Source organism: Ictalurus furcatus, chromosome 24, assembly GCF_023375685.1.
Source record: "Ictalurus furcatus strain D&B chromosome 24, Billie_1.0, whole genome shotgun sequence".
Lineage (NCBI taxonomy): Eukaryota > Metazoa > Chordata > Actinopteri > Siluriformes > Ictaluridae > Ictalurus > Ictalurus furcatus.
This window is the reverse complement of record NC_071278.1, coordinates 4,852,044-4,979,667: the sequence shown is the minus strand read 5'-3', so window position 1 is coordinate 4,979,667 and position 127,624 is coordinate 4,852,044. Positions and strand designations below refer to the sequence as shown.

General features: G+C 40.1%; 4 protein-coding genes across 6 annotated transcripts; 2 read left to right on the top strand and 2 right to left on the bottom strand.

Annotated features, from left to right (window-relative positions):
* Positions 1-6,256: 6,256 nt before the first annotated feature.
* Positions 6,257-7,289, bottom strand: LOC128600180 (ATP-dependent DNA helicase Q4-like). The gene is made up of 3 exons (XM_053612450.1): positions 6,910-7,289; positions 6,700-6,808; positions 6,257-6,449 (listed from the first exon to the last, which is right to left on the bottom strand). The coding sequence occupies exons 1-3, from the start codon at positions 7,045-7,047 to the stop codon at positions 6,328-6,330; spliced, it is 369 nt and encodes a 122-aa protein (XP_053468425.1). The 5' UTR covers positions 7,048-7,289; the 3' UTR covers positions 6,257-6,327.
* A 4,501-nt stretch (positions 7,290-11,790) lies between these two features.
* Positions 11,791-14,067, top strand: LOC128600804 (olfactory receptor class A-like protein 4). Its single transcript, XM_053613503.1, has 4 exons — positions 11,791-12,054; positions 12,964-13,227; positions 13,479-13,733; positions 13,858-14,067. Exons 1-4 carry the CDS (start codon positions 11,791-11,793, stop codon positions 14,065-14,067), a joined length of 993 nt encoding a protein of 330 aa, XP_053469478.1.
* A 1,195-nt stretch (positions 14,068-15,262) lies between these two features.
* Positions 15,263-34,026, top strand: recql4 (RecQ helicase-like 4). Its single transcript, XM_053613285.1, has 24 exons — positions 15,263-15,564; positions 16,494-16,527; positions 17,394-17,497; positions 17,631-17,774; positions 17,936-18,915; positions 20,511-20,610; positions 20,712-20,862; positions 21,649-21,780; positions 22,842-22,994; positions 23,101-23,193; positions 23,713-23,849; positions 24,328-24,411; positions 24,515-24,703; positions 25,311-25,493; positions 25,644-25,842; positions 26,613-26,890; positions 27,159-27,293; positions 29,390-29,804; positions 29,915-30,044; positions 30,980-31,137; positions 31,737-31,926; positions 33,069-33,234; positions 33,334-33,442; positions 33,690-34,026. The coding sequence occupies exons 1-24, from the start codon at positions 15,481-15,483 to the stop codon at positions 33,809-33,811; spliced, it is 4,470 nt and encodes a 1,489-aa protein (XP_053469260.1). The 5' UTR covers positions 15,263-15,480; the 3' UTR covers positions 33,812-34,026.
* A 5,620-nt stretch (positions 34,027-39,646) lies between these two features.
* On the bottom strand, positions 39,647-61,048 carry slc39a4 (solute carrier family 39 member 4). Of its 3 annotated transcripts, XM_053613190.1 has the most exons (13): positions 60,835-61,048; positions 60,270-60,699; positions 57,427-57,690; positions 55,497-55,719; positions 54,499-54,671; positions 53,106-53,277; positions 51,482-51,654; positions 49,508-49,672; positions 47,623-47,718; positions 46,309-46,363; positions 46,001-46,153; positions 43,043-43,230; positions 39,647-41,872 (listed from the first exon to the last, which is right to left on the bottom strand). In XM_053613190.1, exons 2-13 carry the CDS (start codon positions 60,462-60,464, stop codon positions 41,744-41,746), a joined length of 1,986 nt encoding a protein of 661 aa, XP_053469165.1. In that variant the 5' UTR covers positions 60,465-60,699; positions 60,835-61,048; the 3' UTR covers positions 39,647-41,743. The 3 variants fall into 3 exon arrangements, with proteins under 3 accessions (XP_053469165.1, XP_053469163.1, XP_053469166.1); XM_053613188.1 differs by having other exon boundaries at positions 60,270-61,048; XM_053613191.1 differs by lacking the exons at positions 51,482-51,654; positions 53,106-53,277; positions 54,499-54,671; ... (1 more) ...; positions 57,427-57,690; positions 60,270-60,699 and having other exon boundaries at positions 39,648-41,872; positions 60,765-61,048.
* Positions 61,049-127,624: the final 66,576 nt, after the last annotated feature.

The following is a 127,624-nucleotide window of genomic DNA, read 5'->3' as shown; positions in this document are numbered from 1 at the left end:
CTGGACAGCACTGAGGTTCTGAGGAACAATGAAGAGTACAGTGAGGGAAAAAAGTATTTGATCCCCTGCTGATTTTGTACGTTTGCCCACTGACAAAGAAATGATCAGTCTATAATTTTAATGGTAGATTTATTTGAACAGTAAGAGACAGAATAACAACAAGAAAATCCAGAAAAACGCATGTCAAAAATGTTATAAATTGATTTGCATTTTAATGAGGGAAATAAGTATTTGACCCCTCTGCAAAACATGACTTAGTACTTGGTGGCAAAACCCTTGTTGGCAATCACAGAGGTCAGACATTTCTTGTAGTTGGCCACCAGGTTTGCACACATCTCAGGAGGGATTTTGTCCCACTCCTCTTTGCAGATCTTCTCCAAGTCATTAAGGTTTCGAGGCTGACGTTTGGCAACTCGAACCTTCAGTTCCCTCCACAGATTTTCTATGGGATTAAGGTCTGGAGACTGGCTAGGCCACTCCAGGACCTTAATGTGCTTGTTCTTGAGCCACTCCTTTGTTGCCTTGGCCGTGTGTTTTGGGTCATTGTCATGCTGGAATACCCATCCACGAGCCATTTTCAATGCCCTGGCTGAGGGAAGGAGGTTCTCACCCAAGATTTGACGGCACATGGCCCCGTCCATCGTCCCTTTGATGCGGTGAAGTTGTCCTGTCCCCTTAGCAGAAAAACACCCCCAAAGAATAATGTTTCCACCTCCATGTTTGATGGTGGGGATGGTGTTCTTGGGGTCATAGGCAGCATTCCTCCTCCTCCAAACACGGCGAGTTGAGTTGATGCCAAAGAGCTCCATTTTGGTCTCATCTGACCACAACACTTTCACCCAGTTATCCTCTGAATCATTCAGATGTTCATTGGCAAACTTCAGACAGGCATGTATATGTGCTTTCTTGAGCAGGGGGACCTTGCGGGCGCTGCAGGATTTCAGTCCTTCACGGCGTAGTGTGTTACCAATTGTTTTCTTGGTGACTATGGTCCCAGCTGCCTTGAGATCATTGACAAGATCCTCCCGTGTAGTTCTGGGCTGATTCCTCACTGTTCTCATGATCATTGCAACTCCACGAGGTGAGATCTTGCATGTAGCCCCAGGCCGAGGGAGATTGACAGTTCTTTTGTGTTTCTTCCGTTTGCGAATAATCGCACCAACTGTTGTCACCTTCTCACCAAGCTGCTTGGCAATGGTCTTGTAGCCCATTCCAGACTTGTGTAGGTCTAGAATCTTGTCCCTGACATCCTTGGAGAGCTCTTTGGTCTTGGCCATGGTGGAGAGTTTGGAATCTGATTGATTGATTGCTTCTGTGGACAGGTGTCTTTTATATAGGTAACAAGCTGAGATTAGGAGCACTCCCTTTAAGAGTGTGCTCCTAATCTCAGCTCGTTACCTGTATAAAAGACACCTGGGAGCCAGAAATCTTTCTGATTGAGAGGGGGTCAAATACTTATTTCCCTCATTAAAATGCAAATCAATTTATAACATTTTTGACATGCGTTTTTCTGGATTTTCTTGTTGTTATTCTGTCTCTTACTGTTCAAATAAATCTACCATTAAAATTATAGACTGATCATTTCTTTGTCAGTGGGCAAACGTACAAAATCAGCAGGGGATCAAATACTTTTTCCCTCACTGTATATATATATTTTTAAACCTACAATAGTACCTTTTCAATATAGTCCAAGTCCTTATACAAACCACTTGTCTAATGTCCCTCATGTCCCTTTAAACACTTTGGAATGATCATTGCCTTTAAAATCTTTGTAAGGTGTAAGATGTTGAACGTCATTGTAAACTTATTAATCTTTTTTGTTGCCAAAATGTTCAGCCTTTTTTGTTCCTCAGACCTTTTTTTGGTTGGAAGGTGTTTTGGTGGCCAAATTTCCCTGCATCCCTACTAAATAGGTAAATTTACTATATGGCCAAAAGTTTGTGGACACCTGAACATCACAGCCATACGTGCTTGTTGAACATCCCATTCCAGATTTAATTCTCCTTTACTGGTATAATAACCCCTAGTCTTCTGGGAAGGCATTCCACTAGATTTTGGAGCGTAGCTGTGGGGATTTGTGCTCATTCAGAGAGAAGAGGCACTGATGTCGGGTGAGGAGGGCTGGGGTGCATTCAGTGTTTCAGTTCATTACAAAATTGTTCAGTGGGGTTGAGGTCAGGGCTCCGTGCACTCGAACACTCGAATTCTTCCACTCCAACTTTGGTATGCCATGTGTTCATGGAGTTCTCTTTGTGCACGGGACGTTGTGATGCTGGAACAGGTTTGGGCCTTCAGTTCCAGTGAAGGAAAATGCTACAGCATACAAAGACATTCTAAACAATTGTGTGCGCACAACTTTGTGGTGACAGTTTAAGGGAGGAACCACATGTGGGTGTGATGGTCTGGTGTCCATATTTTTGAGTGTTAAAATGCAGAACCTCTGCATAAAATCCATAAATAGGGATGCTCCAATTGATGGGCCACCAATCAGTATCGGCCGATAATCACATTCTATAACTCGATCGGTAATCTCTAAACTTCTTTAATCAGTTTAATAGATCAATCCCTCTTTAAGACACCATGGAAGTAATATTCAGTCTCAAATCAGGGAAATGGGAGCCTGCATTCAATTGTAGAGGGCTCTTCACCTCCCACACCACCATTGGAGGAAAGGACAATTCAATCTGTGAATGTATTAATCTAAATCGATTATTCTATGCAACCCCTTATATGGAGGATTTTGGAGCTGTGCTCTACACCACCTTCATCAAAACACCAACTGAGTGAAAATCTTTTGGCGAAAATGGTGTTCATCGCTCCAGTGTCAGAGACAGCACTGAAGCTGTTTGGGAGGCTTGTAGTGACCCAAACACCTAACTAAAATGCCGTCCTTTAATCTTCCTCTCGTCTGCGTATGCAGTACAGTATATTATTCTCAGAAGGATTTACAGTCATAGTCTAGTCTGCGCTACATCACGCGAAGTCACCCTGACCACACACGGCCTTCGGCTTAGCAGCGGTACGTCAAAGTGACAATGACGCAAAGTGCTCGGGTCTAGATGTTCTCATAGGGCTGTAAATTCATTAAGCAGTACACCAATATGGATGTTGACCTGATTTAGCAAGCCACAGAATTTTGAGAAGTATTACTATGCAACTCGAGTGATTCAACTGTTTAAAAATAATCTTGAAACTGGTGGGTATAGAACTGAATGTTGGGCATGAGACAACTGGTACCAGACAATGAATGCAGGAATTTTTCTGAATTCATCTGTGAACTGTGAAATCTGTCATTAAAAAAATAACACAATCATAATCCTTACTGAAACCTAGATTTAGGAATTAAACAATCCTTGATGTCACGATTCCTAACACTGAATATATAGCCCGTCATTTTGTCATATTTATTTTTCACCTCAAAAAATAAAAGTCGTCCTTTATGTAACAATCTATTGTATTTACCTAACGTTATCTTTTCCCTCATTGGAAAACATTAAGTAATAAAGCTATGCTATTATCACCAAGCAGTGAGGACCTGTTGGATCACAAAGTTCACCTTTGACAGTCTTATCAGCAGTTATAAAGCTCCTGTGTTCTCAATCAATCTTGCCTGCTCCTCACTGACGGCAGATAAGAACAAAATATCTCCAAAATCAGTAGGATTCATTTCCTGACTTTATTTGACCTGGACTAATATATATATATATATATATATATATATATATATATATATATATATATATATATATATATATATATATATTTATTTATTTATTTATTTACTTTCTCACAAAAGATATCTAGGGTTCCTGCTCACCTGTGTGAACATGCCATAGACCTGCTGCAGGGAGGCATGAGGACTGCAGATGTGTCCAGAGCAATAAACTGCAATGCCTGTAATGTAAGATGCCTAAGACAGTGCTACAGGGAGACAGGAAGGACAGCTGATCTTTCTTGCGAACTCGCTCGTTCGAACATGTTTTCATTTCTATAGTAACGGTTAATTCACAGGGACTTTTACGTGGACACTCCACATAAACAATTTTTTTTTAATGAAAAACCTTTGTAATTGTTAACATACTGAAGTTTTTGTTGATGTTTAATTACTATTTTTGGAAGGAGTCTCCAGTGTCAGTCAAACTTTAAGCTTTAGGCTTTGTGGGTTTTCAGTAACACAACATGCTGCTTTCTTTTTTTTGTCTCAACATCAAGAAAGAGAAAAAAAGAAAGAAGCTGATGACCATTTATAGCTGCTATAGCACAGGTGATAACAGGACCAACTTTACAGGAACACAGCGTTAAATGTTACTACAAATGGATAAAAAGTGCAACATACTACAAATAGACAAATCTGCAAAAACTGATAAGCATAAAACTGTGAAATGCTGTGAAGGACGCACAAGAGATCATGAACATTACTGAAGTTTCAACAAGCGAGCATTCCAACAAGGAAATAAGTGAGTATGTAACGAAACTCACAATCCTGAGAGAAGATAAACGCTAAAAGCCGATGAGTTCAAGGGCTGAAGTTTGGCTGGTGTGGGAGCTATATTGTTCGATTGAGTAATTAATTACCCCACACAAGTAATTAATTACCCCGAATGAGACGGAGGGAATATCACGGTGTAAATGTGCACAAAATTAAACAGGAATAAAAACACATGGGGTGTGTGGTTATTGGAAAACAACCAGAGACGAAGAGGTGTCATCGTTGTTTTAGTTCATGTTATTACTTGCATCATAACAACTATAAAACAGTTATTTAAAAAAATGCTGCGTGTCACGAGAAAGCACTAAGTTCTCCATCCTGAAGACTTTCCCCCCACGTCTGACTGTGCTGGCACTGGAGACTCCTTCCATAACTGATAAACAAACGTCTCCTTACAGGGAACTTCAGCATGTGAAGTACAGGTTTTTCTTTGTTAAACAACAGGATGTTTATTATTAGGCTTAGATTATAGGGACTTTCTGCCATACAAGTCCCTGTGTATGAGCTGTTACTATGGAAACAGTAACGTATTAGAACGAGTGCATTAATACAAAAATGTGATTTGCCTTACAAGACAGCATTACTGTCAGAGCTGCTGTTATTAAAAAATGATGCGGTTTTAAAGTCAAAAAGCAGGGTTATAATAAAATTCATTTGATTTAGTTTACCGTTTATGCTCTTTTATTTCATCCTTGCTTTAAAGGTTTTCTTTCAGAAGCCTGAGACTTCATAGAACAGCCATCGGCTTAATTATGACTACTAATTAGGTGATATGGCGAAAATGAGCATCATTAAGAAGAAGGTTGTGAGTTCAGACCCCAGCACCGCCAAGCGGCCACTGTAGGGCCCTTGAGCTAGGCCCTTAACCCTCAACTGCTCAGATGTATAAATGAGAGAAATCTAAGTCGCTCTGGATAAGGGCGTCTGCCGAATGCCATAAATGTACATGTAAACACTGCCCTCTAGTGTACGTGCCATGTTAATGCGCTGGGTTGGAAAGCAAGAGGGAAAATCAAGAGACATCAAAAACTGAAACAATGGCCATCAGGCATGCTAAAATGAACTGATTACTGACAAAGCAAACAATCAGGGGCTTCAGCGACTGAATTTGCTTCATTATGCAACCAGAAAACATCCCAAAATAGGTGTCATAACATAAAAGGATAAGCAGTGATTGTCTTCATTGGCATATTGTGCTTTAAAACACTTTAATTTTGCCGATGTCAAATTTTCATACTTTAAAACTTTAAAAGGGTATGCCAAATTATTATTAGTAGTAGTAAAAGTAGAAGGAGGAGGAGGAGTACTTTGTACTGTTGCAAAATTTGTAAGAATTTATTCAGGTTTTAAAGCTGAAATTTTTTTTAAACACTAAAGTATTTTAAACAAACATTACTTTAAAAACTAGTCTTTGGTTTTCATTATGATAAATAAAAACCTTTCTACTTTGAAATCTTTTTTTCTATACTTTTTACATAATTTTATCCAACACACTTTCTTTCTATATTATGAAACGAGAGTTAAAAATATATATTTAATATTTAACAGTATTCGGCGTTTTATTCTCTTACTGACAGTGGAATCCTTTCCATCTTTGACCTATATTTAAAAGTCTGTAAATAGTCCTGGCTTTGCAGTTCTGCTCTGTGCTTCAGTTTGTTGTTTAGTAGTAAAGAAACAATGATACTCAATATGTAGAAAAATAAGTTTTATTCAGTATCCAGTAAAACCAATAAATGAGGTCATTTATAAAAGCACAGAGATATAAAATACAGATAAACTGAGAAATCTCACACATAACTGAATCAGCAGTGAATAACGGAGGAGTCTCTGTTCAGTTACCTTGTTCTAATAATCTCCTGAGTGGCTAAGCGGATGATCTCATTGAAGTCAAACTGGAGATATTTTCGCCAGTAACGCCGGTCTCGGCCGTACGTCTGCGCCGGATAACACGGGCTTCCTGAGAATCCAGTGTTTATAAATAAAAATTACTACAAAGGAACAAGTTACAACGGAATCGTTTTTTATTATTATTATTATTAATTGTAATAATGAATTATTAATAATAATGATTAGCTTTGTTAGCATTATTCAGTGTATGATGTAATGTCAAATGTCTTGATTAAATATGGGGATGGAACATGTAATTACAGACAAATTATGACTTGCAGCAGAAGTCCTTATAGAGAGACAAAAATGAGGACACGCACCAATCCCATGGAAAATCCTCGCCACGGCACGGCCTGAGAACTTTTCATCACTCCGACTGGCCAGGAAAGCTCTCACATCAGCGCGGATCTGATCCTCCCAGTCCTTCAGCTGACACACAGTCAACAGCACAATGATCAGATTGTTCCGGATTACTCCTTGTTCAAGCTCCTGCTGATGAAACATGGCTATAACCTCACACACATACACACCTTAAACTTGCTGAAGGTCTCGTCCTCATCGTCCTGCTCCTCCTCATACTTGCTCAGGTCCAGGTCTCGCCTCTTCTCAAAATAATCAGCCAGAAGCTCCTTCAGCCTCAGGCTCCTGGCTTCGTCCAGCTCATCCATGCAGAAGCTACAGTTCCGATACGCAACACTGCACGCACATCAACACACTTTCACTTAAGGAGAAAAGAAATCCAACAGGCTAAACACCAACATAAAGTCAAAAATAATAAGTAGGCACAAATAAATAAATAAACAAACAAGGGAACCATTTTAACAGAAACAGCAGATCAAGACCTTGGAATTCGAAGGCAAAAAATTATTATATATAATAACAGAGATCGCTCCTCCCGCGACTGCCGCTGTGGGGCTGAAGGGACAGCTCCGCTTCAGCACCACCAATGTTCTGGACAGCCGGAGAGCGCGTGGCGGCGGGGCGGGGCCGCCGACACACACACGCCTGCTGAATGGCGGGCGGCACGGGAAAATTCCACCATCCAGAAGGCGATGAGAGAGTATAAAAGTGGCGATACTCCGCTCGCACGAGAGCGAAGGCTTTCCGGGCACGTGCATTAATCCGTGTTGTGGTTTTTTCAGACGAGACCGATGCGATCGGAGACTCCGCCCCCTGACCGCACCCGCGGCGCTGCCTGACGGGAAAAAAGAGGATCCCAGCCACTCGGGAAAACCCCAGCACAACGCCAGCAGCCCCGCGACGACTGAGCATTTAATCTCACGGTCACCCTTGTGCACACACACGCATACACACACACACACACACTCTCACGGACTTTTGTAAATAAAATTCCCCACGTGTTCACCCGAAGCAGCCTCCTGCGTGTCTGTGTACTGCCCACCGCTGACTAAATTCCCTTCAATATAATATATATATATATATATATATATATATATATATATATATATATATATATATATATATACACTCTTTATATAAAAAAAGAGAGGCTGGTGGACAATTAACTGTTTATAGCTGTGATAACAGGAAATAATATGTTTCACAGACATTTCACACATTTAATGTAACAATAAATGGATAAAGTAAAGCGTGTCTTGTTTAATAAATAAAAAATAGAAACATTGATTAAATTATTGGAACAGAAGAGGAATGAAATATTTTGTTACACGTGGTTGTAAAGAAAATAATCAACTTTGGTGTTGTACGTCTGGCTGCATGACATCATTATTGCTCACTGATCATTTTCCTATAACAGCACACCCCAAGTGTTATAGTGATACTTTTATTTTATCTGCATTCCACTGAAAAAGTTCCAGTTTTTTTTCATTGCTCCACAGAACAGAATCCCAAAACTTCTGTGGCTTATTTATATGATTTTGAGCTACTTTTCTTGTGCTTTGGGGTCAGTAGTGGTGTACGTCTTGGAGTTCTGGCATGAAAACCTTCTGCGTTTAGTACGTGCCTTACTCTGCTCACTGAAACCTCAGTGGCTGTTGCCACCAAGTCTTGCTGCAGGTCTTTTGCTGTCACTTGAGGGTTTTTCACAACCTGCCTTCTCAGAAATCTGCTTGCAGCTGTTAATAGCTTCCTTTTTCTGCCCCGTCCAGGTATTTCATCCATTTTCTACCCCTAGCCAGTTCAGGTATTTCATGTGTTCCAGCTCATGCACACCTGCTGCAATTAATGAAGCCCTTGATTATTTGCATCTGGTGTGCTTGAGACAACACCTGTTTTGCATATGTGTGCTGTTGTGAGGGATTCTATTCGAGGGGGTTGAATAATTTTGAGACTGGAGAAATCATAAGTTGCCTTTTGAGTTGAATTTGGGGAAACCACTTGAAGCATTCGTTGTGTTGAACCATTTCAATTGCTTTTGTCTGATTTGTTCATTGCAAACAGCTGAAATTCTGTACACTTTGACATTAAACCTGATTTGCAATAAAAGATGCTGCAATTGGATGAGAAGATTTCACGCAACAAGTAGCAATCATGGTGAAGATGAAGGCGGTTTCTAAAGTTCTCAGGGACAACATTATTAAATAAAAGAATGGAAAAAGCTACAGAGCTACAGAGAGTTATTCAACTGGTTCAATAACATGCAGGTGGAAATTTCAAGCAACTACAACTAATCGTACCCAGAGAGTTGCATAATGCAAGATTTCTAAACTAGCACTCACAGGCTAATGATAAGGAAGGTAAGAGAGAAGCCATGAGTCACTGGAAAGAGTTGTAGGATGAACTAGTTATATTTCCAGTCTAGTTAAATTTAAGTCTTTCCTGGTTTTACTACCTAATCTTCATAAAGAAAATCATACAATGCCAAACATGGGCAATGTGATAAGAAAAGGTACAAATGTTAACCCTGACCCTGCCAATTGATCTTAGCCTACATCATTTTCTTTATGACTTGAAAAATTATTTTTGCAAACTCTGTTAGTAGTATGGACAGATTTGGTATTGCTTATACAAGTCCAGCAGTCTGGAATTTGGTTATTTTATTTTCATCTCTCGGTACTAATGTCCAAAAATAATTTTGTGCAATAGAAGTATAAACCAGACATCTATATTACTGTGCCTATTATGTACATTAAAAGACTCCACTAAAATAAACAGTGAATGTTGAATAAATGGCGGTATAAAAGTATAAGAACTAATCTATTATAGTTAAAAAAAAAAAAAAAAAAAAAGTTAATTGTTCAACCAAATAAAAGCCCATTTAGGTTTCTGTTAAGTAGTTAGCTAGCAAGCAACAAAATTTGCCTAACAGTTAGTTTTTTCTTTATTTAAAATTTAAACTACAAGATAGTTGGAGCAAGTTGGAGTTAATAATTAATAGCAAGTTAATAGTTGGCGCAAGAAACGAAACCAAAATAATAAATCCAACTGTTTAGTGTTTTTGTTTCCTTTTACTGATGTGCATGTCCTATTCTTATTCTCCTTACTCTTTGATTAGTACATATTGATTTAACTTTAAACCCATAAACAATTCCTTTTGTGACATATAGCAAGAAATGGCAGTGACAGAAGTGATTATAAAGTCTTACCTTCTGTCTTTCACCTGTTTTTTACTTCAATTAAAGTTAAAGGATACGATCTGGGTTCTTGCTTGTCTTTAACATCCCAGTATAAAAGCACCGTCAGTCTTTTCACCCACTTTAATAATATTTGTAGCCGAGGTGGTTAACTAATTAGTCTGCTAACAAGGTTTGAATCAATTAGGCAAAGGTCAATTAATTCCCAGTTTCTCTATTAATGCATGCTCAGCACATTGTTAAAAAAAAGGATGACGTCTATGGGAAATCCCAACACATCCACATCATCCTCATTCCCAGCAAGAATGGCGTTTCTGTTTATTTCATAGGCAGCAAGATAAGCTAATTAGATGTATATGTAATGTAAGTGTATATGGTGGAACCGGACGGACGCACACATCCAAAGGAAGATGCATGAACAGAGACAAATCAGTCGTCCAGTGCATCACAAAAATGGAATTATATGCAACAGCAGCTACAGACTCAGATACTAAGACACTAAGAAGCAATTATGTTTGTGTTTAATTATTTCATGATTGCTCAATTGCTCAAATTGTGAAATGGATCTTGTTAGGGGGTGCACAGTGGCTTAGTGGTTAGCACGTTTGCCTCACACCTCCAGGGTCCGGGGTTCGATTGCTGCCGGGGCCATGTGTGTGCGGAGTTTGCATGTTCTCCCCGTGCTGCGGGGGTTTCTTCCGGGTACTCCGGTTTCCTCCCCCAAGTCCAAAGACATGCATGGTAGGCTGATTGGCGTGTCTAAAGTGCCCGTAGTGTATGTGATTGTGCCCTGCGATGGATTGGCACCCTGTCCAGGGTGTACCCTGCCTTGTGCCCAATGCTCCCTGGGATAGGCTCCAGGTTCCCCGTGACCCTGAAGAAGGAGTAAGTGGTAGAAGATGGATGGATGGATGGAAATTGTTAGTTTACAAAAAGATGCAATTTGCTGCATGGAAATGCATATTTTATGTCCGTAATTTATTTAATGTTCTATTTAATACACACATCTTTTACGTTCTGTTGCATGAATACTGACATTTTTTCCCCCATACATCTGCATTCTGTCCATGGAGACCTGTAAATTTCTTTCTTTGGCTCATTGGCAGTTTGTAATTTTCAGTTAAGGATTTTGTAATGTTACTCACTGTAAAATTATTATTTTACTGGAGGTAGGTGCGGTTTCATGGAGAATAAATTACATTTAGTTAACTAATGTACTGACCATAGGTGGCATTGTGGCATAGTCAGTAGCTGGCAGAAAGCTATTATATCCATGTAACTTAATCACAAGCCAGCAACCAATTAAACCAATTAAAGTTTATTCCAATAGTGACGTAAATCCTACTAAAATCCTTGAACAACAGGTGGCCATCAGAAAATAAACACTCCCTCACTGACGATAGCAGAGCTTGTTGATTAATTAGTTGTTAACAACATGTGTTCCAATTAGCCGAATTAATTAATCCTCCATTATGGAGGATGCAGGCTCAGCTAAACAAAAGGTTTCACTATATTTGGTGAAATCTCTTTCATCGGCAGTATCTTAATTGAACTAGCCTAATGGAGAACCTAGGGGAGCTGATCCTGAACTTGTTGAGTTCAGTATCCTCCGTCTGATCCACAGAGCTAAAGACACAACTCTACATTTAGGATTGGACCTATTGGCCCTGAAGAGGTGGGATCAAATGCAGGCAATGAGAAACAGGAAGCATCTGAGATAAGGACCATTTGGTAGAACATCGATTACAATCATACTGGTAGTAGTACAGAGAGGGTTAGCTTTACGAGTATAGGCATTTTCTCTATGTCTTACAGGTCATAGGACAGATTAATTATTTATTATGAGATTTATCCACGATGATAGCCAATAAAACTGTCACGTTGATTAAAAAGGCACCAACAGGTCAGCTGACAGGTGTCCCGATGGCTTTATACCTAGTCCTGGTGCTGCTTGGAATTCTGGGAAATGCTATGGTGATCTTGGTGGTAGGGAACAGTATTATTCGGGAGCCTGGAGGGGGACGCAACTCTGACATGATCCTGGTCAACATGGCCTTATCTAACCTGCTGGTGTCGGTGATGAGGAACACCCTGCTCGTCACCTCAGACTTTGGACTCGAGGTACACGGAGTGTGTGAGTGTCTGTGTGTGTGTGTTGGGGGTTATACAAGAGGAGGAAGAGGATGTATTCAATTCAATTCAATTTTATTTTATTTGTATAGCGCTTTTTACAATAGACATTGTCTCAAAGCAGCTTTACAGAAATATCAACACGGTATATAGATATTAAAGGTGTGAATTTATCCCAACTGAGCAAGCCACTGAGTGGCGATGGTGGCAAGGAAAAACTCCCTAAGATGTTAAGAGGAAGAATCCTTGAGAGGAACCCGACTCAGAAGGGAACCCATCCTCATCTGGGTAACAACAGATAGTGTGAAAAAGTTCATTATGGATTTATATGAAGTCTGTTTGGCCTTAGAAGCAGCCGTAGTCCCAGCAATCTGGAATTGGAGTAGAGAATTGGGTGTAGGGTGAGGTTTCCCAAAAGCATCAAAAGGTTAAGATAATGTTAACAGGAGGAGAAAGTAGTTATTATGATATTCGCTCTACATTATAATGGTGTTGCAGTGCTCTGGGGAATCTCAGATTTGAACTGAAAAACAGGCTGGAAAGCTGACTAGATTTTTACTACACATTGTTTAAAGGATAAAATTGATTGATCAGTTATAACAGTGCACATACAGTATGTGGGACTCCTACAAATATTTAACTCCTACAAACTACTGAACAAGTTACAATTACAACTGATCTCTGGTGATTACTGTGGGTGAAAAAAAAGACATAAACGTTTTATTTTGATTCCATCCTGGCCAGCTAGGATCAATGCCAAGTGTTTGATTTGTACACATAAATTTTCACTTCACAAGGACTGAAAAGAGAATATCTGTGATGGTATTGTAGCTCATCTATTTGCCTCAATCTCTTGCCAGTGACATATTAATAATGTTTCTGTTTCATCTCTTGCTGAAGGTGTTACCCGGTAAGGACTGGTGTCGGTTCCTGATGGGCGTGTGGGTCTGGCTTCGTGCAGCGAATGTTTGGTCAACGCTTTTTCTGAGTGCTTTCCACTTTTACACTTTGAAAAGGATAGGCCCTCCTACCGCTAGTCTAAACCCATCACGTGGTCCTCCCAAAGCCCTACTAATGTGCTTCGGTCTCATCTGGACCCTCAATCTCCTCTACTCGGTCCCTGCTTTTGTGTACTCTACAAATGGAGGCAAGAACGCCAGTGAGGTGAGGGAAGGAAAGAAACAGCATACAGTATATCTATGTTCCACAATGTCTACATTTACATTCACTTTATCAAATGTGGGCCGTCACTGTCCACATGACATAAAAACAAAATACTACTCACTATCATAGTTTCAATGTGTGACTAATCAATAAAAAGACAAATCCATTCAGTTATTCAGCCGATAGGGTTGAAAAGAGGAAGAAACAAATCACAGATCACTCACTAGTCCATTGTCTTTGTTCCTCTACAGACATTGATGTTAGTGAGCAGTACAACACGTCCACTACTGCGCTGCTTGTGGGATTTTCCCTCCATTTACAGTGGGCTTGTATTTGCCACCACGTCCATGGTGATCCATGAGGTCATCCCCATCGTCCTCATGAGCGCCACCAACCTGGGCTCGCTCCTTATACTGTACGCACACGGAAACGCACACAAGACCACCAGTAAGGATCAGGATGCTCCGGTTCTACGCAGAGTGCCGGCGGAGAGACGTGCAGCCAAGGTCAAACATTTATTACATTTTATATAATGTTCATTTCAGAAAGATTATAGAAAAACCAGACCTTATTTCAATTTCTATTCATGTCCCTGTGTTTATGCTTTTATAATATTCTCCTCCTGTCTAGGTCATTCTAGCCTTGATCATTTTGTTCATCATTTCCTGGGGTGCCAGTGTCATCTCAGTGAACTACTTTAACTACAACCGTGGTGCCTCATCTGCATACCTGCTGGTTCTTGCACGTTTCTTCAACAGTGGTTTTATTGCTTTGTCCCCCATCATACTGGCTGTGGGACACCGCAAACTCCGAGAGGTCATAAAGTCTATTGTCAAGTAAAGACAGTAAGCTTATTATGCATGAAAGCATATCTAAAACCTGTCTATACTTTAGTTTATGATCTAATAGTGTCAAAATGAATTAAACATTTTACTGGATTCAATAAACATAGACATATGTACATTTTTCTGGAAACTCTGTGTAATTGTATATTACATAATGCAACATGTCATGTATTTTAATGCAACATTTTATTTATTTTGTTTATTTATTGAATTATTTAACCCGTTAAACAAAGGTGTTCAACAGAGATCCATTTCTGGTCCTGTCAAATATTCTGTTTTTAATATATTTCATTGTTAAATCGTAAGGAATGTTTATATTCATAGTAATATTCATTTATTCATTGTAATAGTCATACTACGTACAGGCATGTTTTTGCAAACAAAAAAAGATTCTTTATAATGATATGTACATATGCGTTTTTAGATTAAAGGCACACTTATGTTTCATAATGTCCATATACTAGGCTATATGGCTAAAAGTACAGTATGTGGACACTTTAACATAACGCTCATATGTGTTGATATTGTTGAACATCCCATTCTAGGTTTAGTCCCCTCTTTGCTGTTATAATAACCTCCAATCTTCCGGGAAGGCGTTTCACTAGATTTTGGAGCGTAGTGAGATCAGGCACTGATGTCGGGTGAGGAGGTCTGAGGTGCAGTCTGTGTTCTAGTTCATCCCAAAGGTGTTCAATGGGGTTGAGGTCAGGGCTCTGTGCAGGTCACTCGAGTTCTTCCACTCCATCCTTGGCAAACCGTATCTTCATGGAGCTGGCTTTGTGTACTGGATCATTGTCATGCTGGAACACGTTTGGATGTCTTAGTTCAAGTGAAGGTAAATTATAACGCTACAGCATACAGAGACCTTCTATACAATTCTGTGCTTCCAGCTTTGTGGAAGAACCCCATATGGTTGTGATTGTCAGGTGTGGACAAACCTTTTGGCCATGTTGTGTATTGTGGCGTTTGAATTGATAATTAGATTTCTAAAATGTCCATGTGTTCTGTTTTTCTGAGCTCTAAAACCAAATAGGTTGTTAAAATAAAGTCTCGTTACCTAAAAAAACACGAAAAATATTCTCATCTTTTATTTTGTAACTGAGTAAATCCGTCACGATTAATGCTCTAAGCTTGGTATGGGAACTCTTATTTTGATAGGGAATACGGAAACGCCTCTTTCCGTGTTTATGTGGGGCGCGTGTCATTTTCGCGCGCTGTGTTTAAAGTTTGGCATCGCAGTTGAACTGTAACTGTGTGCTTATAGTTTGCTAAATTAATTAAAAATTAATTAATTAAAGATAAAGCACTTTGGGAAAAGTATGACATTGAGGAAAAAACAACAACACCTAATTGCTAATGCCGCAATAACGTATTTCAGCGCGAGCTAAACGGAAGCCTTGTTGCTATCATGGACCGATACAACGACTTAAAAATTCAGTTAAAACAGTGGGAACACTCGTTTGTTCAAACACACAACAGAAAACCAAACAAGGTAAGTTCGACACGATGCACTTTTAAATTGTTTCGACACTTTCTTTTTGTTCCTGCTAATTTAAAAAGCGTACTATTTTTACGGTTCGGAAAATATGTTAGTGAGGTGTCATTCTCGACGGAGTCGGTTTTTTGAGCAGAATCTTTTATTTGAGCCGACTCGCGAAAATGAGCCCTTTTTTTCGGTCTATGCCGGCAACAACTCCGTTCAAAATCGAAATGCTGCCACGGAAAACTCAATTTTACACCTGAGCCTGAACTGTATGTATTAAGCAGCATGTCCATGAAGGTTGTAAAGGAAAAATGGTAATGATCCGCCTGTGTCGAAAGAGTCGGTTCTTATTGGTGATTCACACAAAAAAGCCAGAATTCCCATCCCACATAGACATTGTATGGTTGAACTAAACAAACACTGATCAAATTGCTATTGTAGACACTGCTGTCAAGCTGGTAGCTGCTTTGTATCTTCATTTTGAAGATGTAGCCTCGGTAATGCCATAACATCTGAACATCAGCTCTTCTCGTTGAGCTCACTGGAGTTACTGATACCAACCTGAAGCTCATTATTTTCCCATAACAGCATGCCATGGAGTACTTTATTCCTTGTATACCACACGATATGTCATACTTTTTATCCGTTTATTTTTACACCTTACGTTGTGGAACTTCCAAGTTAGTTCCAGTTATCACTTACGTTATAACAGCTAGAAACAGTTCTTCCTTCACCAGTCTCTCTTTTCTTCTCTCTGTCTCGCGCTCCTACAAAGTGTATCTATATGGTGGGTCAACAAATAACGGACTGAGAATGTCGGTATAGTCTTTGTCGTACAAGAAGGATAGTTATTAAGGGCTTTGTTTATTTAAAAACCAGTGGTTAGATTAGAGGAAATGGATGTATCAAAGCTTAACCAGGAACTTTTTCTTTTTCAGGATGATATTGCTGCAGCTCCAGAAGACACGAAAAGTAAGTACGCTATGGTATCTGCGATAATCTACATTTTTTCCACCTTACAGTTTTTTTTGTTACATCATATTACTGTTACCACCCTGAAGTTGGTTATTTTCCAGGAGCACATCTTGAAGTGTTTTTTTTCCTGTTATACCACAGCAATTTTCCAGTTTTTGTTTTATTAAATAAGGACGCGTCATGTATATGTTATCTGTTTATAGTTGAAACAAGTTAGTTCCTGTTAACACTTAATCTATAGTTGACTTCGTTCCCTGTCTCTCCCCCCCCCCCCCCCCGAAGTTAACAAGTCAGTCCGTTCAGGATTTTGCGGATTTCTTTTTGTGGTTGTCAGAGCCAAAAATGCTTGAATTTGCTGCGGATTTTCCCCCCAAATTTGTGCTACAACTTGCAGAATTTTGTGTTTTTTTTCTTTTCTTTAGAAAACTAATTGAATTGGTGAAATTACAATTGCCCGAAATTCTTCGTAGAGATGTTTGTTTTTAAACGAGTCCTTTTAGCTGTACTTATGTTCGACTCGCGTGAATCAAAGAGGGCTTTGGCCGAGTGCACGTTGCGTTTTTATGACGTCACAAGACGCGTCTCGGCCCAGACTTGTGGTAAACTTAAAAAACTGAGAGCTCCTCAGAAGATTGGGGCGTTTTGCTTGATTTTGCATTAGTTTCTGCGATCATGAAATCCTGGAGGAACTGACAAGACGACAAAAAAAATGCATCTTGTCATGTTACTGAAAAACTGCAAAACACAGACTGTTACAAAGGGGCTAACGCTGGAGACTCCTTCCAAAAATGCTAAATACATATCTCCGCGTGGAAAAGTTGTATTTGGTATTACATCCTGTCTAAATCTGTGTTCTCTTGCAGAACTTTATAAAGAGTACCGCATGCTCAAAGAGGCAAAGGAGAAGACCACAAGTGAGAACGAGGATCACGTACACAAGAAGGATGTCCAGTCTCCAGACAGCGGCGTTAGATGCTTATTTGTTTATTTATTTATCTACTTATTTAGTGTTTCTATGTGACTTTTTTTTTTTTTTTTTTTTTTTTTTTACAAAGAGCACTGACTCACTATTTGAACTTGTTTCTAAAACTCTTTAAAAGGACTGCTGGGGTTCTCATCTCAATCGTAAAAACCTGCCTGCAGCAACACCCAAACTCACTTCTAGAGATAAGGAGACATTACAAGCCTCTGCCCAGTACTTTGGTATGAAGTTGAAGTCTAATCTCATCAACTCTTTATCGAAGGTAAATATATGAAGTTTAACTAACGTCCCATATGGAGTCCTCAGTTTAAACCAGAGGTTCTCAGTCACCAGTGGTACGGGCTGTAATGTGCTTAAAATGTGTGAAACGTTTAAATAGAAACATAACCGGTCTTTCATTTATTATTTATTGTCATATTTTAGGATCGATCATTTTCTCTGAAGAAAGCTGTCACCCCTCGGCGAACCCCAGGAAAGAACTGGAAAGACGGTGGAACCGCTTGCACGGCACATGAGGACATGAGTACTCCTTCCTCAAAACCTGCTAACACTAGTCCAGCGCTGTCCGCCTGTCCTCCAGCTCAAACTGGAAACGGCGAGGACGAATCCTCAGATCCCTTTCCTTCTTTCACTCCTTCTAAACTGTCCTCACTAAGCACGAAGACTCCAGATAAGAGCCTGGAGAAAGCCCAGTTCCTCAGGCAGTCCATGACCAAGAGGCTATCGTGTGTGGACAGGGGCTGGCTGGAGCGCTGTCAGGTCTTCACTGCGGTGAAAGACGAGCACATACCGGTCACGGGTAATTTAGACCTGCCAGAAAAAGACCGGATCGTTCCAAGTAGTGCTAGAAGTGAAAAAGTGGCTGCGATGAATGGAGCATTGAGAGACTCGGCGTCACCAGAGGACGTGTCTCGGGTACGTGTTGAGGAACTTCCGGTAGATGTTGATAACAGTTTGGGAACCGCTGATATACAAATGAAGCTCGATCGTGTTCCAGAGGGTCAGGACAGGACCGATGAATCCAGTCCTTCTTTAGAAGCCAGAAAACAAACAAAAAAACCCAGATCAAGGAAAGCTCAAGACTCTGAAGGTCCAGATTATGAGCAGAAGGTTGTAAGGAAAAAGGGACGGAAAAGGCCGAGAGAAACTGAAAAAGTAGAACAAGCAGGGCAAACCGAAAGTGTCCAAAAGAAACGCAGGACCAAGAAAGATGACTCCGCGGAGGAGGAGCCTGTTAAAAAAGGACGCAAAAAGAAAGGAAGAGGTGCTGAGGAGGCAGAAAGCACTCTTGAGACTAAAGTACCTCAGAAATCAAAGATGCCTCAGGAGAACCTGCTAGGAGAAGTGAATGAGGAGGACGTGAAAGCGGTGTTATCCAGGAAGAAAAACCCAGTCAGAAGCAGGTGAGTCTCAGTAAAACCTGTGTACTGATCTTATCCCAATTAATTTAACTCAAGTATTTAAAAATCCTGTGTTCTACATGCCTAGCGCAAGTCTAACACATATTTCTAATTCCTTGATAATCGAATGCCTCAGTCAGTAAACACCCTATGTTAACATTTTTGGTTTAACGTCATGAAACGAGTTCAAGTAAAGTACTTTAGAAGTCGAAGACCTGAGTGAGAAATGGGTAGAAGTAAACTGAGAAATGCTTGACATCTTGTTTTATTGGAAAATAAATGTAGATGCGAGTGTGTTATTCCGCTTATACCACAGCATTTGGCCAGTGATTACAAGGTTTAATTTATTAATGAGCAACACATCACATAGTTTTAATGTTTTCGAGTTAGAGTTAATGTTCAGTCCGTACAGGATTTCTCAGAGTCTCTCTCTCTCTCTCTCTCTCTCTCTCTCTCTAAAATGCATTTTTTCATTTTTAGCGAGAAACTGGCGTAAACGTGTCTGTTCTGAAGACTGTCCTGTCATTGCAGTCGAGACTCCTTCTAGGAACATTACGTAACAAACACAACAAATCGTTTACACAAACGAAAATATTGATTATACGGTTTACTTTCTTAAACAAGACTTTTTAAAAAATGTTTATTATTAGTCTTAGATTATATATCTGCCGTACAAGTCGCCGTGTACGAGATGACTGCTGTCCGAGCCGTGAGGTTATACAGAAGAAATGACCAATCAGAATCAAGCATTTGACCTCACTGGCATATAAAATATATTTAGTGAATAGGAAGCTTTTTTTTTTTTTTTTAAAGTGATTTTTCGGTGTTGCAGATTTTTACAATTTACGATAAAATTATGAAATGATCACTACTGCATCAAAAAAGTTCACTGTCTGGTAGACATTAATACTGCATCCTGAACATATTAAGCTGTTCGATATTAAGCTGAAAAGACTTTATTGATGTTGTAGTTTTTTTTTGTTTTTTTTTTGCAGCTACATGAAGGTCTGAAGTGCTTTATTCATTCAGATTTTGAGATTTATATGAAACTTCAGAAGTAAAATAAAGTTACTAGTATGAAAAGATTGAATCGTAATATTGATATTGTGATAAATTATGACATCACTGCTATTGCAATATCTTTTTATTTAAAAAATAAATTCTAAATTGTTAAGGGTTAAAATTGTGCACTGAATCTTTAAAATTGGGGGAAAAAACAAGTGAAAGGAAAATAAATAAAGTTAAAATTGTATTGATTTTTAAAACAATTTATTGAAGAAAATTTTTTTATAATAAAATAAAACCATTTTGTATGTGTTAAATAAAGGTCTTCTCATAAATAACAAAAACAAAACAACAATGATCTTTTGTGGAATATTTCGTAACGTTCACTTTTACATTTATCTGCATATTGTGTATTGTAGAAATGTCTACCAACATCGTGATGTGATATTTGTGTCATATTGCTCACCCCTAGTCACTAGTACATGTGAAATTTCCCATACGTTTCTAGATATTTTCAGTTTCCAAGTCTGTTGTGTGAATATATTACAAAGGAAATGTTATTCAAGCTACTTATTTTTCCTCATTCGCATAAGGGTGACCAAAAACACAGACGGAAACTTTGTGAAAATCAACCTGAAGAAGAAATCTCATGTTAAAGGGTTTGCCCTGAGGGGTGCTGCTCTCCGCAAGCATGTGAGTGGAACTGAAATAAAACAAAACCGCTTCAAATCTCCTTCTCGTGTTGTAACTCATCAGAAAAAGTGAATGGAATTGTGTTTGTGTGTCATTTGCAGATGTACGTGCAGAAGTTCCAGCTGAAGGGCGAGAGGTTTGGCGGAGGCGGTGGGCGGGGCAGAGGAAGATTCGGAGGGTTTAACCGACAGGGAGACGTTTGCTATAAATGTGGTGGAACAGGACACTGGGCACGGGACTGTCGTGGAGCAGGTGAGAAATCAGAAGCGTGTACAGGGAACTGTTGGAAAGCCTTTTAGCCTGGTGTTCATTTTGTTTTTGACGAAAACGAAGCTGAAACGTTTATCAGAAACAAAAACTAAAGAGTTTTCATTCATTAAAGCTGTTCAATTTGAATTGACTTAACAAGCTGTAGTTTTTCTTTATGAGCTATTGCTTGGTCTCAATACTTTATATTATGCACTTTTGAGTGTGTAGCAAAAGAGTACGCGAGTACTGGGACATAACACGTCATCTAACGGAAGACGTCGAACGTCGTTGCCTAGTTACGCCACGCTGTCCCGGTAAACAGACTCCGCGTTGCATTTCAGCTTTTCTTCATTCGTTATTCCTCATATAATTTATACTTTTAATTGACCATTCCCGTGATCTATTTTTTCCACATTTCATTTACACCTCCTTAAATTCGGCGAAGCGAACAGTCACAAAACTCCTCCTCCTTCGCACATGGAGCTGTGGGCGATATTAGCCGAAAAAGTGTCCACGGATCCACACGTCAAAAATCTACCGGACATAGTAGACCCCCTGGATACCGCAGGGATACTCATTTCAACACACTACAATTTGCGACACGCTAATTTTCATCTCGGATGTTGTTTAGGACGGATAGTAGGCGAATTGGGATGCAGCGTAAGTCTGAAACGAAATTCCCAAGTTAGTTCCCGAAATGAACCCAAGCTCCGTGTGTTTTTTCTGACATTCTCACTCACAGTTCTTACCAAATTAACATTTATTGTTTGGAAATTTTGTCTGTCTTAGCTTTGGCTCCTGGTGTGGGAGGGGCGTCACAGAAGGACACGGCCCTGGAGGAGGAAGAAGAGGAGCCGTTCCAGCTGCCCACCTTAGAGGAAGTAGCCAGAGCGACGGGGACGCTGTGCTGTCAGCCTATTGGTGAGTATCATAACAACAAAAGGACCTGCCATTTGTGGTTACAGATATTACATGTCAAACAAGGGCAAATATCAAAGTACGTGTTAAATTCATTATCTCTATATGAAAGCGGTACAGTGTAACTCTTGAAGTTAATAAGACTAAAAACAAGTGCAACGTCCTTTCTCGTTTCGGGAAACTTAATGTTACAGCTTTATCTCTGACTCTCTGTTAATTCAATTCAATTAAAATTTTATTCGTATAGCGCTTTTAACAATGGGCATGGTCACAAAGCTGCTTTACAGAAATATATCAATTCAGGATATAGATTTTAAATGTATGACTTTATCCCTAATGAGTAATCCAGAGGTGACGGTGGCAAGGAAAAACTCCCTGAGATGATACGAGAAAGAAACCTCGAGAGGAACCGGACTCAAACGGGAACCCATCCGCATCCGGGTGACACCGGATAGTGCGATTATAAATAATTCTCTTCTATAACTGTGTACTACATGGTCAAATGGTGCAATTGTGTAACCAGGAAATTCATTACAATTTTTACATGAAGTTTATTTTGTTAAAGTTATGAACTGTTCACTGATGGAGATCTGAGTGCAGAACTGTTCGTAACGATTGCAGTCCAAAAGCTATCATAGCGATTGTAGTCCTGTTACAAAGTGCTGACACTGGAGACTCCTTCCAAAAATTTAGTGACCCAAAACATCACCGTATCAACAATTACACACATAGTCCAAGCTATTGTCAGAACTGCTGTTGTAGAAAATGAATCAACACCTTCTGGAGAATTTAACATCACTGATTGGTTAATGGTTTGGTGAATAAACACAAAGGTAATTGTTAAAAAAAAAAAAGTTTTTTAATTACCTTTGGTTAAAAGCATAAATCAAATTAAACACGGTCTAAAATAACCTAATAAAAAAACCCGAAAGATTTGGTCGTATTTGGTGTTCCATCGTTTGTTGAAATATGGCTTCACTCTGAGAAACAATTATTCCAGTGCATTAATAAAGTATGAGGGTTTTTTTTTTTGCACTGTAAAGACTGACCTCTTTCTGCGGTAGTGTCCTCGAGTGTCGGAGTCGAGGCAGACGAGAAAGAAGAAGACCGAGGAGAGGAAATCCTGCTAAATGTTATGAGACCCGACTACGAGCGTCCTGCTCCTCCTCCACCCATGGAGCCGCTGTACAGTCCACGAGAGGACGGCAAAGTGCAGGGTAAATCCATCGATCTCACCATGCTGAGAAACAAATGAATAACATCTGATGTACAGTATGTCTAGTGGAATTAAAAGTTGAGAGAATTATAATATCTCTTCTACAGAAGTTCCTCCTGAGGTGTACCAGGCTCTTCGGGACTTTGGGTACAAGACCTTTAGGCCCGGCCAAGAGACGGCCATCATGAGAATCCTTTCAGGTGTGTGTGTGTTTGTGTGAGAGAGAATATATGAAAAAGAAAACAATGGCAGCATGATGATTCATGATAAAATAGGAAGCGCAATATTTCTGAAGTAGAAGTGAGAAGAGGATTCTCACTCACGATTCTTTGACCAAGGAACGTCTTCATCTTGCATTTACTGATTTACTGTACATTTTGTGAAATTTGTAAGAAATAGTTATAGATTATAATAAATTATAAAATGATATTATCTGCCATTTGTTTTTATTAGCAGTTGTATTGATGAGCCAGCTAGTGAAGTTTCCAGACTAGTTCACAGGCTCAGTCAAATGTATTAATTTGGTGAAACAACAATATTTTTGCTTTGTTGCATACATACAAGACACTTAGTGGACCTGCTTTTTGTAGTTGGAGAAATGTCTGATATTAAACTTGAATATTTGCAGCAATAAGACACTCAAGGTTGTCCCTTATGTGTGTCTGGTGGTGGTCCTCATTTCACAGGCCTTGTTTTGTTTATTATGTTGTATTGTTTAGGTTTGTCTACCCTTGTGGTTCTGTCCACTGGCATGGGCAAATCTCTGTGCTACCAGCTCCCTGCCTACCTCTACGCACAAAGGTCAAAGTGCATAACCCTGGTTGTGTCACCTTTGGTATCGCTAATGGATGACCAGGTAATACTGTTTCTGCAATATGAGATATAACATACAGTGGTGTATACACTGCAGAGCTGCTGTCAGGAAGATGCAGAACAGATTTACTAAGAGATGCGTACAAGGGGCATATACGGTTCTCTATTTAGTTGACGCATGGGAAAGTTGGATGTAAACCATGTACATCAGGCTGAAAAAAAAGAAGAGCGTTCACACGAGTCATGGAGAAATTATTTCTGCTAGCAGGTATTAAAAAGCAAGCATCTAATTAGACATAAAAACAGCCAAGCAAAAAAAAAAATAGCACTAATTACTTCACTCGTCCGTCAGAGGTTGAAACCTGATTGACAGTGTGGATGCGTGTATATTTTGTATTGTAAAGAAGATGTGATATTTGTTGAGAGGAGGGATGGAAATGTAAGAGCAGGGAGTTTTTAAAGTACTCCTTGTGTCAGTGGATAATCTGTAAATATCGCATGTTGATGTCATCTTTATTCAGCTCTCTGGGATTCCTGCTAAGCTGAAAGCAGCGTGTATCCATTCCAACATGTCTCTGAAACAGAGAGAGACCGCTATTGAAAAGGTAAACCTTATCAGAATGCTAAATGAGGCTAGGTTGTTGTAATATGATCTGCATGTTATTTCCGTTAATCTTTCGGTGTGTATGTGTGTGTGTCTGTGTGTAGGTGAAAGCAGGTCAAGTTCATGTTTTACTGCTGTCTCCAGAAGCTCTGGTTGGTGGAGGTCACTCTGGCTCCGGTTGTCTCCCCCCTGCTGATCAGCTCCCCCCTGTGGCCTTTGCCTGCATTGATGAAGCTCACTGTGTGTCTGAGTGGTCACACAACTTCCGGCCGTGCTACCTCAGACTGTGTAAGGTGAGGACTGGCCACTGTCGTTGCATGTTATACAGTCTGATATTACACTCACAAAACCTGTACGGTTTTTGTATTTAACGTAGCCATGGATTAAAGAATCCTTTTAATGAATTTAGTCATTGAATAACTTATCAGATCATAGTTCAGGAATAGTGATCTTACTTCTTATTATAGTAACATTACCTTATTCTATTCCTTTATTTTCCATTGTTGGTCATTTTACGAATTTCAACCCAATAACCGGCTCTCCTCTAACGCACAACGGCAAATAACTGGCTGCTGAATGTTTTAAAGCTACTGCTCATGCTACATCACAGCACAACGTGTTCTGAGGAAGGCATAAACATCATCTTACAGATAACATTGCTTTGTCAAGAATTACACTTCGGTTACAGAAAACAAATCAACACCTTGTGACCAATCACAACCATCCATTCTGGAATGATGTGGAATATAAATTAAAGGCTAGCACTAAGGATATCTATTCAGTTAAAGCATGGTGGTGGTAGTCAGCTGTAAAGCAATGTAGCAGGAGCTTGTACTGTAAGTCCCAGGATGGCAGGAGTGTGATTAACTTACTCTTAATGATTATCTGGTGTGCGTGTAGGTACTGAGGGATCGTCTGGGTGTGCGCTGTTTGCTGGGTCTGACAGCCACTGCCACCCTGTCCACTGCGCTGGACATCGCTCATCACCTGGGCATCAGGGATTCTGAGGGCATCGCTGTTCGCTCGGCTGCCGTCCCACACAACCTCCAGCTCTCAGTGTCCATGGACAGAGACAAAGACCAGGTACACTCAGCAGTACATTACTACTGCGTTGAAACAGGTGACCTGTTTCTAAATATGATCTTTTGAAATGTAATATGACCCTAGATAGGATTCAAGAGAGGATGTTTTGAAAACTCTGGGGTTAATATTTAATATTGTGTTTTCCCACAGGCTCTGGTGTCCTTGATGAAAGGAGAGCGCTTCGGTGCACTTGACTCCATTATAGTGTACTGCACTAGACGAGAGGAGACGAGCCGTATCTCTGCGTTGCTGCGCACCTGCCTACAGGGGGTGATGTTGAGAGATTCCTCACGGCCTGCCAAAGAAGTCGAGGAGGACAATCCTGTGAGCAAGAAGAAGAAAGCATTGGGTAAAATCCAAGGCTGTTGTGCTAATGCTTATTTATTTATTTATTTTTTAAAAAAATATGCAATGCAGACCTTGAAATCATGATTAAATACATTTATTGCAGTTGTGGGACAAGGCTTCCCTTTTTGGAATGGGTAGAGGTTATATTGAAAAATGTGATGTGATGTGCGTAGCGATTCCGGTGCTAGTTTAGTTTTTATGCTATACTTTTGTTATTCCCGTGAGAGGTTAGTGGTCGTGTGCCATGCTGACATCGCAAGAGGACGTGACTAGTGCAGTTTAATAGGAGGAAAAAACATAAAGGATAATGCTCAGGTTTCACGGTCATTGTGACTTCTCACTCAGCATTTTACAGTGATGTTCAATTTCATAGTAATGACAAATCCAACTTAGAATTTGTGGAGACAGCAAAAGATGGAGTCAAAAGTCCCAGAATGCAATGCAGCTATACGACGCCAAGTTACAGCAGAGACTCAGCTCAGCTAGTTAGTGATCTATGAGGTGAAGGAGCTCAATGGCGTTAATGCAGACATTTACAAACTAAATTACTAAAGTGCTGCTGCATCGCTCTGTTTAGGTAGAGATGAAGCAAGGGCTAAGCGAGAAGTATTTTACTCGAGTATATTTTACTGTGGACTTTGCTTACAAGATGACTGTTTTGTTGCAGTGGTTTTTCTCTGATTTTAAATCTTCAGGTTAACATGGATAGATTCTGCAGCATTGTTGCAGTAACTCATAACTTTACCGTGCGTTATGTTGCCCAAACCTCAGCCAGGAAGAAGATCCGGAAGCCGCTGAAGTGGATCGCTGAAGCGTACCACGCGGGCATGTCGGCCTCAGAGCGCCGGCGTGTGCAGAATAACTTCATGTGTGGCGAGCTGCGGGTGGTGGTGGCCACTGTGGCATTCGGAATGGGCTTGGACAAGTCAGATGTGCGCGGTATCATACACTACAATATGCCCAAGAGCTTTGAGAGCTACGTGCAGGAGATTGGACGAGCCGGGAGAGACGGAGAACCCGCACACTGCCACCTGTTCCTGGATCCAGAAGTGAGCTTAATAACGTCAGCATATAAGAACTAGGGATGGGATTGGTGCATATAAAAGTAGTAGCCCAGCTGTTCTCATTGTCAAATGTAATCCTTGCCAAACTGTGATTGCTAATTGAGAGATAATGTAAATCCGGTGACATTCAGTGAAGACATTCATGGCTATTTAAAGATCTAACCCCTTCCTGATCAGAGCGTTGTTAAATACAAACTTGAAGAATGTATGAGGATTAAACTGCAATCTGTACCTGATTTTGTCATTTGCACAGGGTGGAGATCTGCACGAGCTGCGCAGACACATCTATGCAGATACCGTGGACCACTTTACTGTCAAGAGGCTGGTGCAGAAAGTTTTCCCTCCCTGCAAGTGCAGGCGTATCCATCAGCACCAGGAATTGGCCCAGGTAACTGATTCGAGCACTGTGATCGGCCAGGTTTGGAATTTTACTTATCCAGTGGTTCACGTTAGACGTCTGCATCGGAATCCCACGTGACCTAAGGGACAGTTGTGGAAGTGGGTGTATGTATCCATCCAGACATTCAGTTATCTAATCATCCATCTTTACCATCCAGTCTTATATGCAATCATTTATGCAGACATTTGTCTGTCCATCCATCCCATCATCTAACCATACATTCATCCATGTAATGATTTGATCCTCTATCCATCCATCCGTCTATTGATCTATCTATCCGTCCATTCATCCATTCTTTCATCCATCCTTGTTTATCTAGCCATCTGTTCATTGATCCATTTATCCACCCATTCATCTATCCATCCAGCCATCTATCCATCCAATCATCCACCCGTACAATTGTCTTACAATCCATCCTTTCATCCATCCATCCAATCATCCATCTATCCAATTTTATAATCATTCATCCTTTCATCTCTCCATCCCATCAGCTAACCATCCATTCATCCATGTAACCATTTGTCCCTCTATCCATCCATCCATCCGTCTGTTGATCTATCTATCCAATCATCCATCCAGCAATCAAAATGATTCCACCCCATTGCAAATCAGGTTTAATGTCAAAATGTACAGATATTTCAGCTGTTTGCGATGAACAAACCAAACAAAAGAATTTGAAATAGTTCAACACAACAAATGCCTCAAGTGGTTTCCCCAATTCAACTCAGAAGGCAACTTATGATTTCTCCAGTCTCAAAATTATTCAACCCCTCGAATAGAATCCCTCACAACAGCACAAATATGCAAAACAGGTGTTGTCTCAAGCACACCTGATGCAAATAATCAAGGGCTTCGTTAATTGCAGCAGGTGTGCATGAGCTGGAACACATGAAATTGCTGAACTGGCTAGGGGTAGAAAATGGATGAAATACCTGGACGGGGCAGAAAAAGGAAGCTATCAATGGCTGCACCCAGATTTCTGAGATGGCAGGTTGTGAAAAACCCTCAAGTGACAGCAAAAGACCTGCAGCAAGACTTGGTGGCAACAGGCACTGAGGTTTCCGTGAGCACAGTAAGGTGTGTACTAAATGCAGAATGTTTCCATGCCAGAACTCCAAGACGTACACCACTACTGACCCAAAAGCACAAGAAAAGGCACCTCAGAATCATATAAATAAGCCACAGAAGTTTTGGGATTCTGTTCTGTGGAGCGATGAAACAAAACTGGAACTCTTCAGCACGATGGATCAGCGGTATGTCTGGAGGAAGAAGAATGAAGAAAGAACACTGTCCACAGTCAAGCATGGTGGGGGCTCGGTGATGCTCTGCGGCTGCTTTGCATCCTCTGGCACTGGAAACCTCTAGTGGAAGGCAAGATGGATTAATTGAAGTATCAGGAAATCCTAGCAGAAAACGTCATGACGTCTGTGAGGAAGCTTGGGCATCATTGGACCTTCCAAAAGGACAATGATCCCAAGCATACCTCAAATTCCACCAAGTCTTGGTTGCAGAAGAAGTCCTGGAAGATTCTACAGGGCCATCACAGTCACCTGACTTGAACCCCATAGAAAGTCTCTGGTGGGATTTGAAGAAGGTGGTTGCAGCACACAAACCCAAGAATATTACTGAACTGGAGTCCATTGCTCATGAGGAATGAGCTAAGAGTCCTCAGGAACGTGGCTATTATTTGTTTAACCTATATTTTGGCATATTTTGTACGTATAACCTGCCAAAATATAGGGAGAAGGTCTACGGGGCGAGTGGGATCGCTTAAAATTCCTTTGGGAACAGATTCAATTGGTCAGGATTTTATTTGGGAGCACACAGGATTGGTTAGTATTTCTTGGGAAGTGGGCATGAGCAATCTCTTTCTCTCATTCACATGTTCTTCCATGTAACTCGTATTACATATGTAGCCATTTTATAGCTATCATATATTACAAATTTCATTGTAAAACCTTTGGTCATCATCTGGTGCACAAATATTATAAATATAGTGATAATGCAGCTCACTACGATGCTCTGAATAGTGGAACCTTCAGATTAAAAATGGATGAAGCTGAGTGCTTCTGTTCCTTCTCCAGGCCATGGAGGTGGATGATGCCGAGCTGATGGAGCTGATGGATCACTGTGATGCTTCAGGAGACAACCAACACGAACAGCAAGACGCAGCAACACCTGCCCACATCCAACAAACAGAACCAGAGCAGACGAGAACCACGCACCAGAACCCACGCCAGCCAGAAAGTTCTCAGGAGTGGAACAAAGCAACAGTGCAGCTAACAGAGGGAGAATCAGAAGGTTTCATTGCTCAGCATGGGGAAGAAGAGAAGTCACAGAACGGACAAAAAGATGAGGGTGAGAAGATGGGAGGAAGTGAAAATGGTTCAGAGGTGCAAGAGAGTGAAGGTGGTGTGTCGGGCCAGCGTGTGTGTCACACTCACGAGAGAGCGCTTCCAATGCAGGATACGGTGGACGAGCTGGATATCACAGAGGAGGGTAAGGAAGTAACGATGATATATAGACAATAACAACGAACACTCACTTTTTCTTAGCTGCATCATTGTGAATTCACCATGGTCGATTTCCGAACGTGCTTTTCTGCTCAGGTTTGGAGACTTTGCTGTGTTACCTGGAGCTCCACCCTCAGCGCTGGGTGGAGCTGATGCACCCGACCCTCTCAATGTGTCGCCTGGTGTGTTACGGAGGACCTCGGGAGCTCCGCAAGCTCATCAAAGTGTATGTACTCGAATTGAACTTGTTTAGCTGTGGGATATGTGAAAGTTTCTTCCACACGAGAGAACCGCGAAAAGTTATGAACCAGGCAAGCAATAACATTCTGAGATATTACATTTTGGGGCCAGCAAGAAGAGAATTGCAGTAGTTAAGAATAGAGGTCGACCGAATTTAGAGAACCAATTTAGAGATGCCAATCAGTCTACAACGAATGTCTTTGGACTGGGGGAGGAAACCAGAGTACCCGGAGGAAACCCCCAAAGCACGGGGAGAACACGCAAACTCTACTGTTTTTTGATTCATTTTGGATGTCTCTGTTTATTTGTTATTAGGAGTGTTACTTTTTGGTTCAGTTTGGATGTATATCTTTTATTTACTTTCACATTTGCTAATAGTTAATATATACGAATATTTATGTATGTATTACATTAAAAAGGAAAAGTACAGTGCATTTTCATGGTACAGTCAGTACTGTTTGTTTTTGTAATAATGTTCAGCAATATTTTACTTTGTGTTATGTTTTTATTCAGTATCAGTTTATCAGTTGATTAATTGGTTATTGGCAGGTACTGCCCAACTTGCTTATCAGTATCGGTAAAATACACTATCGGTCTGTCTCTAGTCAAGAACCAGGGCTTGTGCAGGAGCAGGGCGGTACAATGGTGAAGCATTCCCTCCTCACAGGGTACCCAAATCAATCTTGAGCTCGGATTACTGTCTGTGTACTGTGTTAGTTGTTACTCTGAAAATAACCAATTAGGACCCGCACATTAATATAAACCAGTGATTTGCCTTGCAACTGGAACTTCTGTAGCTGGTGTAGTTCAAATGAATCCGATTGGTCAGAAGATTGTTTAATCAGAATCGAGAACTCGACAGTGCAATGATGTAAACGTTAATATGTATGCATCACGGCCCCACTCTCCTCGCTGTGTCAGGTGTGCTCCCGTGGCAGTGGTCCTGGCGAGGAAACGGCTGGCCGGCGAGAAGGTGGAGGACTGTGACTCTCTGGAGTTTGACGTGGTGGAGTTGGCAGACACGATGGGCTGGCAGCTCCCGCTGGTCAAGAGAGGGCTGAGACAGCTGCAATGGGGTGGTACGTACAGTACATATAATATAATTAGCAAGTCAGAAACTTATAGCTGTCAGTTTTATGTTTTATTATTATATTATTGTGCAAACTACATGTCTAAATCATCACACTCTTGCCACTAAACACACTTTTGGCCCGGTTATACTACGTGTAATATATATGTATGCCGCTTCATAAAATACCAAAATGTCTGCATGTGGTCAGGAAGAAAGAGTTTCTGGCTTTAGTGAAGCTATGACCAGTGTCAGAAACCGCTAAAACAAGTCAGAGATACTGAACAACTTGCAAGTGTGTAATGACTTTACACTGCAAAAAATCTCATTTTCGCAAGTGAAAATATCTTGAACATAGTCAAATGTAAATCTAGTGTTTCCTAACCGTCCCATCTTTTTGTTCTCCGTAACATCACAACACACAAACTATACGCTCGTGTGCACTTGAAAATGAGTTTTGGAATTATTTTGCGGTATAGTCATTTGAAGTGGTTTCTTGTTGCTTCTTTTGCTTTGTAAAGCTCTCAGTCCATCCTTTTCGCCATTCGTCTGATGTGGTTTTGCCAGAGTGTTATGATTGATTGATTGACGTGGTGTGTGTGTGTTCAGGTTCTTTTGGAGGCTCGGGTCGGAGCGGTATCCACGTAGAGTTCTCTGCTCTCTCCTTCTACTTCCGCTCCTATGGAGATCTGGCGGCTGAAGAACTGGACGAGGTGTGTGCGTTTCTGTACGGCAGGGTCCAGACGCAGGAGAGGACGCAGCTCTATCAGCTAAAAGCCTCCTTTAAAGCTTTCCGCAGGTCACACAGACATACACACGCTCACTTTAAAAAAATTTGTTTTATTCATTGACGATTATTTCAGCTTTGGAGTTTATCTTGTTTAACATATGAGACCTTGGAATTATCTGGAATTTCAGTGATGAGATGTTGAAGCGTAATTCATGTACTTCTTGCTGGGTTCTTCTCTACTTACTGTTTGAGCGAGTTACTTCAGAGCATTCTTTAGACTTTTGAACAATACGTTGGTGTGAAACTTCAAACGTTCAGTGGAATGCAGATAAAATAAAAGGATCACTATAACACTTGGGGTGTGCTGTTATAGGAAAATGATCAGTGATCAATAATGATGTCATGCAGCCAGACGTACAACACCGAAGTTGATTATTTTCTTTACAACCACATGTAACAAAATATTTCATTCCTCTTCTGTTCCAATAATTTATTCAAAGTTTCTATTTTTTATTTATTAAACGATCCACACTTTACATTATCCATATATTGTTACATTAAATGTGTGGAGTGTCTGTGAAACATGGTATTTCCTGTTATCACAGATCACAGCTATAAACAGTTAATTGTCCACCAGCCTCTCTTTTTTTTATCCCCCCCACTGTCAAGAAGACAAAAACAAAGCGCAGCTTGTAATGTTACTAAGAAACCGGAAAGTGCAAATCTGTTTTGAGCGCTGCCACTGGAGACTCCTTCCCTAAATAATAAATAAACGTCTCCACACGGAAGGATTCACTACTGTTCAATAGTATTATTTTTAAGATTAGTTTATTATTATACGGATCGTCCAGCGTTCAAGTACTTGTGCTACCAAGTTGTTACTATGGAAACGATAGCATATAAGAGCGCATTAATATAAGCCTCTGATTTGGAGTACAGCTGCCACTATTGTCAGAGCTGCTGTTGTAGAAAATGTCACGTTCTGACCAATCAGAATCTAGAATTCAATAGCGCTGTCGTGTAAATACATATCTATATAATTTTTTGCCTTCGAATTCCAAGGTCTTGATCTGCTAATGTTTCTGTTAAAATGGTTCCCTTGTTTGTTTATTTATTTATTTGTGCCTACTTATTATTTTTGACTTTATGTTGGTGTTTAGCCTGTTGGATTTCTTTTCTCCTTAAGTGAAAGTGTGTTGATGTGCGTGCAGTGTTGCGTATCGGAACTGTAGCTTCTGCATGGATGAGCTGGACGAAGCCAGGAGCCTGAGGCTGAAGGAGCTTCTGGCTGATTATTTTGAGAAGAGGCGAGACCTGGACCTGAGCAAGTATGAGGAGGAGCAGGACGATGAGGACGAGACCTTCAGCAAGTTTAAGGTGTTTGTGTGTGAGGTTATAGCCATGTTTCATCAGCAGGAGCTTGAACAAGGAGTAATCCTGAACAATCTGATCATTGTGCTGTTGACTGTGTGTCAGCTGAAGGACTGGGAGGATCAGATCCGCGCTGATGTGAGAGCTTTCCTGGCCAGTCGGAGTGATGAAAAGTTCTCAGGCCGTGCCGTGGCGAGGATTTTCCATGGGATTGGTGCGTGTCCTCATTTTTGTCTCTCTATAAGGACTTCTGCTGCAAGTCATAATTTGTCTGTAATTACATGTTCCATCCCCATATTTAATCAAGACATTTGACATTACATCATACACTGAATAATGCTAACAAAGCTAATCATTATTATTAATAATTCATTATTACAATTAATAATAATTAAAAAAAACGATTCCGTTGTAACTTGTTCCTTTGTAGTAATTTTTATTTATAAACACTGGATTCTCAGGAAGCCCGTGTTATCCGGCGCAGACGTACGGCCGAGACCGGCGTTACTGGCGAAAATATCTCCAGTTTGACTTCAATGAGATCATCCGCTTAGCCACTCAGGAGATTATTAGAACAAGGTAACTGAACAGAGACTCCTCCGTTATTCACTGCTGATTCAGTTATGTGTGAGATTTGTCAGTTTATCTGTATTTTATATCTCTGTGCTTTTATAAATGACCTAATTTATTGGTTTTACTGGATACTGAATAAAACTTATTTTTCTACATATTGAGTATCATTGTTTCTTTACTACTAAACAACAAACTGAAGCACAGAGCAGAACTGCAAAGCCAGGACTATTTACAGACTTTTAAATATAGGTCAAAGATGGAAAGGATTCCACTGTCAGTAAGAGAATAAAACGCCGAATACTGTTAAATATTAAATATATATTTTTATTAACTCTCGTTTCATAATATAGAAAGAAAGTGTGTTGGATAAAATTATGTAAAAAGTATAGAAAAAAAGATTTCAAAGTGGAAAGGTTTTTATTTATCATAATGAAAACCAAAGACTAGTTTTTAAAGTAATGTTTAATTAAAATACTTTAGTGTTTAAAAAAAAATTCAGCTTTAAAACCTGAATAAATTCTTACAAATTTTGCAACAATATAAAGTACTCCTCCTCCTTCTACTTTTACTACTACTAATAATAATTTGGCATACCCTTTTAAAGTTTTAAAGTATGAAAACTTGACATCGGCAAAATTAAAGTGTTTTAAAGCACAATATGCCAATGAAGACAATCACTGCTTATCCTTTTATGTTATGACAACTATTTTGGGATGTTTTCTGGTTGCATAATGAAGCAAATTCAGTCGCTGAAGCCCCTGATTGTTTGCTTTGTCAGTAATCAGTTCATTTTAGCATGCCTGATGGCCATTGTTTCAGTTTTTGATGTCTCTTGATTTTCCCTCTTGCTTTCCAACCCAGCGCATTAACATGGCACATACACTAGAGGGCAGTGTTTACATGTACATTTATGGCATTCGGCAGACGCCCTTATCCAGAGCGACTTAGATTTCTCTCATTTATACATCTGAGCAGTTGAGGGTTAAGGGCCTAGCTCAAGGGCCCTACAGTGGCCGCTTGGCGGTGCTGGGTTCTGAACTCACAACCTTCTTCTTAATGATGCTCGTTTTCGCCATATCACCTAATTAGTAGTCATAATTACATCGCAGGCCGATGGCTGTTCTATAAAGTCTCAGGCTTCTGAAAGAAAACCTTTAAAGCAAGGATGAAACAAAAGAGCATAAACGGTAAACTAAATCAAATGAATTTTATTATAACCCTGCTTTTTGACTTTAAAACCGCATCATTTTTTAATAACAGCAGCTCTGACAGTAATGCCGTCTTGTAAGGCAAATCACATTTTTGTATTAATGCACTCGTTCTAATACGTTACTGTTTCCATAGTAACAGCTCATACACAGGGACTTGTATGGCAGAAAGTCCTTATAATCTAAGCCTAATAATAAACATACTGACGTTTAACAAAGAAAAACCTGTACTTCATATGCTGAAGTTCCCTGTAAGGAGACGTTTGTTTATCAGTTATGGAAGGAGTCTCCAGTGCCAGCACAGTCAGACGTGGGGGGAAAGTCTTCAGGATGGAACACTTAGTGCTTTCTCGTGACACGCAGCATTTTTTTTATAACTGTTTTATAGTTGTTATGATGCAAGTAATAACATGAACTAAAACAATGATAACACCTCTTCGTCTCTGGTTGTTTTCCAATAACCACACACCCCATGTGTTTTTATTCCTGTTTAATTTTGTGCACATTTACACCGTGATATTCCCTCCGTCTCATTCGGGGTAATTAATTACTTTCTCGATCGAACAATCTATATCTCCCACACCAGCCAAACTTCAGCCCTTGAACTCGTCGGCTTTTAGCGTTTATCTTCTCTCAGGATTGTGAGTTTCATTACACACTCACTTATTTCCTTGTTGGAATGCTCGCTTGTTGAAACTTCAGTAATGTTCATGATCTCTTGTGCGTCCTTCACAGCATTTCACAGTTTTATGCTTATCAGTTTTTGCAGATGTCTCACACTGACTTTTTTTCAGGCTTTGTTATGAAACACAATGTTTCCCAGCACATCTTTCTTCCTGTTGATAAAATATGAGCGCATTTTCTCACACACACACACGGGCGAGTGAATTCCAAAAGCATGTACCATAAGGAAACTGAAATTGTGTGGTTTTTCCATCATCATTGTTCACTTGGTTTTATTTTATGTAAACAGCTTTGCTATCAGTGTGCAGATTTTTTTTTTTTTTTTCCTGGATGATATTTGAACCTGAAAGCTAACACCAGATTGTAGATTAACTCTAAAGTAAGCACAGTCTTACATGGACAGCTGATTAGAAATACTCCAGGATTTTGAAAACATCTGGTAAAATCAGACTTCCTGGTGTTTCACCGGGTTTAATTGAACAACCCGGGACCAATGTTCCATGTGTGTAGCATCATAAGACAGCAATTTATGTAAGGAACAAAACATGAGGGGTGGGGGTGGAGGGTGAGCTGTTGTAACATTACCATCCTGAAGTGGATTATTTCCCTCTAAAGTCCCGTATTGAAGTGTTTTATTCCTCTTACACCGCAGCATTTTGCCTAGATTAACAATTTTTCATCTACTAAAGAGCTTGTCAGGTTTTTATTCTTTTATAGTTGTATTTAATATTGTAACTTACATTATATCCACTATAAATACCACAGCACATTGCCAAGAATGACATCTTTATTAACTATAGAACAGTACATCATACTTTTCATCCATTTGTAGTAACATTTAATGTTGTGTTCCTGTAAAGTTGGTCCTTGCACTATAGACTCCTTACAGAAATAGTAATTAAACATCAACAAAAACTTCAGTATGTTAACAATTACAAAGGTTTTTCTTTAAAAAAAAAAAATTGTTTACGTGGAGTGTCCACGTAAAAGTCCCTGTGATTTAACCGTTACTATAGAAACGAAAACATGTTAGAACGAGCGAGTTCGCATGAACGATCAGCTGTCCTTCCTGTCTCTCTGTATCACCGTCTCAGGCGTCTTACATTACAGACATTGCAGTTTATTGCTCTGAACACATCTGCAGTCCTCATGCCTCCCTGCAGCAGGTCTATGGCATGTTTACGCAGGTGAGCAGGAACCCTAGACATCTTTCTTCTGGTGTTTTTCAGAGGCGGTAGAAAGGTCTCTTTAGTGTCCTCAGTTATTGTAACTGTGACCTTAATTACCTAGCGCCTGTAAACTGTCAGTGTCTTAAGGACTGTTCCACAGGTGCATGTGCAATAATTGTTTATGGTTCATTGAACAAGCATGAAAAACCTCGTTTAAACCCTTTCCAACAAAGATCTGTAAAGCTTATTTAGATTTGACAAAATTATCTTTAAAATACAGTCTCCTGAAAAAGGGACTTTCTCTTTTTCTTTTTTTTTTTAATGAGTTTATAATGAAACGTATATGAAAGTGAAGACTATAGAAAAGACAAGCTACAATTGTTTTCCTTTCCTTTTTCCCACCTGATTTAATTGGAGAATGACAGATTTGTGGTTGTCTATCAAATTTTCAGAAGTTGATGAGTGTGAAGCTTCACCACTTTAATTATGTGAGTTTAGATCTTGATTCCAGAGCTTTTCCATTTTAAGGGAAATCATTATTATTCATTTGATCTGTAATGTTTTTTCCCCCCCTTTCAATTCCAGCTTTATTCAATTCATATTTACTATTTTATCCAAATTACTTATTTATCTTATGGTTACTTTAAAATAACTTTTAGAGTTTCTATCACATTTTTATTTTCCGTATGTTCTGCGTGTTCCCTTATACTGTCATTTTATTTATTTGCATTTTTAAACACTTTGAACCTGATTTTAGAAAAGTATATGGATGGTCCTGTATGCTTAACTTTATTTGTTGTTATATTATAGACCAGTTTACATGGTGTTGGTCTCATGCACTACTGTAGATATTACAGTATAGCTGTTCTGGATCTGTGCAGCTATAGGAAAAACAAATCGGTATTCATACTTTATCTGCTACATGAGGTACATCTTAACTCACTTTACATTAACACTACCATGTCAGGATGTTCTCGTGTATAATGCAGGAAGTCCACAACTGTCCTACATTTGTCAAAATTATATAAAAATCAGGAAATGAATCCTGCTGATTTTGGAGATATTTTGTTCTTATCTGCCGTCAGTGAAGAGCAGGCAAGATTGATTGAGAACACAGGAGCTTTATAACTGCTGATAAGATTGTCAAAGGTGAACTTTGCGATCCAACAGGTCCTCACTGCTTGGTGATAATAGCATAGCTTTATTACTTAATGTTTTCCAATGAGGGAAAAGATAACGTTAGGTAAATACAATAGATTGTTACATAAAGGATGACTTTTATTTTTTGAGCTGAAAAATAAATATGACAAAATGACGGGCTATATATTCAGTGTTGGGAATCGTGACATCACGGATTGTTTAATTCCTAAATCTAGGTTTCAGTAAGGATTATGATTGTGTTATTTTTTTAATGACAGATTTCACAGTTCACAGATGAATTCAGAAAAATTCCTGCATTCATTGTCTGGTACCAGTTGTCTCATGCCCAACATTTAGTTCTATACCCACCAGTTTCAAGATTATTTTTAAACAGTTGAATCACTCGAGTTGCATAGTAATACTTCTCAAAATTCTGTGGCTTGCTAAATCAGGTCAACATCCATATTGGTGTACTGCTTAATGAATTTACAGCCCTATGAGAACATCTAGACCCGAGCACTTTGTGTCATTGTCACTTTGACGTACCGCTGCTAAGCCGAAGGCCGTGTGTGGTCAGGGTGACTTCGCGTGATGTAGCGCAGACTAGACTACGACTGTAAATCCTTCTGAGAATAATAGACTGTACTGCATACGCAGACGAGAGGAAGATTAAAGGACGGCATTTTAGTTAGGTGTTTGGGTCACTACAAGCCTCCCAAACAGCTTCAGTGCTGTCTCTGACACTGGAGCGATGAACACCATTTTCGCCAAAAGATTTTCACTCAGTTGGTGTTTTGATGAAGGTGGTGTAGAGCACAGCTCCAAAATCCTCCATATAAGGGGTTGCATAGAATAATCGATTTAGATTAATACATTCACAGATTGAATTGTCAAGGTAGATACAAGACTAAGAAGGTAGATACGAGACTAAGAAGGTAAATACAAGGTAGATACGAGACTAAGAAGGTAAATACAAGGTAGATACGAGACTAAGAAGGTAAATACAAGGTAGATATGAGACTAAGAAGGTAAATACAAGGTGTATTTGAGACTTAGAAGGTAGATACGAGACTAAGACGGTAAATACAAGGTAGATTTGAGACTAAGAAGGTAGACATGAGACTAAGAAGGTAGAGACAAGGTAGATACGAGACTAAGAAGGTAGATACGAGACTAAAGGTAGATACGAGACTAAGAAGGTAGATACGAGACTAAGAAGGTAGATACGAGACTAAGAAGGTAGATATGAGACTAAGAACATAAGCTCCTGTGTTGTACAGTGGCTCATGTGGAACACTACACAGAAGGTCTGGTGTAAATTCTAGATAGTGTGAACATGTTCGAACAAATATTATTATTATTATTATTAGTTGGATTTGGCCCACCAGGCCTTGAGTTTGACATTTAATTTAAACCATTTTCAACTAATTCTTATGTCTAGGGAGCTTATTTTTATCAAGAGGTAAAAGGAATCATTGGATTGAAACTTATGCCAAGGTTCCAAAGTAAAGAAGAGAGTCTAACAATTATCAGGTCCAGGATTCTCAGGGTTCAGACTTCAGACCATACATAGTTTAATCTCACCAACACCCCAATGGGTCCGAGATTGTGAGCTAACACAGACCTATCTACAATCAACATGTCAGTGAAAACAGAGTGTGACGACCATTATGGGCCAGGGGTGGTGTTTAAATAACGACAAAGAGCAATCCAAGGACTGATCCCTGAGGGACACCTTGAGTAAAAGTAGCAGTGACAGATTGGTGTTCTGGCCAGAGATGACACATTGATGTTTGTTAGTGAGATAAGATCTGAACCAGGCAAGAGCCAAGCATGGGAATTCCAGGACCAGGTTAGAAAAAATGAAAGCAGCACTGATATCAAGAAGGAAGGAAATATTCAAAGCTCCAGGCTATGCACAGAGAAGGAAATGATGTAAGTCATATCGAAGACAGTCAGTGCTGTGTAGTGTTCAGATTTAAAAGGTTCAGACAAAAGGTTGTAACATTAAAGCTGCCACACTTTCTAAGGATTTAGTTAGAAACGGTGGTTTAGAAATCAGGGCTCTTAGTAAAGCAGGGTCAAGACTAGGTTTCTTAAGAGTGAAAAGGAAACAGCAGTAGTTTTAAAGACCTGAAATCAAAACAAATCTTTTTACCTTCTTAGCTCATCTTTGATTAGACTGATCATGATTTATCTGTACAGAATCACATAAAAGGCAACATTCTTCTTTATCCTTGATCTTCCACTAAAGTGCAGTGACTCTTTCCCCCACCTCTGAATTTTTTTATTACGTCACGGCAGAATTGAGAGTGGGACAAAAAAAAAATAGAATTTTTTTTTTTAATACCACAGATGTTACATTGGTTATATTATTTACAGTAATGTTGTAGATTGTTGTTTTAATTGAGAATCAAATAAATAAGCACAACAAATATTCACCCTACAATGGACACTTTAATAGGCCTTTAAAAATACATGGCAGATAGATGAATTTTTCATTGTTTCTTGAGACCTCGTAAAAATTCCACACTGATGATTACATGACTGAGATCGGCCAAATTTAGAGACTACCGATCGAGTCATAGAATGTGATTATCGGCCGATGCTGATTGGCGGCCGGTCGGTTGGAGCATCACTATTTATGGATTTTATGCAGAGGTTCTGCATTTTAACACTCAAAAATATGGACACCAGACCATCACACCCACATGTGGTTCTTCCCTTAAACTGTCGCCACAAAGTTGGGCGCACACAATTGTTTAGAATGTCTTTGTATGCTGTAGCTTTACGATTTCCCTTCACTGGAACTGAAGGCCCAAACCTGTTCCAGCATCACAACGTCCCGTGCACAAAGAGAACTCCATGAACACATGGCATACCAAAGTTGGAGTGGAAGAATTCGAGTGTTCGAGTGCACGGAGCCCTGACCTCAACCCCACTGAACAATTTTGTAATGAACTGAAACACTGAATGCACCCCAGCCCTCCTCACCCGACATCAGTACCTCCTCTCTCTGAATGAGCACAAATCCCCACAGCTACGCTCCAAAATCTAGTGGAATGCCTTCCCAGAAGACTAGGGGTTATTATACCAGTAAAGGAGAACTAAATCTGGAATGGGATGTTCAACAAGCACGTACGGCTGTGATGTTCAGGTGTCCACAAACTTTTGGCCATATAGTAAATTTAACTGTTTAGTAGGGATGCAGGGAAATTTGGCCACCAAAACACCTTCCAACCAAAAAAAGGTCAGAGGAACAAAAAAAGGCTGAACATTTTGGCAACAAAAAAGATTAATAATCTTACAATGACGTTCAACATCTTACACCTTACGAACATTTTAAAGGCAATGATCATTCCAAAGTGTTTAAAGGGACATGAGGGACATTAGACAAGTGGTTTGTATAAGGACTTGGACTATACTGAAAAGGTACTATTGTAGGTTTAAAAAAATATATATCTTATTTCTCTTTGGGTTGGCAGGTCTTCAGTTCAATCCCGATTGGGTTGTGTGTATTTCTCGAAAATCGTCATACTCTGATGTCCAAATATGAGTCTGTTCCCTTTCTAAATCCACATCACCCGTCAAATTCAATTGATGTGACCCACTGTGTATTGGTCCCTCTTTGCACCTGTTTTCATAGCAGTGTATTTTTCTAAAAACCTTAACTACAAGCAAGACATAAATTACACTAAACATCAGGGGTTAAAACAACAACAACAACAAAAAAACAGTTCTCTAGATGCCGATCTTGTCCTCGTACAGAGAGAGCAGCAGTAGGATGGCCCAGCCACAAAGCAAACCCAGGTTCTGCAGCAGAAAGGTCACCCATGGCCTCTCGCTGTCCACGTGGATCATGGTGGGAAGCTGCAGATGAGAGGAACACCGAGATGCAGCAGTGCTTTAGTGAGTGTCTATTTCACTTAGTAACCATCTTACATACATGAATACATTAATACAGTGACTGGGATTATACTGACAGGATGATGGATTATTGTAAGATTGTACTTACTCTGCTTTATGTAAGGTGGTCTATTTTTAAAACCATGAATATGGCGCATTACGTTTGAGGCTCAACATATCATACATCATACCATATATGTGGGTCAAAGAAGAAAAGAAAATCCCATAGGATTTTTTTTTTAAGCGTGCCACAGAATTAATTTAAAAACCAAGTGCCGTTATTCTAACTTTTTATTTTTCTAACATTCGGTGTTGCAATGCAGATTCTATTTGGAATATAACGTAGTATCTCTGCCAATCACATCTTTTCCCCCTCTGTAATGTTTTCAACTGGGAAGAGTTGAATGGTGTCATTAAACATCTGTGTGTATTATTATTATTATTATTATTATTATTATTTTTAAAAGTTGTAAGGAATTTGCTATGGTGCACTCAGAAGACATGACTAATAAAAACTAAAATTAAGTACAATACAATTCAACATAAACTACTTCAATTCAATTTGATTTGATTTGTATAGCGCTTTAACAATGGATATTGTCTCAAAGCAGCTTTACAGACACATATAAACACAGGATAGAGATTTTAAGTGTGTGAATTTATCCCTATTGAGCGAGACGGTGGTGAGGAAAAACTCCCTAAGATGTTAAGAGGAAGAAACCTCGAGAGGAACCAGACTCAGAAGGGAACCCGTCCTCATCTGGGTAACAACGGATAGTGTGAAAGTAAGAGAAAGTGTAGTATGAAAGTTCGTGCAAAAGGAGAAATTCACAAGACTACATTCAGTGAAATAATAATTCGCACCAGTCACAATGGCATCGAGTATACTGTGCTGACACACACCACGTGTCCCGTACACCTTAAATATTAATCAAGCACAAAGTTTGCAGCATGTTTGAGGTATATCGTCCTAAATAAAGTGTCTAATGGGTTAAAAGTCAACATTTGTTTAATTGACGTTCAGACAGTTGCGATCGATTCATGTTAAATTTCTTTGGGTTCATCGTTTTAAATGAAAACCGTGCAGACTTTTGCCTTCGTCTGTAGATGCGTCATACCACGTACTGTACGTACCATATCGGCGAGTCCTACGTAGAGGAAGAGGCCTGCTGTGACTGCTGCTATCCACTCTTTGGCTCCAGAGTCGGTGGAGACTGAGAGAGCGATGTAGAGGCCGATAAAGGAGGTCAGAGCGCTGCCCACGTTTAGCAGCAGAGCTTTCTTCACCGACATGCCGCAGTGCAGCAGCACAGCAAAATCACCTGCACACAGCAGCGAATACAGTTCGATGTCAGGACAACTGACTGCAATGTTCAAATTCATTAAAAAAAAAAAAAACACTGTACAGTCTTATTAATAGCATGTAAAATAGATTTGAATTCGGCTCACGTGGTGAATGTATTTAATCCTTACAACTTCATGTAGACCTTCCAAGTACTTAATACTAACTAGTTAATAATATCACAATCATTTTTTTTCCTTTTGCTCTGCTGCTAATTTAGTACATTGTCTGGGTTTGAGCTTCATTTAACATCCAACATTTTAACGGATACCACAACTTTGCGCTAGTAATGTCTCCTCATGGAGTAGAGTTAATTTATGCGATTTATATGTCAGAAAACGTTGATTAGTTTTCTATAACAGCAGCTCTGATGACAGTTCCAGCTACAAGGTTTCTATTAAAGCAGTCATTATAATATGTTATCCTTTCTGTAGTAAAAACCGACACAGCGACTTGTGCAGTGTTACACAGATTTTTAAAATGTGTCACTGACTACGTTTACATGGACAGCAGTAATCTAATTATTGACCTCATTCTGAATAAGATGATATTCTGATTAAGGTGTTTACGTGAGTCGCTTTTAGAATACTCCTTTCATGTTCCTCTTTTACATGTTATAGATCATAGATGGATTAACGGCACACGTCATTACGTCCCCACGCCACGTCGTCTGACGTTCCCTCCAGAATTTCACGTATTAACATACAGTTGGTCTTCGTTATGGTACCGTATACAGTTTTGGGTGTATTTATTTTTAATTTTACGAAAGCTTCAAGTGCAGTTAATTATTTGTCTTGCTATACGTGCTAATAGACGACTGCTTGAAGCCGTGACCTGCGTCCCAAACCGCGTACTTACCTACTATATAGTAGGTAAGTACGCGGTTTGGGATGCAGCCGCGCTCTCTTGTTTGCTGTAAAATGGTTGAGCATTGCTGTGTGTGTACGTGTCCTGTCGCAAAATGCGGTGAAAACTCCCACACGATGTTATTAGTGTGATTAAGGTGTGTACATGTCTGTAACGCACGTCGATAATGCGACTAAAACAGGAATACTCCACACGCCTTAATTCCATTTGTGTTTACTTCGAGTATGATGTTAGTCAGACGAAGGTAATAAAAATCGCTGTTTAAATGGTAGTTTCTTAATCAGAGTATCGTCTTAATCGGGTTAATATCAGATTATTGTTGTCCATGTAAACGTACTGAGTGTTGATATGGTGTTGTTGTCAGTAAAGAGACATTCATTTAGCAATTAGGTAAGGAGTCTCCAGTGTCAGTACTTTGTAACAGTCAGAGGTTAAGCTGTAACTTTAGGTTTTCCACCACAGGTAGGTCTTCAGGACGGTGTACTTTCCGGTTTCTTGGTAACATGGCAAGACGCATTTTTTCCCCCCTCTTAGTGGCTTCAAGAGGGAGAAAAAAAGAGAGGCTGGTGAAGGAATGACTGATTACAGCTGTGGTAAGAATAATTAAAAGAAAAACTTTGGGGTGTGCTGCTATTGGAAAATAATCCACTTTGTATTATTTCTCTGCTATAACTCTGCTTCATCACACCACCCCGTTGATTATTTTCCTTTAACAGCATGCCCCTAAAGAGTGTTTTTATTCATTTCTTTTCCACTTAATGGAATGTGAACTCGTGAAAATTTCACACAAATTAAAATTTTCAAACACGAACGTGATGTAGATGGGTTTCGATCAGTATTATAAATAAAGTCATAAGAAAAGGCGCGCCAACCCCACCGGTGTCAGTTGCGTATACTTTTTAATCGAGTTATGTTTTGACACAACCGCATGCGTTCACTTAAATCATAACGTTCTGTACTTTTTCAACACCTGTTTATTCCTCGCCGCGGCTCGTCTTCTAGGGTTCGGCTGAATATGAAAAGCAGCAGGATGCGCACTGGCGTCGTTTTAAACGAGAGACGTCCTGCGATACGCGGTGTGCTCTGCATTCGAAAAGTGATTTGAAATGAAAGAAATGAGGAATAGATTGAATCACTGTGTATCAGGCACAGCTTGATATATTTAGATTTGTGTGGAAAAGAGTAACTGACCGTCTAATTAAACTCTCAGTCATACCGCGTAGTGGTCACCCGCAGTGCACGTTACGCGGTCAATACCGTTTGTTTATCGAGTGCACGTTACTTTACTGTATTTGCACTGATGGCATTAATATGGTGCTATAAGAAAGCACTGGGATTTAGGAGATGGAGGAGCGCTACTTCTTTCATGGGTGCCAATTTTTATATTGTGTTCTATTTTAAACGCCATGTTACAGAGAAACTGGAAAACGAACAGTTCTCCGTCCTGAAAGCTAAAAGTTACAGCTGTACCTCTGACTGTTACCAAGTAGCAGTGACACTGGAGACTCCTTTCACGCATATTAATAAACATCTCACAATAACATTTAAATAACATTTTTAAGTCCAGGATACAGGAAAGTGTCTAAACCAGCAAACACATTTTACGATCAAACGTATTTACACAGCAGACTGAAGGAATACACTTTTACAACAAATAAAGGAAATAATTTCTCTATAAAGCAGTGTGACGCTCTATTGCATCATCATCATCATCATTACACCATGCTATGATTTATATTTCCATCCAACTACAGTGCTGAAGCTCAGTTCTACTTTCTGTTCAACGTAAGCCGAATACGAGACTCGCTGCTTTAACCCCTGGCTATAATTAGTTTGTGTTTTGGTGGGTGAATGTACAACAGAACTAGAAAGGCTCATCTAACCCAGCTCATGTGGCAGTTCATGGCACAGCACAGCCAGAGATGTAGCCAATCCTGAGCGCCAGGAGAGTGAAAAGGCGGCGCCGATGGCCAGGCCGTCTGCAAAGTTATGAATGCTGTCGCCGATTGTAATCATATACGGAAGGAGGCGCTGCTCTGGATGGGAGGAGAGAGGAAAAAGTGAGGAGCATGCTATGATCTATGCAGCCCTACCCATTTCTACGGTATAACTATCCACATGTAATTATCTGTGTGATCATCTGCCTGCTTGACTCAGCATGACTCAGAGTGACGCAGTAGTGGATCGTTACCTCTTGTGCGAGGGGCTGCTTCTGAATCTGGGAAGGACTTTTTTTCCCCATCTACCTGCAAGCAAAGAAAAAGCCACATGTCTTACTGAGACAAGACTGCTATTCACTCAGCAGGATCACTGCCAGAGGAAAAGGTCTTGAACCCAAGGAGTGTAATTCTTGAAGAAAAAGGACGCTCTGTGAGTGAGTCACAGCACAATGAGCTAAAACATTCGGTCTTACTGACAACATCTCTGGTACAACAATGGGTTGTTTTTTGTCTACCACAGTGTTACTCGAATCAGAACGTTCTTTTCCTCTAACAGCTCGTACAGTAGTTCCAGCTGTAACATCAATCACGGGTTTATATTAATGAATGTGCTTGTTCTAATACGTTAACATTTCTATAATAACAACTCATAATATGGACTAGTATGGCAGACGCTCCACATAATCTAAGGCTAATAATAAGAAAGAAAAAAAGATCATTATTTATATGGTGAAGCTTTCTGTAACACAGTTATATTCGTGTAACTTTTATGGAAGGACTCTCCAGTGACAGCACTTTGTAGGGGTAAGCACTTAGCACTTACTTCCAACAGAGAAAAGAGAGAAAATTACATTTACAAACTACTAAGTAGTTATTTAGCATATTCAGATTTAATTGGCATAGCTTTACATTTGCATTAATCATTTAATTTGAAAATGCGCTTAAAATGTAGTGAATAACAGTATAGAAGTACAGAAATATCTGTATAGCTCGTCTGTGTTTTTGGCTGTTTGCCAGAATTCAGCCACAGCAACATCCTAAGGGTTTCCCCAAAATGCCCCCCCCCCAACTTTCTCTCTCTCTCTCTCTCTCTCTCTCTCTCTCTCTCACACACACACACCCATTCCACGTTCACTATACAAGCCTGTCTCTAAAGCTACAGGCGGCAGCCCATGTGGTATTCCACGAAACTAGGTCCATCTATTTTATAGTTTCTCAATTATATTACAGTTTAAAATCGTGTATCCGGAGACAGATCTGTCAGTAAGTCATTAAAGATAACAGCCATGCTGTCAGCTAATAAAATGTTAAATTACTTTTATTTCAGTGCAAGTTATTACTATATTATTATCCTACTTTCAATGGGAGTGCTTTAATTATACGTTTAGATTTTATTTTATACTTCTGATTAGTGAACATGTTCAGCACTCCCGCTTGCTTTCTCGCTCCTTTGGGATTCCACGGATTCCAGTTTGTCCCCCTTCTCTCGTTTCCTCTCGCTCTGGCCCAAACTTTCCCTGTCTCGTATTTCCTCTTAATGAAGCCGTGTCGAGTAAATGTCTTACCAGGTCTGCTTGTGATGTGGAGAGATTGCTCTTTTTCTCTCTCTGGTACATCTGCAGGACTTTGTCATGGTCACAGTGGTGTGGCTCGTCGTCCTCCTGAAGCGGAAACAGAGCAAGATTGGAGAAAGGGTTGTGAGTTTATGATGATAGTGATAGTGGCAGGCAGTCAGACGGTTCTGTCTCAACCAGGACATCAGGTCAAACTCCACGGCTTACGATTTAACTACATGGATGAATTGCCGCTTAATAAACTTCCTGAAAGGAAGGCTTTACAGAAGCAATATTCACACGTTGCAAAAGTGGCCTAAATCTGATTTATGTGACAGTGTGAACACGCCGAATCGATTTCAATTCCAATTTGGGTGACTTCCATATGTAGTCGTATGTAAACCCACTATACTATGAATAACATGGTGACCTCATTCTGTACAGTCAGATCAGCTACTCGTTCATTATAATTTCTTGCCACATATACAGAATGTCTTATAGCAATAGACAGCATGGCAATGTGACCTCCTCACTCTTGTATGATTCATTCAGCCAGCCTCAATTACACATCACCGTCAACACTTGTGATGTGTTGCCTCCATTCTAAATCTAAATAATGCTTTTTAGCCATTTTTTGTGTAATATACACTTGCAATCAAAATTTAGTATTTAGTAGAGCAAACTTTTGCTGTTATGACCTGCTGCAAATGGGATGCATATTTTCTGGCAGCGTTCCTGAGGAATCTTATCCCGTTCCTCATGAGCAATGGAGTCCAGTTCAGTAATGTTCTTGGGTTTGCGTGCTGCAACCGCCTTCTTCAAATCTCACCAGAGACTTTCTCTGGGGTTCAAGTCAGGTGACTGTGATGGCCCTGTAGAATCTTCCAGGACTTCTTCTGCAACCAAGCCTTGGTGGAATTTGAGGTATGCTTGGGATCATTGTTCTGCTGGAAGGTCCAATGATTCCCAAGCTTCAGCTTCCTCACAGACGTCATGATGTTTTCTCCTAGGATTTCCTGATATTTCAATGAATCCATCTCGCCTTCCACATGCTGCAGGTTTCCAGTGCCAGAGGATGCAAAGCAGCTGCAGAGCATCACCGAGCCACCACCATGCTCGACTGTGGACAGAGCGTTCTTTCTTCACTCTTTTTCCTCCAGACATAGCGCTGATCGATCGTGCTGAAAAGTTCCAGTTTTGTTTCATTGCTCCACAGAACAGAATCCCAAAACTTCTGTGGCTTATTTATATGATTTTGAGCGACTTTTCTTGTGCTTTTGGGTCAGTAGTGGTGTACGTCTTGGAGTTCTGGCATGGAAACCTTATGCATTTAGTACGTGCCTTACTGTGCTCACGGAAACCTCAGTGCCTGTTGCCTCCAAGTCTTGCTGCAGGTCTTTTGCAGTCACTCGAGGGTTTGTCACAACCTGCCTTCTCAGAAATCTGCTTGCAGCTGTTGATAGCTTCCTTTCTCTGCCCTGTCCAGGTAGTGTATTTCATGTGTTCCAGCACTCACAACAGCACAAATATGCAAAACAAGTGTTGTCTCAAGCACACCTGGTGCAATTAATGAAGCCCTTGATTAGTTGCTTCAGGTGTGCTTGATACAACACCTGTTTTGTATATTTGTGCTGTTGTGAGGGATTCTATTGAGGGGGTTGAATAATTTTGAAACTGGAGAAATCATTATAAGTTGCATTTTTTTGTTGAATTTGGGGAAACCACTTGAAGCATTCGTTGTGTTGAACTATTTCAATTACTTTTGTTTGATTTGTTCATCGCAAACAGCTGAAAGTCTGTACATTTTGATTATAAACCTGACTTGCAATGGGGGTTGAATCATTTTGATTGCAACTGTAGGCTATGCATTTAATAAACCTCACAATTAGCAACTTACTTCATGGTGATGAGAGTGTTTGTTTTTGTGAGTGATGATTGAGAAGATGGTCTCCATCAGGTAGAAGTAATAGATCCCTCCCAAAAGCACCAGTAGTTTAAAGATGTACGTAGTGTCATGTGCATGTTCACTCGCTCCGTCGCTGTGCACATGTATCCCCAAGAACTACACACACACACACACACACACACACACACACACACACACAGACAAAAAACATGACATGGCTATCAAATCATAACCCTGACGATGCAATTACCTCTAACCAAAACTCTGTATTTTCCCCTGTTTCCCCCAAAAGCCCTGAAAAGCAATTTCAGCCTTCCGTTCAATTAGACGCTGCTCCTTTTTCCTGCCGTAATCCTGTTATTTCTCACTCATGCTGTTGACACTGCGTGACAGGTTGCCTGTTATGTTCTTATGACAAGCATCAGGACGGATGAAGTTGCGGAGGCGTTATTGCCGGGAGAGGCGGCCCCGGGGAAATAAGAGGTAGGAAATCTCATACGGGCCCCGTGAACGATTCTCCCGCAGTGAAATGGACGAGAGTGATCAGGCTGAGCTCTGAGGTGGGAAACAGTTCGGCAGCAGTCGTGTGGAGCTGCGATGCTTTTTTGTCTCACCTACAGGAAAAAAGCATTAACATTAAGAAGAAGCAGGCATTTGAGTGGGACGGAGCGAGCTGGTGTTTAGAGCTTGAGCTCGAATCAAGTGTTCACTGCAGTCTTATTTAATTGGTCACAGATTTAAACCACACACATCCAACATGTCTTTCACTCATTATGTCTCCACTGATTTAATATAATCTTAAATCTGTGTCCAGTCTCATCATTGCTGCATGCACTTAGTTAAGAGTGTTGTGGGATACTTACAAAGAATAATTGTGTAAATGAGATTTCTGCATGCACTTACAGCATTGTTCTTAACAGCGATGGTGAGTAAACTCAAACTGTCACACATATTCATAATTACGCGTATTAATAACCTTTCTGCATCATAACTATAATATACCTTGTCATTACTTTGAGACATCATTCTGAGAAACTTTCATTTCATAATAAATTATGTTTGTCTGGTAGTTGCAGAAATGGGTTTCTGCAAATACAATACCTGTCCTTCGTTAGTACTAATTTGCACAGGCAACTGCTGTTCTCGAAGTAACACGGCTGCAGTAAATCACACTGTTGGTGATACATTTATATATTTGCACTGACGTCATCCTATATTTTGCAATTTTTAAGGTATATATATATATATATATAGGCATATAAATGACAGTCACGACGAAACGTATGCGTAATGGATGTGTTATTTTGCTCATTTGAATAACGTAAGATCCTCTAAATGAATCAGCTTATCATCATGTGTGCACCTGGCAAAAAAAATAAATCACAATACTTTGTGCCAGCGAAACAGCAGCTCATTCAAACATTAAAAAATGTATAAAGAATTATGATTCGAATGAAATTTTACAAGGGAAAAAGGGAAAAACAATAAATGAATAAAAAAGTACTAAATAGATTTTAACATGTATTCAGCCACTCTAAAGATCACTGTGACTTTGCTCATCGTGATAATGTGAACAGACGGACTGCCTGACTTGAGTCTCATTCATTTGTTTCATGTTTAACGATTTAAATTACAACCTGAAGGGTAATACTAGCCAGCTAGCTATATTTAACACCATACTTGATTAACTTTATCAGGTATGTAACAGCAGTTTTGAACCAGAAAATATTCAGGAGATTCAGGGTGGAATACACTAAAAAGAAAAGGGCAAGTTGTACATAAACAGGATCATTAAAATGACCCAGTGTTGTAAATGCTAATCCACAAATGTAACGAAATGCATCTCCTTTCTCGCTTCTACGATAAATTCAACATATTGTACAGTTTCTGAATGTCAAATAAATGTCACACGCCATAAAACTGTACAATGTACAACTGTACGATCATTTCCTCTGGCTCTCTCACCATGGGAAGGAGGTGGAGCAGAGCGTCACCCGTCAGCGAGCCCACGGCGAGACTGATGCAGAACTGAATACACAGTTGGAACAGGCTGCTGCAGGACGTACACAGCAGCACCACGATCCCGAACATGGCCATCAGACAGATCACCGCGTTGGCCAGGGTGGCGTACACGTATCCTGCAGAGAGGAAGCATTTCATCTTTTAATCCTGGATGAAACTACATAGAAATGCAGTAGATGCTTGAAATTATAATCGAGACACTCAATGTATCCTCTTTACTAGTGGAATGAAATACTCTAAACCATGTATGAAATGATTTCTGCTTATCTTAATTCCATTTCCAAACCATACAGATTTTCAAAAGTGAAATTCAAGAATCTTTCCAGTACGTCTAAGTTTGGTCATCAAAATTAGTGCACATCACCTGGGGAAGTGCCCCCCCACCCCCCCAGGATAACTCAAATGATGTCATGCATGCTGAATAGAGAAGAAAAAAAAAGTAGCTACATTTCTAAATAGAAGGAGTTGAATAACCTTAGGTTCTGATTCTTAATGCTAGCTAGTTAGCTAAAGTCATGCTAAATGTCAGTTTGGTTCTAGGCTATTTAGCTCAAATTATACGCAACTCTCAAGATGTTCTTCCGTTCAGGATTTGGTATTTGCTTGTGAAAAAGCTGCTAACGTCATACTCCGCTGAGAAAACTTTTTTGGCACTGCAGCCTCTTGGACACAAAACTTGAGGAAAGCCTAAAGACATTTTGAAACTATAAAAATAATTTTTAATTAAACATTAGTAAGTCCAATATAACAGGGGAAAAAAACAAGTACATTAGAGTAATTTATTCACAAAAATCCACAAGACAAAAGAAGACATCATGCAAGACTACAGATGCCACAGTAAGGACACTGCACAACACTGAGTGGAACTACGTATGGACTGAGAGTATGACGTGCCATTCGTTTATAAAAATGTTTTTAAAACGTATCATTGGGAAATTGCTGTGGTATAAGAGGAATAAAACACTTCAGGACAGGATGTTATAGGAAAATAAGCAACAGTTTGGGTGGTAACAGTAACACCAGTTAAAGCACAGTTTCCTAAAGTTTCTGCTCCATTGGAATACAAGAAATGCATTATCAAATATCAGTTTGGATGATCAAATCCGTACAGGATTTTGCTGCGGCTTTTTTTTTTAGTTTTTTGTTATTTTATTTGTGGAAAACTACTTGAATTGGTGAAATCGCGATCGTCTTTCACAGTGATGTTTGTTGGTAAACGAGACCTTTTAGCTGTACCATGTTCAACGCACATGAATCAAAAAGGGCTTTGGCTGAATGCCAGTTGTGATGATGTCACATCACGCGTCTTGGCCCAAATCTGCGGTAATTTTGAAAAATTTCAAGCTTCTCCGAATATCGGGGAGTTTTCTTGATTTTGCGGTCAATTCTGCTATCGTAAAAATCCTGGAGGGACTGATTATCGGTCCAAATCATAGGTAAGCCTGATATTTTTTAAAACAATTATCTCCTGATTATTGATATGATTCGGATATTATTCGGATATGCCTCCCTTGTTTTGCGTTTAACCAGAATTTACTGTGAAGGCATGACATTAGTAGAGACTTACGCTCTGTGGTGCTGAGGGAGTCGGACACCACCGTCGGGGGTTTGGTCTCAGTACAGGCTTTACTAAGGAGCTGCTGGGTCAGAGCTGGGCTCAGCCGAGTGAACTGATCTCTGTCCAGTCCTGAGCTGTTCATCTGGTAGATCTTCAACAACTCCTCGGCACGGAAACAGAACTGTACGCAATGAAATAATAATAATAATAATAATAATAATAATAATACACTTAGATGAAACTCAAAAAACATTTTTTTATAAAAAGTAAATAATTTCCCAGAAGCACATATGTTCTAAATAAAGTAAATAAATAATATAGTAATGATAATAATAATATCCATTATCATTACTTATTTTGTACTTCATAAGTAACTTTATAGTGCTACACTGAAATATTAAACAAAGTAATAATGAAAACACATTCATGAAACTACAAATCTATGAAAATTAAAAATTTTATTAAACACAATAAAATGAAAGACCCATATATTACAAAAGCGCCTGGATTAGAAAAACAAAACACCCAAAGAGCTAATGTTCTCAGTTACACTGTAACACGTGTTTAGAAGTGGCATACGAAAAAAAAAAGTGCAATAAACAAGACTTTATACATGATTATAAATATTCAGGATTAAATATTAAAAAGTAAATAAGCATATAAATCTGATATTAAAGTAAATGAGAAAAACATTAGTACAAAATGGATGACGGTGTCCTACATGATGCAATTCCATAAGACGATAATCACACAGCGCGAGATTACAACTCTGTAAACACGATGCCACCGAGTGCTGTTTACACGCACAGCAAATAACATATCTCCAAAATTAGACACAACATTATGCAGATTTTTAAGTACTCATCATGGACTGCTTGGAAGATCGCATGTGTGTCTTCGTTTAACGTGCTTAAACTGTGATTACTGAAGACAGATGAAATTGAGTCCTCGGATGAATCGCTATCATCTTGCAACACGTGTGCCTCGATATGCGTCCGCGCCGATCAGCCACTGACACGCCGTGTCAGAACCCGGAGCGTAATATCATGCTCGTCACCACTAAATTACGTTTCCTTTGCCCTCAACAAAACGCACTTCATTTATATTTCTGTCATGTACATAAATTTCCCATGTGACCACACAGAGCCAATGGCACACGCTCTGGAAGCACTTTATCATTGCCCACTTACACTTGATCTGTACGCAGCTGGACGTCTGTGCTTATAATAGCTACGTTTAGGGTTTGGATCAGCCAAATCAAAGCAGCTTGATCAGCGTGGCACGTTTTGCCAGGGTTTCAGCTGGCCGTGTAATGACCGACGCTGACGTGCCAAGACTAAGAGGCGACGGCGATGGGGCTGAACGACCCTGGACGTAATTACTCCAGTGGCTCAGTAATTACCATGTCCCAGCTGTTGTTGGAGGCCCGAGGCTCATCGCGACTCTGCCTGAGGCCCTCTTCATCATGTTGGACGAGTCTCATGTCTTCATTATGGGCCCTGTGGCTGTGGTCATGCTCATGGTCATTAGCATTATTCTGTCCCAGGTTCAGAGCTCCCATCAACCTGTCGAGGTCTGTATAGAAATATTGTTAAACAAAAGCATGAGCTCGTTACACAGTGTACATTACAATTAGGGATGCACTGAAATTTCAGTGAAATGTTCATTTTTGGGGGCTAAAATGATTTGATTTTGTTAAATTGGCTGCTGGAAAGTTTTCAAATCACCCAAAGGCTTTTTCATTACAACATTACCGCTCAAATCCCGGTGCGTATATGTGTAGGCCACATATAATTATTTATGCATAGAATATTTTATATTGAATAATCACTTGACAATCTCTGTATACTTTTCATTAATCATTAATAAATACGTTTTGTATTTTATTTATTTATTTATTTATTTTTTAAAAATCATTTTCATTTTTAAAACCATAAAAAGCTAAATAAATCATTACAATTCATGCACTTGTATGTACAGTATGTATGTAAAATAATTTATACATAATATTAAAATACTAAGCACTTATATATTATTTTATTATATTATAGTAAAATATGAAACTATATTATATTATTATTTTAAATTATATTATTTACATGTAATTATGTTGTTTTTATTCTCAGGTAGCTTCTGTGAAGTAATATGTCTTATTATAAGGACAGACTTATTACTATGTAGCTCTATAGTTAAGCATTAATAAATATATTCTTTTTATTCACGATGGTCCGATTTTTAAAAGCATAAAATTCCCCCCCAAAAAATGTAATCACAACTAGTAAAAGACACAATGATGTCGCTATGATGATGATGCTGAAACAACAAAGACCAGATGATGGTCTGCGTTGTTCATGATAATAACAGGTTGCTTTGCTCTTATTTAACATGAAGTGGTCATACCTTGAACAGTGATGTGATCTGGGCCAAAGTGGTTGAATATGTAATCCAGGAAGAAGTCCTCTGCAGGAAGGCTGTGAGAGGTGATGCAGTCTCCCAGTAAGACGTGGTAGAGTAGAACACCGAACACAGTATGGAGGTCAGCGTGAGGGTCAGCGTGATGGTGGTCTCCGTCAGGCAGAGTCACTTCGCTCTCTTTCAGGATGTCAGTCAGAGTGAGGCAGTGCTGCAGAAGTGACAAACATTACCAACAGCATTGGGGGCCAATCATTTTTCAGAACATGCTTTGGGCCATACATACATCATTTATACATCAGTGGTGGACAAATCACACATTTATTACGTGCCACTGCTGTACTAAGTCTGATGTACTTGGTGTTCTCCAAGTCTGGCTAGCATCTTTATTTTCCTGATATATTTGACCATGAGGTGTAACTGTCAATTATTCCATGTGACTGTCAATAACTTTCCACATATCTGTATGTTCCTGATTCTGACAAGATTGCCTGTCATTTGTTTACGCTACAGATCTTCAGTCAGTCAGATCACACCGACCGTGGCTGATGTGTGTAGTGCAGCAGGTGGTGAGATTCAGAAGCGTGTGCTATAGCTCCAGCATTGAGGTGCAACACATTACCTTGTTGCGTTATGTTTAAGCCTAGCTACATACCAAATGAAACCTTTTGTTTTGCGAAAGTTGGGTTTATTTTCTTTTTCTGGTTATTGAACTTACTTGTCCTCTTCCAGCTAATGTCTTTTAGTGCTTTACCAATGTCAAATGCAGAGTGAAAAAAAAAGTGTAAACTAGACCTTGAAGTTCCTTTATTTACTAATTGTAAATGTGCTAACATTTACAGCTGTTAGTACTAGAATGAACCACTAACACTGTGCAGGAAATGACCTCACTGCTCCAGGAAGTTCCTCTTACTTGATGTGTACTGGTATATAATCAGGAACTCAAACAGTGAACGGATAGCTCTGGATTTGGGTTAGGTACCCAAAGTAACGGTTTCAGTCTGCTTACATTTTTCTGACCCTGAAATTAGCTTCAACACAACAGCTCTGTTTCTTATGCTTAAATTACAACTAATGAGACGTTCTTAAGGCATTTTCACGCATGTCTCATTTGGAGCGCTTGTTTTGGAACCTGGTGCGTTTTCTCCCTGGGTTCGGTTTAGACCTATATGAAAACGGCAATCGTGGGATCTGCACCAAAACTCTGGAGCAGTTCGCTTGTGGTGAGAAAGCAATCCGACCCGACGGACCGACTAACCAACTTGTACAGCAATGCTTAATTGGAATTGTGTTACGTGAAAAAAAAAAGTATTTGTTTTGCTAATGGCTCGCAACATGAAACACGGTTTAACTTGGACCAAAGATGAGGTAAAATGCCTCATTGAAATTTGGTCTGACGAACATATTTCTGAACCACTTTTAAAAAACGTAGTAATACACCAAGGTTTACAAAGTGTTTAGCGAGCATGTGAATGAGATGGGTTTTAATTCCTCTGCGGAACATATAAATTAGATCAATTATAAAAACTACAGGTGAAAAGAAAGCCACAATAAGCTCACGGAGCTGCTGTCTAAACATCTGGATGGATGACCGCTATGGACAGAACCCCAGAACATAAACAGGTGCACTCTGACCAATGAGAGGACAGTTTACTTACATGTGACTTGCATAAACACATTGTGGTACACTTGTGAAAACGAACCAAGCCAAGGAGAAAATACAACATTGTAACAATTTCAATCCCCATTTCAGAATAAAGCACAGATCTACAGGTCTGAAATCGCCCTTAGTGGGATAAATTTTAAGGGGGAAAAAACCTTTCAGTTTTGGGTGAATTTCATCTGTATTATGGCTCATAATTTCAATCGAGGTAATAATAACAGTATTTAGATTTGTTACTTTACCCCTTATATTTACCCCATTGTGATGTTCAGGTATATAATGCTCTTCGATATCATGTAAGAGCTCATCCAGGCTGTGCTCACTGTGGTCCAACAGCATGTGGATAAAGCGTCTCGTCTCCTGTTCCCAGCGTCCCTCTGTGATGGCCGTGCAGGTGTTCGAGGGGGAGCTGAGCAGCAGAGAGAATCCAGCAGCCAACCTGAAGAAACCCTCCACCTGCACACCACTGGAGCTGGAGTAGTTGCTCACCAGCTGCCCTACACTCTCCTCCGACAAGCACTACACACACACACACACACACACACACACACACACAGAATGACGACCTAAATTACCCATGAGTTCACTGACAATCTGTATTGTAATACTGTGTGGCTTTTCTAAAGGCCTGGTGACTGAGCAATGATCTGAACAGATGATGATCTGTACTAAAGCATTCTCAGTGGTCAAATATAAACAAAGGATACAATCGGAATGAACGAGACTGGACTGTGAGAATCATAGAGTGGGGAGGATTTTATTAGTGATTTGTCTAAGTGTACAATGTGTCAGTATAGAAAAACTGTTTTATAATTATAAGTTAATAACCATCATAATAATATACTCTTAAAAAAGTACTTGTGGACCTTTAAAACAAACGAACAAACAAAGAACAAAAAAAAAAAAAGAAAAAAAAACAAACAAATATATATATATATATATATATATATATATATAAATAATAATTAATAATTTGGACACACCTGTACTTAAAAAAACACACGTTTATCCACTATTATATACTACTAGTGAAAACATTAACACAATGTTATAGCAAATATGGAATTATGTATTCAGCAAGAAAAGCATTAAGACAAACCTACTTTTTTTTGTGTCAAAATATTTAAACTGGTAACTGAGTATCCAGGGAAGTCTTTTAACATAGAACACTAGTCCATAACTAGTCCATAAGGTATAACTTTGTACATTATATTAGTTTTTATATTAAATGTACATTTAAGGTAGTCTATATTTACTTTCCCAAATGAAAGTTCTACAAAAGGTTTACACATGTTTAAAACACAATGTAAGAACTTTGAAAGCGTTAAAAGTAAAAAAGAAAAGCAGGTCTTGAGCAATCCAAGTGGACAAAAGTTATAAATGATCTGGGGGTACTTTATATATATATATATATATATATATATATATATATATATATATATATATATATATATATATAAAATACAATTTTAGGGTTAGAAAAGAACAATGAATGATTTTGTAATCCTCTCTGCCAATCCTGATCTTTCTAATGTTTCTAAATAATTAACATCAGATGAAGAAATGTTATCTGATGAGGTTTTGCTCCAAATTTGTTATCCGTAATGATTACCATTGTGTTTTCCTCCAAAATACTCTTTTATACATCCTAAGTGACTATTCCTGAAACAACGCCAATACAGGAACAAGAAAAAAACCCTCACACAACAGTCACACTATAATATATAATTTTATGGGAAAAACGTACAAATAAATAAATAAATAAATAAATAAATAAAGGACTTGACAAATAAAAGAAAAAAAATTGTGATAATGAATTGGCTGTAATAGTATATATATATATATATATATATATATATATATATATATATATATATATATATATATATATAGCTAGCAATAATGTGTATACATGCTTTGTGAGGATCGCGTTAACAAGATCTGCTCCTCCAGAATATATTCCTATTGCCAGAAAATTATCTGATTGATTGATTTATTTATTTTTACAGTGTACTTTACATTATTGTTTTTATATTATTATTATTATTATACAGTATGTTACAGTGTATCTTTTCTATAAGCTCATATACCTGAAACAAACTCCGGTGAAGAAACAAAAATCAGACAACAAGGCACAATACTGGTATAAAGAAAAATCTGACAAATTTAACAATGAACATTACATTGAAAAGTTGTACATGGTCTATTATAATAAATCTACCCATCTGTTTCATAACAACAAACTTTATCATCATCATTATTATTTTTTTTTTAAATGAACACATTCTCTTTTTTCTCTAAAATACACTTCACTTTTCACTACTGCTCCTGAAACTCCAGTGAAGAAACATTCAATAGATTAACAGATTAAACTGTTTTAGTGCGAAGAGAAAAAACATTTTTATAAAGATCTGACAAATGAAAGATATATATTTTTTTTACCTTAAGTAAGTTTTACCTTTTATATCTATACTTTGAATTATTTGATATTTAGCTATTACGCCATCAATCCTAAAATACCCAAAACCTCAAATCAAGCCCAAACTTGGCCATTTTTAATCATCTTTAATGATCTTTTGTGCTTTGAATGAGCATGTACAGCCTTGTGTTGCACTTGATCTTTTAACTGTATTGTCAATTTTACTATATCTTATTTATGCTTCACTCTATTAGCCTATATTTGGTTTTTTTGCTTAGTCATTGCCTGTATGAATTGTGCTGTACAAAACAATGCCTCTATTTTTACTTCTTCTTCACACACACACACACACACACATTATATATATATATATATATATATATATATATATATATATATATATATATATATATATATATATATATATATATTAGCAAGATCTGCTATGAGAAACAGCTTCTTAAGTTTTTATGTAAACATTAGGTGTAAACATTTAAAGTGCTGAAGGAACTCTTTGGAAAACAGAGTGAAATGTACCTGTGTGAGTGTGAGTGTGTGTTTGAATTAAACTTCTACATGGCCGAGGGAAAGTGTAGCACACGGTACCTCACCGCGTCTGTGTTTTGGACCTCGACCCCTTAAAAGTGCGCTGAAGCATGAAGCTAAAAAACAGCCGTACCTTTTCACACGACACACCGGCACATTGCACACGTTTCTCCAGAAGTTTGAAAAAGGACTGCAGCGCGGTTTCACTCAGGTACTCTTCCCCCGGAGACAGCAGGCGAACCACCTTGATGTACACGTCCTCCGGAGCGGCTCGAGAAACACCGAGCAAAGCGAGACAAAATAACAACATAACCCTCACGCTTAGCATGACTGATCACTTTGTTTTGTCTTTTATTTTTATTTCAGTTTTTCTTTTAGCTTCCTCCAGACTGACAGAGGCAGGTTTTTAGAGAAGGGCCAGGTGGCTGCACGTGACCGCGGCACTGTCCGCTGTATCAGTTTGGGCTCGCGCATTTACAGGTGAAGGCTTCTCAGGTACAGGCTTCTCGTGCCCGTTCAACTCACACCTGATTGGTCCCCTGATGCCTCGCTCTCCAGTACATCTGATAAAAGAGGGAACACATTTGCCTGATCTAATTTACCTCACAAAACACACATGATCTCTCACCTGCCCCACAGAGTCAATAGTACTGGATATAAAATAAAGTTTGGAGTTTTAATGTGAAAATGTATCGCACCAACTCATAAACATGACGCCCACCTTCACCACACACACACACACACACACACACACACACACACACACAGTACCATTATGGGAATACTTCTATATTCTGTATTCTGTATTCTAAATTTTATATTCTGCATCTGTATTTGTCATTTGTAATGGTTTTAATGGTTATAATGGGAAATGTTTTGGTTTTAATGGAAACTGTAATGGTTCCTGTGGGTCTCTACTGGTAATTTGTTGCCTTGTTTTGGTGGCATGTTATGTCTAGTGGATGCCATTAAGGACCAATAATGGTAATGGATTTAATGGTTAGCTGATGGTTTGTAATGGTATTTGTAGTGGAAACCATTAGAATTTCTGTGATGGTTCCTATTGGAGTTTTTCTTTCAGCAGGGGTATATGGGTGGTTTCAATAGACATGTTTCCCAGTCCATAGAAACAACCAGAATAAAAAAATGCTGGTCTGAAATGAACATACACTGGAAGTCTAAGGGCAGGTGCTGGGACACTTGGTAGTCGATATCCATTTAAAATACATGACTTACATGACTATACTCAAGGTCTATGAGCCTACAGATCTTTTTTTTTTTTTTTTTTGAAAATGTTGTTTTATTTCCCATGTTTACAAAAAAAAAAAGAACCCCACATAGTTTCAGATTTAGAACATAATTTACAAATGTCTGAGTGCATACATATATTTTGCTGTCACAACAACTACCCCTTCACTTTCAATAGGCTAGAGGTAAGTTTTGGGTTAATAGTCTTTGTGTTCTTTCCTCAGTACTGGTAAATGTTTTGAAAGTCTTGTCTATAATAATCACACAAAAAGCTACAAATGTGGTACTGTAACTAGAGATTAGGTTAAAAAAATGTCTGGAATATTCCTAATTTCTTATAGGCCTTGGGACTTTATAAAGAAGTCACACTAACACTGCATAGTTTTAGGATGTAGCCTAAAAACAGCGACATAGAGGACCTGAAAAGTTCCCCTAAATATCTTTTTCACTGAATTTCAGAAGAAAGAAATGAGCTAATATGACTTTTCCACAGTACTCTCTCTCTCTCTCTCTCTCTCTCTCTCTCTCTCTCTCTCTCTCTCTCTCTCTCTCTCTCTCTCTCTCTCTCTCTCTCTCTCTCTCTCTCTATCTGCAACGTGTAATAAGCCTGACCTCCGACATTTCTACCAGGATGCGACTGGTCCTCCTTTCCCTGATCAACAATAAAAATAAATATCTCTGATGTCATATGTGTCGAGCTTTACTGCTGATCAGAGTTCAGTGTCCTCCTTCCAAAACTACAAGCTTTACATGATTACAGAAACAACAGCAAAATTGGCCTCATATCAGCATAAAAGAGCAATCTCCTCTGCTTCCCCTCCCTTCACCCCACACACAGAAGGCTGAATCAGCTGTTACAGGGCAATAACAGCAGAGTTTTGCTATAAATGTAACCGTCAGCTGTTTTTGACAAGTCATAACACCTTCATATTATAGGTTGCTACCAGACACAGGTGATTACGTGACCTAAGGCCTGGTGAGAAGGAAAAGTGTCTCAGCCTTAGTGGATACTGTATCATCTGCTGTTTTTTTTTTCTTTCCTTTTTTTATGAAGCTGCTAAAAGTTCCAGATGCAATTTCATTTCTTCCTCATCAGAGAAGATATGTATAATTCTAGCAAGACGTTTTAGTTTTGAACTGTTTAATGTTCCAGATGGGGTTTATATGGTAAGTTAAACCAATAGGGATATACCATATTTGCTTCCTTCCTAAACCTTCCTAATTTATATGCCCAATATGGTAAATTAACCCCTCCTAAGTTAAATATACAGTACAAACCCGGTTTGGTGTATATAATAAGTTAAAATCATTGTAAATAACCCATTTGGTAAGCCGAAACGTCCCAATTTAATTGTATATATTTACTTTAGGATGGTTAAGAAGCCAAGAACAAAAGTCTGAGGCTGCAGTGGGTACAGGCTCAACGACAGTGGACAGCTGACTGGAAAAATGTTGCCTGGTCTTTTTTTTCCCCAATCTTAAACTATCCAGTTTTGGTGAACCTGTGCTAAATGGCGCACTTATATAGCGCTTTTATCCAAAGCACTTTACACTGTGTCTCATTCACCCATTCACACACCAATGGTAGCAGGAGCTGCCATGCAAGGCGCTAGCTTACCATCAGGAGCAACTTGGGGTACAGTGTCTTGCCCAAGGACACTTCGACATGTGGAGTCACCCAGGCCGGGAATCGAACCACCAACCCTACGATTAGTGGATAACCCGCTCTACCAACTGAGCCACAGCCACCCAGTCTGCAGTGCTTACTGCAGACTCAGACTGGCTGCCAGGTCTTCTGCTCTTCTAACCCATCCACCTTAAAGTTTGACATGAGATGCTTTTCTGCTCCCCATGGTTGTAAAGAGTGGTTATTTGAGTTAGTGTAGCCTTCCGGTCAGCTTGAACCAGTATGGCCATTCTCCACTGATGTTCCTCATCCCGCAGACCTTCTCCTCACTGGATGTTTTTTGTTTTTCACACCATTCTGTGTAAACTCTAAAGACTGGTGTAAGTGAAAATCTCAGGAGATTAGCAAATTCTGAAAGACCACCAAACCAGACCAGCTGGGACCAAAAGCCATGCCACTGAAATCACATTTTGTTCCCCATTCTGATGTTTTTTTAACGTGAGCATTAACCAAAGCTCTTGACCTGTATCCTCATGATTTTATGCATTGTGCTGTTGTTACAGTACGTGATTGACTGATTGGATAACTGTGTGAATGTGCCGGTGTACAAGTGTTCCTAATAGACTCTTTGGTCAGCAATACGTCAATTAATCTTATCTGGTAAAATTTAACCGTCCTACCAAAGATAAGGTAAAAAAAAGTAAAAAAAAAATAAAGTGTTCACATTGTGATTTGAGACATAACTTTTACGGCTTTGCATTTACGGCCGTCAAAAAAGTTGGACTTTGGTTTCACCTTTACGCATTTTCTCTACTTCCTTTTTCCCTCATATTTGTCCACCTTTTCTACATTGGGAGAGTTATTACCCTCCAGGTATTCATTTTGCTCTACACTGTCAACTCTAGGCATATATTTTAACCCATACCCGAAACCATATCATTGTTAAATGCTTTGTAGTAACCAAATCAACTGAACTTTTTTACATATACTCTTGAATACCTTCCCTCAGAGAAGTCGCAAGATGTCTTGAAGATAAAAACACAAGTTTATTCACTATAGTCACAAGAGGACCTGGCAAACAGTGGCTGGGGTGTGAACAAGGGATAATTGAACTCTGACTATAAAGACATACACCTGCCTTTACTTCCTGGTGCGAGGCGTTCACACCTCAGTCCTGTCGACTCTGCTCTGTCCTGCTGAGGAACTTGAGTGTACTTATTACTCCATTTTAACGGCTTGTTAAACCCTGTGACACAGGGTTATTGCACTACGTTTTAAAGCCTGTGATATTATTCCTTAATGATAAGCCAATTTCAAATTTACATTTAAAGGGACAGTAAAGCGAGTAGTTGAAGTGTGTATTTGTAATGTGTGCACAAGAGGGAGCCCTCAGCCCTCATAACTCAACGAGGAACCATCAGTCAGCTTTATGAGCTCCGTCTTTAAAAGAGTACACATAATGACATCTTTAAATGAATGTATATCATTTTTTAATTAAGTCTTGCCTGATGTCGCATTGTTCGACATTTTGTTACGCAAAGTAAAATAATAAAGGATTCTTGCAGGCTACATTAAAATAATTATTATTTGGCCAGGGGCAAAGTTAGTCTGGCCTTGTGCCCTTGGTCAGTGGCTGTCAAGCTGTGAATGCTGCTTACTTTCTTGTAGGCTTTTGTTTATTAAGTGGACACAGGGCTGATATTTTTTAATACGTACATATATATTTTTTTAATCATCCCCATTTTATAAAGTGGTAGTAAACTCACAATTTGCATCATGAAAACAAACCAGCTGAGGAACACTGGCCTAAGTGGGTGATATGTATACAGTTTATATTGTTTATAGTGACAGTAGGCAGGAATATGGTAGTAATGGAGTAGAAGAAAGTTGTTGTTTTTTTGTTGTTGTTGTTGTGGTTGAATTCAGTAATGCTTCGATTCAAGAGGTTGCATATAAATGATAAATACAGTATATTATCATTACTGTATTTATGTCATTTTTCCTGTTTTGTTTTTCACGTTTATATAAGTTTGTATTCGCCTTCATTATGGGAGCTTTATATTTAGCAAGGCGAATATAAAAAAGTAGTAAATACAGCAGTTTCTGGCAGCATTCGCAGCTTATTTACATAGACAAAGTGTTACCCGCTTTCCTAGAAACTACTGTTTATGGAAATACTCGGCCTAATTTATGATCAGTAAAACTATTATAACACTTACTGTGCTTTTCAAACTCATCTCAGCACCATACACGTACGAGGGGATAAAACTCCGTAAATGGCTGCCCCTGATGCTTGTACTTGTTCTGATACGTTGCATGTGTGTAGAGTTTTGAGGCTACACTTTAAGGCCCAAGAAATCATCTATTCCTCAATCAGTTTTGCTGTTAAATCAATAGGTTATTTAGACAAGAGTAACAGAATTACTCAAACGTTTTAAAAGGTTTAAAGTTTAAAGGGTATTGGGCAATACTGAGACCATGTAACATGTATGTTATCCTGTGTGTACAATAATCCTTGAAGGGATGTGTATTGTACATGTACTTGTACTGTACTGTTTGTTTGTGTGTGTGTATGTGTGTGTGTGTGTGTGTGTGTGTGTGTGTGTGTGTGTTGCCACAGAATTTTTAGAGAAATCAGACAATAAGTGTGTGTATGAGTACATCCTATCACATTTAGAGAAGCTAGACATTAAGGAGTATAAGTTAACACCTATGACATAAGAATACTAAATAACACTAAATGAAGTGCTAATTCTCAATTCTGATTGGTCACAAGGTGTTGAGTGGTTCTGTTGCAAAGCAAATCATAGGCTTATACTAATATAGTCGTTCTAATACGATATTGTTTCTATAGTAACAACTTGCACATGTAAATGCTGATATGGTGAAGTTTTCTAAAAGAAGGTGCCTATTTTTGCATTTTTGGAAGGAGTCTCTAGTGTCAGCACTTATACTTAAGCACAGGACAGGCTTCAGGATAGAGGACTAGCTGTCTTATAAACTAGCTGTCTTATAAACTAAAAAAAATATAGAGATGAGGGAACGACTGTTCTGAACAAACGAACGGACGTTTTTTTCACAGACTTTTCACAGCATTAAACATAACTATAAAAGGATAAAAACTACAAGGTATTGTTAGTGTTGGCTATGGTTTAAGAGGAATAATACACTCGGGAACATGCTGTTCATGGAAAATAATCAACTTTGATGCTGTAACAATAACTCTGCTTTGTGTCTCCCTTAACTTGTTGATTATTTTCCTATAACAGCACACCCCCAAGTGTTTTATTCCTTATTCATGTGATTCTTTTTAATATATATATATATATATATATATATATATATATATATATATATATATATATATATATATATATTTTTTGCTTTGTGCTTCTTGGAAGTTTAGAAACCTTTCTGCACTTGACCATAGATATTCATAGATGCTATATTATGACATATAACTTACCACTGTGACCAGCCGGACGTGACTGGATGAGAGTGCATTAACACCAGCTCATAACATTCCCATATTGACAGTGCACCTGGTCAATAACATAAACAGTGCAGCCCTCAGAGCTGGAGACGGAGCAACAGTGAGATATAAGCGGCCATTCATCATATCGCTTTATTACAAGCAAAAAAACAAAACAACCCCTAATCCATTACACGCTAAACGTAGTCAGCTCCTTTTCTTAAAGCATCTCCACCATGGACAAAGTGCTCTGCTGGTAGCCGGTGAGGTAACGGAGAGGAGAAAATGAGCTCGTGTAGCATTGATCTTGTCTTGAGCACTACTTTTGCTGAGGCCAGTGAAAAAAGGGCCTAAAGAGACGACTGAGCGTACAGAATGTCTGACTGAGCTGATTAGTTCCTGTAGATGTCTGTGGTCCTTTCATCCAGTAAGAGGACATGGCTGCTATTGTTATGCTAAAGATTATTCCAGACTTACTGTCTTTTTTTTTTCTTTTTCTTTTTCAGAGATATTCAGAGATGTAGACGGGAATGGAATTTATGAGCAGAAGGCTTTTAGTGTAATATGATATAGTGTTTTTTTTTTATATGCCAATTCATGCACAAACATATTTGTTATTTTAATTTTATGTAATATTACCTTTTTTTCAGTAAATGTAATATTATGTGAAATAAGTAATCTGGTGTTTTCAACAGATGACAAGGACAAAGCATGCTCATGGATTGCTACCAGTTGGGCTTTTTTTTTCTTTTCTTCTACCTTTTTTTTTTTTTTTAGTACAACAGTATTTTACATTATTAGAAACATAAATCACTTTGTAGTTTCTGCACTGAAATGTCACTTTTTCATTAAATAAAATTTCTCCGGAACAAGAAAACTCTTATCTAATTTCAAATTCCGAGTCGGAGTTTATTTTTACGCGGTGCTCATTTGATTTCTCGTTGTGTAAATGTAAGATTTATTGCCCGACCACCCCTCTACCCCCACCCCCTACAGCTCGTGCTTGTGAGGCCGCCGGCAGCCGTGTGTTCATCTCGCTCCTCCAGTTAATGATCCTCCCATTAAGAGACCTTTAGGACCCTGCAGTGGATAGGGACACGTCCCACATGGTGACAGCAGCCTTTGTGTCTGGGTAGACAAGAGACTGACTGAAGATATTAACGCCATCCTCAGACGAGACCTACCCTCCTCCCTTTTTGAAAGACACACACACACACACACACACACACACACACACAAATTCATACAAGATGGGCTCAAAGAGTAGACACACACATATACACACACAGACTTATCACGGATGCATGCAATGCAAATACGTCCCTGTGTGCCATTTCAAAAAGTGTCCTCTCTGTCTCACACACACACACACACACAGGTTTGACAGCAATCACAAATGAAGCGTTAAATTAAGAAACAGATAGTGCTGTTCCCCAGAGAGAGGGGCGTCCCTGCACAAAGGGAGAACCCGGCTGAGACCACACCATCATTAGCCTCAGAGAGACACCCTCCGCCTTGCCACTTCAACACCCAATTAAACGCTAGTCTCTCTCTCTCTCTCTCTCTCTCTCTCTCTCTCTCTCTCTCTCTGTCTGCCTGTCTTTCATAAGGGACTGAAACCCCCAAACTCCTCCCAAAACCTCAACATTGTCTACACTGCTCTGTGCAATATCTTTGCCAAATATCGTTTCAAACAGTTCAGCTTGCTCTAATGAATGATAAGCACACTGTTGCCCTCAACATTGCCATCATTTTTCATACACTTAGTGTAAATCTGTAACAATTCACACATGCCAAGTCGGATAAAAGCCAACAAAACTTCAGTAGCTTTCAAGATGTTTTTTGTAATCAAATTCTATTTTCACTTTGGTTAACGGTTTCCTACATTATCCACAATGCCTTTCGACTGCCTGCTGATAGCGGTGCAGGGGGAATCAGCCCTCGTTTCTTCATCTATACTTAAAGAGAGCGATGCGGTTTGGTGCGTTAGTCTGTCCAGCTCGTTTACTTCCTCATGAACAACATTAGAGCTTCCTAAATTTTAGTCCAAGAATTTTTCCTGATGTCTAGTGCAGGACATGCAGCTTCCTGTATTCTAAAACGAGAGACGGAGCTTCCTGAATTCTACTAAAAAAAGGCAGAGCTTCCTGTATTCTACTAAAAGATGTGGAGCTTCCTGAATTCTACTAAAAAAAGCCAGAGCTTCCTGTATTCTACTAAAAGATGTGGAGCTTCCTGAATTCTACTAAAAAAAGCCAGAGCTTCCTGTATTCTACTAAAAGAGGTGAAGCTTCCTGGATTCTACTAAAAAAAGCCAGAGCTTCCTGTATTCTACTAAAAGAGGTGAAGCTTCCTGGATTCTAACACGAGAGGTGGGGCTTCTTAAATTGCACAAAAAGAAGTAGAGCTTGCTGAATTCTAGTACAAGAGGCGGAGCTTCATGAATTCTAATCCAAGAGGTGGAGCTTCCTGAATTCTGCTAAAAGAAGTGGAGCTTCCTGAATTCTACTAAAAAAAGGCAGAGCTTCCTGTATTCTACTAAAAGATGTGGAGCTTCCTGAATTCTACTAAAAAAAGCCAGAGCTTCCTGTATTCTACTAAAAGATGTGGAGCTTCCTGAATTCTACTAAAAAAAGCCAGAGCTTCCTGTATTCTACTAAAAGAGGTGAAGCTTCCTGGATTCTAACACAAGAGGTGTGGCTTCTTAAATTGCACAAAAAGAAGTAGAGCTTGCTGAATTCTAGTACAAGAGGCGGAGCTTCATGAATTCTAATCCAAGAGGTGGAGCTTCCTGAATTCTGCTAAAAGAAGTGGAGCTTCCTGAATTCTACTAAAAGAGGTGGAGCTTCCTGAATTCTAGTGCAGGAAGTGGAGCTTGCTGAATTGTAATGCAAGAGGCGGCGCTTCTTGAATTGACAGGCGAGTCACCTTCGAGTCTCCTTGTCCTGATTGTAGGATTTTGGTAATCCAAATGTTTTTTTTCCCTGATTTTTTTAAACTGCTCAGGGCACCACAGAAACCAGCGCTTCCCTTCTGAGATCATATTTCATTGAAGCTGAGTCGAACTACAGTAACTATTTCTGTAAATATGTTCTGATTTACAAATCACCGATTGTACCTTGAACCACTGAAATTCCAAATAATAACACGTTAAAGGTGTGTTAACGTGTGTAAGTCCCAAATTGACTTTATATGACATGAACAAGCAGCATGGCATGTTTTGTTGCTGTAAATGAGTGTAGTTCCCTTTTCCAGATATACAGTTTAATATACAGAGGAAGAGACAGTCAGAGACAGAGAGAGAGAGAGAGGGAGAGAGAGACAGAGAGAGAAAGAGAGAGAGAGAGAAAGAGAGAGAGACTCTGTTTGTCAGAGAGGAGCTGGTGAAGGGAAAGTTCCTGAGGCAGAGCATTAATCTTGCTCTGTTAGCATTAGCATTAGTCTCAGAGTCAACGCAGTACCCACAGTGTCTCCTGCTCCAGTCAGCAGATTCATCATCTCTACAGCTGATTAGGACAACAATACTAGTTGTGCTAAAAAACTTATCATCGCACAGTTAGCCTTCATAAATCTTCCCTTAAGCAGTCACCACATCCTGTGGAATCGGGTACTGGCTGGAATGCGTTTCCTCACAAGCAGGATACGGCCTGAGAGTCCACCTTATGGTCCAAATATATATAGAAATCACTCTGCTTTATTTTAGCGCCTGCTTTGCTAAGCAACCATGAAATATTACAAACCAAATACAGCAGTGAGCTTTGCAAAGACTGGCAGCTCTTAGACATAAAAGTAGAACAAATGAAATGAATGTGTGGATGTAATGTGACAGACATCAAGCCTCATGTCTCACACACACTCGCGGCCTGAAAGTTTATTATTAGGGTTTCAGTAGAAGTTGCCTTTTACGTCAAAGCGAGATCCGTCTCGGGGATGAAATGGGAGCGATGAAGAAATAGGATTGGTCAGGATGGACAGTGAGCTGCTCAACTACAGGCACCCTACTTATTCACCTCTGTCACACACACACACACACACACACACACACACACACACACACACATACTTCCCTTTCTCTTCTTAAACAGCTAATAATTCTGGTGGGATTAGGGCCTTCTCTTTATCACAGAGCTGTCAACGTCAGGAGATTATTTCTGCTCATCATTTCCATGCCTTTAAATCAGGGTTATTATAGTTAAAGTCAGGGTCAGTGATTTTTAAGTCAGAATATTCAAATGAAATATCGGCTCAGAGGAAAATTTCCAGTCCGTGTGCTGCCCCAGCGGGGGGTGGGGGGTCGGGTGGGGGGGGTTTAGTGATTTAGGGGTCCTAGGTAAAATATAGGAATGGGGCCCACATTTCAGTGTTTTAACATCGATATTTAAATTTTCAGCATACGTTATAAAGCATTAATAGCAATAATCAGGGGTGAACTGGGACTAATAAGTGGCCCTGGACTTTCTGGCCCAGAGCTGACCACCACACCCGGCCCACAGCTCACCCCATCATAACACACCTGCTCACTGATGGTTAGACCATCTCTTAACACCACTTACTAGCATAAAAATATAACAGAAACATAAATGCTATTGAAAGATATTTATTTGAAGTAGCACTGAACAGATATCAAGTCATATTTGTAAAATAGGCAAAAAGAAGAGCAGCGTGACAAAGAATATAAAACAATCGAGACAGCATGTTAGTTAGTCAGGGGACATCGTCTGCGTGTAGTGTAGGAGAGCTGAACCACTTGGCTGTACATCTCCTCAATCCGGACTGAAACTTTAGATTTCAACACTAACATGAATCTACATCTAATCATTTCACCCCCAAAAACAGACCAGTACTAGTACTACTATAATAATCCATCCATCCATCCATCCATCCATCCATCCATCTTCTACCGCTTACTCCTTCTTCAGGGTCACGGGGAACCTGGAGCCTATCCCAGGGAGCATCGGGCATGAGGCGGGGTACACCCTGGACAGGGTGCCAGTCCATCACAGGGCACAATCACATACACACTCACACACCCATTCATACACTACGGGGACTTTAGACACGCAAATCAGCCTACCATGCATGTCTTTGGACTGGGGGAGGAAACCGGAGTACCCGGAGGAAACCCCTGCAGCACGGGGAGAACATGCAAACTCCACACACACATGGCCCTGGCAGGAATCGGACCCTGGAGGTGTGAGGCGAACGTGCTAACCACTAAGCCACCGTGCACCCCACTATTATAATAATAATAATAATAATAATAATAATAATAATAATAATAATAATAATAATGCATTTATTTTCTAATATTAATATTATGAAAATAATCTTGACATTAGGCTTATATTAATAACTAAGTCTTTCACTACAGCCAGTAATCAAGAGCAAACAATAAGTCCCTATGGTACAGTAGGACAGCAGCTGATTAAAATATTCTTCTTTTTTCTAAATTGTGGTAATATTTAAACACATTTATTTGAAGTAGCACTGAACGTGACTCCAAATCTGAATGGCACACTATCATCACGTGACATTAAACTCACATATGATCATGTCTGCAGAGTTCAGTTTCATTTGGGAGCAGGTCAGCAGATCTTTAGGACGGAATGAGGAGGAGAAGAAGTGTGTGTGTGTGTATGTGTGTGTGTGGATGAGAAAATGTATATTTGAAAGAGCCTATATCTATGTGTATGAGAGAGAGAGAGAGAGAGAAAGAGAGAGAGAGAGAGACAGAGAGGGAGAGAGAGAGAGAGAGAGAGAGAGAGAGAGAGAACCCTGCTGCCTGTCCCATCATTGCTGTTCTTTTGCTGCAATGCTAGATCCGTCAACACCTGCAGAACTACAACTTGCCTTCACACCGAAGGCAAAATCTGTTCATTTTAAACACTTCACAGGCTTTCATAAAAACATTTTGCTTTCGTCCCGTTCTCCTTTGTTCAGCACCGCCGGAGTCGCTTCACTTCATTTTTGCTCTGTCTGTACACTACTGTCTGTGGCTACTTGGCTTTTTTATAATCTTTTTTTTTTTTTTTTGGCAGAAAACTGCATGAATTGGTGAAATTGCAATTGCACAAAATTGTTTTGCGCAGTCTTTCGCAGTAATGTTTGCTGGTAAACGAGACCTTTTAGCTGTACTCATGATCGACGCACGCGAATCGAAGAGGGCGTTGACTGAATGTGTGTTGTGATGATGTCACGTGACACGTCTTGGCCCAAATCTGTGGTAATTTTGAAAAATTGCAAGCACCTGAGTATACTGTGGAATTTGCTCGATATTTGGGTTCATTTCTGTGATCGTGAAATCGCTAAATCGTGGCGGGACTGGTTATTACACTGTACTAACAGTGTTCTCATGACTTGAATGACTTGAACATAAGATTATTGTGTGTTAGTTTTTGCATGTCCTGTTCACAAGCTGCATTTTAGCACGAAATAAACTTTGGAAGGAGTTAGCATGACTCGGCACGCGTGCGGATTTCATTGACAAGAGGCAGCCAGAAACAGACGAATTTATCCAATTTTGTCTTTTATTAAAGGGTCAAGCTAATATTGAAGTCAGGCACATCTCTATGGTGACATTGAGTGTGTGTGTGCGTGTGTGTGTGTGTGTGAGTGAGCAGAAGGAGTTCCCTGCTCTGTGACTGCATGAGTTCCCTTAAAGGCATGGGACTCTGGACATCTGTACACTCCTGCCAAGCATGATTAACCCAGTATTCCTAATCCTCTCCCTTCCATCCTGTCACGTTCTCCTGTCCAGTGACCTGCTTTCTCTCTTTCTTTACTGTTCCTCCTCCTTCCATCTCTCTCTCTCTCTCTCTCTCTCTCTCTCTCTCTCTCTCTCTCTCTGTCTCTCTCTCTCTCTCTCTCTCTCTCTCTCTCTCTCTCTCTCTCTCCCTCTCTGCATCCTCACCTGCTTGACTATGTGCTTCACAAAAACCAAACGTTTGCTGCTACAGCTGTGTGGATGAAAGCCACTGTGAGTCACTTGTGGAAAAAGACATCATTTGGTGACTACATGATCTGTGTGTATATTTTATAGCTCCCTCTGAGTGGTCCTGCCCTTATGCATAGTTTGCTCTCAGCCCTTTCCGGAGATAATGTTACTGTTACTAAAATAATGCATGACAGTTAATCTGTTTCGCTGCTCATAAACTGTTTTTTTTTTTGCAGAAAAGCAGAAAAGTAGGGGCCTTGTCTCCGAGCACTGGCTGGGCTGATTGAAGCTGGAACCCCCTGCTGAGCTTTCACACAAAGCCATCTCTACCTCCAGAAATAAATAAAAAACACTGGTAATCTCAATAGGCTGCTTCTCAACACGCTGCCTAACAGCGCACACAGAACACTGGAAGGGTGGAGAGGAGGGAAAGTTTTCCTCTCTCTGTCTCCGTGTCTCTCTCGGTCTCTCTGGTGATGTGTTCCAGTTCCTTTTGTTTTTGGAGAGTGTTCAACTGACGAGGTTGTCGTGCGCAAGGAAGCGAGGGAAGATCGGAGAGGACGATTAATTTCATTAACTGCAGCTCCATCTGACATGTGAGAAAAACAGGACAGTTTTTTTTTTTTTTTACAGTACAGAGAGAATGATTAGAGGAAAAGAAAGACTTCTGTGTCAGCTCCTTAGTTCTAATAGATCTTTTTCTTGTGTAGACTTTTGTGCTCATATACACTAATCAGCCATAACATTAACACCACCTGACTAATATAGTGTAGGTCCCCCTTGTGCCACCAAATAGCTCTGACCTGTCGAGTCATGGGCTCCACAAGACCTCTGCAGGTGTGCTGCGGTATCTGGGACCAAGATATTAGCAGCAGATCCTTTAAGTTCTGTAAGTTCGAGTCCATGGATTGGACTTATTTGTCCGGCACATCCCACAGATGCTCGATCGGATTGAGATCTGAGGAATTTGGAGGCCGAGTCAACACCTTGAACTCTGTCACGTTCCTCAAACCGTTCCTGAACAATATTTGCAGTGTGTCAGGGCGCATTATCCTGCGGAAAGAGGCCACTGCTATTAGGGAATACCTTTAACATGAAGGGGTGTACTTGGTCTGCAACAATGTTCCAGTAGGTGGTACGTGTCAAAGTAACATCCACTTGAATGCCAGGAGGAAACCCAAGGTTTCCCAGCAGAACATGGTCAAGAGCATCACACCGCCTCCACCAGCTTGCCTTCTTCCCATAGTGCATCCTGGTGCCATCTCTTCCCCAGGTAAGCGACACACACGCACCCGGCCGTCCACATGATGTAAAAGAAAACGTGATTCATCAGACCAGGCCACATTTTTCCATTGCTCCACTGGTTCAGTTCTGATGCTCACGTGCCCATTGTAGGTTCTTTTGGCAGTGGACCGGAGTCAGCTTGGGCACTCTGACTGGTCTGCAGCTACACAGCTCCATACACAGCAAGCTGTGATACACTGTGTGTTCTGACATCTTTATATCAGAGCCAGCAATAACTTTTTCAGCAGTTTGTGCTACAGTAGCTCTTCTGTGGGATCGGACCAGACCAGCCTTTGCTCCCCACGTACATCAATGAGCCTTGGGCTCCCGTGACCCTGTCGCCGATTCATCGGATGTCCTTCCTTGGACCACTTTTAGTAGGTACTAACCACTGCATACCAGGAACATCCCACAAGACCTGCTGTTTTTGAGATGAAAACACTGAAATGTGAGTGATTCTAATTGAAATTCTTAAGTGAGACTGAATGGGTGCCAATATTTATACACAGAGATGTGAGTCCAGGTAATTCAGGCAGTAAAATGAGTGAATTCAGGTAAAAACAGATAATATATTATGTATTGTGTTCCTTTGAACAATATTATGAACACTTCTGGATTCTCTGTTAAATGTTATGGAATCGAAATGTGAGGGAGCAAGCGAGAGAGAGAGAGAGAGAGAGAGAGAGAGAGAGAGAGAGAGAGATGAGTGTAAAGTGTAATTCTGTAATACTGTGACTGGTGGCTGCCATTTGCCCTATATGCACCAGCGCTAGGTCAACTGAGTTAATTAAACCTGTTATTATGGCTAATATGCACTGCTACACAAATATTAGCCTTTTTTTTTTTTTTTGAAATTGCAGTGTAGTGCGAATGATTTGCTAAAGTCCTTATCTGTTAAATATGTATTTGATATTAATTAGGATTCAGTGCCCCTTAATGGAGCTTTAATTAACAAGAAATTGCCCCGTTCCTATATGTAATTAAACGCTATTGAACCACTTAATCGCCAGGGTCCTTAAACCATTATCTTTGGTGGGACACGTTTGAATCCAAGTTCTTTGGGGAAAGGTGAGTGATAAAACCACAGCATTGAGTGTGACGTGTGTGTGTGTGTGTGTAGTGTGTATCATCAAAGGAGCAGGTCAAAACATTTGTCCTTGTATTTCTGCTGAAGCAGTCGATTTGACATCTGTACGACACGTCCTTGCGGAGAGGTGATGCTGTATGAACCATGAACGTCCTCTGCTTACGGGTCCGTTATTCATCAGCCCAAGGAGCAGTGCTGAGGACCTGAATGTAAACAAGTCAACTTTAATGTGATCCCATCCAAGTACATGTATACAGCAGGACAAAAGTCTGAGCTGTAGGAACACCATTCAAGGCATTACATTATATATTTAGTGAGCTTACAGTATATAAACTGTGTCATTATATCTTAAGGGAATATTCAAGCATTTTTTCAGCATCTCTGCCTACTGCAAGTGTAGGATTACCACAAGAATTTCAATGTTTTCATATGTCGTACTATTTATCCATTTCTAGTTACATTTAGTGTTGCAGAACGTCCGGGAAACAAGTTTGTTCCTGTTATCATTTACATTATAGCAGCTATAAACACATGCACCCTATGCTTACAGACGTGCTAAATATCTTTAGGTTTTAAAAAAAAACCTATCAGCGTAATTCCTTAAATCAGAATCAACGATGGGCCTACACGTGTTGCCGGAGGAATGAAGTATATGCCGGATACTGTATGCGGTAATTAAAGCAACTGCACAAACTCTTCAATTACACACACGCTGATGAGCATGCTTGGGTTTTCATGGTCAGTGCAGCACACTCGCTCACTTTGAAGAGAGATGAGAGAAAGTATTATAATTAGCCCTGTGCCATATGGTCAGCACAGGGATCCTGCGTGAAAATATTTACTCAGTCCTCTGTGCTTCTTCTCTTCCCGGAGTTGAGATTATGTCTTTGTATGTGCGTGCCAGCGTGCGCTGTCAGTGCTCTCCGGGGCTGCAGACCACCATCCAGCACCAGGCTTTAATTAGCGTCTGTGTGGCAGTCATTACTGCAATTAGCGTGGCTGTGTGTGTCTGCCTGGGGTACCTGTGCACAACCACCCTCTCCCCGCCAGGAGCTCCACGGGCCCAACAGCTGCTTTTTACTAGCATGTGTTCATGTCTGCATGTTGAGTGTCTCTGTGTGTGTGTGTGTATGTGTGTGTGTGTGTGTGTGTGTAACATTACTTAATTACCCACTCCTCGTTTATTCATTTATTTGCCAGCTCCCCCAATTTGAAGTTGACAGGCGTCTAAGAATCTTTTTCATTTTATTTTGTTTCACAGAGCTGTGATGTCATTTGTAATTCATGGACCTTCCTCTTGTGTTTACCACAGAATGTAGTGTAGCATATATATATATATATATATATATATATATATATATATATATATATATATATATATATACAGTATCTCACAAAAGTGAGTACACCCCTCACATTTTTATAAATATTTGATTATATCTTTTCATGTGACAACACTGAAGAAATGACACTTTGCTACAGTGCAGTGCTGGAAAATAATGGTGGCCGCACAAAATATTGACACTTTGGGCCCAATTTGGACATTTTCACTTAGGGGTGTACTCACTTTTGTTGCCAGCGGTTTAGACATTAATGGCTGTGTATTGATTTATTTTGAGGGGACAGCAAATTTACACTGTTACACAAGCTGTACACTCACTACTTTACATTGTAGCAAAGTGTCATTTCTTCAGTGTTGTCACATTAAAAGATATCATCAAATATTTACAAAAATGTGAGGGGTGTACTCACTTTTGTGAGATACTGTATATAGTACATTATACAGTAGCAGGCTGATATTCTAATGAGCATACAGATGTGACCCTGCTTGAGCACACAAAGTCTTGGATAAGCCGTGGAGTGAGGAATTCACTTACAACATGCAAAAAAAAAAAAAAAGTCTTCTTCTTCTTGACCTTCTTGCTTATATATAATGATTGGATTTCAAGAGCATTCAATCAGCACTCGTCACACACTATAAATATAAAGTAGTATAAAGTGTAACGGTAGGTAGCACTGTATTTGTGAGTACTTTATTTTAAGGAATGCACGGAATGTTAGGGATTAATTTAAGCCTTGTTATTTGTTTAATTAAGCTTTAATGAGGTTTATTTTTCATATACACCTAGATAGAGTCATTTATACACAACTGGAGAATTGCAATGTAAAAGAACTAATAACTGTATTAGTTGGGATGAATTATATGAATTATAACCTAAATTCATCTGATTAGAGTAGAACATTCATGTTCTAGGAAGTGTCAGGTGACTTCTCATAAACATGAGAAGTTTATGGTTTTAAGAGTTAATAAAAGCTGAATAATTTATTTGAACCTTTTGCCCATGTCCATACCAGTATGTGTCTATTTTGCAGCTTCAATCATATTTATTTGCATAGCGCATTTAAAAACCTACAGTGTCCTCCAAAGTGCTGCACAGTAACATTAAGTAAATAAAATAATATACAAAGAATCCTTATGTAATCACAAATTTTTTAAATTTTTTAAATCATTTTGTAAACTATATAGATTCGTGATTCAAAATCACAGTTGAATTCATTTCCGTTCCAGGTTGTGACACTATAAAATGTGGAACAGTTCAAGGGGGGCGAATACTTATGAAATACACGTTAAGCTGTTAAATTTTTTCAAGAAGCCTCACATAACAGACCTCATTGTGTAACTGTAAAGGTTCCTGAGCGATAAAACAAATGGTTTGCCTCTTTATTATTGTGTTTTGTTTAGTTTAGTTTTTTTTTGTTGAAGGTTCTTATAAACTGCCAAGTGCATGAATCTTGTCCCACAAGCCAGCTGTACTGCTTTAGAGGCGTTTGCAGACATTTCAAAATATTCATTATTCATTTTAATGTCACAGGCTGAAGTAGAATAAAATATAGGACTAAAAGATATATATATATATATAAACTTATATTTTGAAATCAGAAAAAGATAAGTGGATAAGTGCTTCCAGGGTCAAAGTTCAAAAGCACGAGTGACCGTTTCAATCAGCACTAGTAGTTTCCCTTCACATGCTATGATTTATTAATTTACTTGTTAATTCTATTTATTTCTTGTGGATCATTTAAATGTGTCATTGGAGTTACATCTTTCAATCTTCCTGTAAAATAATTTTTGAAGAAGAAGAAAAAAAAGATGCTGGTGTGATTAATGATGTGTGTTGTGAGATGGTCTTGACACCATCTTGGAAAATACATCTTTAACAGAAGGTTGTCATTGATGTTACTGTCACTGGTGTAACAGCCTGTGCTTATGACACCAGTGACATGAATAACTCCAGAGATTTAAAGTAACCACACCAGATTAAAGATCAAGAATATTGGTCATTGGCATAAAGAATTTCCCAATGGCATTTTAACCCTATCTGTATTAGTGCGCACATGACCTTTAAAACTCATTCGAACCTGAATTTGTTCAGAAAGTACTTTGCGTAGTAGTATCCCTGCAGTACTCTGTGAAATGTTTTCTCCCCTGGTTTCAGGAGATAATTGAGTTTACTATCTGGGTCTCAGCTTGGCCCCACTTTCCTTTCTTCCTTCCCTTCCTTCCCATATTTTCCTCCTATATCAATTTGTTCCACTATAGTGCAGCAGGAAATAACTATAAACAAGATGTAAATCTCAGTAGCATCCAACAAAACTGATATGCCATCAACCCACACATCCATCTTTCATATCCACCTCTCTCTCTCTCTAAGTAAAAATCTCAGACTCTTTCACGATTCGTGTCTGACACAGGGAGGTAATTACTTAAACAATTAGGCAAATATTAAGTTTAATTGACTAAACAGAGAGCAGGGGTCTATGATTACTGCTTTTTAGCAGACACAGTGGGTATGTTTGCACAGCACACTAGCGGGTAATCCCTGAGATTCTTCACTGAGACGTGGGCTTCGCCATCAGGACGACAGAAACAGGAGAAAACATCTGTCTCTCAAACGCCTCTTCTTAAAATTAGGCATAATTAGGCAGTTGTAATAGGCCTTATTAAAAATAAAGCTGCCCATATCCGTTATAAAGTATTAAAATTGAAACTGATAAGAGAGAAAAAAAATCCATAATACCACTTCTCTTCTTCTTCTTCTTCTTCCTCTAATTTTTCTTATTATATCTTTTTTTTTTTTTTTTTTAATAATAATACAAATACAGATCTTTATAATAACTTTTCAGCTTTGAGTTTACATGCTCATGATTTATAGGTCAAAAGATAAAATAGGCTTTCCAGAATAGCAATAAAAAAAAAAAAGAATTAGAAAAAGTTGTATTATTTCCATATATATGAAAGATTAATTTGACTTTCACCATGACTTTTTGTTTGCATACACATTTGATGATGGACCATAATTCTGCCCTTTACAATTGTATTTTTCAATTAATGTTCTTTGTTTTGGAAGGGCGGAATTATCATATATAATATTCTGTTTATCCTGCAGCGGTGTTAAATTCTTCAATCTGATTGGTGTTGAAAGATTTTCCAAGAGAACATGATAAGCCCTGGGTAGGTGTGATGGCCTTCCTTTTTTCTCCTGTTGATCCCGTGTTGAGCAACACTTGAGCTATCCAGCAGGTCCCTGACTGTATTGCTTTTTTTTTTTTTTTTTTTAAATCACATTATGGTCAACTAGTATTTATGTTGTTACGATCACAGATGTAAGCTTAATTGATTAGACACTTGAAAGGATTGTAGTTCATCTGAAATGCAATAACTAGAAATCAACAACTGTACGATCCTGTAGGGTCATTCTGTACAACATCAAGAAAATCAGACCCCAAATCACTGAACAGGCTACACAGTTACAAGTCCAGGCTGTTGTTATCTCAAAACTGGACTATTGCAATGCACTATTCTCAGGCCTCCCAGCCAGCTCCATCAAAACTCTTCAGATGATTCAGAATGAAGCAGCATGTCAACCAGCCCAAAAGAACCCATGTCACACTCCCTTCATCTCCCTCTACTGGCTTCCTGTAGGCCTTGATGCTCACGTACAAGACCTTGTCTGGAACAGCACCCCCCTACCTCAACACTCTCCTTGAGGCTTACGTTCCCTCATGCAACCTCAGTTGTGATCAGTTAATGACCGACGCCTGGTAGTGCCTACTCAGTGAGGCATGAGGTCCCTTTCTAAAACTTTCAAACTAACTGTTCCTTAATGGTGGAATGAACTTCCAACCTCAATCCGGATCGCAGAATCTGTCACTATCTTCAAAAAACAGCTAAAGACCCACCTCTTCCGTGAACACCTAACTAACCCTTAACTTGACCCCCCCCCACGCCCCCCCCCCACCCCTCACACACACTTAAAAAACACATTCTGCACTTGCACTGGCTTTTACAGCTCTACTCTGTTCACTCTCTCGAACTCAATTATAAATCTTGTACATGCTAGCGCTACTTATATTGTTCTCCGCTTGATATATCGCTTTGCTTGTATTTCCTCATTTGTAAGTCGCTTTGGATAAAAAAGCCTCTACCAAATGAATAAATATAAATGTAAATGTAGAACACAAGTTTAAATGACTTTAATCTAAATATAATGCTACTATGTTACACAGGGTTTCAAATCTACATCAAGATGAATGTAAAGTTCAGGAATAAAAGCTCTAACACAGTGGTCTCCTGAAGATCTACCTTCCAGAAGTCTTAAGGCAATGATTAGATAAAATGGTAAATGGCACACTTATATAGTGCTTTTATCCAAAGCACACTGTGTCTGATTCACCCGTTCATACACACACTCACACACCAATGGTAGCAGAGCTGCCATGCAAGGCGCTAACTTGCCATCAGGAGCAACTTGGGGTTCAGTGTCTTGCCCAAGGACACTTCGGCATGTGGAGACATGCAGGCTGTGAATCGAACCACCAACCCTACGATTAGTGGACAACCCGCTCTACCAACTGAGCCACAGACGCTCAGGTGAGCAGGTGAGCAGAATTATGGTTGGAGCTAAAGTCTTCAGGAAGGTAGCTGTCCAGGAACAGGGGAACAGGGTTGGTGACCACTGTTTTAATGGCTTGAATATATTAATATGGTGCTATGCATTTGCTTGTTGGTCTTAAAATTAAATCTACACAGTGATCATAAGGGGGTCCTTGGAACTCTTTTACATGAAAAGGTCCATAATTGCAAAAACCTTCCTGGTACCTTGACAAGACCAGTAATAAATAAACTCTGGGTATTTAGTTACAGCATGGGTCACCTGGCAGTGGAAATAATGAAAACATTATTGTGTTGGATCACAGAGTAGTACAGGAGTGCAGCAGGTAGCATGGCCACCTCACATCTCCAGGGTTCTCTGAGTGGATATCTCATTTTCCATCTACCTCTCAAAAACATCTTGATTTAGAGACTCTAAATTACCCCTAGGTGTGAATGAGTGTCTTGTGATAGACTGGCATCCCATCCGTGGGGTATTTCTACCTCATGCCCAGGGTTCCCAGGATAGACTCGGGATCCAGGATGTAGCTCATACTGGTTTGGTAGTGCACCATGCCATGCAGCATTCTCTAGTAAAAATTTAAAAAAGCTGCTATAAGCAAATAAGTGGTAATTGCTGATGACTAAAGTGTGGGAATAAAAAGTCAAGGAGTTTTTCTTGCACCTGGTATACACTGCCAAAAGAAGGGTTTGATGATGACAAATGAGTACAGCATGGAAGATGGAAGACCTAATTGATGACACTGATGGCGAAGTCCTGGAATTACAAGTAAAACCTGCTCCTGGAGCTTTTCCCACTTGTGTCCCAGTAGATGTTAGCTTACATATATCTGGGAAAAAAAAGTCCTAGATCTATGTCCTAATTTGAGCAAAGCTCTCAGACTGCAGCTTAGCCTTCTTGTCACTGTGGTCTCGAGAGAGCAGCTTTTCTCTGTCGAAGCTTATCAAAACACATCTCGGATCAACAGTGTCACAAGAACGGCCGACTGGAGAGCACTAGCTGTCGTTTCCAGTGAACGTTGCTAGACAAGGAAACAAAGCTTGTACGGTCAACCTGTGATTTTCGGATCTGTCAGAATTAATAAAAGAAAGCCCATTTTGGACTCCAAGCCAACCACGTCAGGTCTCACTTGGCCAGGCGGTGTAGAACCTACATCATGCTGATGGTGCTGCTAATACTGAATGTACATCCTAACATTTTCCAAGCCACAAAATGGGACATCAAATCAAGCGCACACACACTCCCTCACATACACACAGATGTTAAGCGAGCGTGTTCCTCTCCATTTCCCGGTAGTCCCTCAGAGGCTGGACACAAGGCCCCCGAGACACACGCTCATCCATCATGTGCTGTCGGCTCGCCCCTGCTACACCATCCCACTGCCGATGATTTAGCGCTTGACATGCCGAGCCTTCATCTTCCCATAGAGGACAACCATAGAGATTTACAGCGCACAAACAAAGCTGTACATCACTCACTATCAGACTCGCAGATGTAACGCCGTCTAAAGTGCTGTCATTTTCTAAATGATACAGTCGAAGAAAAAAACAAAAACAAAGCAAAACAACACAATTAACTGTTACACGGTTAATATATAACCGTATGTGCCAGTGTGTTATCAATGCAGAAATACGTCTGTAATGGTCCCTGCATTTTTTACCCCAGCCCACTGAGTGGACCCATGGATTATCCCAAAAAATGCACTTTAACACTTTCACTCCAATTTCTCACTTGGTTGATCTAATAAGTAAAAAGCAAATGAATCGACCCATGACACAGGGTTATTATTTTGCTAATGTGAAATGTTTTTTTTTTATTCCGCCCCCGAAAAAAAAACCCATCAACATTCTGACCACACCACAGAGTGGTCCCCTGAAATCGTTTCCGCAAGGTGAGATTAGACGCCCTTCGAATTAATAATCGTTAGCTTCTGACTCAAGAAACCAGCCACTGTGGAGGCTCTTAAGGACCCTCGTTTGCATATTTTACCATGCTTTGTGAAGCCTGTCCACTTTGTCCTGGATATCACGGGAAGAGCGTTGTCTTGGGCGCTACGGTTGCCAGATGTTGTGCCATTATGCATAGACCGCACAAGGCTGATCTGTGTAGCTGCTATATGGCAATGATAGGTTGTTTATTTTAGCCCGGGTGACAAGCAGAATGGCTTTATAAGGATGCTTCACTGTTTGTGTCTGTGTGTGATTACAGCCTTGTTACTATAAAAGACGAGAGAGAAGAAATGAACCCCAGGCCATGTGGTCCAAGCAGAAGGAAAGGGACAGCTTCAGGGACAATGGATTTGTTCTTACTTTATAGTCATCTCTGTCAACACATCTATTCCTCAATACAAAAGTGTCTCACTGCATAACACGATATATTTATAGCCCTCTGATGCAATTATCAGCATATCAAGCTTTAAGAAAGTGACAAATGAAATGCTTACCCAGCCAATATTGACTGACTTTGACAGCGCTTAAGTGCCTGCGTCCCAAATACCCAGGATACAGTAGTGGGAATATTCTTTTTAATTTGTCAAATGGAAATCAAACTTAATTAAGGAGAATGGTTGCATCTGTTCCACGTGGAGTTTGCAGGGTCCATCAACCCCCCAGGTGGTCTGATAATTAAAAACATATTTCTTCCTACTTAAATGAAGTTAGGCCCTCGGTGAACATCTGTTTGGAGAGAACTGCCAGGTTTGTGGAATAGGCCGCGTCTCAGGCAAGCGCTGTTTATGAAGACTTTGGGTGGAAGAGGAAGAATTGCTCAATTTGCTCATTCAGCGTGAAATGTAAACTGTAGCTAGAAATCCATGGACGAATTCTGTAGAAGACTGGAGAAGTTTGCCACCACGAGCTGTTCGGTAAACAGTCTGTAATGTTTCATAGCTAAATGTGGCCGGGAACCGCCTACTTTTACATGAAGAACCGTCTGCCTGACATTGCAATTGACCAACCAAAGACATGCACAAACTTGTCAAAATGATTTCTATATTATATTCTTTATATTCGAAATCCATATTTAGACCTAGATCCCTAATGGCTTCTAATTCTTTTGTTACTAACTTCTTCAAACAAAACTCTCGAATAACAACATAACTCTTGTGTTATGTTGAATAAGATGCCATGAACCTTTTTTTTTTTCAATCCGATGACTCACTTCGAGCACACTGAGTCACAGAGTGTGTCTGAAACGTGACAACGCTGCCTACTAAAGGTGAATTCAGAGGAAGGAGGGCATCAAGTCATTCTAAGCAATCAGTTGTAAAGAATGCTGCCTTCTGAGGATCTGGCTGATTTTTACATATATCCATCACTGTCCTATATCCCATGATCCTGTGTTTCAGCTAGACTGTTAAAATAAAATGCTGGAAAACACAGTGGGTGCTCATCTAAACGACAGAAAATAGCGTGTAATTAATAGGATATGTTGAAGTTTCCAGTAAGGCGACATTTATTTAGCATTTTTGGAAGGAGTCTCCATTGTCAGTGCTTTGTAACAATCAGAGATAAAGTTTTCCGACACTTCAAGAAGGAAAGCTTAGCGTGTTGTGGTTTTTCAGTAATATGACAATTTGCATTTATTTTTTTTCTTTTTTTTTTTAGTTTATTAAATGCAAGACAGAGGAAAAAGAGATGCTGGTAAGAGAACAACTGGTTATGGCTGATATAATGTAAGCAAGAACAGGAACTTGTTTTTTATGGACATTCCACAACATTAAACATAACTATAAATGGATAAAAATGTGATTTGTGAATTGTTACATGTTTTTTTTTCTTTTTTTTTTTTCTTTTTATGGTATAGTTAGGTATTCTTCAGCAACATACAGTAGCTACTTAGTTGGTGGTACATACCTAGCTGTAAAGTATATCAACATTTAAGTTCTGTATAATTTCTTCAGCTATATTTATATCATTTCCACCTTAAATTAGCAGCATTGTTTCTTTCCGTCTCATCTACCTTTTGGACTGTTTGAATGATGGAGTTAGTAAGAGCATACTGTGTTTTATAATTTAGCTAAAAGGAAAATCTAATGAAGCTCGCTAGAAGGTAAAGAACATTTTTCACGCTATTATACATCCTATTCATTACAAGAATTATCATATCCCACCATGAAAGCAGAGGCTGTGTTATTGATTTAATAAAGTATAAATTCATTGGATTAAAGCCAAGACTCCTAAAATGTCCTGTACAAATCCTGTTCTAACAAAAAAAAAAAAAAAACCTTGTGTGAATGTAAACAATGCCATTCCATGGAGACTAAATTGGACAAATGGGGTGTTCAGGGCTCTGGTTTGGTCACTGACACACAGAAGGAGAGAAGAGCTCAACATTGTTCTGTTTCTTCTGCACTAATCCTGTGCCAATTAGTTTCAACCCAGGAGGGCTAGGCATAATGGCTCAGTACGGAATTATCACACTCCTTTTTCCACCCATTCCTCTGCCATCAAATTAAATATGAGAGGACCCGTGAACAATGTCTTATTAAAAAAAAAATTGAGCTCCTTTTTTTTTTGCACGCACAGCTTGCTCAATTAAACGTATGTGTAGGACAGACTGGTGCCTTACGGGGGAAGTTATCAGGTTCGAGAGTTCTCCTCTCTGCCTGTTGGCACTGATGTGTGCAGTTACGATGATGAAGTTTATGTCAGACCAAATACACTCTGATTGTGAGTCATTAATGCTAAGAGCCCAATCTCCAACATAGCGTGACACGAAGTGTTTTCATATTGATGACAAAGTTTAAAGCAGAACCGGACCTTTTGGTGCTGAACGACAGAAATCCGTCGTCTCTTAAATAAATCCATGTGATAGGTTCATGGTAAAAGTTTTCTACCGACCCAGGACCGGCTTCTCTGAGCTAACCTCCAAATTATCTGTTATGAAAGAAACCGCGAAACTGCTCCATCAACACCACGGTACAGTAGTGCGATTTTGGAAAGTGGGAGATCTCCGAGGAGTCACGAGGAGAAGGAGGTGTGGAAAAGCAGCCCCAGGAGGAGCAGACGTGAGAGAACACGGCGAGTGTGGCGCGATTGTCTTGCCGTCATTAGGACCTGTCATCTCCATCGGGAACCCCCTCACAAGTTTCAACACTTCAGACAGACGCTTCAGCCGAAGCTCACTGGCCTGGATTTCCACAGCGCACCTGAGAGGAGATTATGTTTTAATATCTCCTTTAAGAGGGCCGCTATGATTAAAAATTTCAGTTAGTGTCTCATGAAGATAATAAGTAAAGAATGAAACGCATGGGGGTGTGCTCTTGTAGGAAAACAGTGAACGATCCTGTGGCATGATGTGGCCGATTTCTAATAACTATCTTCAAAAAACATGTCATTAATTGTTTTATTCCTCTCACACTACAGCCATTTGTTCTTATTAATTAAAGAACCACACACCATACTTTTTATCCATTTCTAGTTACATTTAATGCTGAGGAATGTCCATGAAACAAATTAGTTCCTGTTATTGCTTACATATATAAACAGTCGTTCCCTCACCAACCTATATATATATATAGATTGTCCAATCTTATCCGGAAAGGGCCGGTGTGGGTGCAGGTTTTCATTCCAACCAAGCAGAAGCCACACCTGAGTCTATTGAAAGCCAAGATCAACTGATTAAACAGGTGGAATCAGGTGTGGCTCCTGTTGATTGGAATGAAAACCTGCACCCACACCGGCCCTTTGCGGATAAGATTGGACACCCCTGATATATACACATTTTAATTTGGAGCATCCTAAATTAATAAAAAAGTTGGAACTACCATGAGAGCTTCTGTTTCAGAAAATTAATCAACATCTTCTCATTAACTGGAGTCAGGAATTCAGCAGTACTGTGGAATAACTCATACGAAAACCTTTTTCAGAGTACTGCCAGGAAAATATCCACCATTTTACCATCTTTTGAGGTATTTTTTAATTTTATTCCATCACTTTTTTCTCTAGACAGATGTTATGAATTCAACATAACTGAGAGGAAAATGTCCTACTTTTCCACAAACCCATCCTCTTGGTGGTTGGTGAAATATTGGCTGATTTCCTCTGATTCTTTGGCTGTTCTTTCTGGACCGATCCTCCACGCTGAGGGCTCCTAGGAGATTTACCACTGCTGGCGTCTGAGTTTCCGTCCCAGAGGGAGCGTGGCCCAGGAGCTGTGTAGAAGCCTGGGCATGGCTTAGGCATGCAGCAGAGACTCGGCCAGCACTGACGAGCTGCCTGCACATACCTCCATCAGGGAATAAAGTCTGTGTTAGCAACAGAATGGAGAACACACTATGGAAGACTCAGGGGAGGGAGTATGACATCTTGGCAATGCTACAGCTAGATTCCCCAAATGACACATCCATCAGTTCTGCAGGATTGTCTACTCCATTGCTGAAGGTACTGCTGCAGGATGATACATACAGGCAGGGAGGTCTCATTGGCCAATAAAAGCTCTGCTGGAGGGATTGCAGTTAAACTGTTGCTTGGGGTGATTACAGTCTAAGCACTTGCTCTAAGTTATAAAAGCTGCACTTGCCTTATTATTTTTTTTTTTTTAGCATACATTGTACTGGTTTTAATCTAAGTCTTCAGGATTTCATATTCACTATCAGTACTGTACAGGCACACAATGGAGTAGGCAGACATTCATTTTGGAAGGGGGATATCCATCATCCATCCATCCATTTTCCATATCGCTTATGCTACACAAGGTCGCAGGGGAACTTGGAGCTCATCCCATGGAATGTGGGGCACAAGGCAGTGGACACCCTGGATGGGGTGCCAACCCATCACAGGGCACAATTGGACACACATTCCATTCACACACCCATTCACACACTATGGACCATTTGGAAATGCCAATCAGCCTTCAACACTTGTAGGGGAAACCAGAGTACCTGGGGAAACCCCCGAAGCACAAAGAGAACATGCACGCACACAGGGTGGAGGTGGGATTCGAATCCCTAAACCCGGAGGTGCGAGGCTAAGCACTAAGCCACCGTGGGAGGGGGATATGCTAAATAAAATAACAACGTGATCTGTGCAAGTAGTAGAAGTGGTGGTGGTCTTGCCATGAATGAGATCACTTTCACAAACTGAAACCTTGACATTCTTTGCAATAGGGATAGAACCAACTTCAAATGTATTATTCATTATTATAAACAGATACAAATACAGATATGAATAGGAGGTGCACATTTCTTTCTTTCTTTCTTTTTTTTTTTTAAAGCAAGCTTACCAGTAAGGTTCTCACAGGTCTACAGCTTACAGGTCATCTGATTGAGACTAGAGGTGCGTAGAAAATGGGCTGGAGGATTTTACTATAACGCAGGCGTGAGTATGTTACATATGAAGCTCTCGGGAGAGTGAAAAACCTTTTATTAACCTGAACGTGAAGTGCTGCTTGGTGCATTTGTGCATTTGTGCATTGGTGCATACAGCATCCTTAGTGTCTGCCTGGTCAGGGTCGCAGTGCTTTTAAATTAAGCTACTAGTTTATATTTTCAGAAATAGAATGAACTAAACATTGCTGACAGGTACAAACAAACAAACAATAAATAACTGTGTGAATGGGAGTATAAAAACAGTCCTGCACATATACCTAACCCCTCCCTCCCATCCATCCATCCATCCATCCATCTTCTATACCGCTTATCCTTTTCAGGGTCACGGGGAACCTGGAGCCTATCCCAGGGAGCATCGGGCACAAGGCGGGGTACACCCTGGACAGGGTGCCAATCCATCGCAGGGCACAATCACATACACACTCACACACCCATTCATACACTACGGACACTTTGGACACGCCAATCAGCCTACCATGCATGTCTTTGGACTGGGGGAGGAAACCGGAGTACCCGGAGGAAACCCCCGCAGCACGGGGAGAACATGCAAACTCCGCACACACAGGGCCACGGTGGGAATCGAATGTGGCGAATGTGCTAACCGTGCGCCCCCCCCCCCCCCAACCCAATCAGCCAATGAACCAAACACACCAACATAACACCCTTTCACATTAACCAACACCCACTTCAGGTTTCAATCTAAATAAAGATACTGATACAAATACAGACAATGTGATTGCTTTGATGCATTCTGATCAAAATAGTGACTGCCATTTGGTTTGATTACATTTGGTTTGATTTACATGCATTAACAAGCTTTTTTTTTTTTTAAATTTAAAATTGATTTTTATTTATCCAATTTGTTCACCTTCCAATTCACACCCACCACCAAGCTCTGTTCTATCATATGGCATCTATCACCTGGGGAGGGTAAGAGCTAACACGTGCTTTCCCAGTGACACATGGAGCCAGCAAATTGCTGCTCATGCTGCATCACAGGGCAGCATAACACAATCAGAGGAAAGCACTATCCGCCCTCTTTTAAATCCACGAGCTCACAGATGGCCAGTTGGCTGTGATTGATAAGGGAGAGAGAGAGTACACCATGCCTCCCAGCTGTACAGCGTTATAGGAACTCACAATTAAAAGGATTCATTCATACTGATGAAAATATTTGCATGTGATTCTGCAAATCTCACACAGCTAATTTTCAGATTGTTTATGGGACAACAACAACAACAACAACAACAAAACATCTTTAGGTTTGTTTCTGGAAAAGTTGGCTGGAAAAGTGCTTATTTTTCATACAGATTATGATATAAACTTCACCTTGGATCACATGAGTGGTCTGAGGTTTGTACGTTGCAATCTGAATTTTTTGCTATTTGAACTGATTGCACAGATAGGAATAGGAAGAGTGAGTGAGCGAGTGTTGAAGCGAAATAGCACCAATAAATATTTTGCTATTAAGCTGTGAAAGTGAGATACTGGCAACAATTTTACTACTGCAATAAAGACTAATAGAAAAGATCATAAAGTGCTTGAGAAAGTATTTTGAAAAAATGTATTACAAAGCTATAGATGGTCTGATTTTAGACAAGCAGCTTTCCGTAGCAGTTGGCTGTGATTTAGGCCTGATGGACTTTCGGCTTTAGGATTTCTTTTGCTCGTTCATCATTAATGGCAGAAAAAAAGCGCGTTTGTTTAATGTGAAGAATCTTCATTTTAAAGCTGATGTTATTTATAAATCATTTTGGTGTACCTCACAATAAACCTGTTAGTGAAGTCATAAAGTTGTTTTTTTTTTTCTTAATTAATATGGCACTTCTTACATATTAATGCACTCAGGAGTTAAATTAGAGGAAGCAGATCTTCTGCACCTGAGCTATAATTTGATGAAAACGTCGAACATGGCATGGCATAATGGTTATAATAATGATGATGTAACACAGTGTCACCCACTTTATTAAGTGTGTCCTGCTGTGTAGATCCATTTAATGTCTATTGCTCAATTTTTGTTCATTTTTCCAGTTTAACCCTTTAGATGGCGATGGCTGTTCTCTACAGTTTTGAGATTTAATATTTCAAATAAATTATGTGGCGTTGTATATTATATATATATATATATATATATATATATATATATATATATATATATAGCATGGACGCCACAAGACCTCTGAAGGTGTGCTGTGGTATCAGGCACCAAGACGTTAGCAGAAGATCCTTTAAGTCCTGTACGTTGCGAGATGGGGCTTCCATGGATCATGGACTTGTTTGTCCAGAACATCCAACAAGAAAACATGATTCATTGGACCAGGTCACCTTCATCCATTGCTCCAATTGTGCTCCAATTGTGTGTTCTGGCATCTTTCTATCACAGCCTGCATGAACTTTTTCAGCAATTTGTGCTACAGTAGCTCTTCTGTGAGATCGAACCAGACGGGCAAGCCTTCACTCCCCATGCGCCGTGGGCACCCGTGACCCTGTCGCCAACTCGCCAGTTCTCCTTCCTTGGGCCACTTTTGGTAGGTATTAGCCACTCCATACTGGGAACACCGCACAAGACCTGCTGTTTTGGAGATGCTCTGACCCAGTCATCTAGCCATCACAATCTGACCCTTGTCCAAGTTGCTCACATCCTTACGCTTGCCCATTTTTCCTGCTTCCAACACATCAACTTGCTACCTAACATATCCCACTCCTCAACAAGTACCACTGTAATGATATCCATCCATCCATCCATCTTCTACCGCTTACTCCTTTTCAGGGTCACGGGGAACCTGGAGCCTATCCCAGGGAGCATCGGGCACAAGGCGGGGTACACCCTGGACAGGGTACTGTAATGATATAATCAGTGTTATTCACGTCATCAGTCAGTGGTTTTAATGTTATGGCTGATCATTGTAGTATTCAGTCCTGTACATAGAGCATGTGTGTTATATTTTTGTCTTTGTTATCTTAATGTAATGACTATAAGCGCAACAAGAACTCAACAACTGAGTTCAATAGATTGTATACTTCAGTAAAGCAAGATTCATCTAATAATACTCTAACTGAAAGGGTAATGAAGTAGTTCCTCCAAGAAGGACAATCATATATCAATTAGGGTTCGAGATTTAACCATGTTTTTTTTTTTAACAGTGCTCAAGGAGAATTTATGTAATTTGTTGGAATTTATTGGAATTAATTCAGAGTTATCCAAAAACACATGCACTCTGAGAAAAAAAAAGGGCTCCTCCTGGTGGAACGCCTTCTTTGGGTTTAGATTTGTTTTTTAACAGTCGACTTAGCAAAGAGAATTTATGGCAAATTTGCCCAGTTGTTCTTTTTGTGACCATCCAGTTTTAGAAAAATCCTTCGCGATGCCGTTTTCCACTCTTAAAAACATTGAGAAGTTCCCCCTATTAGATTTTCATTAAACATTGCTTGAACAGCATCAGTATGCGCATATAAATCTGGGTGTGTGCAGCAGCGAGCCTCACGTCACGCAGGGAGACGAACAAAGGCTTCCACAGCATTGAGGCCTGTAGAGGGGGGCATCATCGCTGTCTGCATGAACAAAGAGGACCTGTGGAGTGGTAGGGGTGGCAGCTCTCCTCCAGCGGTGTGCTGGGATACGTTAAAGCCCAAATGCCATGGCCAGACATGGAGAGAAACATCTCCTCCTGTTCTGTGCATTGTGTGCTAATGCCTGGGTGTGAGACAGACAGAGACTGAAACAGTGTGTGTGTGTGTGTGTGTGTGTGTGTGTGTGTGTGTGTGGATAGGAGTTGTTTTTTTTTTCCTTCTTTCTTTTTTCAAATCAAAATGCAACAAATGTATGTAGTATGCAGAAATGTTCAGATGTGATGCAAAAAGCATCAGGACTGATGGAGAAATAAGATGTTTCATATGATATTACAGAAAAACTAAATGGGGTCTGAGACACAATAGCTCTCTTTCTTTCTCTTCTCTCACACACCCATACACACGCTTACACCCGCTGGCTTCTTCAGTCTAGTGCCCTGAAAAGCGAATGATTTCAGGGTCGTGTGTTCATGTATGAGTGTGTGAGAGCATGGTTTTGTACCTTGGTGGAGACCAAATGTCCTCACAAGGACAGGAATACGTGATAGTGAGATACATTGGGCAAGAAAAACGGCTTATATACAGTAAATACCTACATAAAATCAATAACTAAAAATAATTTAATAAATTAAAAAAAAAAAAATATATATATATATATATATATATATATATATAAGAAGCATAACAATATTACTACTAATAATAAAATACAATAAAGAAAATAAGAATAATAAGAAATATAATCCGTTTTAATGCAGTACTCAAACACTCAAAGTACTTTACATAAAAGATTAAAAATTAGACAAGGATGGAAACACTAAACTTTAGGGTAGAAGACTTAATATATAAATATATATATATACTTAATATAAAACTTAATAAAAAAAAAAACTAAATGAGCCAAAAGGTTTCCTTTTGATTACTGAGGTTAAGGTTAGGGTTAGATTTAGGTGTAATATAGCTTTTCTAAGGTATAGCAGCATGAGTAATTATGTCAGTAGAACGTCCTCACAAGGATAGTAAGACAAAAGTGTGTGTGTATGTGTGTGTGTGTGTGTGTGTGTATGCATTAGTAGGGTTGCTGAGGGCTTGCTGCGTGATTGTTGATATCACCGAGGTCCCAGGCCGCAGCTCCCGAGTCTATTTGCCTCTCATAACAAAACCTTTTAGGGCCAGCACTAATCAGGCTTAGCTGGGGAGCGCCGTGGGCTTATCACACACCGTCAGGCCGCGAGTGCTGCCAGCGTGTTCGCCACTGATAGCAACATCAGCAACTAAATTAAATCTAGATTCCAAAAATGAGAAACACCTTCTGTCTCTATGATGAGACCAACTGCTGCTATAACCCGAGTGTCGTGTACCCCTTTACACACACACACATACACACACACACACACACACACACACTTTGTAATATTCTGGAAATAATAGATCTTGGACTAAATATACACGCTGACATCCTGACACGAGGCTTGCACAAGGGTTCTAATTCATGCTTGGCCTTTTCTCTTTCTCTCTCTCTCTCTCTCTCTCTCTCTCTCTCTTTTTTTTTGGATCAACATTCATGCCTGGCCTTTTCCATCGTGCCTTCCCAAAGAAGTCAAGAATACAAGAGGCGATTATATCTAACACTGCCTCCCCGGTGATTAATTGCTCATTTACTGATCACAGATAGCTTTTCTTTCTTTTTCTTTTTTTTTTTTTTTTCAAGGAGAAGAAAAATCAGTGGGCTTTATTGTCCGTTAAGCATGTGGCGAGTTTTCTTAAGGTGCAGCGGGCCAGTCTATTGAGAGGATGAATAAGTGCTTCAGGGTCATTTAGACTGGAGAGCTCTTGAGTGTGCGGAGAGCTGAACCAGCAGCGTAATGAACTCCACACACACACACACACACACACACACACACACACACACACACACACACATATTCACCCACACTTGCCAGCCAACAGAGCTTGAATAGGCCAGAAAATTATTAAAAAGGCATTCATGTAGCAGATAGCTTAAGGTGCAGACAGACGCACTGGGCAATTCTAATTTCCCACATATGAAGAGTCTTGAATTCCACGTTTAACCAATGTTGGTTGTCATCTATGATAATGATGTCAGCTTCACTGGAAATTACTCAGCCTTAAAGAAGGTGAAGCATCAGGACTAATAAGCTGCATTGTTCTTCAGCGCTGAATGTATATCCTTGATACAGATATTAACCGCAGCACAAAGCACTAATCCCAAAGCACAGAACAAGAACACTCTACTGAGGGAATACAAAAGGCACATGGTATAGATTAGACAGATTCCGACATCAAAAATGTTTTCATATTTCATATTGACTTCATTTTTTAAAAAATATATAAACTCAAAAATTCTATTATTATTATTACTATTATTATTATTATTATTATTATTATTATTATTATTATTATTATTATTATTTAAACACCACAGCTGATTCTGATTGTATGAATTGATGTTTGGGCCAATTTTGTTCTACTTAAAATAGAGATTAATACTGATCTAAACGCTTTCATAATGATGAATTAATAGACACACGAATCATTAGCACATCAGGAAATAATGAAGTGTATTAGTGCAGAGTCATACAGTATATGAATGGTTAAGTATACTGCCATTTTATTCATTCATTATGTTGATTATCATCATGACTTCTATAGTATTAAGGCTTGGATTTGCCTAGAGGGAGTGTTAGGCCGTGATTAAAGTTTAGGAAACTGGTGGCTCAATGTTTAAGGCTTTGTGTTATTAATCAGAAGGTTGTGAGTTCTTGAGCAAGACCCTTAAACCTCAACTGCTCAGTTGTATCCCGTCTCAATGGAAGTCGCTTTGTAAAGAGAGCACTAAATTTAAATATACAGAGGGTTGCTTGGTTGAGCTTAGGAATCTTTTTTGCCTTCTATTAAGATTTGTCATGGGTTATGGTTGGGTTAAGGATTGGATTGAAATAGTTAGGATCGACTAGAGTGTGCGTTATATCATAATCATTGGGTTTGCATTTGCATAAGGTCACAGGGTTAACGTTGTTTTTTTTTTTTTTTTTTAAGTTTTGCACATCAGTGCAAATGATGTCAGTAAGTGGGAATTAACGTCAGGTAGAAGTGAAATCTGTGAGTGGGGAACCGAACGTGTGTCATAGGACTGGTGCGAGGACTCATTTAAGGCAGTCATCTGGATCTATTGCTTTACTGCATTATAAATTATTTGCATAGAATTAAGAAAGTCTCATAATGGAAGGAGCAGATAAATTTGTTACAGAAGGCAGAAACACAATGGGCTGGGCAACTCACACACACACACACACACACACACACACACACACACTCTTATCCAGTCAGGACAAACATCCTACTACAATGTAATGAACAGGAAAGGGAGTTTATCACCTCCTCACTGTCACACTTCTGTTCAAACGTCGATGAGCAATTGACCACGACCTTTGACTCAGTGAGGTCGCAGGTTCAATGTTGACCCCAAGAGAGTTGAGGAGAGTGCAGAGCATTGTAAAGAGAGAGCACAATGCTACCAGAGGCAGCTCTTCAAACAGGAAAGCTGCAGATTTATCTCTTGACCACTGCTATCCCGATGCCTCTGTAATAGTCCTAAATAGTTTAGCAGGTAATAAACTTGACTTGCATTGTGCGTTGCATTTTTCGGCTTATTGTTCATTATCAGAACATTCACATACTCCAGACACAGGCTGTATAGTACAGACAAGGTATTGTTTATTATGTGTTGCGCATTCATCAGGTCGAAACAGCACACAATAACTCAATTTATGAAATAAATTTAACCACGAGAGCAATGATTCCAGCCTCTACCAACCAGAAGGCACTTATCACACCCCGCTATACACCGTGTTCAATTTGAGGCTCTAGAACAGTTCAACTTCATCCACAATTCCTCACGATACACGAAAGACTCTTCTCTGTCAGTAGGAATGAACTTTCCCTGGCTGTCCAAATAGATGAGTCACTAGCAGTCTTTTTTTTTGGTTGTTTGCAACCCAACCATTAGCTAGCTCTCCACTATCTCATGACAGCTATCAACCAGGGACCAACTACCTTTAATTTTTAACCATTAGCTAGCTCTCCACTATCTCATGACAGCTATCAACCAGGGACCAACTACCTAAAATTATTCTTTCGAAACATGCGAAACCAGCCACCACATCAGGGCAGCTGAACACCTACAGGAGAGCGCCAATTCTTTCTGTTGTGCTACTGTCATTGGCAGTTTTAGCTCAATAAAACAAAAAGCCGCATGATAATTGAATGATATTGTGGCATCTGTAAATCTTCCATAGCATATTGGGTTTCCGAAGTAGCACAACAATATGGAATTAGGCCTATTGTCAGGAGATTCAAAATCATGATGATGCCATCGGCAGCCAAAGACTGAAGACCCCCTGTCTTTACCAAGCACGTAAAGGAGAATCAAATGAGCTCGCAGTTCCTATACTAACTCCTCTCTAACATGGTTTTAGCTTGATAGTATTATTAGGCCCTGGTCTATTTATACTTGCATCAAGACTTCAAAGCACTTCCTTAAATCACTCTGGACAATGACATCTGCCAGATGTTGTAAATGTATGGTATATGGTTCTCCAATCTGGTCGATGACTACTCTTGCATGTCCTGATTAATAATCCTTTTATGGTTTGCTAGGGCATGACAGGGGTACTTCAGGATCAGAATTCAAGCTTGGATTATTCAAGTGTTCTGACAGAAAAAAAAAACTGAACTCACAAAGCCAGTGAACTGTTGTGATAGCCCAGGACAGTACCCCTCCCTGCCACCAGAATTCTAATCTGATCTACTTCCTGTTCCCCGACTATATAAGCACATCGTTTTGTGTTTTTTTGTTGCATTGCGAAGTCTTGCCAACACACCTTGCTGCTTAATTCTGAGCCATGTTTACTATGACTGCCTTTGCTGTGTTGGTGCCTTACTGTCCTCATACTTGATTTGTTACATTTGATACTTTCGATAGAAAGATGACCCTTATTGTAAGTTTCCATGTTGAATTTGGGTTCCATTCGTGCGAGTACATCAGGAATATTAAACAGGAACGATATAAAATGATAGCATGCTGACTGGGATGTAGCTAGAATAGCTTTTTAGCCAGAAAATACAACATCTCCAGAGTCTAATAATGACCCTAGTGAGTACAATGGAAAACTCAGAAAGCTCCATTTGATTGGTTTCTTTATCTTTCATCAGATAAAACCAAATTCTGAGGTCGATTAGAGAGTACAGTCTCCCTTGTTGTACACTACAAACTGTGGTAGTGTTTGCTGCTAGCCTTAGCATCACGTAAGAAATATTATCACCGCCTCCATAGAACATCTTGTACTTTTTGGGATACTGTTAAGTGAAAGGAAAGAACTCAAGCAGACTTCTGGATTAGTAGCTGTAGCTGTCTGGTGGAAAAGTGCTATTAGAACATGAACAATACTTGTGTTCTCATTCTCTCACTCTCTCTCTCTCTTTCTGTCAGTCTCCCAGTCTGGCACCTCTCAGGACGGACGGCAGGTTTCATCAGCACTTTCGGAGGCCCCCGGAGGAGCGAACACATTTCAAACAAACAATCCAGTGTCATCAGCAGAAAAAAAAGGCTGAAGAAAGAGAGAATGAACCTAATTCAGAAAGTCCCAACACTGCAGAATCAAGAGGAGGTATAAGGAAGAAGACGGCGTTATCATATTGTACTGTATGCAAAGTTCAATCAGCTCAATTGCAGCGCTCAGGCAAATTGGTGGCAGGCCTATATGGAGGGGGGAGTGATGTAAATATAACTTTGTATGTCCCAGAGGTATGGAGCAAGCTGGCCCGGGCCCATCGCTGTGTCTGCATGTTCTGGCAGTACTGTAGAGATGAGTTACCACGGAGACTCCAGCATCCCACACAGAGCAGCTGCTGTACCCAGACTACCATCCAATCCCAAAGATCTGCTGTGTTTTCACATCACACTTATCTATCAGAATAATGAAAGGTTAGGTTTATGTGGATGGATGGATTCTTGTATCATGCATTCAAAATATTCTCTTGATGTCATTACAAGTAATGACATAGCAGGAGTAAGTTAAGGTGACTGGATAATCTTGAAAATGTGACGGCATTCATTTATCATCAGTTCCCAGAATTCTGAAGCTTTGAAATGACATTTTGGGAATGTTCTCTTGTATAAAGCCCTATTTGGATGGGATTAAATTTACATGAGCCCTTGGAGCAATGACACTGATTATAGTATTTACATATGAAGTGGCCAGTGCTATTCTCCCACCTCTCCTGGGAAAATTACAGACCAAATTAGGTAATTTTTTATAAACCAAATCAAGTCTTTTGATGCATTTTAGTTCTAGTGATAATTCTGCAGACAAATTTTACCTCTTGAGTTGGGAAAATAAAGTTTTTTGACCACTGCTAATCACACATGCTAGTACACTTCCCATAATGTGAAAAGATAGGTGATAATGAGTCTTTATTGGTCATGTATACATTACAGCACAGTGAAATTCTTTCCTTCACATACCCCAGCATGTCAGGAAGTTGGGGTCAGAGCGCAGGATCAGCCATGATACAGCGCCCCTGGAGAGGAGAGGGTTAAGGGCCTTGCTCAAGGGCCCAACAGTGGCAGCTTGGCAGCGCTGGGACTTAAACCCCCGACCTTCCCATCAGTAACCCAGAGACGTAACCACCAAGCCACCACTGCAAGTGCTTTATAGGCATCTCTTAAAAACTTACTTGGTATGAGTCATATAACTTTGTCTCCAAACTGCCTATATTGGGAGCTCATTAGCAGGATAAAGAAGAGCATAATCCTGAAGGATGATTAAGGGGGATATTATAACGACACCAGCATTTTTTTCATCCTAGAACTTAATGAATGACCAGTTGCTGTAACGTCCTTAGTCGTTCTAAATATTAGATGCTGACAAATAAATAAACATGATCTGACCATGTGTGACACAAACATCGGGGTTCGTAGACAAATCACCGTGGCAGAAACTCATTTCCCTGGTGTTTATATAATTGAGCTGGGACACAAGAGTTTTAGAACTTGTAACATTTGTAAAAATGTGATTACAGACATCACTCCAAGATCCCATCCGGATAGAGCTGTAGATAAAACGCTTGTGACTGGCCGAACGATATGCCTTTTTCACATACACCTGGATCTTCAAAGAAGAAAAAAAAGCACTAATATTGCACATTTACAGGTTTGGCAGGCGGTTTTAAGATTCTCGAAAAGCCTATTTGAGCCACAATGACACAAACTAGTCATTGATAGGCTCATTATGCTCATGAGCACTATGCTGAGGCTGTTGTGGAGATCAGATTGCAGTCGTTACTGACATGGCAGCAGCATTATCTTTTCAGTCTCACATTTCTGCAACTCACTCTACTATAAAATGTGTAGGTGGTTGCTGCGGTGATAAATATAGTTCTCATTTTCTAACATTTCGCTTTTCAGGATAGAACTACTTGTTAGGTTGTTAGTGGAAGGCAGGAGGCAAGTGCTAGATGTTGTGATAAGGATTTTGGATTTGAAGGCAATCTGGATATCACAGTCAGGGGTCCAAACATAGATTGAAGCTGTTAATCATGTAAAGTACATACTTTAGAAAGAAAGAAAGAAAGGCTAAGGTCTGTCCATCCATCCATATTCTTTACTACTTATCCTACACCGGGTCACGGGGAGCCTGGAGCCTATCCTAGGGGACTCAGGGCACAAGGAAAAGGACACCCTGGAGGACACCCACAATCACACACACACTCACACACCCAATCCCACACTATGGACAATTTAGAGATGCCAATCAGCCTACAATTCACATCTTTGGACTGGGGGAGGAAACCCCTGAAACAAGGGGAGAACCTGGAAACTCCGGGCACACATGGTGGAGGCGGGAATCGAACCCCCGGTAGAATGTGCTAACCACCACACCACCATGTCCCCCAGGCTAAGGTCAAATCCAGAAAATGCTATGAACAACTGCATTTTAGAGTTAGATTTATTCATTTAGCAGATGCTTTTATCCAAAGCGATTTTATGAGAAAACCATGACTAAGGAATGTAGGTGATAATCTTGACAAGCAAACAGTATACTGTAACAGTTTACAAAGAGTATTGCATGTAGGAAGTAAGTGGAGAAGTGATGGAATGCTAGAGCACACATGCCATAGGATTGGTTCAATGCATCATACCTCATTTGAAAAAACTGCAAAAAATAGAATGTTGCATTGTATCTTTCTTGCTTGCTGCTGTCACTGAAATCATGGATCCGTGTTGCGCATGTACAAAAAAAAAGCCTCTTTATCACTTTGTCAACGTGTGAATGCTGGGTAAGGTCACGCTAGTGTTCCACATTTTGCTTTTGTGATGAATGCATGCAAACATATACTTAAACTATAAAAGCCACACTAAGCAAGATGCCTGGATCTTCAGCGAGCCTGAATAACACTACCAAACCTGTAGCACTAAACGTGTGGTCCATCTGTGTGAAAGAGAGCTTCGTCCATTTATACTGCAGCCCCAGAGTCAAGTCCAGCAGATAAAACTCTTTCTGAGATTTACATGCTAACTTTCAAGCTACATCGTGTACCGAGCAGAATTTCTGCCTCCTCCTGGGACTACAGCCTAAAGTCAAAGTTAACACATTTCGGCGAGGTGAATGTAGTGCACGAGAGGTGTAGCGTGTGTCCTACGGGGAAATCTGTAACCTGCTTCCTCCTGTTCATTAGCAGAATGAGAAACTGCTAGTGCTGCTGGGAAGAAAGCCGTTCTCACCTGTATGCAGTAGAGAGGGGATAATTGCCTGATTGCAGGTTATTACTTGGCTGGTGAGAACCCCACCGAGGCCATTCAGTCTCCAAACTGCGGCATCATAATACCTCCCTTTTCCCTTCTCGCTAGTGTAACTCTTAAAGATCCGCTGACCGCTGCTGAAATTCGGCATCGTTCAATTCCCGGTCTGTGTTCACTAGCTGTATAACGATTAAGTGATAAACTGGTTAGATAAACAGTTTTTTTTTATTTTATTTCCGACGTAGAATACTAATGGTACTTCAGAATGAGCTGTGTGATTAGCGCCGGGGTTAGGTGAGCTCCTGCCGGTTATGCAAATCAGCACAGCTCAACGTGCCGTTCGAACCATATTTACATCCATTAGCGCTCTCTTTGCTGCCATCCTGCCATCTACAAATGGAGTGTTTAACTTTTCACATGCTGAAATGTTAAAGCAACAGTTGGAATTTGAGACTGGGCTTTGAGATTTTTTTGTGGGGGGGGGGGGGGGGGGGGGAGTGGGGGGACCAAACCATCTGGTCAAATTGGTGTTGTCTGTATTGTTGCTTCAGAATGTTTTTGGTCGTCAGATAATCTGGTATGTATTGTACACTTTTCTGGCCACAAGCATCAGAATCTTGCCAGTTCATTTATCCATTCAAGTGCTTTATCCTGCTCTCAGATCTGGAGCCTTTCCCAAGTTTACTGGGTGTGAGGCAGGAATGAACAGTTGAAGGGAACACCAGCCCATCGCAGGACACCACATTCAAACCGAGGGCAATTTAGAATAGCCAGTCCACTTCCATGCTTATTTTCGGGAGGTGGGAAGAAACCAGAGAGCCCACAGGACAGAGGAAGAACATGCCAAACTCTATATAGACAGTAACCCAAGCTCAAGTTTGTCCCAGAGACCCTGGAATTACCCCTTGTGCCCGCCAGTCGCCAGTGTCATTAGCTATCTGCATTTATGGAGAATCAAACCTTTGAACACAGAACACAATGCTGTATAGTCGCTGCAAGGGTTGTGAGATTCACAGTATCTCGGTCGCTTCAGAAATCTGGATTGTTAGACTTTTGCAAATTACACTGTTCCCAAGTTGTTGTATGAATGAGATGAGATATATACCAAGACTGAGGTAATTGTGACCAGTTACGTGTACAATACTGTACATCTGACAATCCATTGGGAGTACTGTATACATCTGAGGATTCATGTCCATTTGAAAAAACTCTTTAATGCTTATCTGGATAATAATAATAAATAAATAATATCACGTGATGGGGGGTGCTGTTTTAGGAAAATAATCAGCAACATGTTGGTGTGATGCCAACTATTTCCTCTAACAGCACATCCTGTTTTGTCTTATTCCCCTTATAAACACTGAAATTAGCCAATGATGGTTGTTTTTTTTTTATTTATTTAAAAAAGAATGACTTTTTTTTTTTTATCCATTTATAGTTATATAGCTTTACCTCTGACTGTTACAATGCACTGACACTGGAGACTCCTTCCATAAGTGCCAAATAAACATCTCCTCACAGAAAACTTCACCAAATCAATAATAACACTCTTTATATGTTGACACCATCTTTAATTTGAATTACAGCCAGTACTACTGTCAGTGCTGCTATGACGGAAAATGAATCAACACATTCTCGTGCATCATACAGTACATATGTAATATTTTGGTTTCTTCATCATGCCATCATCATTCTCAGGAAGTTTTTCCTCACCACTGTGGCGTCTGGCCTGTTCATTAAGGATCTAAATCCACATCCGGATTTGTTTTGTGACGATGTCTATAGTTAAAAGCACTATACAAGAAAATGATACAGTGAATCAAACGAGTTATTGATCAATGGATCTGATCAATGGCTCAATCTCAGTCTCAAAAAGATGATCTTAAAGATGACTGCAAAATATAAAGTGAGAATGAATAGATTACACACTTTATTGTCATTTGTTTTTTAGTGTGTGAAAGAGTACTGTGAAACTCTAGGGCAGCGCAAAGTGCATCATGGGAGCGTCCGTATCTGGGCCAAGCCAGGATAAACTCCCACAGGCGGGAGCAGAAGTTTAACACCTGTCAGTTCTCAGCACCTCTTCTGCTTTTCCCCACAATCCCCATACCTACACACACACACACACACACACACACCTCCAAACCCCAACCTTGATGCCCCCTATCCAGCTGAATGTCCTCGATCAAGGGCAAAAAGAAATAAAGGAAGTAAATTTACACTGAACAGTTAAACGTCTCCATTTTCTGGCACAGTTAAATCGAGCAAAGGAAAGGAGGCAGTGTGTGCAGCAGAGATGCATCGATTAGAGGGCAAAGCAAGCGCAGGTTTGAGCAGGTCCCCTCCCTCTGGAGTGGCGCGGGCTGAACAATGAGCGCTTGGTGAGGCCAGTTTCAATACGGCCCACAGGCTGCTTATTCAGCCGTCTGAATGGGAGACACGGCGAGGGGGCGAGCAAACGGGAACCGGGGAAAAAAGAAATGGTGAAAAAGCCACAAGAGGGGCCAATTGATGCTGCTAGCAGGTGGATGGTTCTCCTTTCAGGCCAAACTGGCGAGGGGGAGGGGGAGAGAACCGGCGCATTTCCTCTTTCAAGGGGATCACTTATCTCAAATCAGCAGCCTATTGAAATGGGTCCCCTCTCTTCTACCCTCACTCTCCCTCTTTTTGCCTCTCTCGGGCTCCATCTCTCTCTCCACACACACACACACACACACACACACACACACACACACATACATACATACACACTGCTCTCGCGGCATCTGACAGCATGCCTTCCCATCCAGCAGCACCTGCCTCTTTGCACAGTGGGGTGATGAGCTCAATAGCGGCAGAGCGAGGCGGTTAAGCGTCATTATATCTGTGTTTGAGCGCTAGCAGAGCCCACACACATACACACACACACACACACACACACACACACACCAACACTATTAACTTAGCCTGGACACATACACACACTGATATACACACACAGGACAGAAAGCCCACAGAGGTTCCTGACTGCCTTCAGCGTTGTGCATTTTTTCGGCCTCCCACCTTCCTGCCTATTTGTGGTATGGAATATCCTGTTGCTTTTGAAATTGGCCTCAGTTTGAGATGATCATATTCCATAATGGGAGGGGTGTGTATGTGTGTGTGTGGCTGTGCGTGTGTATCTGTGTGTGAGTGAGTGTAGTATTGTTCTCATGCACCGAAGGAAAAAAGTACCAGATTCTCAAACAGCACTCAGTGGTGTTAAAGACTAGATACTGGCGTGAGCGTGCCTTCTCCCCCACCTGTTTAAGTTCCACCTTCTTCCACTGATTCCTCGAAATATAAAAGTACTTTTTATTTATTTATTTATTTATTTTTACATGCAATGGGCCTGTTTCGGTTCTTCATATTTTGATAAATGCCAAACTGTAAATTACCAAGCATGTTCATGGCAAAACTGATTTGTGTTTAGTGATGCGCACAAAACTCCATAAAAGGCCAAGAGAGCAGAAAATGATAAAATGGCGATCATATGGTGAAAGTGCATCTCCTAAACATGTTGTGGTTAGCACGTTCGCCTCACACCTCCAGGGTCGGGGGTTTGATTCCCACCGGGGCCCTGTGTGTGCGGAGTTTGCATGTTCTCCCCGTGTTGCGGGGGTTTCCTCCGGGTACTCCGGTTTCCTCCCAAGACATGCATGGTAGGTGGATTGGCGTGTCCAAAGTGTCCGTAGTGTATGAATGGGTGTGTGAGTGTGTATGTGATTGTGCCCTGCGATGGATTGGGACCCTGTCCAGGTTGTACCCCGCCTTGTGCCCGATGCTCCCTGGGATAAGCTCCAGGTTCCCCGTGACCCTGAAGGAAGGATAAGCGATATAGAAGGTTTGATGGATGGATACTGTAACATGTGCTTTTCTTCTCACCACGGTTGTAAAGAGTCGTTATTTCTCTCTCTACCTGAGCTGCCACTCAGTGTATTTTGTTTTTCATGCCATTCCTTTTAAATTGTTTCGGATAGGCTCTGCATCCGAGTGAGAACGTTTTACCAATAGTTCTTTGATAAACATTTTGAAGTGTACGGATAAATCAGGATGTCAGGATAAACTAAAGGTTTAAGCTGTACTACTGTAGATACACACTAACTCTTCCTCATTTTATATTCCATCATTACTTTTATTCTGATTCAAACGCTGGTTTTCTTTGTCTTAAACGTATTGATTTGTTTTGGATTGCTTTCTTCCAGGTCATTAATCTGAAATGGCATTCATTTGAAGCTGATCAGTCGAGGCTCTTTATATAGAAATTTACATAATCTCTTGTAAGATACAATTTTTCTTTTCTCGAGCTAACCAGATTTTTATGAATAGTGAATTTCTTGTGGAAATGCTCTTGCAAACGATTTATAAATACATGTGTATATATACAGCTTGATAAACGAGGCCCGTTGTTGTTGTACATTCAAAGCGTAACAAGTAGATAACATTATCTCAGCATGCTAAGAGTGTTTTCAATCGTAGTATTTTTTCATTCTTAAATAATCAGGTCAGCAAAGCATGGGCTTCTCCAAATGTCCTTATTAAACACAACGCAGAGTCCTGCATTCGAAATATTTAATTGGACACTCATCACTAACCTCGCAATTATTTTTTAAAAATCTGTTCAAATTTGTAACATGAACTTTGATTCCTCAGAGGACTGATTATTTTACAACCACTTTATGAAGAACAAAAACTCAAAGAATGTTGCCAAAACAAAGGCATGGAAAAAAAAAATACCATCGTTATCCATCATACCAGGTTCTTACAACACATACACACGTTCTTTCTTTCGTAACGGGAAAAAGGTCTGCACTTATATAGCGCTGTTTTTTTTAACCTTAGCCGTACCAAAGCGCTTTACACTGTGTCTCATTCACACACACACACACACACACTCACACACCAATGGTAGCAGATCTGCCATGCAAGGCGCTAACTTGCCATCAGGAAGAACTTGGGGTTCAGTGTCTCGCCCAAGGACACTTCGGTATGTGGAGTCACGTGGGCCGGGAATCGAACCGCCAACCCTACGATTAGTAGACAACGCGCTGTATCACCTGATCCACTGCCACCCACAATTCTGTAACAACCTCTAGGAATCTATTCTTATAATGTTATACTGTACTCATAAGGAATTATATGATGCATTATTATTTAAATCTATATTCAACATGCATTATGAATTAAGAACTTCAGGATTACTGACACTTGGAGAGACTGGAAAAAGACGAGGTGATGTTTTTTTTCCAATCTTTTTCCAAACTGTCCAGTTTCAGTGATCCTGTGGCCAGTGTAGCACCAGATTCCTGTTCTTCACTGACACGCGTAGAACTCGATGTGATCGATGTTATCTGTTGTAGCCCGTCCGCCTCAAGGTTCGATGTGTTGTGCATTCCGAGATGCTTTTCTTCTCACCACGGTTGTAAAGAGGAGCTATTTCTTTCACTGCCCAGAGAACTGACGCTCAGTTCAAGTCAAGTTTTTTGTTTTTCATGGCATTCTGTTTCAATCCCAGGAGAGAAGCAGTTTCAGATATGCTCCAGATCAGAGTGAGAAAGGGTTACCCATAGTTCTCTGATAGGAAGGACTGTCAGGATAAACTAAACGTTTCAAATGTACTATAAATGAATCACCAAGTGAAATTCGATTCTCAGTCCTCCCTAATGAACTCTTATTCATCTTAATTTTTACCAGATACAGCACAAAGCTTGTTTTTAGCTGTTACTGTGCATCCCCCAAAAAACAATTTCAACCCACATGGCTGTGTTTGTACTCTATGGCCTCATAGATTTTGTCTGATTAGTGGTTTCGTGGTTAGTTTTGCTTCTTTATCTTCATCCACAGATTGAGCCTCCACTGCGACTGAATAAGTTTAGTGTCTAAATGAAGGTCACATTTGGGCGCTTCCAGTCTGCTTTGGCTTAACCATAAACCTCAGAGAGGATCATCTGTGAAACCTTACCAATTATACAGCCTATTACTAATGGTCATGGCGGGGGCAGCGCATGTGTGTGTGTGTCTGTGTGTATTTAGATGTTTAGTGCACAGAGACCGTCTGCTGCTATCAAGGTGCCTGTTAAAGAGATCACATGGGGATACGGGCAGGGCCATCGGGAGCACGGCATATGCTAATCAACGCTGTTAATGTAGCAATGAATTAGGAGTTTAGACGTCACGGGAGGGTTAACGCAGCTGATCCTGAGCAGTCTTGTGATCTCCCAGACCAGCCTCGTATGGGGGCTAATTACGGCAAATTGGAAAAGTATCGGTGGGCGGCGGCGCACGTGGGGACCTCCCCCGGCGTGTGTCACTTCCTGCCGTCAGGGTCTGATGGCGGCCACCCAAACCACACCTGCTCCTCACTGTGATAGATGGCAGGCGTATGAGGCTCAATTACAATTCCCCCCTCTTCACCAAAATGCACTGCCCCACCCTGCCCTATATTGATGGGCAGTGAGGGGGCCACAGGCTTCATGAGCGCTGATCATCTGCTGGAAATTGCGTCCCAGCCCCTGTAGCACCTGCGCTGGGCGATGGGCAGGTGAGCGTCAGTCGACAGGGTGCCTTTGGGATCAGTTTTTGGAAGCAACCCCCACCCCACCCCCTCACTCCCTCAAATGCAAAATGCAGCAACCCCAAACCTTCAAACCCAGGAGATAAATTGGAGTGGGTGTAGAACGAACAGGCCTGCGGGGGGTTTCTGTAGAAAGGGGCATCGGCCCAGCACATGTGTCCTGCCTCCTCTCTTTATTATTCAGTAATTAGCCCTTTGGCTGTCGGCTGAAGGATAGCTCAGCCGTCCCCTCCAGCACCACCCTGCCACCCTTCAAGAGCCGTCTGTGTTGATAGACACATGCAGACCCGGCAAAACAAACAAATGCAAAATGTCTAGATTTCCTAACACGTGACAGGATTTCCTTGCATTTTATCACGAATACGAATTCGTCATCATGTTGCACGCATTCACCGATCACTCCGAAATAGCAGAACCAAGATTCCCAGAGTAGGCGAGCAAACACGATCCTTCCCTGCGGCGATTCAGCCACTTCTGAGCGAGACGCCTTCATGCATGGCGTGTCTGAAGGAAGAGCTTGTCGTCTGAAAGTTTCTCCAGTGTGCAGGCAGACTGAGCGCTGCTTAACCAGCTGGTGCTCAATCAGCGCACGCCTCTAATGATGTTTCATCCTGTAACAATTTATGAAATCGCTGTTCAACATCTACTAATGGGATGTTGTCGTGGTGCAGATTCCAGTCTGTTTGTCAATAGAAGAAGCAGTCATCCTGTATGAAGGAGGATGAGGATGAAGAGGGGGGGGGATGGGGTGGTCTTGCTGTGTTTTTATGTTAGATGTGTTTTTTTTCGAGTGTGTGTGCTTGGAACAGCTCACTTACAGGCTGTATCTTTGGCAGGAAAGACAAAGAAGACAGTACAGCTTCTTTAAAAAAAAAAAAAAAATTGTTCTCGTCAAGTTATTCTTGACGCATTTTCATGCAGTCAATATCTATCTCGACAGATGTCTGGCTCCCCAAGAAAACATTCGACTCTGCATTGATGTCATTGTAGCTGAAGTTTGACTGGATGAATAAGAGACAGTGATGACTGATGGAGAAGATGTTTTGAGAATGTCAAGCACATACTGTATTCACTATATCCACACTTGACTGAAGTAAGGATGGTTTTTAGATTATTACTTGTCACATGGCACTAGATGATCCTAATAAAATGTCACCTGAATGGTATACTAGACTGTGCAATAACATGTCAGATTTTACAACGAAGATGCACTAATGATAGACCTGTGATTAATGAAAAAATTCTACTCGCGTAAACAGGAATGTTCTTCACACTGAGCTTGAGGTAATAAGGATGTTTTTTTTTATCATGTTTTGTTTACGTTCCACCATTTGTAGCTGCCATATTTATAGATGGCTCATGAATTTTCCATCATCATTTTGCCTCCTATTGGTGGCTTTAGATGAGTCTCATAGCAGCACTCACACTCTGAGATTTTAATAAAAAACAATTTTTGGCCAGAAATTTGCCGTCTGCTGTCTTTGGTTTCAATGGCAATAAATGAGCTGGCAATGAGTATGTTACATTATGTGTTCACATACCGCCAAGCTTAACTCGCGACTAAATATTTGTATTTATGATGTGTGATACAGTGTAATCACACTGGCTTAACACATGCAATTACAGGATGTTCCTGGTGATGTTCTATACATATGCCATTGTTTTGCCTCCCATCCTCCATGAATCTCCACATCACACTGTGTGTGTGTGTGTGTGTGTGTGTGTGTGTGTGTGTGTGTGTGTGTGTGTGTGTGTGTGTGTGTGTGTGTGTGTGTGTGTGTGTGTGTGTGTGTGTGTTCTCTCTGTTATGCCTCGAGCTAAACTTGGCTGCTCAGCTGAGAAGCCAGGTGCCACTTCAGTGCTGATGCAGTTCTGCAGCCATTTTTTAAGACGGCTAAACATACACACACACACACACACACACACACAGTGCCACACAAAGCATGCTCTGCAGTGGAAAGAAAAGCTGTCGATCTGTTTGAGTTAGCAGGACAAATCTGGCTCTGTAACTCTCACACTGCCGGAGATAAACACAAAAAAGGACAACGCTTATGGCCAGAGGACGCATGAATGAAATACAACACGATTGAAACTTCATTATCCAGTTTTCCGAGATTTGAAAGAAATGTTTGTTTTTTTAAAAAACTTAATTACGTTATAGGCTGTCTTGGTATAATTGGTCACATGACAAGAAAGATCAAACATGTACCTGTGGAAGAAGCTTGTCTGCATTGAAGCTCTGAATGCTCGGTTCTGATCGGTGTTGGGTAATTTTCTATACTAGAATCTCTGACATACACATTCACACACTTATTCACCCCTACAAGCAGTATAGCTTTACTAATCCACCTATTTATAGAGAACATGGAGGAAACTCAGATCAGCACATGGAGAACATGAGAAACTCTGCAGAGACCGTAACCCAAGGTCAAGATCAAAGCAGCAACACTACGTGCTACAGCACCATGCTGCCCATGATCCATATAAACTAAGTGTACTAATAAATGGATTAAAAACACGCTGTTATTTAACAAAGAAAAATATATATTGTCGATATGATGCAGCTTTCTTTAAGGAGATGATTATTTAACGTCTATTGATTCAGGTGTCAGCGCTTTGTAACAGTCAGAGCTGAAGTTTTCCACCACGTGAAAGTCTTCAGGAAAGAGAATTTTACATGTTCCTGTTTCTCGGAAACATGACAAGCTGCTTTTTTTTGTCGTATTAACTTCATGAGACAGAAAAAAAAAGAGAGTGTTGCTGCTGTAAATTAAGCGATAACAGAAACTTACCGAAACAAATACGAAGTACATTATGTCATTCTTTAATTAACGTAAATTTAAAAAAAAAAAAAAAAACCCAGTTTGTGCTATAGGGCTGTCCACTGATTACAATTCATGTCGTTGCATGTCTATGGAAAATTTGCGATTAAATGGGCTAAGTCACCATACTCTGTGATTTGTTTTTCTTTATTGTGGATTCATTTGTTTATACATGTGTAATAATAAAAATGCGTCGCCTTTTAACCCCACTTGCCGGCCGCCCTCCCTACTTGCGCTTAGCGTTAGATAAACAAACGGTAGAAAACAACACCGGCAATAAAAAGACAGAGAGCGGTGTACTAATAGGATTGCGCAGTGTTTCATTATGAATATGTGAACCTCTGGGGCACATTCCAGAACAAATGAAATGCAAATCACCTTTTGAAGACAACCACTTGGTGTAACACCCAAGAAGGGCTTCATTTACACACGAAAATCTAACAAAACAAACAAATGTCCCATTGGCCTGCTGCCCACTGATGACGCAGAGCGCAGCAAAAGAGCTGCGTCAACTTTCACGCCGGGAAAAACAGACAGCAGTCACGCAGATTGATCATTTCAGCATATCTACAGTTGATTTCAGGTGAACTGGCTTGAATAGTAATGGACGAATTATAGCACGGTTTGATATTTGGGTGACTTCACGGTGCCGTTTATGTCTCACTTGAGATCCCATTTATAAAGATGGAAATAAAGTACACATAAAAGTAAATCCTCTATAACTACACTCTAATATAATCAATTAACTACACTGTAAAACCGGATAATTCGTTGAACTCAAAAAATTTGAGGAAACTAATTACCTCAAAATTTTTAAGTTTATAAATCAATTTCTTTAAGCCAAATACACTTAAATATAACAAAAATTCAACTCAAACTTTGTAATTTAAGTGTATCAACTTCAAAATTTTGAGGTTATTAGTTTCCTCAAATTTTTTGAGTTCAACGAATTATCCGGTTTTACAGTGTACTACTGAAATCATAATCATTTTTACATCCATGTGTGGAACATCTCAACCCTGTTGCATGAACACGAAGTCACATGTTCAACAGGAAGCTGCATCATCTGAATTTTCTAAAGATCATGGGAAGAAGAAAAATAAAGTCAATACTCTTATTCTGCTTTTTTTTAAAAAACAGATGTATTTTCAATAATGTTGGTCACATTGAACATACAAGCCTGTTATAGAAATTATAGATAGAAAATACATAACTAATTAAAATGTTATTAATGTGCTCATAGCATTAGTGTGAATTCTAGTTAACCACTTTTTAAGTATTTGGTAATTATATAATTGCTAATTAACTGCTAGCCACCCCGTTATGAAGCAATTATCAGCAAAGAAACCTAGAAATTGATTCGTTGTGTGAGATGGTTTAATGCATTTTTGAATGGTTAAATGGTTAAGTTTACTTTTTAAGAGTTAGACAGGCTAAGTTGCACCCAATCATGGAAACTATTAGCCTGGAGTACTGGACATGGAATTAACTTAAATCATGACATGAAACTTGACTTGGACATGAATTTTGCATTATCTATAGTGTAAATACGCTAAATCATGGTTACTCAACATTACACAAGCTACTACAGCCACCCCAACCCCCCACCTACGATTCAGGACACTTGGGCGATGGATTTAAATTGGATGTGATGGTGGGATGAACATGATGCGCTTACATCTATTAGTCCATTTGCATGTCACAATCGAAGCGAAATTGATACATTTGGTTCATTTGCTATTTGGTTTGGTTTCACACTACGCACAATTACAGCAGTCAAGATGCAAAAAAATAAAACAAAATAATAATGGCCAAGGGGTGTGCAGGACTGAAAACATCCAGCATTCATTGGTCAGAAACATGACCATAGAAAAATAGAAACAAATATCACCAAAGCATTGAGAACACAGAGTCGGAACTGACGAAATGATAGACAGACAGATAGACAGACAGATAGACAGACAGACAGACAGACAGACAGAAAGATAGACAGACAGACAGACAGACAGATAGATAGATAGATAGATAGACAGACAGACACATAGATAGGTAGATAGACAGACAGACAGGCAGACAGACAGATAGATAGATAGATAGATAGATAGATAGATAGATAGATAGATAGACAGACAGACAGACAGAGAGACAGACAGACAGACAGATAGATAGATAGACAGATAGATAGATAGATAGAAAGACAGACACATAGATAGATGGATAGATAGACAGACAGACACATAGATAGACAGACAGACAGACAGACAGATAGATAGATAGATAGACAGACAGACGGAGACAGACAGACAGACAGATAGATAGACAAAAAGAGAGACACATAGATAGATAGATAGATAGATAGATAGGCACACAGACAGACAAAAAGACAGACAGACAGACAGACAGACAGATAGATAGATAGATAGATAGATAGAAATACAGACACATAGATAGATGGATAGATAGACAGACAGACAGAAAGACAGACACATAGATAGACAGACAGAGACAGACAGACAGATAGATAGATAGATAGATAGATAGACAGACAGAGACAGACAGACAGACAGACAGACAGACAGATAGATAGATAGGTAGATAGATAGATAGATAGGCACACAGACAGACAAAAAGACAGACACATAGATAGATAGATAGATAGATAGATAGATAGATAGATAGATAGATAAGTAACCGGTTTAAAACATAACGTCTATGCATCCAGTGTTTATTTTCTTCTTTTGGTCGTCAGTCCAAAGCTTCTGAACCCAGAGCTACAGTTCACAGCTCTGTCCTTTAGGCTCAGTTTGCACTTTGTGGCTCACATCTCAAAAAAAAAAAAACCCTGCAACTCAAAATACATGGTGTGTTCACTCACGTCACTCCCTGCAGTTGGGTTGATTCAGAGTTGAATCACTTTCCTACTGCAATCAAACTTCTCTAGAGATCACTTGTAAGTGGACTGAGACCACATCACCGAGACACTCTCAGACTGGTTGATTTGGTCCACACCCGAGTTTGATTGCTCTGTTCATACCTGCCTAAAGAACAGCACTGAAAGAGCAAACACACGAGGGTTTGATTCAACAGACTAAACATTGAATATGTGAAAGCGCTCTATTTGAACTCGATTGACTCGACTGAAACACTGACATTATTATTGTCCGAAATATGAACAAGGTTCAAATCTTTTGAATCAGGCCTCTGAAATCTGGACCCCAACAATTATACACGTCTCACAGTTGCATGTGTTTGAGGCGTGTGTGCTTTGTGTTTGAAGCAGCAGTGTTAGCAAGCTGGGTCTTAGCAGGAGGACTGCAGGCTGCCCAGACTGGGGTGATTAATCTGAGCCTGTCATGTCACTGCAGATGTTTACATAGCGATATTCAGAGTGCATATGTCTGATGGAGTGCCCCCCCTTATGTCCTCTCCCTAGTCACAACACACACACACACACACACTCATGCACAAACTCAGCCAACATCACCTGAGCCATCTGGAGGATGAAAGGGGGGGGGGGGGTCCGGCACACACACACATATGCCCATGCACAAGCGCACATGCATACAGAATGTCACCACCTGCCAACAGCCATGTCTGTAATCTGTCCAGTGCTTTTCTGCCTTTATCCTCTTCGAATCCTCCATCTCAATTGTCACACTTAGGTCTTGTTGAAGGGAAAAATCGTGACGCCACCCTGATGCAGTTAGCGCTAAAATGGAAACCAAACTTGCTGTGCAACGCCAGCTTTCTATCAAACGCCATTCCCAGTTTATGTGCATGACTGTGACCTTACATGCCATCAGCGCTGCAGTCTTTAAACCTGAGCTCCAGATGGCTGACTGGCCAGTGGTCAATGGCTCCATTTGAAGATTCACAGAGGATCCGGGCTTTGTCATTGCCCGAGATCCTAAAAAAGTGCATGCTGCACACTGGCTGAGCTCAGTGTGCTGCCTCACTGCTTCAGGCATGTACACTGCATCCAAATCACTGATTAAAGCATGAAGGCTCGCTCCACAGGGAACCAGGGGTGATACAGAACTACACAATAGCAGGCGCCCCAAAGCACTCCAAAGGCATTGCGGTGTAGGAAAAAGAGCCCAAAGCCCTTTATCCTGTTTGTGCGCAGACTTCAAAAAAACACACAGATGTATGAACGTAAACACACACGCATGCCAAAGATAACACCTTATGCAGACACTGCATTAACCACTGAGATACAGTCTGCACCCTAAACAAACTGAACCAAGGAGTAAAAGACCCAGGACTGCAATTTATTTGGATGAAGCATTGCATAGTTTATTTATTTATTTATTTATTTATTTATTTAGACCTGAGAGCTTCTCACTTGAGTCTTGAGCAAAACATGGACATTACTAGTGGCCAAAGGTACAAATCTGGACCTCTCACTAATCAACATCTGTCTGCTGTCTCAGTTTACAGTTCTAGCATACACGTGCAAAGGAGGAACTTATATAGACCCTCCAACATATGACATCCATCATATTTTCATCTTAACTATTGAACCAAGACTCAACTGTCATGTTTTCATGAGAAACTGAGATTTTGGATTTGCAAAAGGCTGGCATTGTTTGCAACAGTACCTGGTACAAAACCAGGATACACCATGCATGTGGATGTGAGGTGCCCTACAAGGTACAAATGGATGATCAATGGATTTGAATGGATGATCAATGGATTTGAATGGAGGATCAATGGATTTGAATGGATGATCAATGGATTTGAATGGATGATCAATGGATTTGAATGGATGATCAATGGATTTGAATGGATGATCAATGGATTTGAATGGATGATCATGGATTTGAATGGATGATCAATGGATTTGAATGGATGATCATGGATTTGAATGGGGGATCAATGGATTTGAATGGATGATCAATGGATTTGAATGGGGGATCAATGGATTTGAATGGAGGATCAATGGATTTGAATGGATGATCAATGGATTTGAATGGGGGATCAATGGATTTGAATGGAGGATCAATGGATTTGAATGGATGATCAATGGATTTGAATGGGGGATCAATGGATTTGTATGAAAGGTAAAATGCTTCAGTTGAAAGAAACTCAAAAGTAAAAGAAACATAAAGTTAAGCCATGGGCAAATGGCTTTGTTAGCTCACTGCTCCTATGTTAGCTAGCTATATGAATTGATTCAGGACAAAAGACAGGTAATAGCATGTATCCCATGCTGGTAAACAAAATGTCCTGATCCAGATCCTCCTACCAGGGTGAAGCTGGGTAGAGTGAATCCAAAAGTCCAGTGGGTGGAGTGTTGTTTTTGCTGGATAATTGTCTTTATTACGTTGGTTCTTGTTGTAAAGAATTGCGCGGGTTAAGTTTTCAGCTTATACTGTAGGAGGACTTGGATCAGATGCAGGTCTAGCCCCAGGATATTTTTGTTCTGCAGCAGGGACCACTTTGTTAATAGGGATGGACATGGATTGTAACAACGTCTGTGTTTTCTGACATAATTATTAGCCTGACTAATTTAGCCAAAGTGTTACAAATTCCTCCTCTCATTATGTGGTGCGGTTCAAAGTGTCACAAGTGTTTCGTTCATGTTTTGTTTCTCTACATGTGTCTTTGTTTTGGTCATGTCTCCACCCCATCCTGTCAGTGGTGTGTTTCCTGATTGTGTCCAGGTGTTCAGAGTTCATGCCTTGATTAGTTTCTCTTTATATACACTGATGTTCCTTTGTCTGGTCGTGAAGTCTTGTTCATTGTTAATGAGCCTTAGTTTCTTTGTTTTCCCGGTTTCTATGTTTCTAGATATGCTTTCTTGTGCCTGTATTCTTGTTCATGATCATGGATCATCTTGATCCTGTCTGCCTGGAATTATGTCTACAATTGTTGGTTTTCCTCAAATAAATAACATGCCAATTTTACTCACTTGCATATTGCTTCATCTTCACACATTACAATGTGCTAGTTATGCTAATTTGACATTAGCTATATCTGTTGCACACAGGAATAAGCTAAGTTAGCTATACTCAGGAAAGGACACTGCACTCTGACCAGACAGGACAATAGAAATTTGATATTGGCTTATATGATGTAGAAGAGCTGAACACAGTTGCACAGGTGAATTGCAATAGTAAGATATAACTAGAAAATGCTGCAAACAATTTTCTCTTAAATGTGCACTAGGTAAATTGTCCCAATAGCAGTGAGATGGAGGCAGTGTCCAACAGAAGCAAGATCAAGGTAAAAAATGTCAAATAACAGCATATTACATCGAGATAATGCTCTACTTTTAATGTGTTGGTGTGCAGTGGTGAAAGGGTTTGGAGTTCATGTTGGGGCAGCACTGTGTAGAGTAGTCTGACCACCTTATAGAAGAAACTGTTGCAGAGTCTGGCAGTCTTGGCATGGATGTTCCAATGCCTTCTACCAGATGCCAAGAGGGTGAAGAGTCCATGAGAGGAGTGGGATGAGTCATCCACAATGCTGGTGACCTTGTTGATGCAGAACCTGTGGTAGAATGTATCAGTAGTGGGTAGAGATGATGTTCTTGGCTGCTCGTATAATCTTCTGTAGGTTCTTGAGTCTGATATGGTGCAGTCCCAATACTAATCACTCAGACAGGTGGTCAGGAAACTTTTTTGATATTGTCCTTGGTGAGAATAGAGAAGGGCGTTTTGAGGATGCAGCTGGACTTTCTTGGCTAGGTCGGTGATGTTGAGGGTCCAGGTGAGGAACTCCATTTTGTGAACAACAAGGAACTTTTGGCACCAATGATGTGCAGTGGGCTGAGATACCTGCAGAACCTTCTAAAGTAAACAATACTCTCTTGTTTTAACAACAATAAGAAAGAGATTATTGTCTCAGTTGGCACCCAATAATGTTGGCACCAACTGAAGCTTTACTACAATCTGTAGTGTAGTATGAAGTCCCTTGCCTTTGTGACACTTCATGTGAAATCTAATCTTTTTCAAGGACAAGAGGGTCGACTAGATGGCGACAAGCCCATAGAAGATGAGTAGACACAGGTGGTTCGATAATTGCCTCCAAGTCAATTTCAAGTGATCTTTCAATGGACCAGAAGAAGCTTTGTGCAATGTTGGAAGGCTTGTCACATCTAACAGGCCTCATTATCTCCATACTTTAATAGGATGCTATGTGCTGAGTCAGTGCAGTGGTGTCACATTTCAGTCCGGCACTAATAAGAGAAAGACTGCATAGTGGCGCAATCAACACATCAGAGCATCGTCCCTAAATGAGATAGTGAGAGAAAGAGTGGAGGAGGAGGAGGAGGAGGAGGTGGAGGAAGGAGGAGGGAAAAAACAAGACATAGAGAGGGAGGGGAAGAGAAAAGGCAAGGGGTTATCTGTTCTGAGAACTACAAACGCCCCCATTCCTCTGTACCTGATGTTGGTCTCTTGACGCTGATAGACTCTGCTTCTCCCATTTAGAGGATAATGAGATTGCACTCTCCACAAAAACCTGTGCAGACTACAGAACAGTGATGTGCAATCCATCGACGAGCTGCTCCAAAAAAAAAAAAACGTATCTGATACACACACACACGCACACAACTGGCACCTGATACAAAAATCTGCTTATAAAGAAGTCGAGAAAAGGCAAGTGAGTGAACTGCATGTCTGATTGGCTGAGCCCGCGCCGGCTCTTAATAGAATTCCACATAGAAACTTCCTCAGGTGGTAAAAGGATGCAATAAGGCTGGATGGGAAGCACCGACTAATTGAAAAGAGCCCAGCAGAGAAGAATCTGATACATGGCCACTCCTCAGAGCCCTCAGCAGACGTCTCTGATCTAACACACACGCATACACACACAGACACGTACTCACATACAAAGGAGGCGAAGAGCGTAGACTGGTTCTCCCACGCTGGTGCACTGAGTACAGTTCACAGCAGTCATCCCATACTGTGACCGCAGCGTGTGGGTGTGTGTGTTTGTATTGAGAGGAGGTTGAGACATGGCTGGTAGCTGCTGGCTATCGAGAGAAAACACACAGCAGATTGACTCACCGCTGAGTCTACAGTGAGGCTGCATGGTTTTAATATGCAGGCAAATACACACCAGGGAATTGCTATGAGATGTGCCATAGAAATTGTCCTTCCATGTTATTCTTTCATAATGACTATATACCATTAGGAATGATCAGTATCCCACCTGATCGCTAGTCATCCGTGGGCATGCACATTGTACATGATCACATTTTGTCTAAACAAAACAAACAGGCGCACAGGTGCACATACAAACAGGCCTGAGCTTGGGGGCGTGCCAGAGGCGAGGTGCCATCATTGGCACGTCTGCGAGGCAGAGGGACAGGTGACACTCCAGCACCAGAAAGGGAATGGAGAACTCAGCCTGCCAGAGCAGCCGGATAGGGGGAGGGCTGAAGAGAGTTGGGGTGGATTGGAGGGGGGGGGGGGTCTTGGGGTTGTGGGGCCCTCTTGTTCTTTGCCACGCAATAAAAATGCTAATCTAGACAATTCCCCTGTTGATCGGCTCTATGGAAAACAGGTTAGAGTTCCTCGCTCCACATGTGTACCCTCAATTTACCAGTTGGCCTTTTCTTTATTTTAATCTCTTATGGTGTTCTTCATTAAAAGCCAGTGGCCTGGATGTTTTCACACCTCCATTTGTCTGATAATGGCAGCGAATGGCAAAGCTTTGATGAAGACAAAAGCAGCGGCAATATCAACCCAATTAAAGGTCATGCAGTGGAGGGGATTGAAAACTGGTCCTCAGATCTCACCGAGGGCCATTCTGTTGGCTGCTTCAGACTGTTGGTTAGCTTTTGGAGTTAGTCTGGAATGTGTTTGTGCATACAAGCTCTTTAGCATTCTCTATGGGCTTTGATACCTTTCAAACTGATTTTAAACGCAAGGTGAACTTCCATGGATGGCTCTACCATTCAAGAATCTCAATTGCTTTTCTCACCATCCACCTTCTGCAATGTTCCTAACGATAATCAAGTTCAACAATGTGCAATACACTGTAATTAGCCAGGTGATGACTCCATAAGAACGGCGCTGGCAGACCTGTCTACGATCAGTGAGCCAGAGCAGCTTCATCTGCCTGGCTCGGCCTCCCTAATCGCCTCATGCAAGGACTGAGAAAAGGCAGAGAAGAAAAGGAAGGGAGGGGTGGGTACAAAGGAGTGCAAATGAAAATCAAACAGGAATCTGCATAATGTCGTCTTTGTTCCCATTTTGGCCTCTTTAACTTTCACATCAAATTAGCTTCAGGGAGTGTGTTTGGGGAGATATGGGGCCTCCAAACCCCTCATCCCCCAGCTGGGTATAGGGGTCGGCCCGGTGCGGTCCACTCCCCAGAGACTGGTTACGACAAATAAGATTAATGTCTCTCAAGTCTGGAGAGGTGCACAGATTACGGTGATAGGTGATTTTCTCAAGAGAAGCCCCACATGTGAGAGATGCATGTGTTTGTTAGAGTGTAAGGAGGGGCAAAGGGGTTGGGGACCCCGCAGAGTCTTCATCCTCCCCCTCTCCTAATGACTACTGGAGCATGGGGGGTCAGAAGGGCAAGGGTCAGGGGTGGTCCCTATCTTCAGGAGCAGTGGAGCGGAGGATGAGGATGAGGAGAGGAACTGAGTAGATCCCTCATAAACCTGGAGTGTAAACCTCCATTAGCATTAACACTCAGAACAAAGGACATTCCAAGTGGGCTCAAATATTTCATTATCACCTTCTTTTTTTTTTTTCTTGTATCAGGGATATATATGATCATTTGTGTGGTGTATTCAGAGTCAAGTGTATGCTGTGAGGTTTTAATACAGAAATTGTACACTGGTTTTCAGATCTCAGGTATGACTGCAGAGGTATATATCTGCAAAATGTTTTCTCTGACTTTCTCTGGACTTATGTGCATTTTTGTTGCATGATATCGTCTCAAATGCAGAACCACTATAGTGGACAGTATAATGGGCAGTATAATGTAATCACAATACGTCATGCTAAGATGTACGTTTTGGGCTGTGTGTGAATGCACTCAAAGAATTATGAAATGCCATTTAAGGCCAATATTAAAAACATAAACATGACACTATTATTTAATTATTTATTTAAAAGTATTGCCCATTGGCATCCACAGTGCATGATATAAAACAATGAAGTGCTAAGGATGTGTGTCACGTCAACACTGGAACTGGTGTCTAGCTGCAATTCCAAGACGACAGTGTGGCCTACAAACATGGCCACACCCATCCACAACAAACTCTCTGACGGTTATGTTCTCCTAATTACTGATCACATACACCTTGACTCAATCCCACACTCACAGTCTTTAAAGACTCTCACTTCACTCACTCACTGTGAAGTAATTGCTCTGTGTTTCTGTATCAGTCTTTCTGGTCTTGATCTCGTTTCTGGTCGTCTCGTCTCGCTCTTGCTTGTCCTACTTCACATTGTTTATTCACTGCCTTGGATTATGCCTCTGTTTTTTTTTTTTTTTGCCATTCTTAATAAAGCATTCAGTAGCTGCACTTCTTTCCATACCCGCATCGTGACAAAGTGCTGGATCAAGTGCTATTCTATGAGCTGTTGCATAATGAGAGTGGAAGCCATATGGTTCAATTAAAGCAAATTTACAGCGAATAATTACAGCTCTGACTATTCCTGCGGCTAATATCAGATGTTTATTTCAATTCTTTGCCATCTTTTCATTTATTTGTCATCATATTAGTCATTTTTATCTTTCATTTTAAATGGTCTCTTGCTACACGGTCTCATGTTACATTTGACAGCGAAGACAAAACTTTACAAATTTCCTCTTTAGGCTAGATTTTCTATGCCTGATTTTTCAAGCTTAAAAGTATGTGTACAAATTGTGCAATTGGGGGAAAAAGGGACATCTATATAAAAAAAAATCTGGCAACCTTAGAAGAGACTGTCCATAAAAATCAACTTTTGCAACCCAAATAGTATACCCCCCGTAAATATTGACGCAACTTTTGGGCTTCGTTTGACAATTCTGAATACGGCTCATAGTTAGCAAACCCAAAGTAAGGCATGCTAATTTATTCTCAATGCAGTTTGATTCTCATTCATTGGCTTGAAACATCCCAGCTACAGAATGGAGCTCTACAATCAGCCATATTGCTGGAGTTAGCTGTGCCGGCTAATTACGGTGTATTACTCTCATCCTATCACTAGATCTAATAAGTAGTACTAACAGACTGTGAAGCTGCAGTTTATTCAGATCTGTAGGGCCATCAGCATCGCATTTAATCCTTTTCTATTTCGGAAACTGCCTCCATGCATATGCATCGAGGTGCTAGAAAAAACACAGGCTTCAGCGAAACCACGAGCGACAAATAGTGCCACTTCAGGAGAGCAGATCAATTCTGTGGTGTTCGGATCCTAAATCTCTCCCGCCTGCTTCACTCCACACAGACAGTGTACAATATAAGTGATGGACTGCGTCTTCAGATGGACTGAGGTGTATAATGAAAAATGGTTTTCTACACAAGACCAATGGATTAAAATTTCCTAAAACTAGAGTTATGTTATAAGTGTTTGGTGTTGATATTGATAATGTTGCACTCACAGCACGTCGGTATGTGTTAGACTGCTGAAAGAAAATCAATTGAAGCTATATGAAAGAAAGCACTGTATATATAGGCTCCAGTGTATACCCCTGCCCCTGTTTTTATATTTCTATATTTAATGTAACTGAATGAAATACATCAGACTAACTAGTGCTTGTGGGAATATCTCTCTCTATGCTAAATACAGATATGAATAGGAGACGCATTTTTATTTATTTATTTAGTTAGTTAGTTATTTGAAATCCTACTGCAAAAGTTCACACAGCATCAAGTTGAAACTACAGGTGTTTTTGTACAGCTACAACAGGAAATGAGTTCTCACTTTCATTATCAGCATCATCCACATCAGTCTCTGTCTCATCATCTGGGGTAAAAGTCACTCGCACCATTTAAACACGAGCCTCATCATCGTCTCTTCACTCCACTGATCTCTCTTCATGCTAATGTCAGTGAGGAAATAATCTCGTATTCATTCACTCACTTCTATTTGGTTGGCTAAATGTCCATTTATACATCATTTAAATGTTTCCTAATTTAATCGCCGTCGTCTGTACAGACTGTATATGCATCCTTCTCTGGTTTGATGGTGAGGTGGTGCTACAGGAAAATTGTGGGCATTGTTACAGCTGATATCTGATTACAAAATGAATTGATTAGACTTATTTTGCTATGACACGTAGCTATCCAAGAACTCCATCAAAGCCTGACTTTTACTATGTGAGCTCAATCACACTGAACTTAGCAAGGTTTTAGATGTCTTCAGGCAGGCGGACTGGTCTTAACACTGCATTTGTTAAACTTGTTACTAGTTACGATCTTTGACAGGATTTCGCTGAGTTTTTTTTTTTTGCTTGATTTTGCTGTGGATTTTTTCAAAATTTGTAATGTAACTTGTTGAATTTTTTTATGCTTTGCAATTGCACGAAATTGTTTTGCACGGTCTTTCACAGTGATGTTTGTTGGTAAATAAGATCTTTTATCCGTTCTCATGTCCTATGCACGTGAATCAAAGAAGGCTTTGACTGAATGTGTGTTGTGATCGACCAAATTTGCGAAAAATCTGAGGTAATTTTTAAAAATTGTAAGCTCCTCCGAATATTGTGGAGTTTGCTTGATTTTGTGTTTGCAAAATCCTGGAGGGAGTGTCTAATTAAATGTTTCCATGCTGTTTTGATGAAATATATTTATGGTTTTGAGATGCCAAAGTACATTATATTGTTGGTCAAAACGTTTTATTGCCATTATTTTTTTTTTTATGTTTTTCTTCTAGGATTCAGCCACAGCAACATCTAGACCTCTAAAAATATTATCTGTAGTTCAGTCAGCTACTGCAGGTGTTTTTAAATCTGGTCATAGAGTAGCCTCTAACACAACTTGGGTACTCCATGGTCAGTTTGCTTTCACTGTGTACATACAATCATACCAAACACAAATAAAATTTGCCTGGTAAAATAGACAACTCATTTAATAGGGGAAACATTTGTTTGCAGTAGTGACTAATTTCATAGCAAGTTAAAATAGCTGTACGACTTTCAGCTGTTTAACAAACAAGGAACATGTGGAGGAGATTAGTTTTAATGAACTCTAAACATAACCTTATTATTTTTCCTACATATACAGTGCTGTGAAGAAATAATCTCATACTAAATTGTTTCAGAAATTACAACAAAATCTAAGATAAAACAAAAGTAACCTGAGTAAACACAAAATGCAGTTTTTAAATGATAATGTTATTTATTGAAGCAAAAAAGTAATCCAATACCAACTGGGCCTGTGTGAAAATGTACTTACCCCCGTAGTTACTAATTCCCCAAATCTATGAAACTGCATTCATAATGGGGTTCAACTGGACTAGACGCAACCTGGCCTGATTACTGCAAACCCTGTAAATAGAACTTTTTCAACAGCTTTTTCAACTGTATTACCCAGTAACACATTATGCCATACTGGAAAGAAATTCCAGAAATGATGAGGAAGAAGGTGATTGAAATACATCAGTATGGGAAGGGTTACAAAGCTATTTCAAAGGCTCTTGGACTCAAAAAGGCCACAGTGAGAGCCATTATCTCCAGATGGTGCACAGTTGTGAACCTTCCCAGAAGAGGCCGACCCTTCAACGTTCCTCCAAGAGCACAGCGACGTCTCATCCAGCAAGTCAGAAAAGAGCCAAGGAAAACATCAAATGAACTACAGGCCTCTCTTGCATCAATAAAGGAATTTCATTCATGACTCCACTATCAGAAAGACACTGGGTAAAATGGCATCCATGGAAGAGTGGCGAGGAGAAAACTACTACTAACCCAGAAGAACATTAAGGCTCGTCTGAATTTTACCAAAACACACCTTGATGATCCTCAAACCTTTCGGGAGAATGTTCTGTGGATTGATGAGTTGAAAGTGGAATTGTTTGGAAGACAGGGGTCCTGTTACATCTGGCGCAAACCAAACGCAGAATTCCACAAAAAGAACATCATATCTACAGTCAAGCATGGTGGTGGAAGTGTGTTGGTGTGGGGATACTTTGCTGCTTCAGAGCCTGGCCAACTTGCAGTAATTGAGGGAATGAATTCTGAATTCTGCCCGCTACCAGAAAATCCTACAGGAGAATGTCCGGTCTTCAGTCCATAAGTTGACACTCAAGCGCAACTGGATTATGCAGCAAGACAATGATCCAAATCATAGGAGCAAGTCACACCAGGAACACCCAAAATCACATAATTTTCAAAAGAGAGGTGTGTCGCTTAAATTGTTGCTACGTAATTATAGCCTTTCTCTTTTTGCTTTCCATAGGACTGAATAAGCACTTCCTAAGCAGTTATGCACTATGGTGTGCCCTCTCTGGGATTTCTCATAACTTTTCATAACCAAACAGGCTGTAATGATCTAAGAGCTGGAGCACTCAAAAAAGAAAAGCCTCCTACACATCGTTTAACAGAGCCGAACATTACATTCACAGCTTTAAAGTGGCATATCAAATAGCTACATGCATTTATGCCTTACTGTGCCTAATTTACAAATGTGAATTAGATATGACACTTGCATCCAATCCATCTGTCAGAACATGCAAATGTATACAGTGCAAAGTACACAAAAAACATCCGTATCTACAATTGTCAGACACTTTATTAGGAACACCTTCACATGGCCAATCATGTGGCAGCAGTGCAATGCAAAAAATCATGGGGAAATGTGATCTCAGTGACATTGACTGTGGCATGGTTCTTCGTGGAGACTGGCTGGTTTGAGCATTTCAAACTCAAACTGATGATCTTCTGGGATTTTCACACACAACAGCCACAACAAACCAAAAAACCTGCAATGTGCAGCAATTTTGAAAGCAGAAATATTTTGAGAAAGGACAGAGGAGAACGGCCAGACAGGAAGGCAATAGCAACTTAAGTATCCACTCTTTACAATTGTGGTGAGCAGAAAAGTATCTCAGACACCAAATCTTGACGTATATGTGCTACAAGCATCAAGTTTCACTCCTGTCAGTCAAGAACAGGAATCTGAGGTTACAGTGGGCACAGGCTCACTTGAAGTTTGAAAAGAACAGCAGGGAATGCATAAATGAGCAGGGGTGTTCCTATTAAAGTGGCCAGTGAGTGTATATTCTGAAGTCTTATGTAAAGCCTGTTTAAGTGCCAGAGCACTCTACTGTGGGGGCATGTGTGTGCTTTTATATATATATATATATATATATATATATATATATATATATATATATATATATATATATATATATATATATAATCACTGAATTACTTTATAAAACAATTCTTACAATCTCTTCCCATTAACAACACTTAAAAAATATGTTTATTATTTATAGAGTAAGAGTATATCGATCATCTGCCATACAATATCCTGTATATGTTCCTGCGTAAGTTGCCCTGTGATGGATGGCATTCCATCCAGGGTGTATTTCCGCCTAGGGTTAGACGTTAGCAGCAGATCCTTTAAGTCCTGTAAGTTGAGAGGTGGGGCCTCCATGGATCGGACTTGTTTGTCCAGCACATCAAATGCTCAATCGGATTGAGATCTGGGGAATTCCGAGGCCTTTGGGCCGCATGTGCATAAACCACTGCATACCGGGTACACCCCACAAGACCTGCTGTTTTGGACCCATTCATCTAGCCATCACAATTTACGCTTGCCCATTTTTCCTGCTTCCAACACATCAACTCTGAGAACTGACTGATCACTTGCTGCTTAATATATCCCACCCCTAGACAGGTGCCAGTGTAATGAGAAAAATCAATGTTATTCACGTCACCTGTCAGAGGTTTTAATATTATGGCTGATCGGTGTATGGAACATCCACAAGACAAGCCGGTTCATGTTATCACTTTATATGAGCTATAAAGTTGTTCCCTCACCCATTTCTCTTGATTTATCTAGTTAATAACTAAAAAAAAAAAAAAAAACAACCCACAGCTTGTCATGATAACAAGAAGGATGTCCTAAATACTCACTTTTGTTACAAAACTCTGACACTAGAGGACTTTCCATGCCACTGTTACCTCTGGCTTGTTCATCAGAGATCGAAATCTACATCCAGACTTCTGTAAAGCTGCTCTGTGACAGTGCGGATTGTTACACACAGAATTTAACCTGATGAATCAATCTGTTTCTATTAAACGCACCCGAACGCAGCTCCTTCACTCTGACCTTTTCCCCGTCCCGTGGAAACAGATGAAGAGCCTTGTTTACGGTGCAACACGCGGATCTGATCTGAAAACGTGTTCGTGAAAACGCAACGCACTGGAATGAAATGTCAGCGGCTTTCTTTGATTCGGACCTCAACAAGTCGCCTCGGAGTTCCGGTGCACAGAGAACTATTATTATGCAAATGAGACAAGTCTCTCTCTCTCTCTCTCTCTCTCTCTCTCTCTCTCTCTCTCTCTCTCTCTCTCTCTGTGTGTGTGTGTGTGTGTTTCAGCTGAACTCAGCACTTTGCTCGAGAACACTCTTGTGTCCTTCTCCCTCATCCGGTCGCCGCGCGCTGTTGCTGCTTTCCTCGAGCTTTCCAAAGTGCGCACCATAAGCGGGTGCACGAGCTGTTCGTTCATACCTGCTTCGTGCATTAGACCTGAAGTATTATATAGTTGGTTCAATGCCTCTCGATCAAATTTTTCTTTTTGCCAAATTTCTTTCCAAATGTTTTGCTCAGTAAACAAC

Bases quoted from the DNA above. Each gene is read 5' to 3' on its own strand.
- recql4 (XM_053613285.1), top strand. From the start codon at position 15,481: ATGGACCGATACAACGACTTAAAAATTCAGTTAAAACAGTGGGAACAC. The intron at 15,565-16,493 runs GTAAGTTCGACA...TTTCTTTTTCAG, and splicing joins ACAACAGAAAACCAAACAAG to GATGATATTGCTGCAGCTCC. The intron at 20,863-21,648 runs GTGAGAAATCAG...TGTCTGTCTTAG, and splicing joins ACGGGACTGTCGTGGAGCAG to CTTTGGCTCCTGGTGTGGGA.
- LOC128600804 (XM_053613503.1), top strand. From the start codon at position 11,791: ATGATAGCCAATAAAACTGTCACGTTGATTAAAAAGGCACCAACAGGT. The intron at 13,228-13,478 runs GTGAGGGAAGGA...GTTCCTCTACAG, and splicing joins GAGGCAAGAACGCCAGTGAG to ACATTGATGTTAGTGAGCAG. The intron at 13,734-13,857 runs GTCAAACATTTA...CCTCCTGTCTAG, and splicing joins CGGAGAGACGTGCAGCCAAG to GTCATTCTAGCCTTGATCAT.
- LOC128600180 (XM_053612450.1), bottom strand. From the start codon at position 7,047: ATGGATGAGCTGGACGAAGCCAGGAGCCTGAGGCTGAAGGAGCTTCTG. The intron at 6,809-6,909 runs GTGTGTATGTGT...ACTGTGTGTCAG, and splicing joins AGACCTTCAGCAAGTTTAAG to CTGAAGGACTGGGAGGATCA. The intron at 6,450-6,699 runs GTGCGTGTCCTC...CTGGATTCTCAG, and splicing joins GAGGATTTTCCATGGGATTG to GAAGCCCGTGTTATCCGGCG.
- slc39a4 (XM_053613188.1), bottom strand. From the start codon at position 60,464: ATGCTAAGCGTGAGGGTTATGTTGTTATTTTGTCTCGCTTTGCTCGGT. The intron at 55,720-57,426 runs GTAAATATAAGG...TCACTTCTGCAG, and splicing joins TACCTGAACATCACAATGGG to CACTGCCTCACTCTGACTGA. The intron at 47,719-49,507 runs GTAAGTTGCTAA...TTTCCGCTTCAG, and splicing joins AACACTCTCATCACCATGAA to GAGGACGACGAGCCACACCA.